Source organism: Delphinapterus leucas, chromosome 19, assembly GCF_059928025.1.
Source record: "Delphinapterus leucas isolate spDelLeu-1000000601 "Yukka" chromosome 19, BTC_Dleu_Yukka2, whole genome shotgun sequence".
Lineage (NCBI taxonomy): Eukaryota > Metazoa > Chordata > Mammalia > Artiodactyla > Monodontidae > Delphinapterus > Delphinapterus leucas.
Window position 1 is genome coordinate 46,489,347 of NC_143147.1, and position 121,896 is coordinate 46,611,242.

General features: G+C 46.9%; 3 protein-coding genes and 1 long non-coding RNA gene across 6 annotated transcripts; 3 read left to right on the top strand and 1 right to left on the bottom strand.

The window, feature by feature from the left end:
• Positions 1 to 10,466: 10,466 nt before the first annotated feature.
• On the bottom strand, positions 10,467 to 56,383 carry KAT7 (lysine acetyltransferase 7). Of its 2 annotated transcripts, XM_022557841.3 has the most exons (15): positions 56,094 to 56,383; positions 53,296 to 53,443; positions 50,870 to 51,046; positions 49,413 to 49,652; positions 44,712 to 44,794; positions 41,449 to 41,538; positions 39,932 to 40,030; positions 37,155 to 37,265; positions 35,360 to 35,551; positions 32,836 to 32,925; positions 32,400 to 32,540; positions 31,207 to 31,300; positions 29,274 to 29,420; positions 28,107 to 28,213; positions 10,467 to 27,479 (listed from the first exon to the last, which is right to left on the bottom strand). In XM_022557841.3, exons 1-15 carry the CDS (start codon positions 56,106 to 56,108, stop codon positions 27,378 to 27,380), a joined length of 1,836 nt encoding a protein of 611 aa, XP_022413549.1. In that variant the 5' UTR covers positions 56,109 to 56,383; the 3' UTR covers positions 10,467 to 27,377. The 2 variants fall into 2 exon arrangements, with proteins under 2 accessions (XP_022413549.1, XP_022413551.1); XM_022557843.3 differs by lacking the exon at positions 41,449 to 41,538.
• Positions 12,682 to 21,217, top strand: TAC4 (tachykinin precursor 4). Its single transcript, XM_089901825.1, is given in 8 exon segments — positions 12,682 to 12,783; positions 12,968 to 13,208; positions 16,636 to 16,718; positions 18,774 to 18,803; positions 19,686 to 19,745; positions 20,962 to 21,045; positions 21,048 to 21,140; positions 21,143 to 21,217. Coding segments are annotated over 8 exon segments (768 nt in total).
• On the top strand, positions 55,853 to 68,976 carry LOC111166298 (uncharacterized). Its single transcript, XR_002642583.3, has 3 exons — positions 55,853 to 57,474; positions 57,652 to 57,746; positions 57,861 to 68,976. It is a non-coding gene; the product is annotated as an uncharacterized LOC111166298 (long non-coding RNA).
• A 9,322-nt stretch (positions 68,977 to 78,298) lies between these two features.
• Positions 78,299 to 120,978, top strand: FAM117A (family with sequence similarity 117 member A). 2 transcript variants are annotated; one of them, XM_022557732.2, is made up of 8 exons: positions 78,307 to 78,517; positions 103,366 to 103,535; positions 111,971 to 112,066; positions 113,334 to 113,444; positions 113,865 to 113,999; positions 115,177 to 115,378; positions 116,767 to 116,917; positions 119,739 to 120,978. In XM_022557732.2, the coding sequence occupies exons 1-8, from the start codon at positions 78,322 to 78,324 to the stop codon at positions 120,037 to 120,039; spliced, it is 1,362 nt and encodes a 453-aa protein (XP_022413440.1). In that variant the 5' UTR covers positions 78,307 to 78,321; the 3' UTR covers positions 120,040 to 120,978. The 2 variants fall into 2 exon arrangements, with proteins under 2 accessions (XP_089757238.1, XP_022413440.1); XM_089901112.1 differs by lacking the exon at positions 111,971 to 112,066 and having other exon boundaries at positions 78,299 to 78,517.
• Positions 120,979 to 121,896: the final 918 nt, after the last annotated feature.

The following is a 121,896-nucleotide window of genomic DNA, read 5'->3' on the forward strand; positions in this document are numbered from 1 at the left end:
CCCAAGTCTCCTGCATCGAGCTCCTTTGACCCCACACCGAAACAGCTTTGCCTCGCTAGGGTGGGCCAAGCCCTCACCAGAGGGGCGCCCACTGCCTTCTCTCTCTTGCTTTCAGTGCTCACCGGCCGGATCGTGCCTTCCCCCAGGAATGCAAGGGGAAGGAATGGGAGGTCGGAGCTGCAGTCAACTGTGGGGGAGGGGTGCAAGGGCCAGGAATGAGAGGTTCAAAGACAGAGGGGTGCCGACACACATGTAGGCCTGCCGAGCACGTGCTGAGTGACAGAGAAGTAGAAACCCAGGGGAGACATGGCCCCGCCAGCAGTGTGTGTACCTCAGGACCCATTTCTCATGGGGGCACCAAGGTGTGGGGGCAGGGGACACACACACACACACACACACACACACACAGACACACACACCCTCCGGGGCTGGAGAGGCTGTGGTGAGGGCACCGCCCCTGGGCTCAGAGGCGTCGGTGCCAGCCGGGTGGGCTGGCATGAGGTGGGGAGAGGGCGGCGCGGGCAGCTAATCCCCCCAGCGTCTCCCAGACGCCCACAGAGACCAGGGTGAGCTCTTTGTCTGAATGAAGAGACGACAGAGGGGCGGCGGGCAGGCGGGCAGGCTCCTCTCTCTCTCCCCTGCCTCAAGCCCGGGGGCAGGTAGAAGCCTGCCGTCTGTGGGGATGGTCGGAGGGAGTGGGGGTGAGAGGATTAGGAGAGAGACAGGCGCTTACGACTTGTAGGGTTCCCTCCCTCAAGCCCAGAGGGCCTGTGGCTTTGGGGTAGGAGTCCCCAGAAGGGCAGAGGGGCATGACCCTCAGTGGGAGCAGGACCCATTTGCAGTGGGAAGCTGGTGGGTGACTGACTGGTAGCCCCGCTGCACATTCACACACCCACTCACACCCAGAATAACAATACACACACACACACACACAGAGCCTGAGTCCTAAACTCTGCATCCACACATGCGTTTACTGCCAGGCTCACACACGGAGACCAACATCCAGGGGGATAATTACACAGCCCCACAGGATCAGAGCTGGACAGTTTAAAACAGCCCTAGTCCCTCATCTACCACCATACTCCTAGGCTGCCCCACAGAAACGTCATGACGGGGGTCACATGCCGTCCTAGTCACCTACAGTGGAGCAATGCCATAGCCACCGGTGGGTCATCTCACACCCGTGTGCCACCAGAGCCCAGCCATGCAGTCACCCACACCACACGGGTCCCAGCCCACCGGCCCCAGCACACAGTGAGTGCCCACCACCCCGAAACCCGCGGCAATGAGGCAAACACCTGTGTGCCTTCTGCACGCCCAGCACCACTCGGCACCAGGAGGCTGCCTCTCTGTGCGCCTCTCTTTCCCTCCTGCACAGTATCCCTGCCCCCTCCTCACCTTCTCTAAACACTGACGCCCAAACATGGCAGTCTCCTTAGAGAGAATGGAAAGGCCACCACCTTCCTGTCCCTGGAACTCTGCCCCCTGCCCACCTCCCTGATTAAGAACAGGCCCCCAGACTCCCAAGCCCAGCTAAGCCCCGTGCCACAGACACTCTAGGCCTCGGCTGGGCCTGGGCTCACCGGGGCAGGCAGCAGGTCTTCTCCCAGGCCTGCCCTCCAATGCCTGTAGGAGCCTTCAAACCTACAGACACATCCCGAGCGTGGCATTCAGAACTGAGTGGTCCTGACTGGCGTTAACACTCCCCCGACCCCAGCCCTAAAGATGGACACGGCCACATTTGCCCCTTCTCCCCCCTGACCCCACTCCCTGCCCGAAGCCTGTCTGCCCTGCAGCCCAGGAGCCCAGCGTTGGCAAGCTGAGTCCGGCTGTGGCCAGTGCCTCCAACGATGAAAGACCTCTGGCTCCTCCAGAAACCAGGGCTAAATATACCCCTTGCCAGCTTTCTTGTGCCTAACTGGAACCAGCTGGGCAAGACCCACCCTTCCGCCTGCAGGACAGGCCATCGGCCATCAGACCAGGGACAGGCAGATTGAGGGGCTGCTGCCCGGAGCTGCGCCGGATAGAGTGTTGGGATCCAAGGAGTGGAGCCTGGAAGTAGATGAAGAAGAAAGCCCTGTCTCTCAGCACCCCGCCCCCAAACCACCATCGGAAAAGATCAGGATGCTCCCTGAGCCTGGCACACGAAAAATGGGTTCCTTCCAGGCCTCAGCTTTTCTATTTGTAAAATAGGGATAAAATAGCACGGACCTCGTAGTGTCGTTGTACACAGTAAATGAATTAATACAGGTAAGGTGCTGGGTCGGTACCTGGCACAGTAAGCACTTAATAAATGGTTATAAACGCTCTGGGCGCCCCTCTGGGACGACGCTGTCCTGGAGGTGCTCTGGCCGCACCTTCTTGGACACACACAGATGCAGGCCCAGGGCTAATTGCCTCAAATCAGCAGCGCTACAGGGAGGGGGCAGAGGGATGGGCCCAGGGGGGCAGATCAGTGAGGGGCCCAGGGAGGGGTCAGATGAGCCAAGGACACGCCCCCACCGGGCCCCGCCCCAGGCCTGGCCACGTCCCCGTTCCTCTCCCCCTGCCAGGACTCCGCCCCGGGCTGTGGTCTGCACTGTGGCTGCAGCTCCCACGCTGAGGCCCAGTTTAGCGGCTCCAGCCCTCGGGCCCAGGACAGCCCACTCTCCGGCCCAGTCCAGAGGCCCGAAATAGGAAGGAAGAGGGGGCTAAAAATAGCCCTAATTACAGAGGGGCCCAAGGGGGTGGGGGCGGCGGCTCCTCTCTGGCTCCCGGGCACTGCCACAGCCGGCCCAGGATCCTGCTCCGGCCCTGGGGAAGGGACCCCACCCTGGGCCTCCTGTCCCAGCCCACAGCAGGCCTCCCAGTGGGACAGGGGGTGAGGGGTGGGGCGGGGGGGATGGGCCGGTCGGGGAGTTTAGCCCAAGTTAGGGCCAACGTGGGCCCTTCCCCTGACTCCAGGGCTGTGACAGACCAGCCGCTCTGCTCCCCATACATGAGGATCACCCAGCAGCTGCCATGGAGGGCGTTGCCCTCACTCAGCCTCCCTTTCCCTCGTCCTGGCCCCTGCCTCTTCCAGGAAGCCTCCCTTGAATACCTTCACCTGCTCTGGCTCTATACCAGTAGGGGCTCCCAGAAAGCTACACCTCTGTGTCCCCCTTTCAATAGGCTTCTGGGGCAGGGTTGTGTTTCCCACTATCCTGGGGGCTCCCCAGAAGGCAAAGAGGGGCTGCCTCTTCTACATTTCAGCCTTATTAGAAAAGACAGAGCATGAATATACATAGAGAGACCAAAAGGAAAAGGAGAACCTGGTTAGTGTAAAGATGCCTCAACTCTGAGAAGACCCAGAGGCTAAGATAATAGCAGGCACTTCCCTGGGTAAGGATCATTCTGTGTCAGGTTTGAAAGAAACAAACCAAGAGACACCAAAGGGACAGTAACGGGCCTTAGCATTGGAGAAAGTGCTCAAGGGCCTCACCTGCTCTGGGGACCCTCGCACCATCCATTTCCACCCACTCCTGCCAGCCCAAGAACCCCAAGTTTTGGGAACCTGCAAAGCTGGGGTTCAAGTTCCCTCCCACTACACATCTGATATCCCACCCTGGGCGACTGACTTCATTCCTTTGGGTTTCAGTCTCCTCATGTGCCCGGCGCACGCTACGCAGGACCTCACGTGTTTGAGGTAGGAATGCTGTGATGTGTGCGAACAGCCTTCGCGAGGTAGATGTTACCCTGAGGGGCATTAGAGCCTGTCCAGCTCCAGGCCCCCACCCTGGCCCTGCCCATATTTTGCTGCATCTGTTTTCCTCCATGTTTAAAGTCCCAGGAAGGCGCTGGGCAGGGTGTGGATGTTGTGAAGGGTTAAGGGTGTTTAATCGCCCTGGGCTGGGGGGAGGGGGGAGCGGTACGCTCATCTAGGATGGGACACATGGTGCACTGGTGCCATCTGGTGGCTACAAGTAGCAATGCTAGTTACTGGGTTGAGAGAAGACAGGGAGGAGGGACGGACGGGAGGGCAGAAAAGTGGGTGTAAAAGGAAAGGAGGGACACAGAGACAGGCATCAGGGAGAGAGAGGGGAGGAGGGACTGAGATGGAAGGAGAGAAGATGGGGCCAGGGGCCCACAGCAAGAGGGGCGATGCCAAGGACTGTGCCTCTCAGATGTTGCCGCAGGCTCCGGCAGCCCAAGAAGATTTGCAGTCTCTCAGAGGCTCCCAGGGGCCACAGGGCCCCAGCTCCAACCCCAGCACCCGAGTCTGATCCATGAGACCTGAAAGTCAGGAGGCTGAGAAACAGCAGGTCAAACGAGTTGTTACTCCACAGGGACCCCCAGTTCTAAGGCCCAGCCTCATGAGCCTTCAGCTGTTGGCCCCCAGACACCAGGGATGGGGTGAAAGGTCCCTTGCTCCGTGGCCAACTTGGTCCCTGGAAAAGGTTGGCCACAGCTCTCCCAAGGACGCATGTGAAAGCAAACACGCTTCTGTACATGTGGCCCACATGCAAGAGCCCAGCACACATCCTCCAGGCCCCGTGGACACCCATGACACGCACCTGTGTTATGCAGATGGCTTGGCCCTGGTGGGGTGCTTGTGGGCCCCCACCTCACCCTCTTCCTTGCTTCCTCTCAGGGGTGGGAGGCAGAGGGCAAACTTGTTTACCACTTCTGCTCCGGGCAGTGGTGATGAGCTCAGACTGGCCCAATGCCCTCCAAGCGCAGGGCCAGGCCTGAGTCATGGGGGTCAGATGACTGCGGAGGCTAAACGGGTCTGATCCTGCAGCCCCCAGGAGCTGCTGGAAGCCCCACCCTACCCCCGACAGTGGGCTGCCCTTCCAAAGCAATCAGGCACTCCCAGGCAAACAGGATGGGTGGATACTGAGGTTCAGGCCCCAACCGGCCCCTCCCCTGACCAGAGGACAACAGGGCAGATGGCCCCTTCCATCTCTGCCCAGCCAGGCCCAATCCTCTGAGCACCCATCCAGGAACAGTGCCTGCCCTCTGGGGCATCCTGGTTCAGGCCAACGCCCTCCCAGAAGGCCAAGCACTCCCAAACACATCTCAGAAATAAATGGAATGTTGCAAAAATGGTCGTGCTGGAGAATATGTTACTTCTTCCTGGACCTCAGTCTGCTCCACTGTGAAATGAGAGGAGAGGGATCAATGTCGTCCAGGGGCATTTCCCAACTGACCTCAGCCTTGGCCTGCAGTACCTGTTCCTGGGCCTCCAGCTAATGACAGAGCCCTCAGCTCTGTCCCCCAACAGACCTGCAGGCAGGCCTTGGGATTATCTGCCAATAGGAGGGACCCACAGCCTGACCTCCCTGGACAGCAGAGTAACCAAGGTCAGCTCCAGGTACTTAGCACTCACCTTCATGATGTATTTTTGTCTTGTAAAATCCGTTCTAGTACTGTGGGATATTTGAGTTCCATTGAAAATAAATTCCTAATGGTTTTAAATACCTCCCTATTGTTTGGAGTTCCACCAAAACTACAATTTCCATGGAATCCCTCCCAAAGGTCCCAGCTCACAGGAGGTGCGCTCCACTATTGACCCAGAACATTTCCCCAGGGGCGCACATGGCCTTTCTCTGCTGCCTGGGTTTGGATGTGTTTGGCCTCATCTCCCCAAGGACCATTGGTCTCCTTGGTCAAGACTGGAGCCCTTCACTCTCGACACCCCTCACCTCCCAGCTCCCCACCCTACACCACACAGGTGTGGCACAGACTCGGACACACAGGCAGGTTCCATCCAGTTCATGTCTCTCGACTCACTGGGTAGCCCTAGAAAGGCCAGTGCCCCACTGTGGGCATCGCTACAGTGCCCATCTGTACAAAGAACGAATTGGAAAAGATGACCCCAGAGGCCTCTCTGAACCCTGAACTCTAGGGTTTATAACTCACCAATAAAGGCCTCTGTTTTTATTGCAAACTGAATGAGACCTGGGAAAAGAATAAGTTTGAGGGCTCCCTCCCCCTGCCCCCCAGCCCCAAGTTGGCACTGACTCTTTCCCATTGCTCCTTTGGCACTGCCCACTTCCTCCCGGTGACCCTCTGTCTTCACTGATCTCCACACTCCACCCACTGCCACCCTGCCCCTGGCGGCCTCCTGCTTCAAGCCCTGACAGTGCCCCGGCCCTCCCCCATCCGCTCCTCTGATCTCCAACCCTGACAGCCCTTAGCCCCAGCTTGGCATGGTATCTTTCAGTCTGCTGTCTGCCAAGCCTGGGCATCGCCCGCTCTCCGTGCCTGGGCACCAGGATTTGGCTTTTGCCTCCCCAAACCTTCAGGCCTCAACACTATCCTCGCCCCCCCACCCCCTGGGCACCAGAGACTTGCTGGCTCCTGCCAAAGTCAGCATGGTCATCCCTCTGCCTCAGGGCCAACCTACACCTCCAGCAGCACTGCCTGGCCTGGCCACTGTCACCCCTTTGGGTCCTCAAACAAATCTCTCCCAGGGTGATGACTCCACTTACTCTTGGGTAAGAGACGAGGACAGCTTCACTGTACCATCAGCAGCAACATCAAAGGCTCCTCGCGTGTCCCGGAGGCGGCAGGGCTGGGACCACAGTGGGAAGTCCCCAGGTGGCCCACTGGCTGTTGGGCTTCAGGGCCCTCTTGGCAGGACTCTTAACAGGAAAACCAAAAGCAGACCCTGAGCCTATGGGCCCAAAACGCTGGTGGGAGCTCGCCTACCTCAGGCCAGGCCAGGCTCTGCCCCCAACTCTTTCACTGCAGGACTTGCTCTGCATTTCATACTGTTGACCCTTCCCTCTTTCTTATAACCCCTCTCCCCATATTTTTCTATTTCTCTTCTAATCTTCCTTTTTCAAAATGTGTTAATTATATCAGGAACATAAAAACGTATACATAATACTACAGCAAACCTGAACGCTCATTACCTAGTTTTTTTGTTTGTTTGGCCGCGTGGCTTGTGGGATCTTAGTTCCCTGACCAGGGATTAAACCCGGCCCTCGGCAGTGAGAGCGCAGAGTCCTAACCACTGGACTGCCAGGGAATTCCCTCACTACCTAGTTTAAGAGAGGAATCATTACAGAGAAAATTGAAGCCACCTGTGTTCTCTCCCCAACCTCCTCCCCATGTATATTTTCACTACATGTGTATATATCCATTTATAATATGGATATATGTTTTTCATGTTTTTCAGTTCTACATAGATGGACTCATACTCTAGGAATCCTGCTGCAACTTGCTTTTATTAGCTCAACATTCTATGAGTTTTATCCACGTTGATAGACACACTCTAATTCATTCGTTTTCACTGCTGTGTAGTATTCCACTGCCACAATGGACTTATCCATTTTCCTGTTAACCGACATTTATATTATTTCTCATCTTGTTTTAGATTGTAAAGGTATATTCTTATCGTAAGATATTCAAATCATATAGGGTAATGAATAGATGATGGACACCTCCCTTTACTTACTTGTCCATCTCAAAAGTTAGCATCACAACCACCTATGTGTATTCTGCCAGCCCTTTTTCTAGGCGTTAACATACACGTGTTTGAGGTGAGGAGGATTTGGGAACCCATGAAGGGAAAAAAACAGAATCCCACATAACATCTTTGTTCTAAAACCTTCAGTGGCTCACCAGTGTCTGCCGGATAAAAGCCACACTCCCTAGCCTGGCATTCAAGGCCTCATCTCTTTGTTCTCCAGTCCCCAGGCAGCCTGTACAGAGTCTCACTGAACTCAGCAGTCCTCTGAGAGCCCAGGTGTTCCAGACCATGGTCAGGGAGAGCAGGACAGGAGTCAATGCTGAGTCTCGTGCCCCGCCCCCACCAGCCAAGTTACCCCACCCGTGGGTACCATCTCCATCCATCTCTGAGTGGCCAGCTCTGGCGTCCTCCCTGACTTGAGAAACAAACTATTCTCCAGACAGTGGGGTCTGGAGGCACCACTTGGTAGACAAAGGACAGTGCATTATAACTATATTTTCAATTAGTCGTGCACTTTTCTGCCACACTCGCTAACCAAGATCCAGGAAGAAAAGGCTGATTGGAATCATGAGCTTCACCTCTCCCACTAATGGGGTCAGACTCTGGCGGCCTTTATTGCACAGAAGCTCTGGGAGACACAGGCACACAGGCGAGACTTCACCGCCACACATGAGGCAAGGGCCGGGCAGAACCCACATCCCCTTAACAAGGGGGGGCTCCACAGGCCTCCCTCAGCACCCAGGCCTGAAGCTTCTGAACCCTAACTTTAAGGTTGGGTTCACTGAACCTTGTCTGAGAGACCTGGCTGCAGGGAGCTCCTACTCTGATGGGAGAGACCCAGTTCCTGTCCTTAGGAAACTCTTCACCTGATAACAAAATATCAGGGAATAACAAAAATGACTTTTCTTAATCTGGCTTTCCTGTAAAATAGGGATGAGTGTTATTAATTATATTATTAATAGCAATAATAATCGCTACCATTTACTAAGATCTACAATGTGCCTGATGCCGCATGAAGTTCTTTTATGCATTATCTCATTTAAACGTCTCAACAACCTTTTTAAGAAAGTATATTATTATCCCTATCTCATGGTGAAAATCAGAAAGGTTAGGTGCCTGAGGTCACACACTGGTAAGTGGTGGGGTCAGAATTCGAACCCAGAGTCTTATCCTTAGACACTACACTTTGCTTCTACTCTTGACTTAAATCCTTCTTATGGACAAACAAGCCCCCACCATGCACGTTTGTCTTTCCTTATAGAATCTAACTGCAAAAAGGAGGTAGGTAGGTGGGGGCCAGGGCCCTGGGAAGAAAGGTGATGGAGAAGGAAGGGAGATGGCGTGAGAACCTCCTAGGGCCATAGGCCTGGGCCAAGATGCACCTTTGGTGGGGGGAAAGGGGCCTGATGAAAAGGGCAAGGACAGGGACTGTTTGGAATCATCCTCAGGACTCTGAGAATTTCTGAAACTGGGCTACCTATATCTTCAGGCCCTCCCAGAGATACTTGGGATATTATTAAGAGGCTGGAAGTGCTGAAAGCAAGGCAGGCTTGGGCCAAATTGTCTGCCATACCTACACAACCTGTGGGCACAGAGGATTATGGCTCCATTTGCTCCATCTGCAATCCGTGTGTAGAGACCCACTTTTCCAACCCAAAGTGTTCTGTCTAGGACAAGTGTCTGAAGTGTACCCACACTGTAAATGTGGGTAAAGGGGGTCCAGGATTCTTCTTCTCTCCCCAGATACCCCCGTCATGGCACTTTCCACACTGCTAAAAGTGTTATAATGCTTGTCTGTTTCTTTCACCTGTGTTCTGGGGCAACTCCCGTGTTGTAAGGTCTCAGCAAATCCAGAATCAATGAATGAATGCATGAATGTAACCTCAAAGATTCGCAGTAGAATTAAGTCATTGCCACGGAAAGGGCCCTAGCACAGGGTGCAAAGACTATTGCCCCAGTTACACACTCCGAGCTACTTTTACCCACCACCCTGCCCCCTCCGTTGGAAGGACCGCACTGCCCACCCGAAGGAGGCTCACCTCCTCTGGGGGCCCAGCCTCCCATTTACCTCCCGTCCTCTATCCAAGGGGCAGGCCGTGAGACCGGACCCAGCTCTTGCCCCTCCCTCAGCCAACTCCGAGTTCTAGGAAGGGGCGCGCAGAGGCGGGGAGGGTGGGGTAGATGGGGCTTCAGAAGGAGCCTCCACAAGGGGGCGATGGACGGGCGCGGGGAAGACGGACGCAGGGTCCCTGCGGCGTCACCTGGGGCGGAGAAACCCAGAAGGCCAGCGCCCCCGGCTCCCCTTCCCGCCCCGGCCCGCCCCGCCCTTCCCCGGCTCGCGTTTGCGTTCTCAGTCGTGGGGAAAGACTGATCAGGCTCCCGACTCTGCTACTTCACAGCTGGACGCCTCATCCGAGGCACCCAGCCTCCCCGAGCCGGCCGGTAAAGTGGGGCCAGTCATCCCACCTCCTTTGGACTCAGTCGGCGCTCAGGAAACGTCAGCTTCCCGCCCTCATCCCGCCCTCGGCTTGTGTTTCCCTTTTCCCCGCTCTCCTCCCTCCTGCACCCTTTCTCCTCTCGGCTCCGCAATCTTAGCCAAACCGCAGCCTTTAGCAATCGTGCGCGCCCACCCGGCGCCCGGGCAGCCTCGCCGCGGCCGCGACTCACCCTGCGGCCCGCCCGCCGCCCGCGCCCCAGCCCCGCGCGCCGTCCGCTCCCGCGGCCTTGTCACCGCTCGGCTGCTGCGTCCCGACCCCCCGCCGGGCCTCGAGGACCGGGCGAGGCAGGATCCGCCGGCCAGGGCCGAGCCCGGGTGGCCGAGGGCACAGGGCGGGGCGGCGGGCTCGGCAGCCTGGCCCGCGAGCGCCGGCCCGACCTCAGCCCAAGGGCAAAGCTGCAAATAGCCGCGGTTTCCAGCCCGTGCCCGGCCTCCCTCCCGGCCTTCCGGGACTTTGGGATTTTCTCTCCCTTCTTCCCGCCGCCCTCTCCTCTGCCCCGTGGCCCCGCCCCCTCCCCGCTGTGCACCCCCCACACTTGTCCCGCGCAGCTGGGGCCAGGAGACCAGCGCTGAGGTCCAGGGTTCCAGAGGTCGAATAATCACAAAGCATAAGTTCGGGTTAATTGCGCACATACTATGTGCCAGGCACTCTGCTGAGCTCTTTAAGGGTGGGCATTTATGAAACCTTTACCACCACCAGATAAGGGGTGGCTCCAACTTCCAGATGGAGAAACTGAGGCTCAGAGAGGGTCCTTGGCTCCTAAGGTCACCTGGTTTGGATCTGCAGAATGGGAAGGCATCACCCCTATCCAGAGGGCCATGCTGTTACTCTGCCTCCACCCATATGCTGCTTGCCCTTGTGGGAAGGTGGGAAGCAGCTGACTGGGGACCCGGGATGCTAGTCCGCCACAAATTCTCAGTGTAACCTACAGCAAGCCCAACCTGCTGGCTTGTGAAACCCAGTGCCAGTTTCCACATCTGTAAAGTGAAGGGGCCGTTCATCCCTGTAAGGAAGAACTTGTTAACAACAGTGGAAAAACAAAGTGGATTGTGAGCTATTAAGTGCCCTGCCCTTGGGAAAGTTCAGCCAGGGGCTGTGTAGATTCAGACCCACAGACTAGAGTTGGCTGTGTCAAAAAGGGCTGAGCTGGGGAACCTGCATTTTAGCAAATGCAGGGATTCTGAAACCATCAGGTCGGGATTCACCAAAGAGATTCCTGGAAGGGGGTGGACGTGGTGTGTACGAAGCTGTCCTCCCCCAAACCTCCACACTTGTCCTTATTCATCTCTGCCTTCACTGGCCTGGACTCAAGGGTAATTGCACGTTTCCTAAGGACCCACTGTGTGCTAAGCACACATATATAACAGCCCCGCTCTCAGTGCATTCGTGACATAATACAGCAGCCTAGCAGGGCTGTCCTCAGCCCAGCTGGCCCCTCTGGGAGAAATGGAGCCAGGCACCTTCTTGCAGGGGGTGAAGTCTCTTGCCAGGCTGTGTGGCGCAGTGAGCAGAGTGAGGGCAGGTTTCCACCTTCACTCCCCCGTCGGCAGCCTCCTCTGTGCAGGACACAACCTGCACAGCCTCTGACCACAGCCCGTGCAGAGCTGCAAGAGATATGAGTAGGAGATATTGGGAAAGCTTAGGAAAGGAGCCAACTAATTCTTGCTGGAGTCCGAAAAGAGAGAAACTCTACTGGGGGTGATCATTAAGCAGACCTTTAAGGATGAGTGGGAGTTCACCAGGTAGAAAAGGAAGTCTAGGCAGAGGCAACAGCTGAGGCCAAAGCATAGAAGCAGGGAAACTTGTCCTGTCTGGGAGCAGGTGGTGAAGCTGTCTGGGGGCAGGAAATGGGCAGACTAGGAAGGGGGGTGGCGGCGCGGCCTTCTCCTGCCCCCACCTCTGTGCCAGCACAGAGCAAACTGAACACAGCTTATCTGCCAACCAGAGGTCTCCTTTCCTAGAGACTGTGAGATGCTGTAGGACAGGGACAGGGACAGTGTCTTATTCATCTTCTGTGGCCCAGTGCCTCACCCAAGTGTCAATAATAGTAATAGGAATAATAGTTAATGGGTATTAAATATTTACCATCATGTACTGTGCTAAGTGCTCCACATGCATTCTCCCATTTCATCCTCAACTTTGGAAATAAGTGCTATTAATAATCTCATTTTACTAATGAGGATTCCAAGGTTTAGAAAGGTTAAGTAACATGCCTAAGGTCACATAGCTATTTAGTGGGGGAGCTAGGAATGGAATTCAGGGCTCTCTGACCACAGGACCCTTGTTCTACACTAACAGATGGACAGATGGATGGATGGGAGACAGGGAGGAACTAAGTGGAGAAGCACCCTGAGTGCCATGCCAGGGAGCTTGAACTTTACGCCACGGGCAGTGGGGAGACACTGGAAGGTTGCAAGCAGGGAGAGATAGGTCAGGTTAGGGCTTTGAAAAGATCTCAGCAGTGGGAAGATGTTTTAGAGCTGACGACACTTGAGCAGGAGGTCATTTTTCTGGCAAATCCCAATTCCTGCCTGTGAGGAGCCTTATTTCTTTACGTATTGTCTTACCTCTTAGGGCAGGACATGTGCAGCCATGCTCACATGAGGACTACTGATGGCGGGGAGTGCCGAGGAAGGGGTGCAGTGACTGGAAGGGGAGACTCGTGGCAGAATACTAAGTTCTGGGGAGAGGCCTCTCTTACAGGGTAAGGGAGAAGCCAGGCAGTTCCCCCTTCCCATTCCCAAGATGACGCTGCCTGCTCGGGGCTTCCAGTCAGGAAGCCGGAAGCACCAGGCCCCACACACTGCTCCATTGTGCACCTGCCTCCCAAGGGGAATGCAGCCAACGGTGAGGCGGTGTTGCAACAGAGATCAACTGCTGGGGGGGCGGCAGTGGAGGAGACCTGGTCCCTTCTCTGGGCAGCTCGTGGTATCATTGGCTTTTCCAGCTGGTGGGGGCGGGGGGCAGTCACAGGAAATGGCCCCGGGGGTCAGATAAGCTGAAGGAAGAAGCCGAGTAGCTGGGAGGACAGAACAGGTGGAGTTTCCCCCACCTGCCGAGAGGAGCCAGAGAGAGAGGACGGAGCCTGCTAGTGGTGGTCTGTGGACTGAGAGGGGTTCCCCGAGGGTCCCAGGACAGAGCAGTGCTCACCTTGCTGCTCTGCCTCGCCCTGCCTCTCCTGACGGGGCTGTCTGCTTGCACTGTGGCAGGTGACAAGGAACTAGCACTTGACGCTGAAGCTGGGTCCTGGGGGACCGTGACCCTGGAGGTAGGTACCTTTGGGGAGAAGCAGGGGACGATACATGGTGGAGGGGGCAGAAGATCCCCTTTATGGCTGCCAGGAGAGCAGGTTGTACACTGCAAGGCAGGGTATCTGCCTCCCCTCCCTGGGCAGGTTCAAGGTCATGGCCCCTGGCCTGGCAGACCTCCAAAGAGTTGCATGCATATGGAAGCAGCAGTGTGTGTGTGTGTGTGTGTGTGTGTGTGTGCGCGCGCGCGTGCGTGCGTGCATGCACTCACACTTCATTTAACAAACACTTATTTAACATATACTATGTTCCTGGCACTGTCCTAAATGCTTCATAAATATTAACCCCTGTAATCCTCATATCAGCCGGTGGGGAAGGTACCATTACTATTCCCATTTCACAGATAAGGAAACTGAGGCACAGAAAGGTCAAGCAGTTTGTCCAAGGTTATGCAGCTTCAAAAGCACAACTGTACAGGGACTTCCCTGGTGGCGCAGTGGTTAAGAATCCGCCTGCCAATGCAGGGGACATGGGTTCGAACTCTGGTCCGGGAAGATCCCACATGCTTAGTGGAGCCACTAAGCCCATGCCCCGCAACTACTGAGTCTGCGTTCTAGAGCCCGTGAGCCACAACTCCTGAGCCTGTGTGCCACAACTACTGAAGCCCACGCGCCTAGATCCCGTGCTCCACAACAAGATAAGCCACCGCAATGAGAAGCCCACGCACCGCAACGAAGTATAGCCCCCGCTCACCGCAACTAGAGAAAGCCACACCCAGCAACAAAGACCCAACGCAGCCAAAAATAAATAAATTAATTATTATTTTTAAAAAGTCACAACCGTACACCTTGCCCAAGGTCTGATTCTGTGTATTTGTGCCTCAGAGGACATTGTCCAGCATTTCCTTTCAAGGGGGTCAACTTGGGGCGGGATCACTGTTTTGTCTCACATGCAGAAACTCTTATTTCCTGACAAGTACTGGTTTGACTGCCAGTCTCTCCTACTAAACTGACCTGAGTTCTGTCACTGGGAATAAATCTCAAAGTTAGAGACACAGCATCTGAGCCCCACCCTGTCTGGTCAGGGAGACAAAGATCCTGACCTTGGGGAGTTCCAGTCAGACAGGGGAGCAAGGCCAGTGGATCAGAGACAAACTGGCCCGGTGCTCAGGGAAGGCCTCCAGGAGGGCAGATGGGACTGGGTGGGGCCTGGCTCCTCCAAGTCCTGGGATGGTGAACACACTGGGGCCACAGGACGAGCCATCGAATAACAGCCATTCCTGGTGGGTTTCCTTCATGGCAGGTTTCCTTCCTGGTTTGTCTGAATGTGGAAGTGTGTGCCATTGAGAAGACAGCAGGCTGGAGAGACCCAGGTTCAAGTCTCACCTTCTCCACTGGCTCTGTGCGAACTGGGGAAGGTCACATCAGTTTCCTCACTTGTAAAATGGGAGCAGCGGGGAGAGGATGATCCGCAAGGCTTTTTATTTTTCCAGCTTTGACACGGAGTCTGTGCCCAGGCCCAGGGAAGCTGTGTGATGGTGGCCTCTCTACATGGCCACATGGGAAACATCAACCTCAGCTAGTACTGCTGGGCACCTGCAAACACCTCACCTGGTTCCGATGCTTCTTCTCTGCTCACTCTCATTTAACATCCCTCTGCTTCCCGAGACACAGGGCTTGGGAAACAGGAACCATTAATCCAAGTGAGGCGACGGGAGGGACGGTGCCTCTGTCAGGGATGATCCGACCGCCTCCCTAGCTCTCAGGTCTCCCCGCCTGCAGTTAGCCCTGGAGCTGGGGATTTGGGCTAAATGGATAAGGAGGGCTTCCAGTGAGGGCAAGAGTCCTTCCTGAGTGAAAGATGCCTCCTAAAGGCCCCCCAGAAACCCAGTGGGTGGGAGAAAGGTGAGTCTTATTTAATTCATAAAAAGCCATTCTCTCCAGCCTGCATTTGAAGACTGCCTTTTACCAAGGCAAAGTGCTTTCCATAAGATTTTCAGAAATGGGTCCAAAGACACTTTTCCGGTTCCTGGCCAGGCCAGGCGACTCCAGGCCGAGACAGGGGCCCCAGCCATTGATGTCCTGGGGAGGAGACAGATTGGAAGTGACTGAATTCGTCCAAAGCTTAGAAAACAATTCACTCCTGATCCCAAAAGTTGGGACGAACTGTGAGAGGCGAAGGGGTCTCCACTGCACCCCAGCCAGGTCCCTGCTGGTCCCCGAAGCTCCAGTTCTGCCCCTGGGGAAACTGGGAATGGAAGAGCAAGTCCCTGACCCAACCCCAGCTGCCAGCCTCCTGGCAGGTGGCTTGTGTTACTCTAGGGCTCTGTTCACCTGTCTCAGCCTTCCTGGAAAAGGAGACCCCATCCTCTTCCCTATTCCCAGACTATCAGAGAAAGTACCTTTCATTCAGCATCCTGTATCCCACACATGCTGAGCTCCTGTGTGTACCAGGCACAGTGCCAGGTACTGGGGATATAGAGATGTGAAGACGGTCTAAAGAACATCACCCACTGTCATTCTCTCCACTAGTGAGCCTCTCTCCCTCTCAGCAGAACTAAGCAGGGCCTTCACCAGAGGCTGCAGTTAAGGCCAGAGAAGGAGAGGACTTCGGCCAAGGTCACAAAGGTTAACGGAGGAATGAGAACTTAAATCTATAGTCCTTGGTCCAGAACTTTCACCCCATCAGCTCAAGGATGAAAATGTCTTTGCCCAGGGGAGTGGCCTCCACCCCAGGCCACATGCCATTATCCTCACAGGGAGGCCCAGGTTCTAGGGCAGGATAAATCCAGGACAGTGGTGGTAGTGCCGGGGGAAGAGAGGAAAACAGGAGTTAGAGAGGGGGTTGGAGGGGAAGCAGTCTCATCTCGCCAACTGGGTGCCCACCCCAAGTCCATCAGCTGCCCCCTCCTTGTCTACGCTGGAGACATTTCCCAAGATGGAGCAGAGCCTGTGCTCTGGAGTCAGACTTCCTGAGTGGCTCTACCACTTCCTGTGTGACCTTGAACAAGTCACCTAACCTCCCAAAGTCTCAGTTTCCCTACCTGTAAAACAGGGATAAATCAGCCCCTACTTCATATGGTTGTTGCGAAGAGTAAATGAGATTATGACCGGAGTGTTTGAGCTTTAAGCCAGATGACATGGGTTTGAGTTCTGGCTTCATCTCACATCCTTGCTGGTAATTGCTCTGTGCTTCAGTGTTGCCATCTGTAAAATGGTGACAGTAATAGTACTTACTTCATGTGGTTTTGGTGAGGATTAAGTGAATTAATATATGCAAGTGCTTAGGAACATGGTAAAATGTTAGCTATTAATTATTATTATTATTTACAGTATTGTGTAAAATGTGCAAAGGAGCTCAGTGGCAGCACAGAGCCCGTGTTATTGAGATTGTTATTGCTCAGGCTGTCTCCTTGCCCCAACTCTAAGGAACTCTCTGCTTCTTCGGGAAGATGTTGTGCCCAGCATTCAGCTCCAGCTCTGGGAAGTGAAGAGGGGCAAAGCGAACCAGTTCTTTGGACTGATGGGGAAGCAGGTGGGAGGTGAGTGACAGAAGTGGGCGGGTGCCCAGCGAGGAGGGCTTCTGGGTGGGTTCTGTTACACCAAGCAGAGACCCTAGCTTACAGCAGCTCTTACTCCGGTCCAGTAGGGGGCGCTCATGTGATGGGATGGGATAGAGTGTCCATGTCAATTATTATCCAAACCAGGATACTTCAGAGAGTGGTAATTATGCCAGGCAACAGGTGCAAACCAGGGCTGTCTCCAGCATCCGGGGAGTGCAGTCACCCTAAGGGTGGGGACAAATGCATTGCATCCTGCTGGCGCCTTCCTACAATACAATGGATGACTGGAGAGAGGTGGTGGTGCTCAAGATCAGCCTCTAGAAGTGAGTAAAGGCATGGGCTAAGCTTTCTAGTTGATTCTGTTTGGCTCAAATAGAATTATTAAAATGAACCTATGTTCCCTGAGGGCACGCTTGACCCGTGATTCATGTCCTGGGGGGACAAGGAGAAAACAGTCTGAACAGAGAGCGTTTTCTTTTTCTTATTGCCAATATTGTATATTTTTCAAAGTAGTGTTGGTGAGGATATGAAAGAACTGGCACTTTGGGCTTCCCTGGTGGCACAGTGGTTAAGAATCCACCTGCCAATGCAGGAGACACGGGTTCGAGCCCTGGCCCGGGAAGATCCCACATGCCACGGAGCAGCTAAGCCCACCACAACTACTGAGCCTGTGCTCTAGAGCCCGTGTGCCACAACTACTGAAGCCCGCGCGCCTAGAACCCGTGCTCCGCAACGAGAAGCCACCGCAATGAGAAGCCCGCACACTGCAACGAAGAGTAGCCCCCGCTCGCCGCAAGTACAGAAAGCCTGCGCACAGCGACAAAGACCCAGTGCAGCCAAAACTAAATAAATAAATTTATATTAAAAAAAAAATATATATAGGGCACATCCATACCCTTTATGGCCATTAAAATGGATGAGGCAGATCTGTGGAAAGATAAAGATCTCCAAGATACTGGTTAAGTGGAAAAAGCAAATTATATAACAATATGTAAGATAGGAGTTTACCTGTTTAAAAGAAACACTACATACTTACACAGATATATATATGAAAACATAGGGAGAGTTCCAGAAGGATAAATATCAAACTGTCTACAGTGTTTACGCCTAGGATAGGAAGTGGAGGTGAGGGAGAGAGTTAAGAGGGACTTTTACTACACTATCCTCTACATTACCATTTTATAGTGGGCATTTATTCAGAGACTGCTTTTTTATTCTTTTCTTTTTTTGTTGCGGGGGGCATGCCACATGGCATGGGATCGACCAGGGATCAAGCCCGTGCCCGCTGCAGTGGAAGCACAAGAGTCTTAACTACTGGACCACCAGGGAAGTCCCCAGAGACTGCTTTTGTAATTTAAAAAATGCATATAAAAATAGAGAAAACCTTCCCAGTACCTCCACAAAAAAAAAAAAAAATAGAGGAAATCAACTTGTGAGCAAACACTTTTGGCCTCAGTTTCCTCCTCTACAAAATGAGTTTTGGACGGGGCCGTTTCAGAGCTCTCTTCCAAATCCAGCAACCCATGAGGAAGCAGGGGAAGGAATTATATGAGAAATATTTACTGAGGAACTCCCTGGCGGTCCAGTGGTTAGGACTCCGCGCTTCCACTGCAGGGGGCACAGGTTCGATCCCTGGTCAGGGAACTAAGGTCCCGCGTGCTGCGTGGCACGGCCAAAAAAAAAAAATTTTATTGAACACTGTGCTCACATGTGATTAAATCTCACAATATCCCCTTTACCACCAGCAGGGAAGCTAAAGCTCAGATAGGCTAAATACCTTCCCAAGGATGCCCAGCTGGTGCCAGGAGCAATGACTCCAAAGTATGCGCACTTCCTACTACCCCACACTGCCTCCTACCCAGAGTGTACCTTGTGCGGCCCAGCCACACCAGGACAACAGGGGGTGACTGGAGTTCCATTGAAGACCCACCGAAGGTGTGGGATCCCAAAGAGCCATGAGCCCTTTCACCTCACTGGGCCCCCAGGGAAGCGGTGCAGCCCTCATTCCTTCTCTCTCTTTTCCCCAGGAATACCTCCCATCCAGCCAGAGAGAAGAGGTAAGTGTTGTCCAGACCTTCCCCCAGCATGCTCCCTAGGGAGAACCGAGTTGTCCAGGGAGGCGGGAGAGATGCTCTGGCCAGGGCGCACCAGGCTGGCATTGTGGAGGACCGGGGCAGCATGATTTGGCCGCATGCTAGGCTCCCTGGTTGTTTCCTTAGAGAGGCGGTCTGTGCATACCTGGGGAGTAGCTGCAGGGATATGGAAAATACGGGGATGAACCTAGTTCTGCCAAAGGTCCAAAATTACCTTGGGTCTTACTAAAGCCTGGAGTTGGAGAAACTAATCAATCCAGAAGGACCTTAAAAGTGAAAAGCTGTCCTTTTGGTGAAAAGGGAAAAACAATATCAAAAGAAAACAAACCAACCTTTACCCACCACCCTTCAGTGCTCTCAGGAGCAAACCTAACGCCCTAGACTCACCACATCCTCCCGGGCGCCCTCACTGACAGGACTCCTAGCTCCTCTCTTTCCCTGCCTGCCTGCCTGCCTTACCCAGAGCTTGTCTCCATAGCCTGGGCACGGTGCCCTCCTTGGCACACTGCCTTGTACTGTTCTGCTGGGTCACATGGCTGGTGTCCCCAGAGCAGGAACTACCCCACAGGCAGGTAGAGGTCTGCCATCTCCTCTGTCCCCACAGTTTCTCTTAGAGGTGCCCACGAGGTGTTTGTGGAAGGAAGGGGAGAAGGGAGGGAGAATGGAGGAGAAAGAGGAAGGAATCAGTGAATGCATCAGTGAATGAATGAACCTCAGCTCCTAGATTGACTGAGAAATGACTCCATTCATGAGGCCCCAGCTCTGGCCCTGTCTTTCTTGGTTCCCAAGACAGCCTTCCTCTACTGCACTCTCTTTTTCTTCTCTATCTCCTCTCTTCACCACCAGGGTATCAGCGAGGACCAGTAGTCCAGGGCCACCTGGGCAGGGGAGGACCATCTACAGAAGGTAGATGAGAGCTTCTACTGGATTGCAAGGGCATAATGAGAAAGTGACCAGACACATTTCCGCCAGTCTCCACAGTGGGGGCCAGGCAGCTGGCCAGACAGAAAGGCTCCCCACAAGCTATTAGGCAGAGGCCCCACGGAAGAGAGCAGTCGAGGTGCAGGGAGATCATGATCCCTTTGATGATCCAGGCCTGTAACAGCCGTAGCCCTGCAGCTGCACCCTCTCCACCCCCAACACACCCAGGCACCCCCCTCTCAGGGCCAGCTGAAGCTACAGAGTAATGTGTGGTTTTTCAGACCCTGGAACATCCCCCTTATTCCCTTACTAATCGTTGTTAGAAAGTCTTAAGGTATTTCCTATCTTCAACGATTATAAATAAAGGCAAATGGCCCCGGGAGGGGTAACACCCTAAGTAGTTATCAGCTAACGCCTTCTGGCAGGGGCAACCCCAAAGGGGTTCAAGGGGACGCTCAATAAATGAACAGGCATCAAAGTAGATAAGTGAATCGAGCTGGGGAAGGATCCATAGCTCAAGCCAGTCAGCTCAAGAGGAAGGGCAGGGGGTGTCTCAGCTGATCAAAGACGCCAAGCTCAAGTCTGCTTTCCTCATCCTGACCTCTCCCCCCAGAGCCGCAGACCTGTGGACTGCTCTCTAGCTTCCCTGATACCTGCTCCTTCCAACATAGGCTCTTGGGAATAAAGATGGGAAAGTCCTCTATATTCCCCCAAGAGTTTTTCCTAAGTGTCTGAGCCCTTCCACTCGAAGGGCCATGGAAGTCAACCCAAAGCCAATGTGGAAATGAATGTCCCTCCATGCAGAGTGTTGGCAGGAGCCTTAGAAATCACTTTTCAGGGATGGAACTAATTTGCCCAAAGTCACACACTGAACTGATAACAGAGCCAGGACTAAACACTGTGTGTCCTGCTCCCTAGGCCAGGGCACTTCCCGTGGCCCCAGGAGGGCCTTTGGAATTTTGAGTGGTGGATTACCACTCCCTTTCTTTAGAGGATTAGTGAGGGTTGGCTCCTCCATGCTCTGGAGGCGTTTATGGTTGAAAAATGGAAGCTGTGCCAGATGAACCTGTAATTTGCCTTAGATATCTGCAGCTGGAGAAACGCGAGTTAGGGACGTGGAGGGCCTTGGGTGGACGACTAGGGAAGGGCTCCGAGGGTGGAGGAGGCAGACCAGTCTCCCCTAACCGCCGGCCACGTGCAGCACTCTTCCCAGGCCGAGAGGATGAGGACCACTGGTCAGAGTGAGAGCCCCCGCCACGTGCTTCCCAGAGGACGAAAAACCCCTTTCTCCCTACCTGGACGTGACAGCCAACCAGCCAGCCTCCGTGTCTCCTGGGCTCATCGCCAGCATGTCCCTACCACCAGGCCCTCACTGGACTCACTGGGGCTCCTCCCAGGACTCTCGGTCTCAAGCAGCAGTCGTGCATAAGTGCACGGTTGTCACCACTGTGAGCTAGTGACCCTGCCCGCACCCCCCCTCACTTGGACCTCACTGCACAGCAGGATGAGTCTCCCCCGCCCCCCTATCTCCTGTGCCCAGAACACAGCAGGAGCTCAACAAACCAATGAACAGTGGATGGCTTCTTCTCCGGTGCAGGGCAGAGGGCAGGTATGGCCTGGGCTCTGCACTCTGCCCAGGGGCCTGGCATGTCAGCATTTGGGAGACCTTTTTGCAGGGTTGTAAAGGGAAATACTGAACAGTTGTGCTCCCCACCCGAGGTGGGAAAACAGACTTGGGACACAGGTAAACGTGACAAGCCCCTGCCTGAAAGCAGGCACCCCCTCCCTATCCACCATCATAACCTCAAGGGGCAGAAGTGGGTCCCAGGTCCTTCATCAGTTCTTGTGTATGAGGCGGCCCGTCAACTGACTGCTCTGCTTTGGGGACACAGGCATCTAGTCATGCTCCCAGCACTGGGAAGAGCTCTAGAGGAAGGAAACAGGTCCCACCTCAGGGAGCGGCCACCACCCCCCCTTCTGACGGGGAGACCATTGTCCTGCCCCAGTGGCTCATAGGCAGGCGGGACACAAAGGACCCTAGGATGCTTAGAAAGAGCTAGAATGAAATCCTAGGGGCCAAACCTAGGTGAACAAAGGACTGAGCTGGGAGTTGTGTGGGTTCGGCGGTAAAGGGCGATTCATTAATTCACTGGGCTACATAACATTCAGCTTCTGTGTCCCTCTTTCCAAAAAGAAAATGGGTTAGGGGCTTGGGGGGGTGCCTGATTCTTTGGGGGTGGGGTCGTTAGGCTGTTTAAAAGGAGGGGAAGAAGGCATTGGTGGAGAGGCCAGGCCCTTCATCTGGGTGCCAGGGAAGGTTTTAGTGACAGCAGAGGCCCTGAGAGGCCAGACGGTGTCTGCACAACCAGTTAAGATTCTTCTGTTTGACCTGTAGTGAAATAGTCTCCATCTCAAGACTGACTGTCCATCGTGAGGCATCTCTCTTCCTCATTCTCACACCTTACCCGTGTCCAGGGAGAAATGTGGGAGTAGGGGGCGGTGCAAGCCGCCTCCTGACTGCAGGCCTCCCAGGGTCCAGCACCCCCCCCCAAAAAAAGTCCAGCTCACACTCCAAAGGAAAATTAGCTCTTACTGGAAGGAGCGGCACACACATCCAGAGATGGGAGAAATTGTTGGTGGCCATCTCTGGAGGGGATCTACCGCACCTTTTTTGTGAGATAAGGGTATAGGTTCCTAAAAACTTTGGAACTGATTAAACATAAGGTGAGTGGTTTCCAGAAACAAATACCCAGTTGAGAAACACTGACTTCTTGGAATGGACATGACTTATCAAGGATAAAGGTGTTTACATCTCACATAGAACATCTGGGAGGAGCAATGGAGCCAAAGTTGTGCAACAGCACAGGTTATTTTCTCCACTCTTGGGCACAAATAAACAAACTCCCAAACCCCAGAATGGTAGCAGCATGACCTGCATCTACACGTATTGCACAAGACGGAAGAGACAAACTGATACTCCAGCAAGGGGCATTTTTCACCACTGGGCAGCCTTTTTTTTTCCTTCTTAGTGACACTCATTGGCATTTTGTTGAAGATACCACAAAGGATGTGGGCAATTAAACTGCCCCCATCAGCAGGAGACAGTCTGGAAGAGACAGTCATACAAATTTATAGCAGAAAGTGCTGGAGCAAACCCAGAGGAGGTCCAATTCTACAATTCCATGATATCAACGAATAGCAAAAAGTAGTTTCTAGAATTCCTAGCATACATCATATATATTTAGCAAGAGTTTTCACCTTATTCTCTGAACATGCAAAACCCTGTATAGCACTGTGTATATATGCGCACCTGTGAGGATCCTAACGTTGAGCCAGTGAGCCAGGCCTTCTCCCTGTCATCACTGTACCTCACTTAATGGGACCTGTCATCTTACACAAAGAACTAGTCATGGGCTGGGAGTGAAGGCAGGTAGGTGGGGTTCCTGCCTTTTCACTGGAGCTTTCTCAAACCAGGGTTTCTTATTTACTAACCCCAGTTCAGAAATGGACTTCAAAGGCTCAATTTCCTGAACTGTAGACAAATGTGTGCATATTTGCATTTATGTATATTTTTTTAAAAAGACTCGATGCTTTGATTAGATTCCCAAAAGGTCAGAAGGAAAGTAAAAAGGGTAAGGATCACTGAGAGCTACACTGCTTGATCCTAGCACCTTTCATACAAACTACACTTCTTCAATGTTTGGCATATCAATTGCTCTTCAAAGGAGGAAAAGGCAGCCATGTTTACGACTAGTTACTAATATACATTCAAAAAGCTGCTTTTCATTGGTTTCATATTCCAGAAGGAATGTGTGCTGTAAGCAAGCTGTGGTATTTTTCTATGCTGGCTTCCCATGAACTCCATTAGAGGCCATTCCTAACCCCAGCGAGGCAACCTGCCCAGAACTACAGGGACAAACCAAAGCTGAGGACATGTCAAAAGCATCATCTTCCCTATAGAGGGCACACCATATTCCTAAAAGTTACTTAATATGACTCACTGTTCCCCCTGTGAGAAAGGGGAAAGCAGGCACGGAGGCATCAGATGACTCACAATAGCGTTGTCAGAAGCACGGGATTTGGAATCAGAGGAGCAAGGCTCTCATTCTGTTTCTATAACCCAGCAGCAAGACCTCTGAGCCTCAAATTTTCTCATGCGGAAAAGGGCTACAATACTCACCTTACGGTGGTGGCGTTGTAAGGACTGAAGGAAACCATGTAAGTAAAGGGACAGACAGTGCTTGCTAAACAGTTTACTCCTAAATCGGAAGCAGAGCCAGAATGAAAAACATCTTTGTTTCCTGGTTTAGGTCTCTGGCCTCCAAATGCTGCCTATAGGAGCAACTAAAATCAATTCTTTCATCTTAAAGTTTTCACCAGTGTTGTCATCCTTCTGGCAGCGGAAGCCGCTAGGAGCACGGGGCTCTACAGCTGGAGCAAGGAAATCTAACTAGAAAAGCCAAGAAAGCAAATGATATAGGTTCTCAAGCTGGACAGACCAAAATATTTGTCTTTGACGCTTCCTGCATCACCCTGTGCTCTAGGTTTCCTTCTGCAAAACCGGTGTGAATTTCCATTGCACTGAGCTAACGTGAGGGTCAAACAAGGTAGTGTGAAGGTACCCAGCGCAGTGCTGAGCAGATAGGAAGCAACCAGCTCGTGCTAGGGCTCTCTTCCTCCCTCCAGAAATAGAGTAGGTGCTTCCACTTAGAGAGTTTCAGGAGCTAGATCCAGGAATGACTCCAGACTTTTGCTCTTCTAATGAAGGGGCCTAAGCAGCTGAGCTTCTTTTGTGCAGGTAAAAAGGAGTCAGCGGGGACAGGCTGACTCAAAGCAGCCAAGGAAGTGAACTGTCTGTTCCCATACCTGTAAGGATTTAAACCAGAGAAATCTTCCTTTGATTTCTAGGTGAGGAAAAGGGGGTGGCAATCAGTGGAGGCTTGGGACCGCACTGTGCACAAAACTTCAAGTGCCTTGACCTCTCAGCATCCACTCTCGTGGTCCATATTAACTACCTAAATTTTTTCAAAATGTGAGAGAGAGAAGAATTTCCCTTTGATGTGAATACCTAGAACAGGGAGATCTGGGCGCACATCTTTCTAACATGTGTAAGAAGGGTCTTTTTATAAGCTTGAGCTTCTCTCCATCCCATCTCCCACCCCCAGTCAAGTGACACACTGGACTCTAACCTTACCAAGGAGGACCCTTAGTTTGTCTGCCAGGAGAAGTTCTCACCATGCTGGCCACAGTGGGCAAAACCACCCCAGCAAATACAATTTCCACCCTCCTCCTCTCCACCATATAGCGAAGTGCCCGGCCACCCTTTTCCTGCTCTAGGTAAATGCTACAGGAAAATGCAGCTACTTTCAGAAATCATCTCAACCTGAGACAGACAATGATTAGAGGTGGCACCACTCACTACTGGCAAATAAGCCTGGAGACAAGAAGGGACCCACCTTTTCCCACCTCCCACAGCTATCGATTGTACCCCACATATCCTAACTTCCTGCTGGGTTTTCTGTCCTCGAACTTAATGAACTTAATGGAAGAATGGATAATACAGACTACTTATTGCTATGCATACCTATTATCTGGAACCAGAGTGTGGCAGGGAGAGTTTATCCCATCAACTAAACAAGCTCAGAGTAAGCACTCCCTCCACAGATACCCTGCATCACAGAGGAAGAAACAACCTTCCCCAGCCACAAACCACATCCCTCAACAGTCAGTTTACTGCTAGGAAAATAAATCCCAAGCGCATTACCTGTTAGCAGCAGGTCAGTGGCACCATTTTCTACTCAAATGAGATCTCCTAGGTGAAACAGACTTGAGCAGAGAACATGCTTTATTGAGGAGTAGATATAGAACAGCACATTCTACCACGTGTGGGGAAGGGTTAGCTTCTGTAAAAGGCCTTTACCCCTTAAGAAAAGCCCCAGTGAAGTTGCTTTTGGATGAATTTTAACAGTGACACTGACACTGGCAGGGAGCTGCCACTGAACATGCTTAAAATTAGCTCCCCCCAACCCACAGTGAGTATAAGCCGCGTACAAAGACGACAAGAGAAAGGCACAAACGACCAGAGTTGGGATTGTGGTGAGGGCTCCACATGAAGACAGCGGTGTTGTAGAGACCAAGTTGGAAAGGGTGACATGTCATACATCAAAAGCTGCCCCAAGATAGCAGGTTATAATGGGCTAGAGAGAAATTAGAGGGAGCATCTCTTCCTTCACTTAAACAACACCAAAAATAGGAGACCAGAGAATGGGGGGATGGTGGTAAATCCCAAAAAGGAAATGGAGGAGGAGTTCTTGGAAGGGCATAAGCACTTCAGTCTTAGAGGGAGGGTGAGGCACTGTTGAAAAGGGAAGCAAACCTTGGCAGGGGTGGCCATTCTGCCTTGCTGAGTCATGGGCTGAGACACGGAAGTCATTTTCAATCACTTCTCCAAGGATGTTCAGACAAAAGCAGTGTAACTTATGTGGAAGTACAGGTATGCTATATCAGACTGGTACTGGTGAAAAGGTTTCTGCAGTATAATTAACCAGTTAACATGCAGCATGAAAGGGAGAACTGGAAAGTATTTTGGCACCTGCAAACGTAAAGACGGGCAGGGAGTAAAGAGAAGAAAACATTTACCACTGGGCACTTTCTGGTGAGGCAAAAAGTAGTATTCCATTCCCTTCCACCAAGACGTTGCCCACTGCCCACAGGTGAACTCAAATCCAAATACAGAATCACCACTTCTCCATTCTTTTCTCCATCTCACTCAGATAATGTGCTGTAACCAAGACTAATCCCTGCGAGTCTTCAAAAGTATTTGGCTCGGGGCTTCCCTGGTGGCGCAGTGGTTGAGAGTCCGCCCGCCGATGCAGGGGACGCGGGTTCGTGCCCCGGTCCGGGAAGATCCCACATGTGGCGGAGCGGCTAGGCCCGTGAGCCATGGCTGCTAAGCCTGCGCGTCCGGAGCTTGTGCTCCGCAACGGGAGAGGCCACAACAGTGAGAGGCCTGCGTACCGCAAAAAAAAAGGATTTGGCTCTTGTCAGCCTGATACTGATCAAAAACAGGTCTTTCAGTAAAAATGGAGGAAAAAACTTAAAGTGAGATGAAATCCAAAGGGAAGGGACCCCTCCCAGCACACACACACACTCAGAAGTGTTACCTCTTCCCTGCCCCTCCAAGAACACAGGTAAGGAGTAACTGGGAATGTCCTGGTGGCAGTAACCGTAGTTGGTGGTCTGGTGACTGGGCGGCAAGAAGAAGCACTATTACAAAGTTTAGAAGACACGACACAACCTCATGGGGCCAGAGGAGAGAACCAGTGACTGGACAGGTACAGTACCAAAACAGAACACCTTGGGTCAGTGCTACGAGGGATCTGCACTCAAGTCTAATACAGATCCCATCCAGGCAACCTCACTGAGGCCGAAACAACAGTTCCTCAGAACCAGCGTCTGCAGTGTACACGAAGGTCGGAGCCAGGACAGTCCTGAGGGGGATGGCCTTCCCAAAGGATACTGTACTTGCCAATCACAAGAGCAACAGAAATGACAGACAGATCCCTAGGGTACGGATTCCTACTGCTGGGGTTCGCTGGCTCGGAGTAACCGGTCACTTTAAGTGCCCTTGGGAGGGGTCCATTTTAAACAGCTTGGATCCATGGTTTTATTGGAGTTGGATCTTTTGGCCTCTTTGGCTATCCACTCATCAATCAGGTCCTGAGAGAGAACAATGGGAACAATTATTATATACGTTCAACTAAAACATGTTTGTAAGTGGATTCCAAAATGATTATTAGCAAAGAAGAAATGGCCAAAGATTTAATAATATACTAAGGTGTGAGACAGGTATATAAAAAAAAATTATCTTTTGATTTACCTAGTGCTCTCCTACCTAATCCATTTCTTCTTACTATGCCTTCGGTAAGACCTGAAAATCATTATTCATATTCCATCAGTAAACGTTATAAGTCAACTTAAAAAATTTTTAAATTGGCATGAGTTGAGATGGCATTTGTTAAAGGAATTTAAAACCACTTCCACAGGCCCTGGAGTTTATGAAGATTCTCCTCCACAGATGGGCACTCTTCATCCGATCTAAGAAAATCATCAAAGGATAGAAGTACGACTGTGCGACATAAAGCTGCTTAACTGGAGCTGCTTACGCGTCTGCCATCAAATCTGAGACAGGAGCTTACGATAAGCCTAACGGTGAGACCAAGTAAAGGATGCGTAGAGTCAGACTCCTTTAAGGGAAGGTTACCTGTAAGGTGTGAGGGCCCCACTTTGCTCTGCTAGGCCTCAAGGGACATTAAGCAATGAGCAAGAGGCTGAGAGTAACTTTACCTGTCTCTTCAAAACTAGGTGTTTTCCTTTCCAATATTTGAGCATCTGAAGGGCTTGCAGAGTGCTGACAATGTCCACAGGATTCACAGCTGTCTCCTGGCTAATTTCTGAAACAGAAGAGCTATTGAGAACTTGGCCAAAATGTAGACACCACCCCCGCCCTGCCCCACCAAGGCCCCCTTTGCCTTGGAGTAAATCTAGACGCAGACTCCAAATGTTTGGAATCTTCACTACTTGACCCAAGCTGTTCAGAAGAAATTTACAAAGCATTCATTTGACCAGTTAAAATAACTACAGAAGATGGATATTACAGCAGGAAACCACTTGGCCCCTATAGAAATCAAGGTCAAAGACAGACCAAACTAAATTCTCCCATCCTCACAAATACTCAGGGATGTTAGAAGTTCCTGTGTGTGCCAAAAGACTTGAAGTTTTTCTTCTTTCTTGACTTTTGTGGAGAATTAAAGTGTCAGCAACCTGAGATTTGAGACGCAATAACGAATGTCTGAATAAAACCGATCTATAAAACACATCTTCAGACTTCCCTGGTGGCGCAGTGGTTAGGAATCAGCCTGCCAAGGCAGGGGACACGGGTTCGAGTCCTGGTCCGGGAAGATTCCACATGCGGCAGAGCAACTAAGCCCGTGTGCCACAACTACTGAGCCTGCACTCTGGGGCCCGCGAGCCACAACTACTGAAGCCCATGCTGTGCTCCGCAACGGGAGAAGCCACTGCAATTAGAGGCCGCGCACCACAATGAAGAGTAAGCCCCCGCTCACCTCAACTAGAGGGAGCCTGTGTGCAGCAACGAAGACCCAACACAGCCAAAAATAAGTAAATAAATAAAGTTCAAAACTCAAAAAAAAAAATTAAAAAAACAAAAAACCCCCACCACATTTTCTCTGTAAGAAACCCAATCATATAATCAGTCCCAAGAAACCAAATCATATAATCAGTCCCAAGGGCCAAACACTCTGGAATCCTTAGGTACCTTTAGTGAGTGGTCCACATTAGTGGGCCTTCTGCTCTCATATTCAGATGAAACACAGAATGGGGTTATTTTCTTTGCAGGTTACAAAGCATGAACAGGGCCAAATAGAAAAGTCAGAATATTCAGTGGAACTAACATCTTGAGTAACAACCATTTTCTAAGAGTCAAAAACCAACCTTTGATAGAAATCTCTTTGCCTTGGAAATTATGCAGGTAACGAAGAAGCACTTCTTTCCAGTAACTGCGGTAGCTTATGAGCCCCAGATCTGAGAGTGGACGCTCTGGGGAGCCAACTTTTTCTTCCACTTTGGAAAGCAAATAACCTGCCAGGGAACAATACAGACACTGTATCTCATCCTAGTAAGAACAATGTACCAACAAGGAAAAAGATTTAAGGAGCAGAGTCTGCTTTGCAATATCAATTATAAAATAGGTGTTACCTATTCAAAGATATACAATCCCCTCAACCCTTAGTGGATTATGCCATTTCCTGATTCATCTCTTACCAGGTGGCTTAAAAAAAAAAAAAGGGGGGGGGCTCCCCTGGTGGCGCAGTGGTTGAGAGTCCACCTGCCGATGCAGGGGACACGGGTTTGTGCCCCGGTCCGGGAAGATTCCACATGCCACGGAGCGGCTGGGCCCGTGAGCCATGGCCGCTGAGCCTGTGTGTCCAGAGCCTGTGCTCCGCAACGGGAGAGGCCACAACAGTGAGAGGACCACGTACCGCAAAAAAAAAAAAAAAATCACAAAGCTGTTTCTAAGAATTCTAATTTGACTAAAATATGTCATGTTACAGTGAATATCGAATAAAGCACGGTTGAATCTCATTATTTACAGTAGTTATATTCTACAAAGTCACAGTGAACACTGAATTAGCGAATATTGAACCACTGCTCTTAGGGGAGATACAGGGTTAGGTTCCTGTGGGCTGCTGGTCACATTTTTGTCAACCAATCAATACATAACCTCGTTTTATGTGCTTCTGTTTAAAAACACCTATTTAATACATATCATTGATTCATTAACAGTGAACTAACAGCCAACAGCACAATAATGTATGCCTGAATAAAACCTATCTATAAAACACACTTTCTCTGTAAGGCACATCACAGCCATCCCAGACAGTACTTCAGCACTACACTTAGGGACCATTTAAAATCAGCAACAGTGAATTCCCTGGCAGTCCAGTAGTTGGGACTCCACGCTTTCACTGCCAAGGGCCCAGGTTCAATCCCTTGTTGGGGAACTAACATCCCATAAGCTGTGTGGCGCAGCCAAAAAAAAAAAGAAAAGAAAATCAATAACAAAAAGCACAAAAATATGGGGACTTCCCTGGTGGTCCAGCGGTTAAGACTCCACGTTCCCAATGCAGGGGGCCCAGGTTTGATTCCTGGTCAGGGAACTAGATTCCGCATGCATGCCGCAACTAAAGGTCCGCACGCCACAACGAAGATCTCGCACGAGGCAATGAAGATCCTGCACAACTAAGGCCTGGCGCAGCCACATAAATAAATATTTTTAAAAAGGCACAAAACTATGAATGACATGGCACTAATAGACCATGAAAAGGACACTGGCTTAAACACAGAGAGCCGAAACAAGGCACCTTGTTTAACTTCATCTGGGAATGCATGGTGACTTTTTTTTTTTTTGCTGCCATGGGCATGTTGGTTGATTTTGGGCTTATGAATAAATTTTAATGAGTGGGCAAATTCCCAAATACAGAATCCATGATTAATAAGACGACTGCCTCTAGACAAAAGCTTACAAAACTAAAATTCCTAACACCCAAGAACAAATTTGAAGCCTTATGCATGTATGTGCTGTCGGTAAGTCTCAAACTGGGGTAATCCTAAAGAGCTTACTTTACTATCCTCTATATCTCCCACCGTTAGGTACCAACTCAGGGTCCTGTATTCATTTGAGTGTTCAATGTGTATCAGGCCAACTGACAATGTTCAGATTTCTTCCACTTACTCATTCACTTAATGCCAGTGTAATTCCACTACATGCCAGGAACTGTATAGATAGATCACAGGACAAAAAGACAAACAACAATATTCACATGGTCCCTGCTTGTAGAACTTATGACTTTCCTGTTTCACTTACTGAAATCAATGAGCATCTTGCCATAGCCCTGTCTCATGTACTGAGGCATGGTAAGGATACAGGATACATTGTAGTTGAGGAATGAATTCTTTTCCTAAAATCAAGAGCAAACAGATGAGTGGGTCATGAGAATTTGGAACCAAAGGTATCAGCAGTCCCACAGATACAAAACAAGGTTGCCTGCAAAATATATGCTAACTAGTCCTGAGGAGTGGCTGTCAGGCTCACAGCTGGTACATCCACACCCTTTATGATGATCCCAGGGTTTCCCTAGCTCTAAGATTTCCAGTCTCATCTTAAGGGGGCTGACTCTGGGTTCCTTACAGGCACAGAGCAAGGCAAGAAGGTTTAGAACACTGAGTCAGTCTAGAGCAGCCCTCTTTAAAAGCAGTATTTCAAAAGAGTGTTGCCTACTGGAGAAGGGAGGGAATCCAAACAGTAAGTCCCCATTCTGGAAGGGGGTCAAAACACAATTAAATCACATACCGCATGATTCCATTTATGTGAAATGTCCAGAACAGGCAAACTTATAGAGACGGTGGGGCTGGGAGGGAATGAGTGGAAATGGGGAGTGACTACTTATGGGTATGGGGTTTCTTACTGGGGTAACAAAAACTGACTGTGGTGACTGCCAGGTGGTTGCACAGCTCTGTGAACATGCTAGAAACCACTGCACCATACACTTTAAAGGAGTGAACTGTACGGTAGGGGAATTACATTTCAATAAAGTTGTTACATTAAAAAGTCATAAGCAAAATCTGGCCTTGAGTCTTTAAAGGCACGGTGGCGTTATCAACTGAAGGAACCCAGCTAGAAAACCAGGCAAAAGGAACATATTCCTGGTTTGAAGCTAATAACACAGAGAAGAGCAAAGCCAGGAGAGCTGGTTGGCTTGACTACAAGATGTGGGCTTGTGGGTTAGTAGGCAGGGCCCTGGCCATTAATTAATGGGCAGCTTCAATGCACAAGTCCAGAAATGAATAAATCAGAAGCTTTTAATAAAGAATTGCACATTTTCATTAAATAATCTTTGATACGTGGATTTCTACCCCACCCCCCGCCACCCTTTAAGAGAAGGGCTGTCATCATTGCCCAGGGAACTGCCTCTTTCTGGCAGTGATCTGAGTCACCACATGCCAACATCAGTCACCCTGCTCTGGTCATCAGCTTCTTAATCTCCAGACCCTGCTGACCTTGGAAAAATATCCAATCAGGTGACAACCAGTGTTGTCTGCTTCTGTCATAACATAGAACAGGAAGGGCTCCACATCGTAATATAATGTCTTGTGGTCCAGGAAAAGCTTGGCCAACAGGCACAGGTTTTGGCAGTAGATCTGGAAGTAGAGAAACAACGTTTATGTGTGGGCCAGTGATTCTTATACTTATCAGATAAAGGCCTAAAATTTAAAGATCATACCATTATTGTTAATGAAGCAGAAATTGTGTATTTTGGCCAATAGAAGAGTTCTATCTTCTTTACAAGGTGAGATGGAGATAAAACAAATTTCTGAAACCTGTGAATGTACAACACTTTCACCCCTTTTTCTGATGTCAGCACATAAAACAAATTTCTGAAACCTGTGAATGTACAACACTTTCACCCCTTTTTCTGATGTCAGCACTTTTTACCTTGTTTTTCTTGCCATCCACTTCAAACACAGAGATTGAACCTTTGCGATATATCTCATCTCCGGGTGGGTGTTTCCACACACACTTAGCCTGCAAGAGAATGGAATTCACATCAGAGAAACAAACCTTCCCAGTAAGAATACTGCTCAAAAGGGAAAAGGAATCACAGGTCAAATTTAGTTAGCTGAGACGGACAGGTGGACAAACCTGAGAACATACAGCAAAACAGATTTTCTTTTTAGTGAAACAAATAAAGGTTGCTAAAGTCACTGCAATATATTTATGGTATTTTTATAGCAGTTTGGAACACGTTTTCTGGATTATATTCTGGCACTGTTCCAACCCAGGAGATTGAAACCATCTATCACGTAAAAGCAAGATAGATTTAAAAAAATACCCCTAGCTTATTATAAAATGCCTTGTGCCAACAGGAGATTCTTAAGCAGCTTATTTCCGCAGCTGAGAGTTGCTAGGTAAAGGTACTCTCACCTTTACCAGAAACTTCTCATTACCACCTAAACCATTATGGTCTTCTTTTTTTCAGATTAGAAAACAGACCCAGTGATAAAAACCATGCCCCCCTCTCCAAGTGTTCCGTTTGTTATACTGTAATGAAATAGGAGCATGTCCTTCTGTGGCTTAAAAAAAAAAAAAAAAAAAAAGGCAAGGAAGCCTGGTTGAGCAGCAGAAAGCAGGGGGAGCGGAGGAGGGAGGAAGACAGGACAACGGACACTGACTTGGCCACAAGGGGGCACAAGGTACTACTTTCCTCACCCTCAATTGCTAATAGATTTAATGCAGCCGGGAAGCCACTGCCGTAAATGGGTGAATTTTTAAAAGGTTTTATGTAAAATACTTTAAAAAATATCATTTAAAAGGCATATGTATATGGAATATTTTCTTATTAAATTTTATTGTGACTCTTTCGGTCAACTCAAGAATCATGCCCCAATTTGTCACATGTAAGGCCACATATGCAGTAACTGGTCTTGTTTCAAGAAAGCTCCACCTGTAGTTTGTTCCTATCTCCACCTCTCTATTCATGTTGGCTTTTCCCAACAATAAGCAAATGAACAACAATTATCTGTTCAGAAACAGAAGCCAAACTGTTGGCCAAATGGCCAAAGAAAGCCCATTTCTGTGATTATGCCTAAAGCAATAGGAATCTTCAGACGTGTGAACTAAAATAAGTTTTTATTTCATGAAATTCAATTTTTGTAACTCATATAATACAGTAGAGAACCTCAAACATTCAGAATGTTTACTTGATCCTCAGATTTATCTAGGCCCTTTGTTTTCTCCCCCTACTACTATTTCTTGCCTTTTAGCTACTTCATTGGTTAGTGCCACTAAATAAACAGAAACAAAAAGAAAAAGGGCATAAATAGTAAGCAGTTCATATCAGTAAAAATACCAGTCTTTCACATAGCAAACCCTAAATGAGGTTATCTCCATGGTCTTCAATCACGGAGTCCAGTCCTCACTCATCACCCACCTGCCCTCCCTCCCGCCCCCCTCCCCACATCCTTTGCCACCCAGTCTAGTGGGAGCCTAGTGGGCTGGAGTCTAGAGGGCTTAATTAGCAGTGGCAGTTCTGGGCCACTACGTACTCCAGAGTTGGGAACACCAAAAAGCAGTTATCACCAAACTGGGGAGAAGAGTCTTATGACAGAAATCATAGGAAGTCTGGGTTATAGATTCTCAGCATGTGGAAATCCTGGGAAATAAAGACGTAAGGGGAAGGGAAAAGAGACACCCTAAAAGGCCTTAGAGCCACAATTATGTTGTGACTATGGAAATAAGAAAAAAGATAGGTTTCCCCACCTGACAGACTAATCTCCACCCCTGACCCTTCCCCATCCCTGCTCCATGGCAGAAATTCCCTTTAAGACAAGCCTTTTCATTCCATAACTAAGGAAAGAAAAATGGCTTAAAACTGCAAAATACCTAGTGAGCACATCTGTCAACAATAAAATCAGATGAAAGTGTTTATTCCTATTTTCACAGGAATAAGACCTTTCAGAAACCAGAAAACACTAAGCAACTCAAGGGAGGGGCTGACCTAAGGACCCATTCTGTTAATTTCATAATTTGTCTTTCTTAAGCAAGTGTTAATTTAACACACATTTATGGGGCATTAACTGCCCATGCTAGCTGCTAGGGATACAAAAGGTGAGTCACGTCCCATTTCTGTCTAATGAAGGTCTATCTAATGAAGTCCATTTATTTTCATCTAGTTGAGACATAGAAAAACTGTGGGCAGAGGTAATTCACATCCCAAGGGAGAAACAGACAAGAGCAGGCAGCAAGAAAAAAGACAGGGAGATGAGTATGACAGGATGTGGTTAAGGGCCACCCAGGCTTGCCACAGCAGGCTGTATATCCCGACTCTGAAATGTGGCTTTCAATTTCCTGTGCCTTCCTCCCATTTCTGTGGACCACTTAGAGGTGCTTAGATAGATGTCTAAATCTAGAGATCCCACAGCTTATCACCACCACGGTCATGGACCCCCAAACAACTTACCATGTGTCGGCGGAGTATTGTTTGGCTCTTCATGTATTTTAAACAGAATTCACACATGTAAAGACGTCCCAGTCGCGCATATTCCTCAGGATAGGGAGAATGGTACCACGTATCAAGCTCATAGCGACCAAAAGCAATTGTTTTAATCATGTTGCTCCCCTCTGTGATTTGGCCTTGCAGCCTTAACTTCTCCTATTGTAGACAAGAAATTAAGTCAAAGGAGGATTAGAATTGATCATTTCTGTTGTTGTTAAGCTGTGTGCACGCCACCATGCTAGGCTATGAGAAAAAAAAAATCAGATTTGGCTTCTATCTCACGAGAAACTTGCACTGAAGAGAACTACAGGAGCATAGATAACCAGAGCTAGGAAGCTTACAGAAAATGTAACTGTCTGCACTGCCCAGAGCACAGACCTCAGTAGTGGCTTTTCTCTGCTCCCTGCCACACTCTGGGCCTCATCTCCTGAACAAGTCCTTTGTAAAATTTTATTTTTACCAGCCAGAACCAAACTGAATGATAAAAGGCAAATCTATCACAAATACTCCCTACACCTTTACGAAACATTCTAAAACTAAAGATTCTCTAGAATGTGCTTTACATATCTGCAGCTTTTATAAAGCTGCGAGGATCTTCATGACATACAGCCATGGCAGCCATCCTCTCAACTTAGGTCCTTTAAAAAATATTTTTGAAAGAGGGATGATGCTTTAATTCTGGAACCTAAAGCTAGAAAGTAGAAGATATTTTTGGATGCCTGTGCCCACTCAGCGGCTATGAGTTGGCTACAGAAATAATTTTGAATAACCAGGTAAAGAGTTGTGAAAAGCTGACCTAGGAAATGCTCTGTTCCAGGGTAGGACAGAGAAAACCAACAGCAGCAACCCAGCCTAGCCAAGGGCAGCTACCAAACCCTGCCTCCCACAAAACTTTCAACAAGTCTATTCGAGAATTTTTAAATAAAGTATTCAATATAATTTTTTTAAAGAGGAAGATGAAATTCACTTTACAAGCTAAATTTCCTTGAAGACATTCAATTCATTAAATCCGAGGTAAACTCAATCACAATTCTTTTTTTTGGCAGCACCGTGCATCATGCGGGATCTTAGTTCCCAGACCAGGGATCAAACCCATGCCCCCTCCAGTGGAAGCACAGAGTCTTAACCACTGGACCACCAGGCAAGACCCCTCAATCACAATTTTCTTAAAGCAAAACTGTTGAAAATTCTGCCTAGGGAATCAAAACTAAATGGTAACTATAAATAAAAATCAGAAGAGGAAACCAACTTAATACATGAAACTAAGCTGTGTCAAAGAATAAATTTCAAATATCTGACAACAACTGTGTCCATTATTCCTCTTCACCGTTCTCTTTATTCTTTTATAACTGTAATGAAGGGCTGAGGCAACCCTGCAAAGAGGAGTTCCTGTTTAGGTTAAGAGGACAACAGAGAGGGGTTATCTCCCAGTCTAGAGGTTCTCGGAATTGCAAATGACCCACCTGACACAAAGGGATACCTGTTGTTTTACCCAGCTAACCACCGCCACAAAACAGGTCCTTCCAGGAGTTGAGGTGGGGAGGAAAAACTTTAAGGGACGAGGGAAGGGAGGAGGGGTAATTAATTTTAAATATGAATGGGAAGGAAGAAAGTCTCAAATAAGGATGGCTGGGGGAAGGGGAAAGAGTCAACCAGCAAGGTATATTTAATCCCCATCAAATTGACTGCTAATCATTTTTCTTGGCAGTTCCAAGTGCCCCTCACAAGTGGTCCTCAGCTTGGAGGTTTTACTACTCACCAGATCCTCTGAAGCCCGGGCTTGTGCTCTTCGGAAAAGATCCAAGTCATACTCGCTAGTCAGGTTTTCCAAAAGAGGTTCCCGAGTGTTCCCATAGGTCTGCCTGTGTTCCTAGGAAAATAACCAGAGCGTGATACTCTCTGCTTCTAAGAACTTAATCTATTGCATTTCAATGGATGCCAACCAGGGGGCCAAGAACAACCATAAGCTATTTATTTAGTGCCTACTATTTGCTAGGCATTATACTAGGCACTAGGGATTGAGTACAAAATAAACTATTTATCAGACAGGTTAATTCCAGAAGACACCCACTATCCACCCTAGTGAACCTGGAAAGGAAATGCTCTTATAATCTCTCCAAAAGTGAGTTTCATTCTTTGGAACTCTATGCTTCCATTTCTTTCTCTGAAAATGTGCGTGACAATACAAAGAAATAAAATATAACAAACCCAAAGGCGCTACCAATTCCTAGAATCCTAAAATCTGGACGGAACCTTGGTGGATACTCCCCATTTAAAAACAAAACCAAATAAAAACTAGAATCTCTACGCTTTCGAGTCTAAGATTTTAGACTGAATAAAACCTGCAGGTAGGAAGGGGCAGCTGAACTAAGCAGTCTTTTGTAAACTCTTTCACTTGAACTGCGGCAGCACCTACCACTGCACGATCCACCGAAGGTACCATAATGCTCCTACTTTAGAACTCCAGCCCAAGTGCACTGGAAAAAAGGCTGGCCTCTGAGAAATGTTTTACTCAATATTAAGCAAGAACAAGGGACAGAACAGACATAGAAAATTAGAATCATAGAAATAATCCAGTTTTAAATAAGTAACAAATCTTACCATGGCAGTCACTACACAAATATCCTTTCACAAGAAAGAAATTCCACAGGGGAAACTTCGCTTTTAACCTTTGATTCTAGCCCTTCCCACTCCGTCCTAGACTCCTCCTCCTACCCAGAGAACGGAAGATAATGGTTGTTAAGAGGAGCAGATGGCTCATCCCAGGAAGAACTCAGTAGACTTCGCTCATATATTATCATATGAAGAAACCACTCACCAGCATCTATTAAAATTTCTTCCGCTTAATCTGAAATTAAAATTTCTTCCGCTTAATCTGGGCCCATCTGATGGATATCTTTTTAAATTTGGGCTGTTATCTAATACTTGGGTTTTAAGTATAAGTTATTTCTTCTAGTTTCATGAATTTTTTTTAAAAAAGCTTTAAAAAATCCTATCCAGCATTTTTACCAGGAAGGTTCAGTCCAAATAACCTAGCCCAAACTAGTGGAAAGCAAATGTAAGGTAAATTTCAGGAGGTTTTATTTCAGACACTCTCTCTACCTGTATGATTCTGGGAAAATTACCTCTCTAAATCTCAGTTTCCCATCTATAAAACAGGTGAAATACCATCCATCTTTGTAACAAAGGTTATGGGAGCAACATAATCACAGTGCCTACCTAGCACATAAGCACTCAATACATGGTGTTATCGTATTATTACACCTCTACCCAACTTGTAGATAAAAACACTGAACAAGACAGAGGGGAAGCATACAACTTCCCCCCCCACAGCCCATTTCTAGAGCCTTCCCTCTCTCTACAAACCCAGCACAGTCTGGAGCAGGTGTTTAGCTACAAACTCACCCCACAGCGTCCACACATCTCAAATTGGACCATCTCCATTTACTCGTAAGGGTATCATTTCTAAGACAGTGATGACTACCACACTGTCTTAAAAATGATACCCTTATGAGTAAATGGAGATGGTAGTAAATTTGCTACAAAAGCAAATACATAGTTGGGCATATTTCTGTCTTAATGAAGCCATGCTAAGTATTCACAAACCATACTTTTAATAATCTATTCTAATGACTAAGTAAACAAAGAGTCCAACTCCATGAAAAAATAAAAATACACATCAGAAGAAGATGCCAAAACATTAACAGTGGTTTATATCTGGGAGGGTGATTTTTTTTTAATTTTTCTTTTCTATAGTTGGTATTTTCAAAGTAAACGCTATGAAGATATTTATAATAAATCTTTACTTAAAAATTAATATTTTGTGCAAAAAAATTTTGGAAGAATTTTTAATAAAACGGGGAAATCAGCTTAAGATAGGTAAATGAAAACACAGAATTAAAAGCTGTACTTATAATAATATCCAAACTATGTAAATAAGGCATTGTAAAAAGCTAGAAAGTTTTATCTCAAAATGCTAGCTTATTTTTAGGTTATTTTTAGGTAGTAGGATTAGTGTTTATTTCTGAATACTTTCCTTAATTTTTCTATATTTTTTCTATATTTATTTTTTATTACAAACGTGCACTACTTTTAAAACTAGAAAAATAAATTAAAACACTACAAAAAGACCTATTATACAATGTATCACCCAATTAATACCTTTTATCATGGAGGTATTTTATTCTTCCATTAAAGGAAATGCACTACTGCTTAGCTTGAATACTCTTCCTTACACAGACATCTCCAACATCATGGTATTTGTTCGAGCGGGTAAATTTAACCTTTTAAACCTAAAGTGAGGTTTACAAACTAAATGATTCAATTTTTTTTCATCTAAATTCTAACAGTATTTTGTTTGTCGAGGACTCCCAGTTCCATTCTTATTGGGGAATTATATATAGTGAACTCTGCCAGAGTCCTGTTACTTACAGAGCATACCAAATGGCAAATGTGAAAAGCAGAATCTCAGTAACCAAAAGGAATCAAATGTGATAGCAAGAGTTCATGGTAATTAAATATTTAACTTTTTCTCACCATATATTTCTCTTTCTGTTCTTTGCTCAGCCCAGAATTTCTTTTCTTCCTGAGTTCAGCAACCTTTTCCTTATATCGCAACTGCCTCTCTGTTGGTGCCTAAAAAGGAGAAAATTGAGAAGTTAGCTAGAAAACTCATTATGTAATTAAGTTTCTAAATGAAAGTAACGTACACCAAAGAAGGGGTGGGGGTGCGGGGGTGGGACGCCAGATGCATTACGGGCACCCTGTGAATAATGCGGTAATTTTAAAACTCTAAATGGGGTTCCCTCATCACCTAGAACACTACCCTGTCAGTTAATACGAGCTCAGGAAATGTATAATACCTTAATATTGATCCAAACAGAATATAAACTAAGGATGGAAGCAACGGGAATAAAAGATCATTTCAATTCAATAGGCATTTACTGAATGCTTACAGTTTTCCAAGTACTGATACGAAAATGAATAAAAATTTAAAAACTGATTTAGAACCCAAGATAGACAATGAAGACAAGTGTAGAGTGCTTTTACCTGCCAAGCACTGGGAACAGGTACTTTACATGCATAATTTAGCTGACTACACTGCCAGGTAGGTATTATTCAAGGAAATAAAAGTTTAGGGAGGTTAGCTGACCTGCCCAAGACCACACAGCTAGAGTAACAGAATCGCCGTATTCAAATCCAGATCTGTTTGGCTCCAAAGTCAAACTTCTCCCTCATCACCGTGCCTCCTCTGCTATCCACTTATAATCTAACCACAGAAACAGACATCCATATGATGAGCTATGTGTATATAATATGTGCCAAAGGCTAAACTTACAATCTGAGAACATTGCAAATAGGAATACATGAGGAAGAAATTCATTAATGGTAGAAGATTTGGGAAGAATTCCTACAACAGCTAAGAGTTGCACAAGGCCTTGAAGGAGAAACACAATCTATTCTTGGTATAAGTATAGAGTTCTAGGGAGAAAAACAGCAAGAGAAAGACCAAAGGCATTCAGGGGGAACAAGGAATTAAATGTAATCAATGGGCATGAATGTTCAGAGAGGCAGAAAGATTAGAGCGAAGCACCATCTTGGAATCCAACAGAAAAGAGAAGTAGAAGAAAACTGACATAAACAACAAGCGTCAAATGCTAAGGAAGTTACTGGTGACATTGGAAACATACCACCAGAGCAGAGGGGCCTGGAAGTAAATTATAATGGGTTAGAAAATGGATGCAAATAAGGAAATAGAGCAGCAAGTATAATCTTTCAAATAATCAAGATCACCTATTATTACTAATATTATTACTACCATTATTATTATTATTCTAGGTAGCACGATTCCTTCTTTTATAAGGTAGAAGTTTTTTTCTTGAAAATTCACTATTTGGAAAAAGTACGATTCTAAGTTTATGACCGAAGACCAGTTATCCAGACACAGCATAGAAAACGAGGCATGGATATACCTAAAGACCATGACAGAGCGGAGGAGATCCAAGACTTGGCTCTCCAACTGTAAATGGCCAGAGCTTTAACAAGGCCCGTACCTGGTGCCTGGTTGCATGCCTGTTGTTGTCATCTTGCCTGTGGGACAGCATCCTTTCTTCTATCTGCTTATCCCGGCTCTGTGCTCTCACCTGCAACCATCAACAACGTCAATCAATCCACCTGCCTCTAAGACTATGTTTACTTAAAGTGCAAGAATACAATAGTAATCCCTTGAATTTACACTGTACTTTTACTTTCAAAGGATCTTCACATTTAGTATCACAATCTCTATAAGAAATAGATACGGCAAGCTTCACATTCTGTTTTCTCAGCCATTATCCGAGAATCAGAGAAGTGAAATTACAGCTAGGTGGTGGTAAAGCTAAGATTTTAAGTAAGTCTGATGACTCTGAGCCTCTGTGCTCATTCCACTGCGCAACAGTATGTGTGAGGAAGTGCGAGAACAGAGTAAAGAAGTACAAAGAAAAGGTTAGATACTTGGGATCAAGTCTACAGAGAAACTTAACTCTGTAGTTATGACCTTAGACAAATCACATTAGCTCTCCAAGTCTCAAATTCATCTTCTGGGCAGTGAGGACTCATATCCAACTCCCTATTCTACGTCAACACTAAAACTCAGCACGGTCAAAACACAGTGACTGACACTCTCCCACAAATCCGCTCCACCCCAAATCTTCCCTGTAGCAATAAATAGCAACACTTTCTAAACAACTGATCAGGTCAAAAACTTGAACGTCACACTTGACTGTTCTCTTTCTCTCCCACCTCACAATGAATTCATCAGCAACTCTATCAGGCTGCCCCCCTCCAAAACATATCCTGAGTCCAACCAATTCTGACCATCTCCACTGACAATGACACTAAACCAGGCCGCCATCTACTGCCTAAGCCTCAGACACAGCCTACCTACCCTTTGTCAACTCTTGCCCCCTCCAGTCCACTCTCCACATACCAGCAAGCTGTGATTTTTAAACAGTGTTTGTGATACTACACCACGCCTCTGTTAAAGCCCTTCGAATGCCTCCCGCGGCCATCAGAACACAAACATACCCCTTTTGCCAAGGCCTACAGGTCCTTCGTGATATGGATCCTGCTTCTTCATTTCCCATCACATTCCAGCCACACTGGCCTACTTTCCACCCTTCAAATGCAACCGTTTATCCCTGTCTCACGGCCTTTGTGTTTGCCCATACTTCTCCTCAGGACCTAGACACAACTAACTGCCTCTTTGCCATCACCCATGGCTCAGATAAAATGTCTTTCTCCACAGCCCAAGGAAAAGCACGGCCATACCCTGTCACCCCCAAAACAGTCACTCTGTTTAACCTTTTCATTTCTCACAACATTACCACTACACGAAATTCTTAATTGCTTACTAATTTTATATGTTGATTTTGCCTTCCCCCATGAAAATGTAAACTCATTGAATTCAGTCTTTTGACTGAACATAAAATGGTAATATCACTGATTGCAATCATTTACTGGAAAACTCAGAGCAATTCTGTACATGCAAGTACTTTAAAAACTCTGGGTTTTTAGTAAATGTGAGGAATTAGCCTAATCTTTCCATTTGGGATTCTAAATGTAATAAAAGTATGTATCTTTCAGAAATTCTCCTGATCCTCACAAGCACATGGTCCAGTAGTAAAGACGGATTATGCTGAGCCTGATTCCCCTTGTGAAAAAGAGCACAAAACAGGAAAGTACAGGAAATGCGTTCCTTTTTTCAGAATTTTCTTCCCCACACTGAAAATTTTCTTTTTCTTTTTTTTTTTTTTTGCGGTACGCGGGCCTCTCGCTGTTGTGGCCTCTCCCGTTGCGGAGCACAGGCTCCGGATGCGCAGGCTTAGCGGCTACGGCTCAAGGGCCCAGCCGCTCCGCGGCATGTGGGATCCTCCCGGACCGGGGCACGAACCCGTGTCCCCTGCATCGGCAGGTGGACTCTCAACCACTGCGCCACCAGGGAAGCCCTCTTTTTCTTTTTTAAAAATAAATTGCTTAAGGCAACATGTTCATACTGCTATCAGCCAACAATTTAAAAAGTTATACCTTAAGAAGACTTTTATGTAAAACCATCCATAGTATCAGATCGTTATATTTAAAGACAAGTGGTAACGGACAACTCTCAAAAACCAGAGTTCACAGTTATTTTCAGAGAAAGAAGCACCTAATGACTTGTCAGCTTCTGATGCAGATGTTGGAAGAGCTGTTCCTGTTTTGATCTGGTCTCACACTAATGGGAAGATAATGGGAAGACCTACCACTTCTACAGAGAGCAGAAGAAACTGCCTTGCTTATATTAGAGATCTGGGATGAGGGAAGGGAAGAGTGAGTATCCACAACCTCAAAATCCACGTGAGCACTGGAAGTATACTACTCTGCTGAAAGACTAAACACAACACAGAACGGAACTTTCCCTCCTGTGGTCTACTTGTAAATAAGAGAACATATTTCTGAATCGGGGAGAATTAATGTTAGCTGGGGAATCTCATTTTTCTCAGGAGGAAACTGGCCCAAACAGGAATAAACCTGTTATCCTGGCCTTCTTAGCAAAATAACAACTACAAAAATGACAATTAATACTTTGGTCTAACCAACTTGGGTAACCTGTCCAAATACTACCTGAGCAGTGCATTTAATTAGTAACATTTTCAACTCCTGCTTGCCCATAATTAGTTTCTTGGTTCCTCCTTGGTAGCAACAACCCATAGAGAAACATACAAAATAGGATCTTAGGCTCTACTCCTAAATCCATTATTCCAAACCCCAAAGGTTATTCAGAACTATATTTTTCAAGAATGTAAGACAAGAATTAGCCAAGAGTAGGTGTGATTGAGAGTAACAAAAAGAAAAGTATTTCACAGAAACAGACAAAGAAAGAGGAAAAGAATTTTGAAAAATTTTTAAAAAGCAAAATGTCCTCATAGATTTATAAGAAGAGAAACTAATGCATAAATATTGAGATCACATGCTTATGCAAATTATTCCTTAGTGGAAAAGGTCCCTAGCAATCTTTGAAGATAATTTTCAACAGAAAATATCAAAGCACTTGGAGGATGATGTTCCAAATATTCCATAGATAATCTCATTGTTAATTTCTCTCAAAACACTCACTACGTAGAATAATTCATTTGTCTGTTTTTTTTTTTAAACACAGTTGTTTTTTATGTTTCCTCCTCTAGAATGTAAGAACATGGACCTTGCCCATTTTGTTCACACTGTATCCCCATTGTTTAGCAAAGTACCTGGCAAATGGTAAGCACTCAGTAAGTATATGTTGAATAAATGACAATACAATTACCTTGCATTCATCAGCTGAGAGATTATGATAGAGAGGGCATCCTGATATAGAGAAATGTCTCTCGTGTTTTCCTGTAAGGTGTCCTGTTAAAGGAGGAAAAAACTTAATCTCAAGATGAAAGATTTAAGCTTGTAAAGTCATATTTTTCTCTACCTTTTTTTACGGTATCATTTTATCACATACATGTCTGATTACAGATTAAATCCATCAAAGGTAAGTGCTGTTAGGGTCATAACTTGCACCCACAATAATTTTTTTTCTTCCACAGGTTGGATCTAGCAATCTTTGAACACACTTGCATATATTCAGTATAAATTATAGTTCCTTCTTTTCTGATAATTCTTTCTCAAATTCCAAAATGTCACTAAGCCCATAAACTTATTTAAAAGGCACAAAGTTGGGCTTCCCTGGTGGCGCAGTGGTTAAGAATCCGCCTGCCAATGCAGAGGACGCGGGTTCGAGCCCTGGTCCGGGAAGATCCCACATGCCGCAGAGCAACTGAGCCCGTGTGCCACAACTACTGAGTGTGTGCTCTACAACCCACGAGCCACAACTACTGAAGCCCGTGCGCCTAGAGCCTGTGCTCCGCAACAAGAGAAGCCACTGCAATGAGAAGCTCGCATACCACAAGGAAGAGTAGCCCCTGCTCACCGCAACTAGAGAAAGCCTGCGCACAGCAACGAAGACCCAATGCAGCCAAAAATAAATAAAATAAACCAATTTAAATAAGTAAATAAGAATAAAAAGCACAAAGTTACAAGCAAGAATATTTTCTTTTGGTGGAATTTAACTTTCCTATGCTAAACTGATCAAGTCATACGTATAGTAAGTACTTTCCTTTCTGTTATGCAATGTTATCCAATCTGAATGGAACTTTTTTTTTTTTGGCTGTGTTGGGTCTCCGTTGCTGCGCGTGGGCTTTCTCTACTTGCGGTGAGCAGGAGCTACTCTTCATTGCGGTGCACGGGCTTCTCACTGCGGTGGCTTCTCTTGCTGTGGAAAATGGGCTCTAGGCACGTGGGCTTCAGTAGTTGTGGCATGTGGGCTCAGTAGCTGTGGCTCTCAGGCTCTAGAGCGCAGGCTCAGTAGTTGTGGCACACAGGCTTAGATGCTCTGCAGCATGTGGGATACTCCTGGACCAGGGCTCGAACCTGTGTCCCCTGCATTGGCAGGTGGATTCTTAACCACTGTGCCATCAGGGAAGTCCTTTTTTTAAAACAAATTTATTTATTTATTTTTGGCTGCGTTGGGTCTTCATTGCTGCGCACAGGCTTTCTATAGTTGTGGCAAGTGAGGGCTACTCTTCGTTGCGGTGCACAGGCTTCTCATTGCGGGTGGCTTCTCTTGTTGTGGAGCACAGGCTCTAGGTGCGCGGGCTTCAACAGTTGCGGCACACAGGCTCAGGTGTTGTGACTCGCGGGCTCTAGAGCGCAGGCTCAGTAGATGTGGCACATGGGCTTAGCTGCTCCGCAGCATGTGGGATCTTCCTGGACCAGGGCTTGAACCTGTATCCCCTGCATTGGCAGGCGGATTCTTAAGCTCTTCGCCACCAGGGAAGCCCCTGAACTTCTTTCAAAAATCAAAAGAAACTTATGAAAAATGGAGAAGGAAGTGGCCTTTTCTATCATATAAGGAAACATACCTTGATAACTTTGGACCAGATTAAATATATTCATTCTTTTGGAGGGGTGGCTGGTTTTGTTTAAAGATTTAGCCTTCTTCTATAATCAAACTTTTATATTATTCATTCATTCATTTATAAAATACATAATCAAACTTTTAATCAGGAAGTTTGCACAAGGCCCTCTTAAGAAGGGAAGATGAAGATATTAGGAAAAACAATACAGAAAGCTCATTTTATCTAAAGGGGTATCTCTTCATTTTTCTATTTCTCCTGTGGTTTGTGAAAATACACAGAGAATTGATTATTTCATTTTTATATGTCCCTTCAATCAAAAGGTTTATCAAACACCTAAGATTGAGAGGGATGATGAGCCAAGGCTAATGAGATGAAAAGATAAGTTAGCTAAGCTAAACTGCAAATCTACAAAAACCTTTATCTTTCTTGGGGTAAAGGAGACATTTAAAAGGGATTTAAAAATTATACAAGATTTACAGAGTAAGCTTTAAAGGGTAAAAACAGGGAATTCCCTGGTTGCCCAGTGGTCGGGGCTCTGTGCTCTCACTGCCAAGGGCCTGGGTTTGATCCCTGGTCGGGGAACTAAGATCCCACAAGCCTTGCAGCGCAGCCAAAAAATAAATAAATAAAGGGTAAAAACAGTCCAAGTACTGGGGGAGAGGGGAATTAATATATGATATGCAGGCTGCCATTTCTCCAGGACTATATTATTTAAAATGTAATCTTAGAGATCCACACATTTATCTTAGACACACTGATCAAACACTACGTACAAAATGTAAAGTATCACTGCTATGGCAAGCTTTTTAGATACTATGCATCTGTAACTTCTGAATAAATTATTCAAGTTTGCTTTATTTTGTAATATGTAAGCTACAACCAATATGTCTATATTAAAAGTTTAAAAATGATAGCTGTTCTATTGACCTAGCAATTCCACTGCTATGAATTTATCCAACAGATTTTCTAGAGACACCAAAATACATACATACAAGGCTATCAATTACAGTACTGTTCAAAATAGCTTTAAGAAAAAAAAAGTTAAAAAATGAGAAACAATATAAATGTCAATCAATACAGAGCAATTTAAATAATTTCTGAAATTTCAATATAATGGAATTCTCTATATCCTTTAAACAGATGGACCTCTGAGTGCCAATAAATATCTAAGATGTCAAACCACTGTATACTTTCCTTTTTCTAAATAACAAAAAAAGAAATACATGTACATATACACGTGTGCTATGTATGTATAGAAACTCAGCAGCATTCATAAAAAACTACCAATAGTAGTTTTATATCTAGGGCATGGTTCTGGGGATATGAGTGAAGGAGAACTTTTACTTAGCACTCAAGACCTCCTGTAGGGTTTTAATTTTTCAAAAGCACACCCTACTTTCATACCAAAATTACCAAAAAAAAAAAAATTAACGACACTGTTTTGCCTAAGATGAAGAGTGGAACAGGATCCAGAATAATATTGGAAGCTCCGGTTCATACTTTTCAATCTTCGCCAATACATTAAAACCAAAAGTCAAGTAAACTTTCCTGTGATGCAACAGATTTATATTTACCCTCTGGTCTACCACATTAAGGGTGCTGAGTCCAGGACATAAATAACACAGAATTAGTCCCCCACTCTAACCTCATTCTGGTCTGTCTCCTCCTCCCCATTCTGGTCTATCTGCTCCAGGCATATTGGCCCCTAAAGTATTCCTCAAAGGGACTTCCCTGGATGTCCAGTGGTTAAGACTCCGTGCTCCCAGTGCAGAGGGCACGGGTTGATCCCTAGGTCAGGGAACTAAGACCCTGCATGCTGCACGGCGCAGCACCCCCAACCCTCCCAAAAAAATACTCCTCAAAGTGGTTAAGCATTCTCCTGACCCAGACCCTGTGCACTTGCTGTTCCCTCTACCATAATGCTTATCCCCCAGATACTCAAATGGTTCACTCTCTCACTTATCTCAGGTTTCTGCTCAAATACCAGCATATCAGAGTGGCTTTCCCAACTCACACACGCTTGTGTGTACGTGCGGTATCCTACTCTTCACAGCATACGTCTCCAGCTGATGTATTACACATCTGTTTTGCCTTCCCCGGTTAGACTACAAGCTACATGAGGGTAGGGAATTTGACATGTTCACAACTCCACCCCCAGAATTTAAAACAGTCAATAAGTATTGAACGACTGCTTACACACAGTACCTAAAATAAAAGTAACAATCTAAGGATGCGTGGAGAGCAACAAGCAGAGCTGAGGAAAACTCCTTCTCCTGCTGTGTGGCAACGAGATCCTCTTACCGTCTGAAAGCATATTAGCTATCTCTTGTACTAGTGTTTATGTACTGTCTATTCTTAGTTTTTCATTATTTATCTCAAGGAAATTAATTTAGGCCTGAAACAACTACCTTGAGTAACAACTGGTATAGTGTTCAGGGGAACTTTTGCTTTACTTATGCATTTTAATGGCTTGAAATTACCTAAGAAACTGCTGGTAAGATCAGGAAAAGATCCAAATAAATAAAATACTAGGGAAAATGTACTGGTGGTCTGCAAAGCAGCAACTTACTCTGTTCTACTTTTCTTCTGAACCTGGTGGCCACATTCAATGGCTAAATTTTTAAAATTTATTTATTTATTTTTGGCTGTGTTGGGTCTTTGTTGTGGTGTGCGGGCTTCTCATTGCGATGGCTTCTCTTGTTGCGGAGCATGGGCTCTATGCATGCAGGCTTTGGCAGTTGCGGCTTGTGGGCTCTAGAGCGCAGGCTCAGTAGTTGTGGCGCACGGGCTTAGGTGCTCCGCGGCACGTGGGATCTTACCGGACCAGGGCTGCAACCCATGTCCCCTGCAATGGCGGGAGGATTCTTAACCACTGCGCCACCAGGGAAGTCCCAGAGATGCTTTTATTCAAGCAGGCAATTCAGAGTTATTCTGAGGAGTGATCACTGAAGACCCTAAGAAGCTAAGTCGCAATGGAACACTAAACATTTCTGGGTGATCCTAATTCCAGAGGGAGAGAGAACCACGTATCACAGGGTGTCATGAGGCTTGGGCACACTTACCTAGGGAGTTACAGCCTGGTGTAGGACACTTCATATTGAAATTGTAGCTTTCATGGAAGCGGCGGCGCTTGGGGCGATGAGAGAGATCACTGCCTGAGTCCTTCAAGGACATGTCCTTGGCAATGCTCTCATCGTGAGAAACGTTGGGGCTGGAGATGTCTATATCAGACTCAGAAGAAGGGGCATTTCCAGTTGGCGTTCGAGGTGGAGACTCATCGTGATCAGCTGTATTTTTAGTTTCTAAAGTAAAAGCAATTGGTAGAACTCATGAATGGGGTTTATTTTATTTAGAGGGTTATTATATTCAGAAGAGCTTATGGGCTTTCCAAGACCCTCTTTCTACGATTTAACCAGTAACTTTTAGCCACTTATCTGCCATAAAACTAAATAGAAAATGAAGTGAAACTAATAACATCATTCCTCTTTTGCAACTTTAAATCCTGACTAAAATTCCATCTGGAGTTTACCTAATGCATTTTACTTATCTGTGTTTCTCCCAAGCCCCAAATCATGGGTAATCAAAACTGGATGGGAATAAATCTTTAAAAAACATTACCACCCCACTCTCCTTCCAGGAGATACACAGGATGGAAGATAAATGAAAATGGTTCTTTCTGGATGACACTGAACAGACTTGGTGTGAGACTGTGAATGGACCTAACTCTAAATTAGGGGTTGCAAACCAAATGCCTACCGGGGCTGAGCAAGGCCAAATCGAGAGCTGACTGTCCCTCTCAAGGGGACAACTACTACTCAGTTCCAGCCAATTATTACTGTGGTGAATGGCCACCTAATGTTCCTAGGGCTTTCCATTTTTTAAAAGAAACTAGTAACTCAGGTTTTTACATGAAATCTTTGTTTTTACAAATACTGGCAACAAAACTTTTTTTAAAAAGTAAATACGGTTCCATCAAACCAGCTGACCAGACTTCCCTGGTGGTCTAGTGGTTAAGACTCTGCGCTTCCACTGCAGGGGCCGCCGGTTCCATCCCTGGTTGGGGAAGTTACACATGCCGTGGGGTGTTGGCAGGCTAAAAGCCTAAAGCCTTTCATCTAAGGCCTCTGATTTGGGCTGCTGAATCACAACCTCAATACCTTACCATTCCCCATTACTGATGGGTCACTCCTCTTCAGAAATTCAGAGATAAATGGACTGACAAGCATGGCTGTAAGAAAATGTGCTTTAAGCCTTCTTCATCTGTGGGTAAGAGGTACCCAGTCCCCTTTGCCTACTGCAGGTCCAATCAAATATATTCCAGCTACTCTGGACCTCAAGAGTACTAGAGTACCAAACTTGACCTCAGCAAGACACAAAAAAGGAATCAGACACACCAGCATTCACCTAGCTGAATTTTGTATTGGGCATCTATCTATCTGCAGTGGCTCCAAGCCTCCCTTAAGAGGAAACTGACTAGACCCTCTCTGTAATGGGTCCAAATCATACCATACCCACTCACCTCTATCTGAAAAGTCAACCACTTGCTCAGTTTCTGAGCCAGATGAACGAGTCTGCCGAAGAGGGTATTTTTTCGGAGTCACTGGGGTAGGCTGCTGCTGACTACGGGTCACTCTCCTGGTAGAATAAGCAGGCTCCTCGGTGCCAAAAGACTGCAAATTTCGAACAGGACTGGAATCTGATCCCGATTTTTAAAAACAATAAAACAATTAAAGAAAAAAGAAGGAAATCTGTTTTATTTCCCAGTGGTATGACTTATTAGCACGTAGGCCCTCCTCTTCATATTTCACAAAATCCAACAAATCCTCAAAATATCCATTTTATTGAACTAAATATAAGCAAAATAGATCAGGTATAGAGATGCAATACAACAAGGAACTAATAGTTTAGGCTCTGGAATCAAGACTGAACGTGATTCAGTTCCACTTCATCATACTAACTGGCTGTGGCATCTTGGGCAAGTTAATCTCGCCAAGCCTGTTTCCTGATCTATAAAAAATGGGGCAAAACTAGTAACATATTCCTCATACATTTTGTGTGAGAATAAGTGGAATAATTCATGTAAGGCACCTAACATGATCCCTAGGTAGCTAAATCTAGTGCTTTATAAATATTAGCTACGTCCTCTCTTTCTTCCTTTACTCTAACCCACCAGAAAACAGATGCTCTACTACTAAAGGTATATCAATATACGAATATTTCCTTTCCTTAAGGATCTCTTTTTTTTCTTCCTGATTACCCTATCTGATACCCTAAAGCAAAATAATATTAGATTCGTAAAGGGCAAGGCAAGACTACAACTTTTAAAATTCTTTTGGATAGAGAAGTCTATTCTGAAGCACCCAGTAGCCTTTTCTCATCTCTACTCTGATGACACTCAAAGAAGGAATAAAAGAAATTCAGAGCTAAAGTTAAAGCATATTTTAATCAACAAAAAATCCTAACATGTATATCTTACAGATTCTTCAAAGAAGAAAACTGAAATTCTCCAACTCTTGTGTAAAACTTAGCACACAGCTAGGTCTTCAGTTTGCATACGTCCAGGGGGCTCCATTCACAATGTACTGATAGTCTACATTTTGCTTTAGAGAGGGTCATCTTACATGGACCACACTGTGAACGGTGCCCCGTGGAGTTGTGCGACTCAGTGGTCATAAAGTAGAACGAGAAAGAGACCCAGAGCTCATGTAATTCCTAGCTATTTTGAATATTTACAACTTTCAGGTGTCCAGGGCATGACCAATTATACTTTCTAAGAACACTTATGCCCATTCCTTTGCATATACTGTACTCTCTACCTATAATAACACTTTCCCATCTTTCAACTTGTAAATTCCTACTAGATCCCGTAAGATTTCCATATCTGGGATTCCACGGTACTCTATGCAAACCTCTCTCAGAGCCCGTTCCACAATGCATTACCATACCAGTTTACATCCCGAACTAAACTGTGAGCTCCTTGAGGGCAGGAAGTATGATTTTTCTATCATGGTATTCCAGTACATAGCATAGTACCTGAATTATAGTAGCCATTTATCAATATTCCCATTATGCCAAAAGATAAAACTTAAAAGTTGAGAAGTCAAGAGACAACATCTATACTTCAGCTCAAGTATTAGATTCAAAAATAAAGTAAGGAACAGTTGCTGAGAATGTTCCCACTTTCTTGCTTGAAAGAAGAGATGTTTTTCTCTCATTTTGCAACATGCTTATACAAAGCACTAACCAAATCAACACTGTTTAAGCGCTCTAAGTACATTATATTTTCCCTCTTGACTTATTACCGCCTGTTGATCATCAGCTTTCTGTATTCATTACAACTTTCTTTCTTCCCCAGGGAATCCCAGAGCAGAGCCAAGAGGGTTTAGGGGTACCCTCCAAATCTAAGCCCAGATAGCTCATTGCACTAGAGAACCTTCCGACACCAAGATTCTCTGTTCTTTACTACCACAGCAAAATTCTGGGTATTTACAGTTGATAGTTAGGTCAACTATTTATATTTATTACCTGTACCTGACCATATTACAGAATTAAACGTGGCTTTAAAAGTATTGGGCCTCCTATAATAACAAGTTCAAGAGACTATTTTAAGTCCCTAGGCCTAAACCATTCTAACGAAAGTGAAAAGATAGCATTCTCATTTTACTGATAGGGAAACTGTAACCTATAAAAAATTAAATGACTCAGGACATACATGTGTCACACACCTATTAAACCAGACATAGTTCCTTTGGGTCTACAAATTGGACAGTACCCCCAACAGAACCATTTTTAAAACCCTGATACTTCGCAGTCATTTACTCTGCATTTTACCAGATTCTGTCATCAACATCAAGACATGGGACCAGTTTCCACAGTGACTAGCACCATAATGTGATGTCCAGCCAGCTGTGAGGTGTGGCCAGGAAGAAGGAAGCCGCCTTTTACCTTGGGAACTCTGGCTTAGTCGGGCTGAGGAGCGGGTGACTCGGGCGGATCGCCGGGATGTGCCATCACTCTCTGAACTGTCTGTGTGCTCGAGATCTGTAGAAAAATCGGAATCTTCGGTTCCATCTGAACTACTGCCTGCATTCCTCTGTAACACCATAGATCCAAACATTAGCACAGAAACATTTACTCTGTGGGTTTGAATTAACACTGGGAAAAAAACGAGCTGAGATACTGAAAACACCAAGTTCAAACCTAAGAAAGGATTCCACAGACAACTTTCCTTTATTGAGAGCATTTAAATGAAACAACCTACAAATAATGCACCCTTATTAAATAAACACAGAAAGAGAATTCTTACTGTATTATCGTTAATTCTGAAACAAGTCCATCTGGAGGTCAGTACCACAAACTGGAAAGTATTCTACTCAAAACAGATTGGTTGACATAACCATGTACTTACAGAAAGTCCAGGGTAATGAGAAAAATGTTAGTACTAGACCCCACTGAAATTCAGAGTAGCTTTTGTACAAAGTCTCCATGAACAGCTATTACATTTTTAAAAACTACACACTAATTCAAAATGTCATGGTCCACAACTCTGATCCCAAAAGAACTTAAGGAGAAAAAGAGTAACATTCTTCTTTCTTATCTACTTTTGAAGTTTCTCCACATGAATGGCAAAAGTGCTTTAAGAAAGGGGGGAAGGGAGCGGCTTGCACATGAAGACTCATAGGTATGCAAAAACAAAAGGTTTTTAAAAATCATCTTTTAGGGCTTCCCTGGTGTCGCAGTGGTTGAGTCTGCCTGCCGATGCAGGGGACACGGGTTCGTGCCCCGGCCTGGGAAGATCCCACATGCCGCGAAGCGGCTGGGCCCGTGAGCCATGGCCGCTGAGGCTGCGCGTCTGGAGCCTGTGCTCCGCAACGGGAGAGGCCACAACAGTGAGAGGCCCGCGTACCGGAAAAAAAAAAAAAAATCTTTTAAATTAATAATTATTTGTCAATTGTTAGCCTCCTGAGGCATGATTAACCATAAAGATAACTTTTATCAACTGAGCATTAACACCATACCTTTTACTAAACCAGAAAGAGAAATGTATTTGCTAAAAAACAAAAGAACACCAAAGTTTCAAATTACAAGTCCCCAATTCTTTATTCAAAACCCTCAGGACCAGCTGTATTTAGAATTCATAACTTTTTAGAATTTTGGAAAGGGAATAATTTGCATATATGCTGCAAATAACACCCTTTCTGCAGCAAAATATGTAAACAATCACACTAAATGAGACACACGAAAACTCAGGACAGTTTAGGACAGGTTTTGTCACCGAATAAGTTACTAGAAAATTTACATTTTCAAGAGCTCTTTGTATTTGGGAATTGAAGAAAGGGGACTGTGGGCCTATTCCAAGGCACCAGTACTATTCCTGCATTTGGTAAGCCTTAACATAAATACCACCTGTCAATGTATGTCATTTTAGGAGACATTAAAAAGTGTAAATATTTGAAAGCCTCTGTGAAGAGAAACATTTCTTCAGAAGTGAACATTACCACCCAATTTTCCAAATATTTCAAGTCTAATCTGCCCAGATAATGAGTGGAGGCCCCAGAGAGGGTCACAGAAAATTGATAGGATAAAAGGGGGAATCTTAAAGGTCATCTAGTCCAATTACCCAGATATTTGAATCCCTGATCATCTCTGACCATCCCTTCCTGGCTTGACTGTAGAACTCTGTTCTTCTCTCTGGCTTTCACCAATCTACTTCTCATCTTATTCCAGAACAGACTTAATTGCTCTCCCACTTCCCTGACATTAAGCTTTGTACATTACTGCCAAGTAGAGAATTTACTAGATCCTTCTACAGTTATTTATATGTCTGTATTCCCCATCAGACTCTGATTTCCTTAAGCCAGGGTTCACGTCTAATTAATTTCTGAATCCCCAGCAACCAGCACGTAGCAAGTAGTCAATAAGCATTTGTTGAACTGAATTAGATTTGTTCTGTAGTCCTGGCTCTGCCATTGCCTAATTGAGTAGCTTGGGGCACTCCAATAAGCCTCTGTTTAGCTGAGAAAAGAAGGGATGGGAGTGTCCTTAGGTGATCTCATAAGTCCCATCTAATTCTACAAAGTTTCTGATTTTACGAACTGCATTTTCTAGGCGCTGTCCAACTAAGGAAACAATAATAATTACAGCTTAGGAGCAACAGGCCAGAGTGGGCGCTGGTTCTCCACCACCCAGTCCTCTGCTTTGTTGTGTCCCCCGCGGGGAAAGGAAGGATGCTCCAAAACCCCGCCTCTCCTCCTACGAGCATCTCCAGACGGAAGAGAGGGGGATTCGTGCCACCCAATCGCGGCCCCGCTAAACCGCGCCCCCACAGGACAGACTGCCAAGCCCAGCCAATCAAGAGAAAAGGGATCGTTCTCTACCGCCAGTAGGAGAGCGGTGGGGCCGGGCCCAGACACCGCCCCCACATGCGGGGAGGTGACCGTTGAGCCCAAATGGGCGGTGTCACCAGCCAATCAATATGCTACTAGACGTTTCAGCGACCAATTAACGAGAAGAACGCCTCCGAGCCAGGCAAGCAGAGGGCGGGAATAGTTGCAAGCATAGGCCGAGGCCAGGGTCGGGCCCACATTTTTCTGTTGGGTATGGGCAGAAGAGAGGATTGCTGAGCTAGATTCGGGGGAGCGGGAAGTTGGAATCCAACCACTGTGAGGCGTGGCCAACTGCGTCACGTTGCTCAAAAGACTGTCCTTAGAAACCCGCCATCCCTCCTGTCCCGTTCCTCTCACCTTCCTTCGCGGCATTGCCGGCGGCTGCGGCCCGACGGTTCCGATTCGGGCAGCGGCGGCAGCAGCAGTAGGAACGGTGGCTCCGGCGGGCTCCGTGGCGGCCTCTGTAGCAGTCCCAATCCTGCGTACGATCCCAAGTGCCTCCTGCTTCACAGCGTCTACAGCCTTCTGCGCAGGCGCCGCGGGCTGAGGCGCTTTTTCCTCTATTTCCGGCTGGGGTTCGCGTCACCTGACGTTACGGGTCAGAGAGGATGCTGGGAGGTTCGTTCCTCCGGTGAGGCTACTGAGCGCCATTTTGGACTTGGTCAGGAAGTGACACCGATGGTGGAAACCGGCGTGAGCCGTGCTTAGTTAGGGGAATGGCACCCTTTGTAGGCGTGGGTAGCCATTCCTGTTTGGGGCAGAAGCCCGACAGTTGAAGTTAACGGTTCTCATCTTTACCTTGGGCAACATTTCCCTTCCCGGTCGTTTTAATTTCCGAAGTCGGAGAAGGAAAGCCCCAGAATCCATCAGGTTGCTGGGGTTTAACCCCTTCGTCGCCGAATTGGCTAAAGGACGTTTCCGTTTATGACATAAACTCAAAGTTGGGAAGGGATATTTTGCAGAAGAAACTATATTTTAACAACCATCTTGTGTCTCAAAGTGGTGAGAATGGGGGCTTGTGAAAGGAACGAAAGGGTAGTGTCTATCATCGGGAAGTTTCTTGTCTGGTAGAGGAGACATTGTCCTTGCCCTTAGCGAACAGCAAGTAGGTAATCCCGTTCACTCGCGAAAGGAGACAGAACCATTCTCCAGAAGCTGTAGCTCCAAAGAATTACCAATTTAGTTCTGTGGTGAGCACATTCTGTATGGATTTGAGAGCCTTGGGTGGCCTGCAGGGTGAGAGTGTGTGTGTTTTGTGTGCGCCATGTCAGAGCCGGAGAAGCATCGAACCCGTTAGCCCAAGTGACCTCTCGAAATGCGGATGCTTGAGCCAGGAGTTGGGGGAAGGGGGAGGAGGAAGGAATATTTTTAGTAAAGCTGGAGCTCAGAAAGGCGTTGATTTTTAAATAATAGTGAGAGCGCCTTGAAAGGAGAAGTTTTGGAAGATGTAAGGCTAGAAGAGTCATAAGAAAAGGCTGGGAAGTGGACAGCAGGCATTGAGGAATTAGACTCGCTGGAAGAAAAGCCTTGAGAAGACCAAGCCTTGGCCCAGAGCTCATGGGTGGAATCCAGCCCCGCTCAGTCATTAAGTTAGCATCCTGGACCCCCGTTTTACCTGAGGCTAGCTAAGATGGAGATTTCCCCCTGGAGCTGAGCGAAGGAACAAAGCCGCAGAAGGTAAACAACTGATTAATGCGCTGAACAGAGGACTCTGAAGAATTGAAGGTCCAGACCCTCGGTTAGTACTCTCCTTGGAGATATCCTGGGCTGGTGTTAACACAGGAAGCTTTTAGTATTTAGTGTTTAGCTTTTAGTGTTTACTATAAATACCTTTGAATAATTTACTTAGGTTGAATTGTACATAAGAGCTTGTTTGGAAAAGGCTCATGTTTCTTCTTCTTTTGTATCCCCTCAGGACTTAAGCATTTAATTTCACACTATTACTGTTATTTTGCACTAACTGGAGTGTTCCTGAGGCTACTCTTGGATGTTGTGGCTCCCCGACTATTGGTAAGGAGCTCTAATGTTAAGAGCATATCTCATTTCTTTTATACCATCCTTAATATTACCCAGAGCTGGGCTTCCCTGGTGGCACAGTGGTTAAGAACCCACCTGCCAATTCAGGGGACACAGGTTCGGGCCCTGTTCCGGGAAGATCCCACATGCCGCGGAGCAGCTAAGCCCGTGCGCCACAACTACTGAGCCTGTGCTCTAGAGCCCGCAAGCCACAAGTACTGAGCCCACACGCCATAACTACTGAAACCCATGCGCCTAGAGCCTGTGCTCCACAGCAAGGGAAGACACCGCAATGAGAAGCCTGCACACCGCAGTGAAGAGTAGCCACGGCTTCCTGCAACCAGAGAAAAGCCTGCGCGCAGCAACGAAGACCCAACGCATCCAAAAATAATAAATAAATAAATAGTACCCAGACCATGCTCTATGTACAGTAAATTCTTGCTAGTCAATCAGAATATGTTTACTGTTTCACAGTCTCTGAATGTATAGCACTCGAAGATGGTGAAGTATCCCTCCCTAGAAATTAGTGTTTTAGAATAAAATCCTGACTTAGCCATTCAAAATACAAACACCAGCATTACAGATGTTCAACATTAGTTAATCCCTTACACCGAATTTTCAAACACTGCAGGTAGCATTAAAAGAGTTTACAGTTTCCTTTAGACATGGTTCTTGTCCTGGGAAGGTGTACCCTCTGGCAGAAAGATGAAAAAACTAACACCAAGAAGGTAGAAATGTGATCGTAAGAAAGGTGTGTACTAAAGATGAAAGTCAAACAGCTAGGTGTGTGTGTGTATATATATATATATATATATATATATATTTTTTTTTTTTTGGCTGCATTGGGTCTTCGTTGCAGTGCGTGGGCTTCTCATTGCGGTGGCTTCTCGTTGCAGAGCACAGCCTCTAGGTGCATGGGCTTCAGTAGTTGCAGCACGTGGGCTCAGTAGTTCAGTAGTTGTGGCGCACGGGCTCAGCTGCTCCCTGGCATGTGGGATCTTCCTGGACCAGGGATCAAACCTGTGTCCCCTGCATTGGCAGGCGGATTCTTAACCACTGCGCCACCAGGGAGGTCCCTTTTTTTTTTTAGCTAGGTATATTTAGAATGGGGAAGGGGAAATCCTAAAAGCTTTTTGCTCTCTTCCTTTCTTTTTTTGAACCAAACATAATCTTTACTTTGAGTTTTATTTTCATCATGATACAGTTATTGCACAAAGCAGGAACTGATGTTCATTTCAAAGCCTTTTACCAGTTGCCCCCTGCCCGTACTCGTACGCCAGACTTCACATGGGTAGCTCCACTGCTCTTCCTGCTTTTATGCTTTCACACAGGCTTTTCTTCCTGCCTTGATGCATCTCGCAACCTTCTTTACTATTTCTTCAGAAGGTCTTTCCTGATTTATTCTTCCTAAGGTATTAGGGCATAGTGATTTATGTTATTTTGCACTTACTGCTTTATGTGTACTTTTCCTTATACAGTTTGGTAGATGTTCTGTTTCCCTCTCTCCTTCCCTAAAAAGTAAGAGGAACACAACTCCTCTTTGTTTTACTCATCAGGTCTTCTAGCGTCCAGTACAGGGTTTGATGTCAGATCTGGATTTGAATTTTAGCTCTGTCGCTTTCTGTCTGCATTGCTCTTGGACAAGTTATAAAATTTACCTGTGCTTGAGTTTTCTCATCTGTGAAGTGGAGATGCGAATAGCCACTTCACAGGGTTGTTATAAGGATTAAAGGAAATGATTGTTATAGAGAGCTTAGCACAGTTCCTGACAGAGTAAGTGCTCTTACTCTGGCAATAAATGGCTGTTGTTACTGCTATTTATTATTCCAGTTACCCTAGTTATGGCAGTAACATCTTAATGTTTGTGAATATAGCTTTATATGGTCTCGATGATTACCCAGGCATTATATGTCAGGCATTGAGTCAAAGCAAGATGGATAAAACATCGTGTTTCCACAGGCCGGTAAGCTTGTTGTTCCAAAACACTATAAGAGTATTAATGGAAAAATAGAAAGATGAGCAAGGTTCAGAAGTGCTACAGAGGAGGAAGTGGACGGTTTTATCAGGAGAGTTTAGGAAAGGATGCATAGAGGAGGTGAAACGAGTAGAACTTCATAGGACGAATAAGTTTGCCAGCGGACAAGGAGAGTAAGGGCTTTCTATGCAGAGGGAACAGCATGTGCAAAAAGCACAGAGGTGTGGAGCAGTACGGCGTGTGGGTGACTAAGGGCATGACTGGATTTGGAGTGGTTGACATAAGAAGAGGCATGAATGGTTTTGGGAACCAGTTCATGCAGAGCCTTGAATGCCCTGCTGAGGAGCCTGGGCTGGAGGTGAGGGGGAATCTCTGAAGGACTTTAATCAGAGGAGTCCCACGATTAGACTTGAACTTTAGAGATCTCTTTCTGAAAGCTGTGAGGGGGACTGATCAGAGTGGCAGGGAGACCAGTCAGAATGCTTCCATAATAATACCCTTACCCAGAGCTGAGGAGGAACCAAACAGGGCAGGAGTAGCGAGGGTAATCTTTTGTGTATGTTCTTATGAAGTTTCTTTCTCATACCTGTATCTTGTCTCCTCAGTTACATTTGAAGCTCCCTAAAAGATCCTTCAATTTCCTTTCAAATGCTCCCCTTGCCAGTAAAATGGTGGGTACCATATTTCAAACATAAAGTGTAGTTGTCCATTGTTTGCTTCAAAGGCCTGGGATTTCCTGGAGGTTGGGAGCCTTGCCTGGCTGGCCACATCGTCTCCAGCTTCTCCCTTGCTGGCATCTAAAAGGGCTCAGTAAATGGTGTGGCCACTGCCAGGTGTTGGCTCAGTTAGGAAAGACTTGCACAGAACCAGCCACCCTCTCACCTCTAAGCCTCTTTTTGACCAGGAGGGGTTAGGGATAGCAGTTTCCTCTGTGTGCAGATAACTGTCCTGTAAGGTGGGAGAGCATGCCTTGACCTTTTAAAGACAATGCTAGTGTAGCCAGGCCAATCTCGCAACTTCTGAGTAAAAGTATTGGCCTAGTCTCTGTCCCTCTGCAAGAATCTCAGAATTTGCTGATGTGACCATAATTCATATTAAAATCTTTTCACTCACAGCTGCCTTAAAAATAGAGTCAGCAGAAATAAATAAATAAATAAACAAGTAAGTAAATACTTCTTTTTAATTGAAAAAAATAGAGTCAGTGAGGTCATTAGTGGTCCCTCCTTTCTTACTCTTGCTGGAGATGGCCTGAAACTTCTCTTACCTTCTTGGTCACTTGTTAATTTGGTTCTTGGATCACCTTATCCACCACCCACCCCAGCCCCGCCCTGGGGGAAGGTATTGGACAGATCCCAGCAGGCTCAGTCACTGTTGCCCACCTCTGTAGCTGGGGTTATAAATAACGGCCAAAACTAAATAGTCAAATAACTGCATTTTGAAAATTGCTAAAAGTAAAAAAAAAAAATCACTCTGATCCTGATTCAGTAGCAGTTCTTCTCCCACTCCTGCCCTTCATCTCCCCCTTTCTTCCACTTATCTACCTCCCTTTCCCCATCCAAGCTCCCTGGGGAAGCCAATCTGAGCACAAAGCCCTCATACAATGAAGACATCCTTTTCCTTATTTGACAGGGCCAGAGCCTCCAGGGCTGTAGTTATAGTTACGCAATGTTGTTATGGCAGCAGAGGCCTCAGGGCAACATATGTTCCTGGGTGGTAATTGGGTTTGCTTTAACAGACTGTCTATCCCTGGGTTCTCCATGCCCAAATTCACTTATCAAGAAAACCAGGGAATTGCTGTTATGGATGGGCCTTCTTTTTTTATTTTTAATTCTAGCAAAACCAAATTCTTTATTCCCCAGGATAGAATGTACCCAGTGATCATGGGTTGGGACTTTTTAGACTGCAGACATTTTCATTTATTCATCCAACTTATTGAACATCTGATAAGTGCTAGGCATTGGGTAGGAGCTGAGTGCACACTGTGAATAAACACACATGGTCTTTTCCTCCTCCAGCTGACGATTTAGGACAAGTGTGTATAGGAAGGGGCTGGGGGAGTATGATGTTCACAGGCACCAACCCCCTCCACCTTTTCAAAAGTTACTAACACAGTATAATAACACTAAATAAATGTCTGAAAAAATAAAAGACATCCTTAATCTCACTGGTGCCATAGAGCTATTTTTATTTTTTGCATATTGCCTTCCAATTTTTCTCCACATGTGTACATTTTATTACATGTACACGTTTTGTATAAATGCACTCATTGTTTACATGAAATTTCATATTTTTTACACATTCTCAATATTTCCCGTGTTTCTCTGTAGTCCTCATAATTGTAATTGTAATTGCCGTGTGCCATTGCAATGTGGCTTTGTGACATAATGTGCCCTCACTCCCCTATTTGGGATTATTGAGCGTCTTTTAAGTCAAATAATGCTGCAGTGAGAGTCTGCATGCATCTGTAGCTCTCCTGTTTTTATTTCTGCCTCTTATACGTTGCTTTATTTCTTTCCCCAAAGACTTGCCCAAATTTAAAGTGTCACCATCATTGTGGGAGGATACCAATTTTAAGATGTTCCCAGAACTGAGTGTTACCACTTAATAAAATCTTGCAAGTTTAGTAAAAAAATGAAAACTGCACCTCAAATGTGCTTTTCATTTTATTTCTAGTTAGGATAGACTTCAGTCTTCCATGTGTTTCTTTACTAGTCCTGTTTCCTCTTCCATGAAATCCTATGTATTACTCATTTCTCTACTGAGGTCTTGATGATTTTCTTTTAAGTTTGTGTGAAAGATGCTTTGTCTGAGCCATATTCAGCTATGGAATCAGTGTTACTAAGAAAGCAGAAGATTTGCTTCATAATGATTTCTCTAGTTGTTTCTCCTCACTCTTTCTCTCTGGCTTTCCTATTACCTCTAGTGGTAAACTCTTTGTCAAGTATGCATGCTATTAAGAAGGAGAATGATATTATGAACAGAATGTGTAGATGACGTGGATGAAAGCAGTGGGGAGGCAGGTTATGTCTTACCTCAGCAAGAACTGAGGGGCCGCTTTAAAAGCTGTAGTCACTCTTGCCCACTATAGAAACTTTGAAGATGGTCGTGTTGACACTATTTTCCTGATGACCTAGGAGAAACTGAGTACTAGGAAAAATATTCGCAAACCAGTCAACTTCAGGAGGATGAAAAATGACCCTGCCTTCTGCCGTTTGTAAACTGAGGGTCATTTCATTTGTTGGAAGATGCTTTCCCAGGAACTGGGGCCAGGAATGGTTCTCTCTGAGTCACTTACACATGCTCAGTCAATCTCCCTTGTGACTAATTGTACCCAAATGTGAATCAACTGCCAGGGTGAGGGATGTGAGCTACAACTAGGAAAATAATTTCTCTATTTAAGGTAAATCAGCACATAACATGGTCCAAACTCACAACCCTGCTCTTCTTAGTCTTGCTGTAACCAACTGCGATTACTGACCCAACCCAGTCTCAGGAGTTAAGGATGATTTTCTTACTAGTCTGGAAATTACTTGAGGATGAGTGGGCATCTGGTCATTTTTTTTACCTGCCTAGCCTTGCCAGTAGATGTCACTACACCAGACCACATTCTCCAAAGATAGGCCTGGAAGGAAAGAGAGGGCTTCAGAAAGGCCAAGTCCAACCATCATGACCCTATTCTCCCATGGCTTCCATTAATAACTCCAAACTATCAGGGATATGTATATACATGGTTCCAGACAGTACTAAGGCCTGAACTCAGAAGGCCAAGACCTCAGGTTCTGGGCAGAGTCAGAGTTCTTATCCAGAGGCCTTCCCCAGATTGGGTGGGGCACACAGCTGCTGTAGGAAGGGTGGCAGGGTGAGAAGACCATTTAAATGGGGGGGGGTACACATGATAGACTTATCAAGGAACAAGAGCCATAGGCTTGGGGCTGTTCCAAATGTCACTGTGGGGCTGATACCTCAGGCAAAGCACTCCACCCACCCTCCACCCCTGCCCCTCTGTCCATACTGACAGTGTCCATCCCTTGCCTGAGGGCTGCCAGGCTGGGGCCGGTTCATCAGCTTTGGGCCTCCCCAGGGCCAGCCAGACATAGCCACACCATGCCAGGAAACTGGGAAAGTTCCTAACAGTTCAGACTATCATTACTGTTCCCCTTCAAGACAAGTATAAGCAGCATTAATAATCTGGGAAATAAAGCTCTTCTGTAAAGACTTTGGTTCCATGATCTTCTGTAGGATAAAGAGTGAAATTCTTACCTGGCTGCAATGACCGCATGATCTGCCCTTTGGTTAATTCTCCAGCCCATCCCACACAACCTCATTCTCTGGGCTTTAACCTCATTGGCCTTCCTGCAGTTCTCAGGAGTCCCCTGGTTCCTTCCACCTCAGGATCTTTGCACATACTCTTTACTCTGTCTGGAAAGTTCTTTCCTCATTCTCTTCTTCACCTCTTTCCACTAATCCTTCAGCTCTAAGGTCAAATGTCATTTCCTCAGGAAACTATTTCCCGAAGCTTCCAGACTAGACCAAAGCCCTTATTTCTATACGGTTACAGCACCCAGCGTTTTTCTTCATAACATTTGTCTCAGTTTATAATTATATATCTATTTATGTGACTGTTTGGATTCTTTGCTTCTGTCCTCCCAACACATACGCAGACTAGGTTTCATGAGAGCAGTGTCCATTTTACTTACCATTGCATTCTCAGCACCCAGCAGAGTACATAGTGCTTAAGAGGTACTCAGTAACTATTGGATGTATGAAAGAATGGCAATAATAATGAAAAATGAAGGAAGTTAGACAACATAGCATTACTCTCATACACACATTCATATAGCATTTGTATATGAAATATCCTGTCTAATTCTGGTCACTCAACTCCTAAGAAGACATATCAGAGTCCAAAGAAAGTTATCTAAATTGGTCAAGGGGAAAATGGAGGTTATCATATGAGGCAAAATTTTAAAGATTGTGGAAAGATGGAAGCTGAGACTATGATCCATGCATATGAAAATATAAAGGGGATAGATGCAGATTTATTTACCAAATCCGAAAAGTCAGTGCGAAGGAAAATCTTTCAAAAACTAGACTGTGGACTCCCCAGAGAAGAGACTGTGTGTTATTTATCTCTATATTCCCAGCACCTAGCACGATGCCTGGCACATAGTAGGAGCTCAAGAAATGTATGTTGAACCATTTTGTTGTTGAAGCTTAAAAGAGGTAGACTTGGGTCTGGGGATGAAGTAGAATACAATTTTCACTTGGGAAATCCCAGAGGCAGAAAAGTATGAATAGGGTCAAGAAGGGTTCCTTTACATGTATGGACAATAGCTACACAATAGACTATTTCAGGGACATTAGGGCTATTCAAGGCCCATCCCTTGACCTTTTGAGATCATCCTTATGAAGGGCAATTACCATACACTCTCACAAAATGCATCTTCTCTCCACCAACAGGGACAAAACTCTAAACTATAAAAAGCATTGATCTCACCCTGCCTCTCACATTGTTATCTCCAGTGCCCTCCAGACTCTTGGGCACATGCCCTATTGGTTCCCTGGGCATATTCTACTCAGGTTTTCACCAAAGAAGGGAAAATCCCAGAAGGTGGTGCCCTTCAATCAGAAGTAAAAATGGCTGCATCTCTCAGGGCAACCAGAGCCTGGGGCTGGTATTCCTGAGCCCACAGCAGGGAGGCCAATAGCCCTGGTTCCAAGAATCCCTGCAACCAGCCTCCCTGGCATTTAGCCTTCAATCCCTGGCATTTACCCCACCCCCCACCCCGGCCCCTTAAGCAGGGACATTTCAAATAATTTTTCTTAGAGCCATGGAGGGTTCAAAAGAATTCTCGTACATTAAAAAAATAAATCCTCCAAAAACAACTATTGAGCTGCCCATCCTCACTTATTTCTTCCCTCTCCCGGCAGTGTGTGGCTTAAAGTAAAGGTTGAGGATTTGGTTGTATGTTCATTTCCCAGCCAGCTCTGCTGGTCTCATCCTACCTGGTACCAGAGCGGTAAGGGCTGTATCATCTCTCAGAGATGGGCCTGAAGGCACAGGCATCAGGAAAATACTTAGACTCTTGTCAATGGTGTGCTGATGCACCATGGAAACTAGTCCCAGGGGCTTCCCCTGTCTGACATTCCCCCCCACCCCCTTCCAGCAGCCTATAAATCACTAAGGATTAAATACTGTCTGGAGGACCCTTCTCTCCCACCCTTATTTCTGGGGCTCCCTGCCAGGCAGAAGGCTGCAAACTAAGCAGGGAGAAAGAAAGAGAATGGGCAGCAGGCAGGGGTGCCCATCATTTATCAACCAAATGCAGCGGTCAGTGGCTCTTTCCAGCAGCTCTCTGGCAGGCTGGGCAGGCAGTACAGCCAGTGTTTTGTGTCAAAATGGAGAGCACAGTCCGGCAAGAGTTCCCCTTATTTGGCTGTCCCACCCCGGACGTAGGGAGTCAAGGGGTGAGCCCCTTTCTTTTTTTTGGTTTTGGTGGGTTCAGAATTAAACCACACTTTTGGTCCTGGATAGAGTCTGACTTCCTTCCCACCCTTTTCTGCCAAGTCTTCCCTAGGGCCTCCTCTTGTAGCTCCTCTTTTGACCCCAAGAAGAGCTTTCTCACTTTACTTGGCACCTTACAGAAGTTTCTTAAGAGTCCAAGTTCCAGAGCTCTGGCAGTCTTTCTTAAAGGGCAGCACCACTGTTCTACCTCCTTTGATCGTCTCTGGTTTCTCCTAAATGGAAATCCCCCAGCTTCCCCATCTCTCTCCTTCCCCAAGGTAGGAAGCTTGGAGAAAGGAAGTGCATTTAGTCCATGCTTTTTTCAAGGAGGAGTTCCAAAAAATGTTCAACTCCCTCACCAAGAACATTTGGAACCTGCCAGACTCACCTCCATAATTTCTGAGCACTGCTTCTCTGCACTATAAACAAAGTCAGAGTTCTAGAGAGTTTAGGGCTAGGGGAGGGGACAGGGAGGCAGGGAACTGGGTTATAGGATCTGGTCTGTATTCCTAACTCTGACCTTCAACTTCTGGATAAGGGTGGACCTCTAGGTCTGCATCCCTCTGACCTAGTCCACTGAACCCCCCAGTAGTGGTTATACACAGTCTTTGAAAGCAGATGAACCTGTCTTCTCTAGCTAGATAACCTCCAATACATTTCCTAACCTTTCTGAGCCTCAGTTTTCTCACCTGTGAATTGGGGATAGTTACACCAACTGGATAGGATATAATAACTAAGACTGAGGGTTAAATGATATTATGTGTGCAAATTACTTAGCCTATAGGAAGCTCCCAGAAAGCAGAAGTATTCTTTTTTTTTTTTTTTTCAGAAGTATTCTTTTATGCTGTGTAGTTGGGGCATATGGTCTATAGTATCCTAATTATATGACCTTCTTTCCGGGGCCCTGATGTTAGTGTCTCCACAGGTGGCACAAGCTTCTTGGGCATTCTGAGGAATGCAGACCCACCACAGATTCAGAGATCCCAGGAAGAATTTTTGGGGGAGAATTCAAAATTGGGTGTATATGGCCAAAAAATTAACAGGGTTGAGATCTAGACCCTGACTTGACATTCTGGGCAGACACCCAGTAGGTCAGAGAATTGGATGGAGCTTCTGGGTGGGACTTCCAAGGAAGGTGCCAACTTGTATGATACTATCAGAGTGGCATGGAAGAAGTAAGACCAAGCTGCTTCCTACCCCAGCAGAATACACGCTACTTTGTAGATTACCAGGCTTTGCCCAAGTTGAATAGAAGCAGGGGGTCACAGAGGCCACTGGTGGAATGTACTGGAACATTCCAGGCCCTTCTGCTGCATAACAACGCAACTCCTCGAGGCTTTGAGCCATCAGGGTCTTCCAGGAAGAATTGGATACAAGGTCCTCACCCTCCACCATGCATAGCAAGAAATCACCTGCTCTGAAAGGAGCATTATTCTAAGTGCCTCCAACTTACTAAGTGGGAGGAGTGTTAATCCAGCCCTTTGGGACTTTTTCACTAGAGAGACTTGGCTGTCAAGGCCATTTTGTTGAGCCAGCACCTTCCTGTGGAATAGATGTGCTGGGTACAGGATATCCACAGGAAAAGCCAGGAATAGGCGCCTGATCGATCAGGGCCGAAGAGTTGGATGGGATGTAACCAGGCTTCATTTTTTTCAGTCAGAAACAGATTTACAATCAAGCTAATGAAACTTAAGAGTCAGATCCCCTCACTTACACAGAACCCTTCCAAGTCCTTCTCCCTAATTCTATAATTATTTTACTATTTAACTTAAAGAGGAACCCCCAAATTATATAAGTATTAGACCTCACAGAACCTGGAGCCTTCCCTACTTTTAGTCTGCAGGGCTTTTTTTTTTTTTTTATAGTGTTGCTTTATTTATTATTTATTTATATATTTGGCTGCTCTGGGTCTTAGTTGTGGCACGTGGGATCTTTTAGTTGTGGCATGTGGGATCTAGTTCCCTGACCAGGGATCAAACCTGGGCCCCGAGCATTGGGCGCGTGGAGCCTTAACCACTGGACCACCAGGGAAGTTCCTGCAGGGCTTTTAGCCTCAGCCTTCAGGAGTGATCAGAAACATTAGTTGGAAAAACAACCAACATTGCCTCAACATCGCCGGACGCAGTGGCTTGCACTAGTAGCTGACAAGAAATAACAGAGCAAATGGGTCCCTTTGCTCAGAACTGGGGAGAAAGGACAAACATATATAAAATGACTGAAGAGGAATTATGAAGCTACCCATAAGGTAGCACAAAATAATGGGCTAAAAACCGAATACTTAAGTCCTGGGGGCATCATTAGTGCCTCACAGAGTCAGCTGAGTAATGCTAGAAGGCCCTGAGGTCTGATTGGAAGTTGAAGCTGGTGATGAAGATGGTGGAATTGCAGGGAGGGAGGGGGAATATCATATCCAAGGTTCAGAAGATAAAACTGAGGATGCATCTGTGGTGATATTTTACAGTTGTCTATTACAAAAGCCCTTTAGATAATATTCTTGGCTCTGAAAACAAATTCTGAGCCTATGCCCTAGGACTGAAGGAAATTAAACTAGAGACCAACTTTCACATCACTTGTCCCTTCTGTTATATTTATAATATATTTGAACTGGATTTCATGGTACTTGATTCCTGATTTGGCGCATGGTGTGAGGGGAAGGGAAAAGGATTAGGTGTGGAATTAGATGAAGAATGTTTAGGGTATTGTAGCTTATTTGCTCCAGGGGTCATTGTATTTTTTTTTTTTTTTTCCAGTACATGGGCCTCTCACTGTTGTGGCCTCTCCCGTTGAGGAACACAGGCTCCGGATGCGCAGGCTCAGCCGCCATGGCTCACGGGCCCAGCCGCTCCGCGGCATGTGGAATCTTCCCGGACCGGGGCACGAACCCGTGTCCCCTGCATCGGCAGGCGGACCCTCAACCACTGCACCACCAGGGAAGCCCGGGTCATTGTATTTTTGAGGCTGACCTGGAGAAGGTAAATGGGGACAATAGCAGAGGAGAGAGGTCTAAAGGGGGTGAAACGAATAGGCCTTTTGGTTTATATACAGTCTCCTGGGAATGTATGCAACCAGCATCTCCTCTCCAGAGACTTTACTCTCTGAGGGGCCTGGGGGTGTGTAGGGGATGCAAACTCTTCCCACCGAGGTACTGCTCTAGAAACCAGATGGTCCCTCAAGGTACCCATAATCACATGACACAGCAGAACTAGTTTATTTTAATTCATTTTTTGTGACGCACCATCTGCATGCTGGTCACAGTGCTAGGTGTAGTAATTAGCCTGAGGACAAAGACACGCCTGTTCTCCTCAGGAAACTTACATATTTTAGTGAGGAGGACACTTTTTAAAAATGAAGAATGCTAACCTGTGTATTTCATAGGTCAAAGAACCAAATCTTATGTCTTTCACAGTGAACTTTTATGGATATCATGGGGGTAGGTATATCTTTTTCATTAGATGTTCCCTTAAAAGATTAGCAGGGTCTGACATACATCATAAATCTCTCAACCATAAACATATCTAAATCCTTTTTTTTTAAACAGCTTGATTGAGGCATAAATTATATACCATAAAATTCACTTGTTATACATGTATAATTCTATGATTTTATTAAATTTATAGAGTTGTGCAACCATCACCACATTCCAGTTTTAGATCATTTCCATCACCCCAAAAAGTTCCATTGTGCCTGTTTGCAGGTCATCCCTGCTTCTGCTCCTAGCCCTAGGCAGCCACTGATCCTGCTTTCTGTCTATAAATCTGCCTTTTCCGGATAGTTCATATAAATGGGATCGTACGATATGTAGCCTTTTGCATCTGGCTTCTTTTACTTAGCATGATGTTTTTTAAGGTCCATCCACATTGTAGCATGTATCAGTAGTTTATTCCTTTTTATTGCTGAATAGTATGTCATATAAATTCTTTTGGAAGTTATTTATTTATGTTTTGAGGCAACACTGACCAGGATGCAGGAGCCCTGGTCTCCTGTCCTGCCTCTGATTTGCCAAGTGGCCTCTGGCAATTCATTCCCTTGTCTCGGCACCCACTTCTCCATTTGTAAGATGAAGGGACTGGATCATATACAGTCTCTAATGTCTCTTCCAGTTCTTCCAAAAAGATCTACTTTGTATTTTTCACGGAGCGCCACTAGGTCCTGTATTCCAAAATTTTGATGTCTCTGATCCCACATTTACCCTTTACCTATTTTAAAACATCCAACAAATCCTTTATTGTTAAAGATGAGGAAGTTTCAGTTTTAAAAGGCTGCAGCTTAACAGGAAAATTTGATTCCCACCAAGAGGAAAAGAAGAGTTAAGGAGTGAACATCACCCAGTCTGAAAGAAGGAGAATGAACAAGTGAGATAACTAAGCAGAGGATAGAAAGTAGGGGGCTGCAACAAGGGACAAAGTGTGTCAGAGTACCGAAGGTCAAAATCCAGGCCACGGTTACCTCGGGAGTAATGGGGCAGGGATGCAGGGAGAGGGAGGCCACCAGAGTGGGAGAGAGGTTGAGGGCTAGGCCCCCCTCCCTACTCTGTTCCCATAACCTCATTCGTTCCCTCAATACTCCTTCCCATTCCCTCTCAGGCTGCTCTGCTCCTTTAGCTCTGACCCCATTTCCTCAGGATCTCATTCCCTGAGGAACTGGGCCTGACATTTCAGACAGAGGCTGAGGGAAGGAGGTAGGTCAGAAAGAGACACTGTGTGTCTGTGTCATTTTATTTTTCATTTTTATCATTTTGGAACCCAGGGGCCAAAGACGTAAGTACTCAGACATTTACCAGGAAGTTCAGAGATAGTCCCCCAGGTACCAAGGAATGTCAAGACTTCTCTAGTCCCTGCTGAACAAGTGCTACTGAGTATCAGATTCTGAAGGGTAAAAATGGTGATTTAGAATTTCCATTCTTGTTGGTTATTATGGCATAAATGCACAGGGTGAGGGTCAAGGTGCCCTGGAAGTAGGGCCGGACAGCGCCTTCGGAACTGCAAAGCTTCTCTTGGCTATGACAACCCCAGCCTTCTCTTAATTCAGTAGCCAGCAGGATAAGGCCTCCCTGTGGATCCTCTGATCTTCCAGAATTCTCCACAGCCTTTCATCCTTGGTAGTCCCTCAGACTTCTGCAGCTTTGAAGACCCCAGGCCTTATAGGGACTGTTTGGGGAGGGACTGTATCTCTGACTCACACTTGTAGGAAAAATAACTCCAATTCCTTGAGTCTTCATTTATTTGTGACACCTATGGACATCCCAGGATCAGGCTGGAATCAAGGGACTAAGCATTTGCTGTTGGAACCCTCTAAGGCAAGTAATTCTCCCATAGATGAAAAACAATTTATTGATATACTTGGTGTAGGTAATCCTCCACTTTTGATGTTTTTGAGTGCCTGCCTCTGACCTCCCTGAAAGCAGGACCCAGCTCATGTCTCAATCAGAACAGCATCTAGACCACTTCTGCTTACAGGCTTCAAGGCCTGCTGGGCTGTGAACTCCAGAATAGGAAGTATGTCTCCGAACATTATTGTCATTCCTTAGTGCCTAGCTCTATGTCTGGCACGTTGTGGTCATTGCAATAAATTTGCGACAAGTGAATTAATTAGTGACAATTATGTTGATAAAGATGATAGGGGGACAGTGACAAAGGTTTTCTTGCAAGCTAGAAGATGCTTTGTAAGGCAAGACATCTCCCCTTAGCAGCATGCAGCCTTCTCAAAGCCATGGCCTTTTTAATTGGAGGAAACAGACAGGGGTTAATCTTCAGATGAGGACTTTATCCTCCCATCATGCCCATGCCAGGAGAAGCTATCAGTGATAGAGAAGGGAATAAGAGACAGCTGGTTGGGCATGATACCTGGGTAAGGAGAGGACAGGGATCTCCTCTACATGCCTGCCTTTGCATTCCTCCAGCTAGGTCAACTTAGTGTCTTTTGCCAGCTTATCAAGAAGGACCACGACTCTCTGGATTCAGAAGATCCAATTCTTCAGCTGTGCCACCTCCACCAACTCTTCTTCCACTGTCCAGGCTCTCTACTCCTGGTACTTCGGCTTTAGAATAAAATTTAAACTCCATATCCTTGAGACTACCCACATTACCCTTCTCTCCAAGGAAAGAATGCCTCTATCCAATAATACGCCATTTTATCTTTTTTAAAAAATTAATTAATTAATTTATATTTGGCTGCATTGGGTCTTCATTGCTGTGCGTGGGCTTTTTCTATTTGCGGAGAGCAGGGGCTACTCTTTATTGCAGTGTGCGGGCTTTTCATTGCGGTGGCTTCTCTTGTGGAGCACGGGTTCTAGGCGCGTTGGCTTCAATAGTTGCGGCACACAGGCTCAATAGTCGTGGCTCGTGGGCGCTAGAGCACAGGCTCAGTAGTTGTGGTGCACGGGCTTAGTTGCTCCGTGGCATGTGCGATCTTCCTGGACCGGGGCTTGAACCCATGTCCCCTGAGTTGGCAGGCGGACTCTGTTTTTTTTTTACTTACTTACTTACTTACTTACTTATTTATTTATTTATTTTTGGCTGAGTTGGGTCTTTGTTGCTGCGTGTGGGCTTTCTCTAGTTGTGGCGAGTGGGGGCTACTCTTTGTTGCAGTGTGTGGGCTTCTCACTGTAGTGGCTTCTCTTGTTGCGGAGCACGGGCTCTAGGCGTGCGGGCTTCAGTAGTTGTGGCTCAGGGGCTCAGTAGTTGTGGCACACAGGCTTAGTTGCTCCGCGGCATGTGGGATCTTCCTGGACCAGGGCTCGAACCCATGTCCCCTGCATTGGCAGGCGGATTCTTAACCACTGCACCACCAGGGAAGCCCTGAAGGCGGATTCTTAATCACTGTGCCACCAGGGAAGTCCCACCATTTTATCTTTAGAACAGCTCTGTGCAGTTGATGAAGCACAGTTGATTCTGGCATAGAGAAAGGAAGCCATTTGTCCAAAGTATTTCAAGATTCCTCACTCCAGGGCTTTTACCTCTAACACACACTGTATGGCCCAACCAATAAAAATCACACATCATCTTCTAAGACTGCCTGAGAATTTACATGTTGGGTCCTAAAATGCAGAAAGTTGTCAGGTAAGAACAGATTTCAAGAGACTAGCTGGCTCACACTTTGGCTCTCAGGCAGGTTGGTGGTCTAGAAGTTGAGTGTTTGTTGGGAAAACACTTGAATCTGAAGTCAAAAGACCTAGGATGTTAGTCCTGGGTCTGCCTTTTACTAAGTGGAAAATCTTGGGTAAGTCATCTAGCCTCTGTGACTTAGCCTTCTGTAAAATAAGGACAATAATATCTGCATTTTCTACCTATTGTACATGTAATATTCTACCTATTTTTTTGAATTTTATTTAATTTATTTTTTTATACAGCAGGTTCTTATTAGTCATCAATTTTATACACATCAGTGTATACATGTCAATCCCAATTGCCCAATTCATCACAGCACCACCCCCACACCCCCGCGGCTTTCCCCCCTTGGTGTCCATACGTTTGTTCTCTACATCTGTGTCTCAATTTCTGCCCTGCAAACCAGTTCATCTGTACCATTTTTCTAGGTTCCACATATATGCGTCAATATATGATATTTGTTTTTCTCTTTCTGACTTACTTCACTTTGTATGACAGTCTCTAGATCCATCCATGTCTCAACAAATGACCCAGTTTCATTCCTTTTTATGGCTGAGTAATATTCCATTGTATATATGTACCACATCTTCTTTATCCATTCGTCTGTCGATGGGCATTTAGGTTGCTTCCATGACCTGGCTATTGTAAATAGTGCTGCAATGAACATTGGGGTGCATGTGTCTTTTTGAATTGTGGTTTTCTTTGGGTATATGCCCAGTAGTGGGATTGGTGGATCATATGGTAATTCTATTTTTAGTTTTTTAAGGAACCTCCATACTGTTCTCCATAGTGGCTGTATCAGTTTACATTCCCACCAACAGCGCAAGAGGGTTCCCTTTCTCCACACGCTCTCCAGCATTTGTTGTTTGTAGATTTTCTGATGAAGCCCATTCTAACTGGTGTGAGGTGATACCTCATTGTAGTTTTGATTTGCATTTCTCTAATAATTAGTGATGTTGAGCAGCTTTTCATGTGCTTCTTGGCCATCTGTATTCTTCTTTGGAGAAATGTCTATTTAGGTCTGCTGCCCATTTTTGGATTGGATTGTTTATTTTTTTAATATTGAGCTGCATGAGCTGTTTATATATTTTGGAGATTAATCCTGTGTCCGTTGATTCGTTTGCAAATATTTTCTCCCATTCTGAGGGTTGTCTTTTCGTCTTGTTTATGGTTTCCTTTGCTGTGCAAAAGCTTTGAAGTTTCATTAGGTCCCATTTGTTTATTTTTGTTTTTATATCCACTACTCTAGGAGGTGGATCAAAAAAGATCTTGCTGTGACTTATGTCATAGAGTGTTCTTCCTATGTTTTCCTCTAAGAGTTTTATAGTGTCTGGTCTTACTTTTAGGTCTCTAATCCATTTTGAGTTTATTTTTGTGTATGGTGTTAGGGAGTGTTCTAATTTCATTCTTTAACATGTAGCTGTCCAGTTTTCCCAGCACCACTTATTGAAGAGACTGTCTTTTCTCCATTGTATATCCTTGCCTCCTTTGTCATAGATTAGTTGACCATGGGTGCGTGGGTTTACCTCTGGTCTTTCTATCCTGTTCCATTGATCTATGTTTCTGTTTTTGTGCCAGTACCATATTGTCTTGATTACTGTAGCTTTGTAGTATAGTCTGAAGTCAGGGAGTCTGATTCCTCCAGCTCCGTTTTTTTCCCTCAAGACTGCTTTGGCTATTCAGGGTCTTTTGTGTCTCCATACAAATTTTAAGATTTTTTGTTCTAGTTCCGTAAAAAATGCCATTGTTAATTTGATAGGGATTGCATTGAATCTGTAGATTGCTTTGGGTAGTATAGTCATTTTCACAATATTGATTCTTCCACTCCAAGAACATGGTATATCTCTCCATCTGTTGGTATCATCTTTAATTTCTTTCATCAGTGTCTTATAGTTTTCTGCATACAGGTCTTTTGTCTCCCTAGGTAGGTTTATTCCTAGGTATTTTATTCTTTTTGTTGCAGTGGTAAATGGGAGTGTTTCCTTAATTTCTCTTTCAGATTTTTCATCATTAGTGTATAGGAATGCAAGAGATTTCTGTGCATTATTTTGTATCCTGCAACTTTACCAAATTCATTGATTAGCTCTAGTAGTTTTCTAGTGGCATCTTTAGGATTCTCTATGTATAGTATCATGTCATCTGCCAACAGTGACAGTTTTACTTCTTCTTTTCCAATTTGTATTCCTTTTATTTCTTTTTCTTCTCTGACTGCCGTGGCTAGGACTTCCAAAAGTATGTTGAATAATAGCGGTGAGAGTGGACATCCTTGTCTTGTTCCTGATCTTAGAGGAAATGCTTTCAGTTTTTCACCATTGAGAATGATGTCTGCTGTGGGTTTGTCTTATATGGCCTTTATGATATTGAGGTAGTTTCCCTCTATGCCCACTTTCTGGAGAGTTTTTATCATAAATGGGTGTTGAATTTTGTCAAAAGCTTTTTCTGCATCTGTTGAGATGATCATATGGTTTTTCTTCTTCAATTTGTTAATATGGGTTATCACATTGATTGATTTGCGTATATTGAAGAATCCTTGAATCCCTGGGATAAATCCCACTTGATCAAGGTGTATGATCCTTTTAATGTGTTGTTGGATTCTGTTTGCTAGTATTTTGTTGAGGATTTTTGCATTTATATTCATCAGTGATATTGGTCTGTAATTTTCTTTTTTTGTAGTATCTTTGTCTGGTAATATTCTACCTATTACATGCCTATTGTGAAAATTAAATGAGATGATGTACGTGAAAGCTGTGAAGTACTAGACAAGAGTTAATTTTAACATCTCAGCCAAATTGCATCTTTGGAGACTCTTTATGTAAAATATACATAGTAATCCTTCTATGTTCATAAGAAAGTTTTAAAAGAATAGAGATTAGTATTTCATCTCTGGAGTCAGGCTGCCTGAGTAACCTTGGGCAGTAAGTAATCTTGCTTCAGTCTGAAGACTCAGTGAAGAGGAGATAATACCCATCTCATAGGTGTCATGATGAGAATCAAATAAGATAATGTATGCAGGATGCTTAATATATACCTGGCATGGAGAAAGGAACTCACTGAATGTTATCAGCTACTATTACTGATTTTATTAATGAAGATGTGAGGCAGGGTGATGCAATAAGATCTGATAGAGATCTGAGCTAGGAATCAAAAAGATTTACCTTTTGGGGCCTCAGTTTCTCTACTTGCAGCATAATAAGAATCCATGGTTTTCTTTTTCCAGATTGTCATGGGGATTTAAAAAAAAAAAAAGTATATGAAGACTTTGAACTAATTGGAATTGAGGAATGTTATAAATTGCAAGATATTTTTTTAAAAACTGAGTTAAGTTTATACAGACTGAATTTTCATCAGTTCATCAACTTTTGTTCATTCCTACCTGCCTTTGGTAAAGTTGTCCTCTTCATGGAAAAGGAGTACAGCATCCCCCTGTCAGTAAAAAAGATTTCAAATGTCAGACCTCGAAGTAAATTTTTCAAATCTGCAAGGATATACTCTTTGCAAAGAAAACCTTTCTTTAGGACGTTCCATTGCCTCAATTTGTTCTCTGTACATAGGCTGATTTTAATATTCATCCAGTTCATGAATTTCCACTTTGGGTATTTTCTGCTTTCAATATTTAATCCCAAGAATGACCTCTCCTTGCCTTGCAGCACGCTCCCAGATTACCTCCCTTTCTCTGATTAGTTAGTATGGCTTCAGGGAATACCTTCATTTTAACGTTAAGCCGGGCAAAAACAAAAATAGAAAGATAAATCTGTAGCAAGATCAAAAATAGATATCATGGCTAAATATAAACCTGGAGGGAATTATCTAATTATTTGGATGGTCCCTTATCACAGACAATCCAGGGTTGATTGCCTTTCACTTCTTCCATATAAGAGAACAAAATGGTTAATGAATACCACGAGTAACAATTTTTTCTTTTGAAGAGTAATAATTTTAAATAGTAACTTAAACCCTCTTTTCTTCCCCAAATCTCGTCATGTATATTATAGTATATGATTTTCACAACTGCGTGCATTCTTTTGGGGGACCGTCCAGTCTCATTTTGACTTGTAGGTCAGAGAGCATTGAACTGGGAAGACCAGGACTTGCTTATGGAGTCACTGTGCAAATTTGGTCAACTTTCTCAGTCACTTTGTTCCTTCCACTCTGCTGAGCTAGAGTTGGAATGGACGACTCTGCTCCTTTTCACTCTCAATTTAATTTACAGGCTAGCAGCTGCTTTTTTTTAGGTTGGACCAACACCAAGTAAGGACTTGGAAATGTGAAGAAAGACAAATGTGGTGTCACTTGAGGCACAGTAGCCGTTAAGTTCACGGATATAATGCAAATCGCATGCAAATGTTATGAAAACTTGGCATTAATTTGTAGAAACTTACTTTGGAGCTTGCCAGCAGCGTTGAGATCCTATGAGGATTCAAAACTAATGTTTTTAGGTTAAACCAAAAGTAAGGCTTTTTGAAGTTATTGGTTTCTCCATACTTGCCCGGACTCTACTGCTGAAAGTTTGACACTCCTCCCTGCCCCCCATAATGATTTCACTACGGCTTGATTCCATTTTACACCCGGTCCCGCCCCCGCTTAGCCTGACGTCACGTGATATCGTATTTGCATACTACCTGGGACTGGGTGTAACGCTCCCCTTTTCTGCGTCTTCTCATTGGCGGCGCCGGAAAACCAGCCCTCTTCCGGACGGACCAATCAGCGGACCCTCGGACGTGGGCCAGCAGGCAGGGGTGGGGTGGAGGTGGGGTCTTAGTTTGGATCGCTAGGCATATCGACCAATCGTCCTCTGGTGTGGGAAGATCAAGCCGAGGATTGGTTGGGAGGAGGGGTCTGGGGATCCGTAGGCCAATGAGGGCTCTGGGCTGAGGGGGGCCGGTCTCCACCTCCTAGGGCAGATAAGCAGCAGCAGCGGGGGTTGGGGGGCTGTGTGGGGCTCGCTGTGGGGCCGAGGCAGGCCGGCAGTCAGGCGGGCGGGCGATGGCGGGGGCCGCAGTGGGCGGCAGAGGCGGAGGTGCCTGGGGGCCGGGGCGCGGAGGGGCAGGGGGGCTCCGGCTGGGCTGCTCTCCCCCAGCCCCCGCCGGCTCCCCCCGGGCTGGGCTGCAGCCGCTCAGGGCCACCGTCCCCTTCCAGCTGCAGCAGCCGCACCAGCGCCGGGACGGGGGTGGCCGCGCAGGTGAGTCGGGCCTGGAGTGGGTGCGGGGGGGTGAGGGGAGCCGTTGGGGGAGGGGGGGCGCGTGACTGGGGGGAGGGGTATGGGGAGAAGTGTGAGGGGGAAGTGGATGGGGCGAAGGAAGAGCAAGGGGGTCGCGCAAAGTCTGTGAGGACGGAAGGAGCAAAAGCAAGGAGTCGTGAACGCGGAGTGCACCGCCGGGACAGAGTGTGCAAGGAGTCGGGGCCGAGAGGTGAGGGAAGGAACCTGGCAGATGGAGGCTGGCTTTGAGGGCGTAACCGAAAAGTGGGCAGAGGTGTCGTGTGGGGGTGAGTGGAAGGTGCAGGGGTGGCAGCGAGGTGTGAGGAAGGAATGAGTTGCGCGTGATGGGGGCGCCCTGTTCAGGGTTTGAGCTGGAGCGAGGAGCCGGTGGGCGCTGGATGTCTGCACGGGAAGGGGGAGGGGCATGGAGGAGAGCCCCGTGGAGCTATGTGTTAGTTCTCCAACTTGAGTTTGGCACCAGCATCCCGTTCTGCAGCTCTAGAGTTCCTTTTCCCACCACTTCACGTGGGCTTCCCTTTCTGCCACCTCCTGGAGCTGATTTCTCCTGAGCCGTTGGAATAACTTAGTTTAACGGCTTTTACTACCGTACAAACGCTCCGCTCCTATTCCCTACATTCCTCTTGGTTGGCCCAGAAGTTGTATGTTCCCAGATCACTGACCTGCTTAATATGGCTTCCAACCATTGCGTGTGTGTGTGTCTGTGTGTGTGTGTGTGTGTGTGTGTGTAGAACCTGAGTAGTTTGCCCCCTGCCTTTCCCTCCTCCCCCGATCAAGGCTGTTTTGTCCTGGGCATGTCAGTCAACGTGGCAGTGGGGTGAGGGCTACATTCAAGTACATTGTGGCAAATACCCACACTTTCTGAACAGCACCAAAAAGATGTCTTAATAGCAGCTTAATAATGTGGTCGATATGGGGAAACTAGGGGAGAGCAAGCTTAATCTTGCTTTCACACTCAAAGTTGTAATGGATCCCCTGCAAATGCAGGCAGTTAGGAATGGGAAAAGGAACCTACTTGCATGAGGAGGTTGGCAAGAAGTTGAAAGTGAGACTTGCATTTGATTCACACCAAATGTGAAAAGATCACTGCACACTTCCAAAGCCTCAGGGTCTACCAAACGTACAAAAGTCGTGGTCCCTGCCATCTGATGGTTAATGACATTCTCTAAAGCAGAGTTTCTTGAGCTTTTTGTGATTACTAAACTTAGTTTCAGCACACCCCCTCCTGAAAGTATAGCTGCTACGGTGCCTTCCTAGGTAGGAATGGGATTAAGAGGGTCTCTGAAGTAGAAAATCCAAGTCTGTCTGGACTTCATTGTAAATGTTAGCATTGCATCTTGGAACGCAGAAACTTGGTCAAATCTGGTAGCAAGATGGTAACCAACTAGTAAAAGTATACCTAGAATCTGTAGAGCAGGGTAATGCCCAGATAAACTCATGCTTTTCATGAACTGCTGTAAAGCAAACCAGAAGACTACAAACCTGTTGGTTTTGTTTGTGCTTCCTTGGAGTCCAGGGAAGTTAGTAGAACAGCAAGCACCTGAACCTTAGTTGCTTTTAGTAGAAATCAACAGAAAGCCTGCCTGTGTATTAGTTGGAAATCTATTAGCAGTCATATTTTAACAGCAGTTATTTTGTGTCTACTATAGAACTAATATTTAAAGGACAAACACTGGTGGACGCTGTGGAAAGAAGAGCGTAGCTTTGGTTGACTGGGTTCTTCACATGGCCTGTTCCTTTTTTAGGGCCAGGGAACCCAAGATACTGGTAAAAACATAGGAAGCTAGAGCTCTGCACAATTTGTTGGGTGATTTAAGGCAGATTGGGTGATCTCTTGCTTATGGATTGGGCTGATGGATTGTTTCTCCACTTATTAGTATCCCAGAGGCCCTAATAAGGCACTTACCTGGTCTGTAGTGGGATTATCTATAGTTCTCAGTGAGGCAGGAGAGAGGAAAGACAGGAGGAGGAAAGAGTGGCCTGAGCCTGTGGAGTTCTTTGTGGCCAGACATTAAGGAAATGTTCCTGGCCTTTGGTTTGGGAGCACATCAGGTCTTCTGAATGTTAACTTCTACCTTTATGTGTACTCAGATTGTTTCCATTCCTCGGCCTTGAGAAGTAGCAGAAGTGGTTTCCTTTGGGCCCGCAGGATATATGTGATAGAAGTAAAAGCCTTGCAGTCATAAACCCTTAAGGGAATGGCTTTGCGTGCCAGAGTTACCTGGGTGTCGAATCCAGGTTCTACCTTTTACTAGCTGGGTGGCTTGGAGGAAGTTAAGTAACTTCTGTGCCTCAATACCCTCATCTGTAAAGTGTGAATAATAATACCTACATCATAAGAATCAAATGAGTCGGTAACTATAAAGTGCTTAGATCAGTGCCTGGCAAGTAGAAGGTACTCTGAAGTGTTTGCTGCTGCTTATATTGTTGTTATTCTCTCCACCCAGCCAAGGTGAGAGCACTGTTGGCCAGAGCCCATTGCCTTTTCAGGCTTCAAAGAGCAAACCCATATTGGTCTGAAACCAGTACTGCAGGTTTCAGAATTTCAGAGCCTCCCCTTGCACTTTTATTCGCTCATCTTTTAAAATGAGCTTTCTAAACAGGGCTCTGAAACCCAACTGTTTAAAAAAGCATGTGAGCTGAGACGGAGTTTTAGGAACAATTAAGTGTCGTCACTTTCTGTTTCCCATCTCAGAGTGACGTAGTGCTCAGGGCTGTGCAGTTATCTCTCCACCACACACCCTGTTGTGTTCTTGACTAGGTATATTAGATGTTGTTTTAAAAAAAAAAAGAGTTATGGTGTAAAGAGCAGGATTTACCTTCTGTGGCCATTTATCTGTAAGGGATGTCTTCATAAAGTGAGGAATGGCTTCATTTTAACAAGCCTGGGCGAGGGGTGTGGAAGGTAGAAGAGAGTGGAGAGAAAAATGAAGGTCAACTCTAAGATGCTAAGAGCTACTAGTGGGTAACAGAAACCCAGGATAAATTTCTTACTGCAGTTTCCCCTTTAATTAAATTCTCGTTTATGTCTTTAGTCACTTGGAGGCTGCTGACTTTTATATTCTTCCAGGACCACTGATCATGGACAAAACGGGGCTAGGAGGTGAATTGTTCTGGGTTCCAGTCTTACCTATTCTGTTTAGTGTCTCCATATCCATGTCCAGAAGCTAATGTTCAATACAGCTTTGCAAATTCTTCTCTAGTGGACCAGCCCCACTGGCCAGCTGGGTGCTGGGGGAGTCCAGTGCCTCCTCTGCCCACCAGACTCTTCTTAAACCGAGGTTTGGCATTATGGCCTGCAGACCAAATCCAAGCCTCTGCCTGTTTTCGTAAATAAAGGTTTATTGGAACACATGGAGCCCTGCTCCTTCATTTAGGTATTGACTGTGGCTGCTTTTGCACACTGACAGAATTTGAGTAGTTGTGCGCAATGACACAGTTGAGTAGTTGTGATAGAGACGGAATAGCCCACAAAACCTAAAATATTTACTACATGACACTTTTCAGAAAAAAATTGGCCTACTCGTTGTCTTCAATGATGTTCCTGACCAATATTCCTATTAAAAAGATGAGTTTCAAATGTGTGTTGTATACACCTCTGCAGAAAATCCTAAGGGGGTAAAGAAAACTAAGAAGCCTGTGTCCCCACTCATATTTTAGGGAAAAAGAAAGGGGGATCATCAGCTTCCAGTCAGTTCTCAATCTTTATAGAAGATCAGCACATGTGAATCCATGCTGCCCACCCCCACCCTTGTCAGGTGACATGTGTTCGGTAGATATAAACTAGTTTGGATTTCCATAAAAGCTTAACTGTTAGGCAAATTTGCATCTCCTCCCCTCTTACCCTCCTTCCAAATCTAACAACCCACAACTGCAGTGAACATATTTCAAAATCAGTTGGAAATTACTTTAGGCTTATCTCCTGTTTTGGATTTTTCTCCTTGCCTTTTATTTTTCTGAACAGATCATTGGGAGCTGGTGGTAGTCATGGCTGCCCTCAGATACTGACTTCCTCACAGGGACATAGGAAGGGTTTATTTCAAATGTCCATTAGGTTCTCCAGGATGGTTGTCTCAATGAATGTAAGGCAGCATTGTTATTAAATGCTATTGGTAATTATTAAACTCCTTTCCTTGCAGTGCTCTTGTAAACTTAGTCCTTAGGGCATGGGTGTTTAGAGAGGTATGGCACCACATAAAGGAGGTTGCTTATTAGAAGTTCTGAGACGAAGCCCTCATCAAACCATGGTCCTTGGTTTGAAACAGCCTGGAGCTTAGAATAGAGTGTAACTTTTCTATGCCACGGAGCCATCTTGCTATAATGAAGCTTGGGCTGCAGTTAAAATCCTTTAAGAGCTACAATTGTGCTTTGAAAACCTGTGATTGAGGCAGCTTCTGTTTGGGAGGCATCAAACATCAGGCACTTCCCAGCCTGACACTGCTAGCTTGCTTTTGACAGCTTTGCTAGCACTAGGCACATGGTCAGCAAAATGCACTGCTGAAATATCTGACTCTTAAATGTTATCACCAATGATGGCATCTTGAAACTGGGGGCTAAGGTGCCTAACTACTTTATCTTTTTGGTACCCAAAGGAGAGTGCGTCCATGTGTTCTTCAGTATTTTGGACAGTAAGGGATTATACATACGGAAGCTCTCCACTTAGGTCACATAGAGCGAGGATTTTTTAAACCATTTGAGGTCAAATGGAGAAGGGCTGAGAACAGCAGTGGGGTGTGGCGGTAAGAGGGCATTGTTCTCTCTGGTTCCAGATATAGATTGTCCTCTAGAAAATTTGAGGCAGGATTGATTGCAAAATTTTCATAGTTGTGGTGGCAATATGAGCGTTGCCAAAGTGGTTGGTGGGCTTTAATAGCCAGAGAACACTTTACCTTCATTTTCTGCTAGTTTATAATGAATGGTGTGATGGGCACCAAGGCCACACTATTCCTTGGCTCTTTTTTTTTTTTTAATCTATTTATTTTATTTGTTTTAGTTTTGGCTGTGTTGGGTCTTCGTTGCTGCGCGCAGGCTTTTCTCTAGTTGTGGCGAGCTACTCTTTGTTGCAGTGTGTGGGCTTTTCATTGCGGTGGCTTCTCGTTGTGGAGCATGGGCTCAGTAGTTGTGGCACATGGGCTCAGTAGTTGTGGCTCACAAGGTCTAGAGCACAGGCTCAGTTGTTGTGGCACACGGGCTTAGTTGCTCCATGGCATGTGGATCTTCCCGGGCCAGGGCTCGAACCCATGTCCCCTGCATTGGCAGGTGGATTCTTAACCACTGCGCCACCAGGGAATCTTAATGGAGCATCATCCTCTGGATTCTTACAGCTCTCACATAGAGCCTTGGTGCCAAAGGATTCAGACTTTAGGGTGTGACATATTCTGGGGGCAGGTCTGGTTTTTGAGTTCTTATTGACACTATCATATATATCAAATGCTATATGACAGTAGCTCAAATGCTCTACTAGACTTACCTGGGCTTACTCTTATACCACAGGCAGCTTGGAGCCCTTTGAAAGGGCTGGAAGGGAAAACCTTGTGTTTCCTTCCCGTTTCAGAGTGAAGGTGGGTGACCACCAGCAAGTTAGTTTAGTGAGACTGGACTGTCTCTTCGTGAGTTAGTAAGTTTTATCCCCCTCTGAGATGGATAGAAGAGGGAGCAGGGAAGAGAGGAAGCAAAGCAAAGTTGAGTGGGGAATCTGGTCAACTTTCCACCTCTGCCTGAGTTGAGTCTTCACAGAGGGCTCCATTATTTGTTTTGCTGGTTTATGAATTAACCAAACATTAGCCAAATCTAGTCACATTGTTGGGTCCAAAACAAATCCTGATCTCAGAGAGAAAAGTGTTTTTGGATTATATTTGAAGCTGTAAATTATCTGTTTCCAGTTGTGTGGAGCTTGTGAAGGGGCTCTTGTTCTTGGGAACAGCTGTCTGGTGGGAAGCTCTGCACAGCTGGCTGCTCTCACCCAGGATTCAAGCTCATGGTCCTCAGTGAACCTCCTGGTTTCGAAAACTCTTCCTGGCACTTTGTTTTCTCCTCCACGCTTTTCCTCAGGGCCGCTACAAAGCTGAATGCCCAGCTTGGAGTCATTTAAATGTTTATTCTTAGGCCCTGAGTACGCCTCAATCGAATTTTACTGTGTGGGAGCACCACAGCCAATCAAGGGTGGCTTCAACGAACTTAAAAGAATGCTATCAAAGTATTTCATAATAGAAAAACTTACAACTCCAGCCCCTGGGGAACCTGGAACTGAAGTCTGGACTGTGTGCAGACACTTAACCTGCCCTGCTCTTGAGCCCCAGACAGCTGACACCAGGGGTGGCGAGTGCCTTGGGCTCAGCTCTGCCTGCACATTCTAAAAGGGGGGAGGTTGGGGGAGGCCTGGGAAGACTCCTCCGGGGGCTTTGGTCGACCTGAAGCGGCAGGCTTCAGGGGTGGGGGAGTTTTCTCTCAGAGCCTGCCTGAATGTGGCTTCTTAGAGTTGGGCAGTATTTGGCAGGCAGAGTGATAAGTTTGGGGTGCCTCTTCTCTGACCCTGTACTCCCTATCTTGCAAATGGTGGGTGGCTTTTCCGGGGGGAGCTTTGTTAATGAGTGTAGGTCTAGATTACCACCTGCTCTGCCGCTTGCATCCCTCATCATCCGATCCTAAATGAAAGCATGCAGGAGAGCATGGAGGTCTAACCTCCTCAAGAGGCAAGGGTAGGGTTAAACATACAACTCCAAAAGCAAATTACTAACATGTGCACCAATGAATGAAAGGTAAATTCAAGCTGGAGGAGGCATAGAGTGAAGGAATATTCAGTGTTAGGGTTAATTAGAGAATTACTGAGATGTCTCTAGTAGGCTTTTTTTTTTTAATTGGCCAGTATATTATTCTCCCTACCATTAAATTAAATTTTTACTCTCTCCCTTCCCTTTTGAAAGTGGCACTGGTGTGTCCTTGTTTGGTCAACTGTGTACTTTAACTTTCTCAGATCTCTTTAGTCCCTTCTGCCCCATGCTGGAAATTGTGTGCCTGCCTTTTTAAAAGGTAGGCACCTCATGTTTCAAGTTCAAGTGCAATGGAACTCACCCTGCAGCTTGAACAGATTTGAGTGTTTTTGCAGAGGGAGGGCCAGGGCAGATGGGGATTGTTGTGCTCAATAAATGCTTGTTGGATGGAGTTGCTGGAAAGGCAGCAGGGGTGGGGAGAGTGAACCACACTTCCCCGGGCTCATTTGAAATGGTTTTTTCCACTACTGGCCCCCACACTCTGTGCCCCCTTTATAATACCCCTCTTTAGCTACTTACAAGGCCCCCCCACCCTGCCCGAAGTGTTAGTGTTCTCTCTTCAAATCACTGGTCTCCCATTCATCCTGGTCATTGGGCTCGAAGCCCAGCTGGTGGCGAAGACGTGGCATTTCCATGGATGTCTTCGCTAGGCCTGTAGGTTCTGTTCGCCGCACACTTAAAGCCAGAGGGTGAGCTTGGGCCGTTAGTTACCAGGTTGATCCATGGAAACAGCCAATGTTTAGGATTTTGTTGTGATTTTGTAAAAGAGCCAGAAGACCTGGCTTTAGGCTTATATGTGGATATGGGTGAGAGGCCAAGGAGACAGATGAATGCGGGATGTTCTTTCACTCCAGGTAGATTTGCACCAAATTCCTAGTAGTGCTATAATGTATAGCAAAGGAAAGCAGGAAAACAAAATCTGAATTAGCAGCTTTTCTAGGCCAGGGTGCAGAATTGCCTATTGGCTTTAGGGTGGTTTTAGAGGTATGATCAGGCAGGAAGCCCCCCTTCCCAAGCCAGACACCATCCTTTATATGAAGCACTGCTGATTCCTCTTCTCTTTTCCCCACCAAATGGGGAAAATGCTGGAAAGAGATGCTCACTGTCATTCCCCAAGCCCTGATACCTACACTGTCATCCATGGAGCCTGTGTTCCCCTGCCAACCACGGGCCTGGTGGCTTAGTCAAAATGGTTTTATAAACCTGCTCAGCTGTGGGTAACTTTGAACAGAATGAAAATGTGATTGCAAGGAAAGAAAGGCAGCTTCGCTTCCCTCCTCCCCCCTTCTCTTCCCAACCTGCCGCACTGCCTTCCCTTTAAGAGTTTTCTGTGCTCTATGTGTGTTTGATCGCCCACACGGCTTTGAGAGGACTGCGGCTGATAGCACATGCGCTCCCTGCCCTACACCTGCAAGCTGGCTGAGAGCCTGACGCCCAGCCCCCATTTGGGATTGTCTTTGTAACTCATGCCCATCAGATATGACACACAAATTGGAGTTGAGGGTGGAGTGCATAGCATTTGGCATGACAGAGGGGATGCAACCAGAGAGCTTTCACAATATCATGTCGTCTGGATTTCGAAGTTGGGGAGAGGAGGCCCACGGGAGGCCATCCATGTGGTATGTGCACATCTTAATGCTGAAGGCAGCCCCTGGGCTCTTTCTCATTAGAACCGTAATCCTGGGGAGTTTTGTGTTCACAGGAGAAGTCTAAAGCAGCTGCTTCTGTGGAAAGGAAGAGTCTGTGGATCCCAACCCTGGAAGGCCCCAAAATTCACCTGCATTTTTCAGGGAAGCTGAGAGTATGGATAGTGTTAGTTTTGACAACGCGCTCCGCATGTTTAGCTCTTTGTTGCTCGCAGTCGGTACCCTGGAACGTTTCTCATTCAGCCTTGCCACAGTCCTGCAGGTGCAGGTGGCATTTGCTTGTTTTTGCAGATAAGGAAACTGAGGCCCCGAGAGGAAGTGACTTGCCCAAGACCGTGTGACTAATAACGCCCTTTTGCTCCTGATCCAGGGCTCTTCCCACATACGTATGCAGAGTCTGTGGGGAATTTCCCCTCAGGCTGGCATCCTCTGCGGCCTGCCCAGCACACACCGGCCTGCTTCCCTTCTGCTTTTGCACCTGTATCCCAGGAGCAAAGCTTCATTTGTTCAACTGACCAGAAGAGAATTGGAGAGGAAAATGGGCTGCAGAGAAGTCTGTTTGTTCCTTCAGCACCCCATAAGTAACTATCCACCTGGTTCAGCTGATTGGAGGGTGATGGTTATTACATTATATGTGTGATGTGGTGACAGCTTTTGAGTGTTTCCAACTGGTTGTAGATATGCAATTTCCACGTGGAATGAGAAGCTAACCAGGGACAGCTAGGGCCCAGGAGGCAGGGTTTTCCTGCCTCGGTGGGGTCATGGTCATGGTTACTGAGCTTGGGGCCATGTCAGGGAGATACTCTTAAGATGGAGCTTACAGGAAAGGGTGTTTTTCTTCTGTGTGGAACTATGTGGAACCCCCCAAAAGCACTCAGGAGTAAATGTGGGTGGTGCATTTCTGTGGTGGGGGGGGCTAGGTGCAGGTGGCATTGTGTCATAGGTGACACTTTAGTCCTCCATGTAGGGGACGGCTGGTCCAGACCTCCCCCACCCCTGCCATACTCTGCCTGGGCGTGTCTCCCTCTCCTAGCTTTAGGTTAACTGGGAGTGGAGTCGTTGTGATACGTGATAGTGCCTTTATGAGACAAGTGTGTGCCCACTAAGGGGACCAGAAGGGACTTGAACTCAGGAGAAAGTTCCAACTAGGGACGTGGTGTCATGGAGAAGTGCCTGACCTGCTTCATAGAGAGGGTTATGGGCAGCTTTTACCTCCTTGTTTCTCTTACAAAACCAGATTTCGTGTAGAATTCTTGAATATTCTAATAACCATATGCTTATGTGGAACCTTCCTTTCCCAGTTATTTCCCAACTGCATAAGGTAAAGCCCCATTATAACAAATATTATAAAAATGATTCTACATAATAAAGCTATTTCCATGCTTCATCTAAATGCTTTTATTGTTGTTTTTTGTGGTTTTTCTCGTTCAGAGGAAAAGAGTGACCAACTACCTTATGTAACAAGTACTTTTCCTGGTCCCTGTCCGTGTACTCGTTCATCTCTAAATCAGAACACTCGAGGGCTTGCTGTTTGCATTGGAGGCAGGGAGCGGGGAGCAGGGCTGTGGACCCATCACCAAGTAGCACGGCCCCCTTACTTTCTTTTCGCCTCGAACCTCCCACCCTCCTGTCCCTCCTGATTGTTTACAGACAGACCACCACACAAACCCCAACAAAGGACAGTATGTGTATGTATCTGGATGTGAGCGTCTGTGTGTGTGTCTTGAGTGTGAATGTGTGGGTGCTGGGTGTGAATGTAGGGGAGAGCATGTGTATGAGTGTGTATGTGAGGAAAAGTGCATGTGAAAGAAAGCAAATGATAAAGCAAACGGGTCAAATGTTTAAGAATAGGCAAATCTGGGTAGAGGGCATGTGGGTGTTCTGGGTACTGGTCTTATTCTTACATCTATATGTTTGAACTTATTTCCAAATAAAAAGTTTTAAAAAATGAATATATGCTAGACTAATTTGACTGTACCAGGAGTTCTTTAAAGCTTCTTCTATCATCCTTATAACATATCTTATTCTCCCCATTTAACAGAAAGAACAACCAAAGCCCAGAGAAGTTAAGTGACTCGTCTTGAGTTCATGTAGCACACTGAGGCGGAGGCAGGATTTGGGCCCAGGTATTGACTGTTATAGTAGGAGACTGCAGCTTGTCCCTGCTGCTCGAGCTGGACAAGGTTGGCATCAGATTCTGAGAACCGTTGGGCACCTGCGGCCGTGTGTCTGAGCCCAGTCCGTGCCCCACATTGACCCGGCAGTGGGGTTAGCAGGGTTGCAGCAGGCTGCTGATCCACACTGAGCATGTTCAGGATGTCCAGGTACCTTCTAGGGAAACCTGCTTCCTCATTCTGAGAAAAACTCTCACTCTGCTCTTCACTCAACTCTCTTCATTTTCTTAAAATACATGAAATTGGAAGGCTCTCATGTGCCAGAGCCATAGAGTAATACTACTCCGCATTTTTATGGTAGAGATCCAAGGGCAAAAGGAGTTGAGTTTTGTCTAGAAAGCAATGTCAGATTATGGGCCAGGCCAGACAGCTTTTTTGCCTGTGTACCAGTCGGTCTGTTGTGCCCACCGCCTTGTGAATGTACAGGAGCCTGCGGAGTTACAACTTCATACACAAAGGGAGGGCTTCACTCTTTGTCAATGAAAACTTTCCACTAACCGCAGGGCCCCAGAAGGGGTGGATCTGGTAATCACCGCTAAGCAGAGTTAGAGGTTCAGACACTACTGTTTATTCCCAGCCCCTATTCTCTCCCTCCAAACTGCATGCTCTGCATCCATCTGTGCTCCTTGAAGGCACTAGAATTATTCCTGACATTTTTGCTTACTGACATTTCCCACCAGCTTCCAGAATTGGGGTAAGTGAATGAGTCTGACTCTACTTCTTAACATAGAAAGAACAGTTTTTGGAGAATCTTTACTATGTGTCCTTTATCTAAAATGCCTCCCTGCAGCCGCCCTAGAATGTGAGACTGTGGTTAAGTTAGCATCAAAGGATTTTTTTCATGGATTCCAGCCAGTTCTGTGAAATAGACCCATGAGCATTTACTATATTATTACACCAGTTTATAAAGTTAGATTGTTTGTCCTTAGGCAGTTATCAAGCTATATAGGCTGTCTCCAGTATTCTCTTGGCTCTGTCCCACTCCAAAATCAGCGCCCGGTGGATGGCATCTGGAATCCGGACAGGTTGCAGGAGGATGAGAACTTACTGGGTTGTCTGCAGTGTAGAGGTCTGTGTTAGAGCTGCCGTGCAAATGGCCAGAGCTGTCTGTTTGGAGGGGACTGGGACCACTGCGCTTTCCCTTCCAGTTCTTAGAGGCATGGATGGGGTGTCTTGGTAATTAACACCCCAGACTGTTTCCCTGGATCATATTCTCCTCTTGCTTCAGGAGGATAAGCCTTTTCTTTACCTGACTTATGAAAGAAGGTGTCATTACTATTAAGCAGCTTTTGATTTAGGAGCAGATACAAAGCCCATTGTAAGAGGGGAAGATGGTGTAACTCACCATCCAGTGGTATGTGTTGCCATGTCCTCCTTTGTGCCTGGAAGCACATGGGGAGAGGTGACCTGACAAGCATCCTTCTGTTATGAAGTTATCATTGGTCTCAGGCAGACATTGAGGGTAGGAAAAATCTTCCCAAGGTCATACCTTTCAAGGCTCTTTCTAGAGGGACCATCTAATTTGTGTTTCAGACAAGGTTTACCCTGGAGACACTATATAACCTTTGAGCCTCCCTTAGGAGATCTGAGCAACCAGCAAGACCAGGGCTTTAGAGCAGGGGCTGCCCTGGAATGTTGCCCAGCACACACTGGGGTTTTTCCACCAGGCCCAGCCTGGGAATTTGCCTGGGATTTGGGGTCAGGGTGGATCAGTTCCAGAATGCCAGGGGCCAGGTAGGGAATCACTAGGTGGGATGTAGTGGTCTCTCAGGTATTTCCTTTTTGAAACTGGGGATGCAGTAGAACTTAAGAGATGGACCTAACCAGAGAAGATTTTGCAAGTGGGACAAAATGATCCACGCAGGTTTTCAAAGCTTTGAGGGTTGTGCAGAGTTAACCCTAATAAGATTTTCGACCCTGAAGGCAAGGCAAGTTCTGTGACTGTACCTTCATGGCCCTGAGGGACATAACTGTGTAACTGCTCCTTTAAGCCCCCCTCCCCACCCCCCAGCCCAGAGCAAAATGAACCAGAGCAGAGGTCCTGACAGACCTACTGAGGTGTAGCAAGTGAGCAAACCTGCCCTCTGAGCTCTGATGTCTACTCGGCAGTTACCACGTGACCAGCCCTTCTGCCTGTGGCGAGCCACAGGTAAATTGAGCACTATTTATACTCTCTTGCTTGGGTGAGGAAGTTTGAGAGATGGTCTGGGAGCGCACAACACAGCTGTCTGATCAGCCTAGGTAAGGCATATCTCCTTTTGACTTGGTGCCTTTTTTTCCCCCTTAACTAATTTTGCCCCGGATAACAGCATGGGCTCTGGGGCTTTCAATTTAGCTGAATCGGTCAGTAGCCATCTCTTATTTACCCTTTAATAGCTGGAGAATTCTAGAACTAGAGGAGGCTCAAACTCTCTAGGTACGACCTTCTGCCTTCTGGTGGGTGAATATTGAGACCTCTGGGGGCATGTAATGATCTCTCCCTGGAGCTATTCAGGGGCAGACTCTACAATCTCCCTCATTCATTCTGATGAGCAGGAAGTTCTTCCTTTTATCTAACTGGAATCTCTCCTACTCTAATTAAGTCTCTTCTGCCCTTCCTTTTTACACTCATGCAGAAGAAGACATAAATTCTAATTCACTTCATCTTCCTCTTGGGATCTAGCTACCTTCGCTTTAGCTATTTTTACCCATCTTCCCTGGGATCTCACTGGTTTCTACGTTCCTGTAATGAATGAGCAAATGGACGCCCAGGGTAACTTGGTGGGGCATATCTGAGGTTATATCCAACTCCAACTGTGTTTCTGGATCATAGGAACTCTTTAATTCTGTGCCCAATCTGGGTCTTTCTCCTGGGAGGACATACCACTTTTTTTTTTTTCTTTTAATATTTTTGGCTGCATTGGGCCTTAGTTGCCGCGTGCAGCCTTTCTCTAGTTGTGCCGAGTGGGGGCTACTCTTCATTGCAGTGCGCGGGCATCTCATTGCAATGACTTATGTTGCTGCAGAGCCTGGGCTCTAGGCACGCAGGCTTCAGTAGTTGTGGCACATGGGCTCAGTAGTTGTGGCTCACGGGCTCTAGAGCACAGGCTCAGTAGTTGTGGCGCACGGGCTTAGTTGCTCCGCGGTTTGTGGGATCTTCCTGGATCAGGGCTCGAACCCGTGACCCCTGCATTGGCAGGCAGATTCTTAACCACTGTGCCACCATGGAAGCCCGACATGCCACTTCTTTTTTTCTTTTTTTTTTGCCACTCCTTAATTTAAAGTCTCCTTCCCTTAGTATCTTTATTCTACCTTGTACTGATTTACATCCTTCAATTCCTTGCCTCCTAGTAAGCCTCATTGACTGTTTCATTTCTTCTTGCCCACCTTCTCTTTCCCCAAATTAGAAGACCAGAACAGTGAACCAATTGAATTTGACTAAAACCTGCCAAGATTGAACTGCTAAACAGTTTAGATCCTTGCTAAGGAGTGAAGTTAATTCTGTCTTCCCAAATTCCAAATTAAGCCGGTTCTTTTTTTTTTTCCCTCACAGCTTTATCTTGGAAAGTTTTAAACCTGCAGAAAAGTTGTAAGCCCAGTACACATCCATTTATCTTTCACCTTAGACTCATTGATAACTTTTGGCCACAATTGTCTAATCTCTCTTCCCTCCTTGTGTGTATTATGTATATGTGTGTCTAGACATACACATATGTGCATCCATAGGCACTTTTTCTGGTGAACTGTTTGAAAACAAGTTGTGAATATCTTGACACTTCGCCCGTTACTTCAAGGGCATCTTCTGAGAATAAGACCATTCTTCTACATAATGATAATATCATTATTACACATAAGGAAACTATAATTCCATTTTATCTAATATCCAGTTCATTTTCAGATTTCCTCTTTGTGGCTTTTTTGTTTTTATTTTTGATCCAGGGTCCAGTCAAGGTTCTCGTTTGGTTATGTCTTTAAAAAAATCTGTTTAAAATTCCCCTCCCATCCCTGTCTTTTTGTTTTCAGGTTTTTTGATTACTGACTTATTGAAAGTGTGGACAGCCTCCTAGCTGTCCCACATTCTGGAGTTTTGTGACTGTTCCCTTTCAATGGCACTTGACTTGTTCCTCCATCTCCTGTATTTCCTGCAAGTGGGAAGTTAAGTCTGGGGCCCAATCCGATTCAGGTAAAACATCTTGGGCATGAACATTTCGTGGGTGAAGCTGTGTACTTCATAATACATCGCTTCAGGAGGTACACAGTGTCAGAATGTCCATCACTAGTAATGCTAAGTTTGATCATTTGAGGTGGTGACAACCAGATTTCCCTTTGTAAAAGTACATTATTCTCTTATATGTGGTACATTATGTAAGTGTTCTGCTCCCCACAGTGTTTCTCCCAGTTGTTTTGGCATCCATTGCTGACTCCTCCTGACTGAGCTGTTACTTTGGGAGCTGCATAAAGCCAGTTCTAAACTAACACTGAAGGACATGAGTATTGATGTGAGTTCTAAAGAGGAGTAAAAAAATTTTCTTTGGGCTTTTAGAATCATTGGCGGGAAGGCAACAAAATGAGGCCATCAAATTCTGTCAAACTCTAGGTATTCACACATATGTTGCTGTCTGGCAGTTTGCGTGAGGTCAGGGAGAAGGCAGGCTGGATGAAGCTAAAAATAAGTCATGGTTTGTTCACAAAGCAGAAATTATTTTGACTATTTGAACATGATCTATAATTCTATTCTTACTTCCTTTTTTTCTTTCACTCGATTTCCACTGTCCTCACTAGAAAAGGGATCCCTCCTTTTTAATTGTCTTCCTCCACTTGCCCTACATGCCCAGTGGGTAAAACAGTGTCCCTGAGACCCAGGTCTGATTGTGCTGATTCCCAGTAGGGAAAATAATAGAACTCTTCCAGTCCGTGGGGAAGTTCCTGAACCAAGGCAGCCAGACAGTCATGACAGTTTAGTCTGACAATGAAACACAAGGGGGGAAATGCTCTTTGAAAGTCTTCTGTGGGGGAAGAAAGGCCTGTGTCTCAAGTTGCTCTGTGGCGTTGGAGAAATCAGTTCACCTGTCTACACGAGGGTGTTCCTGGGCTCCCACCCAGAGAGTCCCTGAGAGTGTGTGGGGCGCACACATTCAGAACAAAAATCAGAGTAGGGTTTCAATCACAGTTGTCCTGTCACAGGATTTACTGTAGATGAACCTCCCCAATCTCTGGTTCTTCCTTCACCTCTTTTATCTTTAAAGAACTAAGTGGACATCATGATTTCTCCTCTACTTGATAAGAATCAGATTGTCGTCTGAAGTGAAGATACTGAAGGGTTTATGCCTGTCCTCTGAGTTTATAGCCACCCAGAAATTCATCCCTCCCAAATAGCCAGGCGGTGAGGATTGCTGTTAGATGGAGAAGGCTAGGCCATGGCTATTTATGCTATTCTTAACAAAGGCCGAATAGATCCCAAAGGAAAGCATGCTCCAATCAGTAACTGCTAGTATTTTGTCCTGTTTTAAGAATGTTGAAATCCTTCAGAACTCCTCTTCATAGAATTCAGATAAAAAGTGAAAAGTTCACACCACTTCCTTTCTTTCTAACTGCAGCTTCTTGAGAATTGAACAAATGTCTAAGTAACTGCTGTCTACTCTTCATACGCGAGCACGCACACACACACGTACGCTTTGGGATCAACCTTTCCCTCCTTGCTGATAAGAAGAGTTAGGGTATTCCTCATTTTTTCCCCATAGTGACACCTCCAAATGGGTTTCTCCTGACCCTTCTCTCCAGCTGCCCATGGATGTGGTCTGCATCCTGGGGAGTCAGACACACAGCAAGAAAAGGTTTCACCTGAGCTACACACTTAAATATGGAGACAGTATTAAATACAGAGTTAATATTAAATATGGAGTTAGTATTAAATATGGAGTTAGTATTAAGGTCCTGGCTGAGAAGTTTTTCATGTGTATACAAATATCACGCTTTTTTTTTTCTCTTTAGGTAAGCCTTCTTGGTAAGGGAAATGTGCTGTTATTCCTTTTTTCTTCCTTCTTTTTAATCTCACTTCTTTAGTTTCTTCTCCCTGTTATGATTGAAATGAGCTATTGCTTGGGTTTGAAAGAAGTGTTTAAAGCCCCAGGTTTAATTTTCCCAGCTGGGATGGATGGGGTCTCCTTGGGCTTTCCAAGGAGGGCTTCTAACTCTTGTACAGTCATATTGAGGATTTCGGTTTGACCACAGCTTCCCTCCAAAACCCACATGTCCCTGAGTTAAGCAGTTAAGCGGCACAGGACCGCAAGCAGCTCAGAAGACTGCCTGCACTGTTTAATCCCAGCACACATACTGAAATGGAAAAGTAATCCTTGTGAAGCTGTGAGGAGGAACTTCCCCTACTTACTGCAAATCTGGTATTGGGGAATATTTAGAAATTCTGCATCCCCGTTTTACTTTGCTCCCCTCTAGGTTATCATTCCCCCCGCCTCCCCCACCCCCAACAAAAGTGCTGCATCACAGCTAGGAGACGGGACAGGACAGGGCCTGCTCCCTCAGTGTCTAACCGTCTGTCCTGCCTCAGCCTCCTGGGTGGCCCTTTCCCTGCCTGCTTCTCCTGAAGTGAAGATCAGTGGCTGAAAAAAGCGTATTGTTAGAAAAACGTGTAATAAGATCTCATTTTATTAAAAATACATATGCACACATAGGTGCACAGGGAGAGATCAGGAAGGATGTGCAGAATGGTGATTTCTGAGTGGCGGCATGCATCGTTTTTATTTTTCAGTTTTTGCTAATCTGCCTTTTTTTAATTTCCTTTAATTTCCTCCTGTCTATGTACAGCTTCTGTTATAATGAGAGTTATTTTAAAGAGGGAAGGCAAGAAGACTAGTGCTAATAATGCCTCAAAGCCCAGTGACATGAGAAAGTGACTGACAACTTGTTTGCTGAGCCCGCCAGTTGCTGAGTTTTTGCCACCTGTGAAATCTCATTGGCTGTCTCTCTTCTTCCTTCTGTAGTCCTTCTTGGGTATTTTGGGGTCACTCAGCCTCAAGCTAATGGAGGATGGGTGGAGAGTAGCCTTGTCTGGTTTCCCAGGTTTCTCTCTCCTGCATTGCCCCAAAGATAGTAAAGTAAGTGAAGTAGCCCCCCTAGATTCCCAGCCAGGACCCTCTGGTCAGCGGCTGGTCTCTCCTTGTAAGCCGCTAAGCCTCCACCCCACAGTCTATCTCTGGCCAAGTTGAGAAGGGCAGCCACAGATGCCTCACTTCCTGTGTCGTCTGCTGCCTTCCTCCTTTCCCTGACCCCTCCTAAGAGCTGTCGCCCTCCTCCTTCGGGTTCCCGCAGTGGGGGTTTGCTGGTGTGGTCAGGCCTGAGCTGATTTCCAGCCAGGAATATGAGGGAACAGCAGAGACCAAATGGTGGTCCTTCGGAAGAGTCAGTGGCTGGAGGAACCCCCGGAGGTTGAGCTGGCAGCCTGGCCCTTGGGGCTCGTATCGGCCTGCCCCACTTCAGCTTGGTCAGCAGCTTCTTGTCCTGCTCCTCCCGTGTCTGCAGTGCCTATCACAGGGCTGGTTTGTGGTGGGCACCCAGAACCTGCTACTGAAGGAATCAGTCAGTCTGCTGTGGTGTGCCAGGCCCCTCGTCAGCTGTTTGTGTGTTTCTGCCCTATTCACTGTCCCCCAAGGTGCAGCAGACACTTGACCACTGGTCCACTCCACTCAGAGCCCGCTCTCCCCAAAGCCATACAAATGTAGCAGTTGGGAGACAGGGCCAAGTGGCTCCGGAAGATAGCACCTAAGGCTTCTTATCTCTGGTGTGTGCTGTTTTGTTTTGTGTTTTCCATTTGCCGTTGCCCAAGAACCAAAGCATCCTCCACTGCTCAGCTGTATGGTGAAATGGCCTGGCCCTGTGCCAGGGAGCTTCGCCAGGTGGTTGGGCTGTGGAGGCTGCTGCATGCGATGGGCCGATAATACCCCACAGCGCTGTAAACAGGACACCCCACCCTCCCGCAGCCACCCAGCCAGGGCCCCGCAACTTGCTGCTTTGTCTTGGCCTGTCATGATAGGAGCGTCTCTTCTCAGACAGGGCAGCCAATTGTCCTGTTTCCCAAATCTGAGAGGGGTACTTTCCAGAAATGAAACCAGTTCATCTTCCGACCACAAGCAACCGTTGTGACTTCTCAACACTTCTCCTTTAACCATAATCACACAATTGCAGGGCAGAACCCCATCCCCAGATCTTTCCGGTGGGTGCACCCATAAGGGAGGGATAAGCCCAGGAGCCCCTATTTCAACTGCACTCACTTGTGAGATTTCTTAGAGGATGTTCCCGACTGAGGGAGGTCTCGGTGCTGACAGCGCTGCTGATGCCCACGCCTCCCAGCGGCTCTCTTTCGCCTGCATCATTCACTCTGGGTGCTGTCTTGGCTGGGTTAGACCAACACTAGGAAAGGAAAGGGCTCTGACACTGAAGCTGTGGGCCTTCCCAGGGGACAGTGGTGGCTGGAACTCACCCTGCATGTCTCCTCTTCCTTCCCCACCCACACCTTCAGTCCTAAAAGATTGTGGTGTGGGGAGGGGCTGACTGACAGTAATTGGTTTGACATGATCTATCTAATGAAGACTTTAAAGCCTTTTTGCATCTCATCTTTCGTTGTTTACAGCGCCCCTGAGAGGTAACTGAGGCTGGGACTGTGCTCCTGCCTGCCCGATGGGAGAGCAGGCCTGGTGAGGGGGGAGGGCATGAGGTGTGGGCTGCAGCCACGCCACAGTGAGGGCAGAGCTGCAGTCAGAACCAGATCCCTCACACCTGAGCCCTTCCCAGATATTCGGGGGCCACACTGCTCCAGCCTGTGGCCCCTTCGAGGATGGCACAGAACATGTCAATGTCTGGCTTTGGCTTCAGTTTGTGTTGCGTTTGGAGGGAACCTGACACCTTGGTTTCGCCCTTAATCAGTTCTGGTGCCCAAATTAGCAGGTCATCACCAAACCATTTGGGGTGGGGTTTTTAAAATAAGTGGTAGATTAGTTTTCCTGTCAAAATCTCATCTTTTTAAAGTGCCCCCCTCCCTTAGTTTCTGGGCGTGAAGGAAACATGGCACTTTCATCACCTCAAAGGGTCTAAGAACGTGGGGGTTTTGGAGGGGAGCTGGGGCTTTGCTGAGTGCTTTGAGACAGAAGGGAATTCTGTCACCTTGCGGCTGGTCAGGAGCTGGGCCAGCACCCTGTGCTAGGATGTAGTCACTGTAGAAATAAGTCTGAGGCCCAGCGGTCTCATTTAAGGAAAAGAAACTGAGGCGAGTCCTCCAGTTTGTCTTAGATGCAGCGACATCCTTGCAGGCCTAGCAGAGAGGAGGGGGCTGGGTCAGAGGCAGCTGGTTCTGGATTGGGGTACTTGATTTCTCCCCATTCGCCCTTCCTTCCCCTTTTTCTTTTTTTTGTATTCGTGTTTTTGTTTTGTTTTGTTTTTGTATACGGAGGAGCAAGTCAGAACCGACAAAGCGCTCAGAGTCTTTTTGAATAACTTAGGTCAGATTTGGATGTAGAGTTGATCAAAATGGGTGGTTGGATTCTTATACCAAATTCCAGGATCCTGGGTCCTCCCCAACCCCGGGGGTGCTGGGGAGTAAAATGTCATCTCTGATTACTGCCCTTGAAATTGGACTCCTCCTGTAACTCGCCAATGAGGTGGGCTGTGAAGGGTATCAAGGGGAAGATGAAAAATGGGCATATGGTTTACTAGAATCCTTCCCACTAGGCTTCAAAGGCTTCTCCAAAACACCAACCAACCAACACCCCAAACAAAAAATTCCTATGTGGTCTCCTTCCTTACTCCCTTCCCTGAAGGAGCTGCCAGGCATTTCTTCCTTCAGGTATGTAGGCAGGTGTCCTGCACCCTTGGAGGTGCTCCTGATGCAAAAGGGCCAAGAGCCCTGTGGACTGATGTAGGAAGAAGGAGGCTTGGATTTGGATGTAGGACTGCCTCCTGACTTTCTGGGTGACCAAGTCCAATCTGAGACTGGACTTCTCTGTGCCTTGGTCTCCTTATGAGTCTTTCTGGAGCCCCTTTAGGAGAACAAAAGACTGTACACACACAAGTACTTTGTGAGGAGGGGGCAAAACTTGAAAGTATTATACAAACTTGAAAATATTATACATACTTAGGGTGCAAGGCACACAAACTCAGAAGAGCATACTTAGGGCCTCAGGATGGAAAAATTTCTAAAGGAGGTTTTTGCAGCAATTTCTGCTGAGGGGCTGAGAGAGGTGGCCCCAAGAAATCTTTCTCCCCAGTGCTTTTTTCTCAGCCCTGGAGTCCCAGCCCTCTTTCTTCTGACAGCAGTGAAGGAGCTGTTAGAATCATGGTGTTCTGGCCTCTCTGCCAGTCTCTGGCTCATCTGCTTCCCACCTGCCTCATTGCTTCTCTGTCATGTAATCTTGTAAACTTGCCTCCAAGGGCCCCCGCCTCAACAGTGGGCTCTTAGAGACAGTTTGGGAGAACCACAGGACAGCATTTTGGTGTCTGGCCAGGCTGCCGGCATGGGTCAGGATCTCCCAGAAGTATCCAGATTGCCACCTTTTGATCTTAAGCCCAGGATAGAAAAACAAGTGGCTGAAATGCCGGTGTAGGGGATGCAGTTGGGGCTTGAACCCAGCGTGCCTGTCACTAACTTTCTGGGTGACAGGTGCAGGGAGGGGAAGAAAGAGGTTGGGCCTCCCTGAGCCTCAGAGAGAGGAAAGGGGGCAAGCAGCTCAGGGGGATTTACTCACAGGGAGCAGGGTGAGCATGGATGTGCAAGGCACAGAAACTTAGAACCCAGGTGTAGTTAGAGCAGTCTCTCCCTGATAGTAACAGGTTTTTGATTTTATGAGAATACTTAGGCATCTGCCAATCTCCAACCCTATGCTGTAGATGCTGTGTGGGGTTCAAAGATAAATTAGACAGCCCTTGGCCACAGGTTGTTTATTAGCTGGGATTTACAAATACTTGTAATCCAATAGAGGCTGGGAAGTACTAGAAGAGTACAAAGTACTGGGGAAAATCAGAAAAATCCTGAGACATTCCTTCCAGGGGACTCAGGAAGCTCCGTGGAGGTGGAGATGTTTAGGCTGGCCCTGATGGACGGATCACATCTCAGCCCTGAGCACATGTGCAAAACCTCAGAGGAGGGCAGGCCCAAGACATGGGTGGGGATGGTGCATAGTGTAGTTTGTCCAGGACTTAGAGATCTTGAAGAGGAGTGACGTGTAAAGGAAAGGCAAGTGGGACCAGAACACGAGGCCTATGAGTACTGTCTTTGAAAGAGAGCCTTTGAAGAGTTTAAAGAGTGTTAAGGTCATTTAAAAGGGTGTGTTGTAGGTCAGTATATACTGATTTGGAAAGGTGTTTATGATATAAGGTAAAAACTCATTGCAAAATACAGTACAGTATATAAAAGTACAGTATAATCCCATTTTTCATTTTAAAGCATACACACGCACACACACACATACATGCACGTACATAGAAGGCAAGGCCCCCAAGGATATATATCTCATAGTATTATCCGTGATTATCTCTGGGTGTTGAGATTTGCAGTTTTTTCTGTTTGTTTGCATATTTCTTGAATTTTCCACAATTCACAGTACTTTTTTTTTGGCCGCAACACATGGCTTGCAGGATCTTAGTTCCCTGACCAGGGATCAAAACTGGGCCCACGATAGTGAAAGTGAGGAGTCCTAACCACTGGACTGCCAGGGAATTCCCCACACTACTTTTTTTTTTTTTTTTTTGCGGTACACGGGCATCTCACTGTTGTGTCCTCTCCCGTTGCGGAGCACAGCCTCCGGACGCGCAGGCTCAGCGGCCATGGCTCACGGACCCAGCCGCTCCGTGGCATGTGGGATCCTCCTGGACCGGGGCACGAACCTGCATACCCTGCATCGGCAGGCGGACTCTCAACCACTGCGCCACCAGGGAAACCCCCCCCCCACTACTTTTATAAGTCATTTTTAATTTGTTTTTTTTAATTTATTTATTTTTTAAAATTTATTTTTTTTTAAAATAAATTTATTTTTATTTATTTATTGGCCGTGTTGGGTCTTCATTGTGCATGGGCTTTGTTGTGGCGAGCAGGGGCCACTCTTCGTTGCAGTGCACAGGCTTCTCATTGCCGTGGCTTCTCGTTGCAGAGCACAGGCTCTAGGCGCGTGGGCTTCAGTAGTTGTGGTGCACGGGCTTAGTTCCTCCGCGGCATGTGGGATCTTCCCGGACCAGGGATCGAACCCGTGTCCCCTGCGTTGGCAGGAGGATTCTTAACCACTGCACCACCAGGGAAGTCCCTTTAATTTGTTTTAAATGAGCACATTACTATAGGATGGCTGAGGAAAATGACCTAGAAATATGTAAGGAATTAGATAAAACCTGAGACTAAAAGTTATCTATGCAATAACATTTATGATATTCAAATTGGGGTGGGGGAAACCTCTCAAACGTCCAATAATATGGGAGGGGCTAAGCAAACTACTGTATATCAACTTGGTGGAATATTATGTAGTCTTTAAAAATGACAGATATGTAGATTGTTGATACTTGGAAATGGGTAGAACAAAGCAGAATATCATGTAATACATTTCGTATTGATTATACTATGTCAAAATGTGTGTAAATATTTAAATGGATTTGGAGAAGGTAGATAGTATTATTAGTGTTTCTCTCCTTTTTTTTATTGTGGTAAAACACACATAACATAAAATTTACCATTTAACCATTATAAGTTTATGATTCTGTGACATTAAGTACACTTACAGTGTTGTATAACCATCACCACTGTCCATTTCCAGAATATTTTCATCACCCCAAGCAGAAACTCTGTGCCCATTAAATAATAATGCCCCATTCCCTTCTCCCCCTAAGCCCCTGGTAACCTCTGTTCTACTTTCTGTCCCTATGAATTTGCCTATTCTAGGTACCTCATATAAGTGGAATCATACAATATTTGTCCTTTTGTGTCGGTTTTATTTCATGTAGCATAATGTTTTGAAGTTTCTTCCATGGTATAACATGTTTCAGAACTTCATCCCTTTTTGAGACTCCATTGTATGTATAGAACACATTTTGTTGATCCATTCATCTGTCAGTGAACACTTGGGTTGTTTCTACCTCTTGGCTATTGTGAATAGTGCTGCTATGAACATGGGTATACAGATATCTCTTTGAGACCCTCTTTTCAATTCTTTTGTATATATACCTAGAAGCGGAATTGCTGGATGGTATGGTAATTCTATATTTAACTTTTTGAGGAACCTGCCAACCTGTTAGTGTCTTTTTAATGTAAAGCTCTTCAAGTTTATTTATATCTACAGTCCCCAGTTCTTTTGCTGTGCTTAATGCACACATGAATTATCAAGAGATTAGTACAGATGTGAAAGCATTTTGCTCTGCTTAAAGGAAAGAGCCTTACAGACCTTAAGATAGTAGTGTGTTTTGAATGTGGCTGCGGAAAACACGGTCAACCCAGATGACTGAAACTTACAGATGATTCCAGAATGCTTAGATTTTAGCAACAGTTTCAACTTTTACCTTCCCCCAGAAAGCTTTAATCAAGGTAAAAAGAAAAATAAGTGGATTTGTAACTGGTTTATTTTTGTTCTATTTAGCCAGAAGTCAGAGACAGAGGAGAGAACCAAAAGACTTGGATATTCTCCTGGATCCTGGATAGTTGAAAGTAGTTATGTCGTTCTCTTTGTCTCAGTCACCTAGGTTCCCTGGAGCTAATGGTCTTGAAGGAAATAGGAAGAGTCCTTCAGTTAACTGGGTTGAATTTGTACATAGGAGCCTTGCAATCAGTGCTGGAAGAAGGCAGGAGATAAAAGGAAATAAAAGGCAGGATAAAAGATGGAGGAAAACTTGGTTTTTGTCCACTTCCAGTTACTTCTTTAATGATGGGAAACAGTCCTCTCAGGAAACTCAGTGCGGAGACCTGGGAGTTCACAGTCTGTAGTCCATTAGGAACAGGAGAAAGAAGGCATGTGTAAAGTAACCCCTCGTCCAGCGTGAAATGGTGTAAATTGTTTCCAGTGACAAAGACCAGCTGGATAAGTCAGGAGAGCTTTCATCACGCTGTATGTGCTTTTATGGGCTGCTTCAAATTCTGTAGGAGGGAGGTAAATATAAGTGAAGATGCAGCAGTCCGGTGAGGCTTCCTAAAAGAGGGAAGGTTGGTTACTGTGTCTGCTGCCTCCATGCTGACGTCCAGGTGTGCGGGCTGTGCTCTCTTCCAGCCAGTGTCCCGTGTTCCGTGGCCCCAGAAAAGCCAGTGTGTAGGCCTCAGCCACCCCAGGTCCGGCGTACGTTCTCCCTGGACACCATCCTCAGCTCCTACCTTCTGGGCCAGTGGCCACGAGATGCTGATGGGGCCTTCACCTGCTGTACCAATGACAAGGCCACCCAGGTAATGAAGCTCTCTGCTAATGGGATAAGGGATAAAGGTGGGGTGGTGGGCTGGCCGAGGAGGCCTTGGGTCGACTTACCAATACTCAGTCATTGATGTGACTTGTCCTGGGTTTTGGCTGTACATACGCACCATGTAGCTTTTCATCATCTCATGTTAACCAACTTGGTTCTCTTCGTAAATTTACCTGAAAATGAGTTTGCATTCCACCTGACTGGTGGGAGAGAGAAGGCAATCTGGGTTTATCAGTTTGGCTTTGAGTATTCATGTGTGGGTATACAAGAGTTGATTTTGGAATTTATCCTAGGTTTTAATAAATGAGATTTACGTTGCTAAAACAGACCAACATTCAACTGAGTAGGCATTCCCCAGACAACTGGAAGAGGTGGCCCGAAAGTGTGTTGAGCCAGGATAGATCCCACTAGAGCAAGAGGAGTGGAAAGTTCTCAGATGATGGAGAGTTGATCCCTAATCAACAGCCCTGCCTGGGACTTCGGTGGACCCATTTGAGTCTGATGGAGCCCAGGTCCCCTCTTCAGGGTTTTTCTCTTCATTAAGAATCCTAAACTTAGAGGAGATCTCTGTAATCATCCAGTCCATTGGTCAGCTTTTGAGTAAGGTAGTGTTAGCCTGAGCAAGAAGTCATCTCATACGTGAAATTTTACAAAGATATCTCTTCATCTGACTTAGGACTTCAACATTTTCAGCAGTTAAGTTTTTAAGAGTCAGATCTTCTCCCTTTTGATGCAGTTTAAGCCCATTCCTGTTCAACTTCAGAACAAATGAGTTGTTCTCAGGGAAGAGGAAACAGGGTGGGGAGAACACAGGCTCAGAGGAGAGGCAGCCCATGTCCTGGGGGATGCTGGGCCAGTCACTCTTCCTTTGCATGTCGCTGGAGTGTGCCTGCCCCGCCTGATTGGAGGTGGGGTGCCGGCCAAATGGGAAAGGGTTTTGTGCGCTCGCTTCCCTTGTCCTCCTCTGCGGAGCACATCTCCCAGTCCCTTTTATTTATTTTTTAAATGAGATCCATTTTCAAATGTTATTAGTGAATGTTTGAATGCCCAGTACTGTTCTTGGCATGTCAGAGTGGAGAACAAGGAAATGAGAACAAGATTTGACCTTGGTGCGTCTGGATGCCAGTTCCATGAAGGCCAGTGAACAGGGAGCCAAAGGATGAGATGGGGCCAAATGTCTGGCACAGTTTACAGGAGGGGAATTCTCATAGGAATATGCCACCTTGGACCAACAAGAGTTGCTGCAGTTAAAATTAATGGCACTCTTTTTTTTTTTAATTAATTAATTTACTTATTTATTTATTTATTTTTGGCTGCGTTGGGTCTTCTTTGCTCCGTGTGTGCTTTCTCTAGTTGCGGCGAGCGGGGGCTACTCTTCATTGCAGTGCATGGGCTTCTCATTGCGGTGGCTTCTCTTGTTGTGGAGCACAGGCTGTAGGTGTGCGGGTTTCAGTAGTTGTGGCACGTGGGCTCAGTAGTTGTGGCTCACAGGCTCTAGAGCACAGGCTCAGTAGTTGTGGCACACAGGTTTAGCTGCTCCGCGGCATGTGGGATCTTCCCTGACCAGGGCTCGAACCCGTGTCCCCTGCATTGGCAGGTGGATTCTTAACCACTGCGCCACCAGGGAAGTCCAATGGCATTCTTTAGATCTAGGAACAGACTGTGAAGGGAGAGTACGCTCCAGGTAGCACACCGACTTCCCGGAAGCCCCAGACACTGTTGTTCCCTGTGTCCCCTGAAAAGGGCAAGTAGGATAGGTTATACTTCCCCTTCACGTGCCTGGAGCACACACCCCTTTCTCTTTTGAGAGGGTGTTTAGTCCAAATAATGCGTCTAGTCATGGAGGGCTTCCTGGAGGAGCAGGACTTGAGGTTGCTTTGGTTGTGTAAGTTCATGATTACATCCCCCTTCGTCAGATGGCAGGCTTCCATGCAGCCCACCTACCTATCCCCGTATCCCCGTCACTGTCATTTCCTGCTACCAGCCTTCTAGGAAGCCTCCATCCCACTCCTCAGATGGCGTTCTCTTTGTCAACTCAAGGCAGGGTTGGCCTCAGATGTTCCCTGGCCGGATTTAGAGGCATGGGCTCTAGGCTGTGTGTTTTGCTCAGGCTCCAGCTGCAGGCCAGATCTTTTATATAACAAGTCCGGGCTTCTTGCCACAGCAAGACAGAGGCCAGCGATGCGCCTCCGCGGGTCTGGCAAGGCCGAGCTGTGCAGCTTTCCTCTTTCCCTGGGCTGGGCTCCAGCCCTCGAGGAACCCTTAGCAACCTGTCAATATTGTGGCTGCAGTCAGGAGGTGGGAGAATTCTGATCAACGTGGGCATCCAAACCCCAGTATGTGCTCTGCCCATCTTTCATTCCTGGCCTTCTGGGAATTTTCTGCTTCTAGGTTTTGGGCTCCATTCAAATTCTTGCTTGAGCACCCTGGCCTGGCACAAGCTGCCTTCTTCAACATCTCCCAAAGAAATTGGTGCTCCTTCCCTACTGAGCACGGCTACATCACCCAGAAGGGACTGGAGATGAGGGAGAGGTTTTATGGGGGAGACACAAGGGGGTGCAGAGAAGAGTGCAGGGAAGGTAGGAGGCAGGATCTACCAAAGTCCTTGAAAGCTGTTAAGTCACTAAAAATAGATGATGCCAGCACATTTCCTTAATTCCTTTGAGCTCGAGGGGAGCTGTTCCCACCCCTACCCCCACCTTCTGCGCTTTCTCTTCTAGCCACACCAGTGAAGTACCTCCACTGCACCTGGCAGGCCCTCACTTCTGCTGTCTTATCTGTGCCCCCGACCCAGCCCCACACACACCGCAGCCAGCCGCCAGAGTGTGTTTGGAGACCTCATCAGCCTGGCACTCCCAGGGGCAGGACTTGCAGTAAGGACAGTAGCCATAGTCATGGTGTAGGCCGAGCAGCTCGGCTCCCCTCTCTGAACCCCCTAGAGCAGGCAAGAGCCCTGCACGTTTCGTATCAGAACACCTGCCATTTAGATAGCCCAGCACACTGCATCCTCAAGGCTTCTCCCAAGGCAGAAGATGGGTTAAAAGCTCTCGGTTCTCGAGTTGCAGCAGGCTGCCAACAGTCCCAGTATTCCCTCCCTGGGCTTAGCTGTGTTTTAAGCCCTTAGGCAGGCGCAGAGGATAGCATGGGTGGTTCCCAAGCAACTTGCAGTCTGACATGGAGAGCGGGCTTACCCAAATATTTGGGGCAAGTGAGGAAGAGAGGTGGATGGATCTTATTTGGGAAATTGGTTCTCCTAAGGAGGTGTGAATGTGGTCATCGGGGAAGGAGGGCTTTGGAGCTGCTACATGTTCTGAGCCAGGGTGGGTGATGGGAGCGGGATGACCAGGTCTCCCAGAGGTCAGCTTGGTGGGTGTAAGGAACAGCTTGGGTGCAGTGGGTGCTGGGTGCAGAGGGGCCAGTCAGCGAGGACTAGGAAGGCTCTTGTGTGGTGTCACCATCATCTGGAGGTTTCTTTGTGTCTCGGAGGACTTTGTCAGGATCGTCCAGGTAAATCTGAACCTGTTTTCCCCTCTCCTGACTGCCCTCCCCCAGGTCAGCTGGTCACTCAGAGCTGTGGGCCGGCCACTCCTGGCCCTGGGCCCGGGGCCGGGATGGGGGATGGCAGCACATGCTGGTGGCTGCAGTTACCCCTCCCTTCTTGCGGGGGGTCTTCTCGCACTCTTCTGGAGGGAGGAAGTGGTCTCACCACAGCTGGAATGACTGTTGGAGCCAAGCTCCCCCGCTGGTGCTCTCATCCTGGAGGCAGATGGGACCCTGGGCGCCTGCTCTGCCTGGCCCCCGTTCTGCTCATCCCCAGCCCCACTTCCTCTGCAGGCTCTAGGTGAGGTAGGGATGCCCTTATGAGAGACCTTTTTTCTTTAGGCCTGAGTTACCCTTTGGGAAAAAAAATTAGCTTAAGTCCTTGACAAACTTCATGGAGTGTCCTGAAGGGCAGAGGCAGAGGTGGCATGCTTTGTTTGGGAAGACTTCCCTTTCTGTGACTTTCCCTACCTGTGTGCTGTCCTCCTCTTTTTCCCAATCCAGTGCCTCAGCATTTGGTGGTGACACACGATTCAGTCTGCTTATGATGGGCCTTTCTTTGCGGGTATGAGGGCCTGGGCACAGTGCCTATTTCCCAAACCGGTGAGCAGGACCAGTTGTTCAGTATATGGTTTGACACCAGCATAGAATATTTGAAAATGGGTCCATGATGGAAAATCTGAGGGTTGCACAGTCACCGTAGGGCCACAGATGGTGGCCTTGGCCACCTGCTGCTAGAGTTCTCGGCGCTGGCCGGCAGACCACCCTCAGAGCCTTTCCTGCCTCTTTTTCTGGCCAGAGTCCCAAGAGGCTGATTCCCTGCTGAATTTCAGTTCAGCAAGTAGTTACTGAGCATATATGTTAGGCCAGGCACCACGCTGCTCTACACATCCACATAGGTACACCGGGTTATGTTCCCAGGGCCCAGCCAAGGTCACTGGAAACAGCAAGGACCAGGACTCTTCCTGTCTCAGAATCTGGGTAGAGGCTTAGTTGAGTGGGGGGCAGAGAAAGGGGTTCCACTTTGGAGGGTTTGGGCTCCATCTCACCCCTGCCTTCTTGTTATAAAGCTGTCCTCGCCCTCACCCAGTTACCGCACATGTTGCCCTGGGACTTCAGAATCCCAGGCAAGGCCTCCATGGCCTAAGCCACACCCAGTTTTGCATAATCCGAGCATCATCTGCATAGTCGGCTGACGTCACTCTGGCCAGTAAGCAGCCTGCTCCTCCCTTAGCTGCTCCCCCGGGCCAGGGTGTTCAAAGAAACCTGTTCCAGGGCGCGAGTCCCTTTGACAAACATGACTGGCCTGCCGAGCTCAAGCTTTATCCTGCTTCCAGAGGACTGCCTGGAACAACTACTTACGGTGCTGTCACACAGCCTGGATTGACCCCCATTGTGCCATGAAGGGTCACTCTTTGAAGGGTAACCTTCCTTAGCTGTGACTCTTCTGTGCTCCAGGGAGACCTTGGCCCAGATGTCTGTGGTGAGACCCAGGAGGGAAGGGCCTGTCCACCCAGGGGCACTGGAAATAAGGGGTGGGCATGGTCCCTTTCTTGACGCTCCTAGATCACCTTGGAGGGGCCAAAGCCCATACCTGTGCATGTGCCTGCCTGAAGAATACTCAAGGCCAGCATGTAAACAGCTTCAAACACAGGATAACCTACTGTATTAGGTTCCTGAGGCTGATGTAACAAATTACCTCAAACTTAGTGGCTTAAAACAATGGAAAGTTATTCTCTCATAATTCTGGAGGCCAGAAATCTGAATTCATTCCGCTAGGCCAAGATCAAGGTGTTGGCAGGGCTATACTCTCTCTGGAGGCTCTCTGAGAGACCCATTCCTTGCATCTTCCAGCTTCTGGTGGTTGCCAGCATTCCTTGGCTTGTGGCCACGTCACTCCAGTCTCTGCCTCCATGGTCACATTGCCTTACCTTCTTCTGTGAGTGTCTAATCTCCCTCTGTCTCTCTCTCATAAGGACACTTTTAACGGCATTAGGGCCCACCAGGATAATCTTTGCATCTCAAGATCCTTCACTTAATCACATCTGCAAAAACTTTACCATGTAAGGTAACATTTACAGGTTCCAGAGACTAGGACCTGATTTCTTTGGGGGGCCATTTTCAACCTGTCACACCTACAGACCTCGTCTCCTACTACTCTGCCCCTCACCCACTCTGCCCCAGCCACACTGGCCTCCTTATCATTCCCAAACCCACCAGACTGGCTCCTGCTTGGGGGCCTTGGCACTTGCTATTTCCTGCATCTGGGTCACTCTCACCTCTGGTATCTGCATGTCTCACTCCTCATCTCCTTTATGTTTTCAGCAGATGTTCCCTTTTCACTGAGGACTTCCCTGACATTTAAAATCATGTTCCCCAGCCCAGCATTCCTATTCCCTTTCTTTGCTGTATTTCTCTCTTAGTACTTATCACTGTTTAAACTGTGCCTCCAACTAGAATGTAAACTCAAAGGGGATGAGGATTTTTGTCATTTTGTGCCTTGTTATGTCCCCGGCAGCTGAAACAGCGCCTGACACACAGTTTGCATTCAGTAACTCTTTGTTGAGTACATGAGTGATGTGTACCCTGAACCCATCTGATCAGAGAAGATGCAGAGTGAGGCAGCAGGCCTCATGAGGTGGACAGCTAGGAAGGGCTCCCTGATGGGAACGCTGGGAAGAGCTGGTACGGCGGGCCGTCTTAGGTGGTTAGACCAGGCTTAGAGGTCAAGGGATAAGGAAAGAAAAAGGAGATGGAGCTACATTTGCCTGTGGGACAGAGAGCCCACGGATGGAGGGTAAGATGGTGATGTCTATGGCCAGGGGTGGGTGTTGAGGCAAAGCGATGGCCTTAGCAGCCCAGTTTACAGAGTAGGCAATAGTTGCTGGGAGATGCTGCCGAGCAGATTGAGGTGAGATGGACTGAGAGAGGAGATGATCCCAGCTGCCATGAGTTTTCACATGCATTCCAGCCTCCAGCGATAGCCTACACTTCTCCTTCCACCCCCTCACGTATCTCAGAAGAAAGAGGCAGTTGAAGAGTTTGCAAGAGATATTAGTAGAACCAGTGGCAACCTGAATGTGGCTGCTTTTACCTCCTTCTCACCACCCACCTGTGAGTTCAGTATCTTCCCGGAGGAAGAGAAACAGGCATCAACACCTTAGCCTTTGTCACCCTTCCTCTGTAGTCTCTGCCACCTTTCCAGGGACAACAAGCTTGTGTGGAACTCAGCTTTGATGAGCAGACCTAGTTATCTATAGGTTTGGCTTGGAGCCCTGGGAGGGGAGGAGTGTTCGTGCATCTGCTCCGTTCAGGGGGCTGTGGGCTTCTCCTCTCTTTTCAGTATCTGCAGCAGCCTTTTCTGAGGCTCTGTCTGCCAACACCCTGATAGGCATTTGGAAGTAGACCAGCTGCTTGGTTTCTACTGTCAGAGCCAGCTCCACCTTGAGGCTTTGGGGTATAGGCCTGAGGATATGCTCTCTGCCCTTTTTCTAAAGAAGGAATAGTGGGGCCGCATCTCTGGAGGGTCTCCCTTGCGGTGCTGGCCTCAGGGAAGGGAGTCCAGCAGATGTCTCACCCTGACTGTGTCGCACGGCCGGGTAAAGGCCCTGATTGGTGGGCAGCTGGGAGAAGGAAGAGGCAGGAAGGCTCGGCACCCCCGTGGACCCTCTCCTCTGCAGCTGTTGTGCAGGGCAGCCTACTCCCACAGCCCTGCTCAGACTGCCATCACCGAGCTCTTCTTAACAGCTGTTGGGTGGTGAGTTGTTGGGCTTTTTCCCTCTTATCCTCCCCCTTTTCTGTTTGTAACAACCTCTCGGGGGAGGTCAGCGGATCTGTTGGAGGAGACAGTTCCCAGGCCCTCATGGTTTTGGCAGCTTGTGCAAAGAAGTTAGAGAGGAACTGGTTCCACCAGAGCCTTCCCCCTTGGGCCCCTCCCTTAGAATGGAAGTAGGGATGCTGGTGGGGGGGGGGAAGGACTGTGTCCTCCTCTGCCTCGTGCTTAGAGCCAACCACTTCCTCCCTCTGTTAGGGGCTCAGGAAGTGGGTCTACAACTCCCCCTGCCTCCATCATGGGTCCTCTGTCTTCCGTGCAGTGGGGGAGGGAGGATGGCGGACTGAGAGTCAAGTTCTCACAGGGGCAGAGCAGGGCCCAGGAGAAGGAGCTGTGATAAAGCCAAGAGGAGTCAGGAGTCAGGGCTGAGTTCAGAATTCTGGCTCCCTCCTTTGCGAAAATCTCCCCTCCCTATGTATTCAGGAGGACTTTGGGGACCCTAACCCTCTGTGGACTGGGAAAAATCACAGAACAAGCTTGAGGTACTGCACTGCACAGAAGTCTTCTGCTTCGGTTCAGGATAGAGCATGGGGCATCTCTGTTGAGCTTTTTCCTGTCTTACCAATTAATGATTCCTTAATGGAGTCCCATCTGGTAACTTGTCTTCATTAGACTCCCAGGAATCTGGGCCCGTGCTGGGCACATAGATGGGGAGGGAATCGAGGATGCCAGTGTTGCCCTGAGCCTCCAAAATGTGCTCTTTTGGAACTGGTTGGGAGAGGGAGGGACAATTCTGGTCCTCACTGCTGGGGAGAAGCACTTGGAGTAGTTGGGGCTATAATCCAAGTGTAAAAGTCGTAAGAGAGTAAAGAGCAGGTTGGCCTTATTGGCTCATCAGGGAAGGTTTCCTGGACGATGTGGACTGGGAAAGAGGCAGTGCAGGTGGAGAAGCCTGAAAGAATAAAAGGGGCTGGCAGGGTCCAGGAGGTTGATGAGCAGATGAGAGAAGACTTCAAAGAGCCAGCACCTCTGTCTGGGAAATGGTGTGTCTGTCTCCCCAGAGCCAGCCTGAGAAGCTGCTCTGTCTCGCTGGGTTTCTCCCCCTGCAGACCCCCCTGTCCTGGCAAGAGCTTGAAGGTGAGCGGGCCAGCTCGTGTGCACACAAGCGCTCAGCGTCCTGGGGCCGCGCAGATCACCGAAAAGAGGTAACTGCCCGCTCTGACTCCCTGGCCCGGGAAGCTGCCTCTCGCCTACCCCCGGCGCCGTGGACACATCCGCTCCAAAGTGGACCCAATTTCCAGTCTCACCTGCCTCCACGTAGCCTTTTCCTAATGAGATGGCGCCTTCATAGCTGCCTCCCAGCCTCCTGGTGGCCTGGCTTCATGAGCCCAGACCCTCCTGCAGGCAGGGGCTTGGCCCTCCAGCAGCCTAGCTCAGGGTGGGGGTGGCCATTGTTCTCACTTCGCTTTGAGGTTGGATCCAGATAAGCGTTTCAGAGACTGGAGAAAGAGAGTGAGTTTCTGGGAGTTGGAAGCCCCCAACCTCATTTACTACTTAACTACTCATCCAGCCTTATTTTTAAAAGAAGAGATAAATAATGATGTGTCCTCAAACACTTCTTCCTGGCCCTCCCTCCCTCTCATGAGGGCCACAGGGGTTGAGGGTGAGAAGAGAAAGCCATAGACTGGATTCCAGGGCTCCCAACCCAGCTCCGCCTGGCATGCTGTGGGGAGCCCCCAGGAGGGCCAACTCACCAGGGGTCACCCTTTACGGGGCAGTAGCTTCTGCCCTCTTGGTTGTAAGAACAGAGAGAGGATATGAAGTATTTAAGGCTAGTGGGAAATACAAAGTATTTACAGTTTGTAATTATCAGAGTATTTACACTAAGGACTAGTAGGTCCAGAATTACAAATGTGACAGGGACAATATTTAAAATTGTTGATGATACTCCATAATTGTTACAGGATGTGAAGTTGGGACAGAAGCTGATATTCCTTCTGGAGAGGCTGCTCCTTGCTCAGTGCAGTCTACTTTAAAGTGGGGGGAAATCCTTCCATCCTTCTTGGTCCCAGGGCCTTTGAGATAGCTGTGAATGTATTTTGAGGAGTGAATTCAAAAACATCATTTTCCATTTCTATTAATAGCGTAGTATTCCATGCCTTTGGAATCTGCGAAAGACAAAAATGGTTTCAGTGTTGTATATTTTTAATTTTTCGGAACGTGAGCCATCTGTGGAATACATGGTAATTCAAAAAATCCAATAATCTGGTTACTATGGTGTCCAGCTTGCCTGATGAGCCTATCATCACAGTTTTGAACACCACTGAGGTATTTTGAGATGGAAGATTAACTTCCATCTTCCTTTTACGTATTTTCATGGGCTTCCGGCAAGAGCCACGCCTGGGAGGGAGGACCCAGTGCACTTTTGCTTTGCTTCACCTGCCTGTCCTCTCCCCCTCTCCCTGCCTCCAGATTACCAAGTTGAAGCAACAGCTGCAGAGGACAAAGCTTAGCCGCAGTGGGAAAGAGAAGGAGCGGGGCTCCCCCCTCCAAGGGGACCATGCTGTGCGGGGAGCACTGAGGGTACGTCTCTTCCCCAGCCTTCACCCCTCTGTCATCCTCTGTGGTGGGCCCCGTGGGGTGGGCGGGCCCTGTGAGCCCTCCTGCACTGCAGGGCCTGTGGCCACGTGGGTGCCGGGTGAAGTTTTGGTGCAACTTTGGAAAGGGTTTCTTGCTGTGCTGCATGTCTCTGTCCTCCATCCCCACCCCCCGCACAATTGAGGCCATGATGCAGACTCTAAAAGCACACTCTGGACCCCTCAAAGCTCTGCCTTCTGGAGAAAACCCCACTGAATGGACCTATTGCAATTGGTAACTGTCCCTGAATTCTCCTCTACTCACTTGGTTCTGCTGTGTAGGCATGACTGTTACCCCCTGGTTAGAACTGATAACTGCACGGGGCTTGGTGGGGTTCAGTGATGGCTTCATTTACCTCCTCCTCAGGCGTCCCCTCCCAGCTTCCCCTCAGGGTCCGCTGTCCTGCGACTGAGCCCCTGCCTGCACCGGAGCCTGGAAGGGCTCAACCAAGAGCTGGAGGAGGTGTTTGTGAAAGAGCAGGGTGAGGAGGAGCTGCTGCGGGTGAGTGGGGGCCGCACCCGGATGCACAGATAGGCAGCGTTTTGCTGAGTCTGGACACAGGGGGTTGGGACTCGTGCTGTCTGGGGGCTCACAGGCTGTGCACATGTCAACAGAGAAACATGCCCAAACCACCCCATGGGAGGAACACAAACTGAGTTTATTAGACTCAGGTGGACTTGACCACAAGAACAGCAGAGCCGGGTGGGTGAAGTTGGGGAAGACGTTGGGGCATTGAATGGAAAGAGAAGGAGCCAGGGGTCAGCAGGGAGGAAGGCACCTGGCTGGGAGGAAGGGACTAGGCATCACTCTTCAGCCAAAGCACCAGCTCAGTGTTCCTGGCATACTCATCACTGTCACTGTCAGCGTCACCCAGCTGTGCCTCAGTTCAAGTGGCCCCAGTACTAGAGTTATGCTTCCCTTCCCTCCGTCTCTACCTGGTGACATGCGTTCATCCTTCATGCCCAGTTGCCTTTGTGCAGGCTTCTCCCCCGCTCCACTCCCAGGCAGAATTATTTGCTCCCTTTTCTGCAGTCTCAGGCACATTTTTATACTGACACAGGACAATTGCGGAATGCCAGTTGGGCAATATTAATATAATTCTAATGGACACACTCCTCAGTTTATGATTTACTTGCTGGTTGATTTTTAATGTGCGTATATGTAGGATTTTACACGTGCACACAGACTGGTGATCTGTGGACACAAGTACCATTGAATGTTAAAAAAAATGAGGGGGGTGTATTTAATACATGGAAGTAATCTGCACATTTGTCCTGCAACGGCCTATAGCTGTTACAGTGTCCTGGTGGTTTGCCCCCTCTTGTGCCCCCATGTGTTATTCACCTTTGTGTTCCCAGAGCCTGACACACAGGAGGCCCCTGCCCTCGTGAGGCTTACAGCCTTATGGGGGCAACACCTTGATGAAACCATAAAATAAATATGTAGTCATAAAGTTCTATCTATGAGGGGAAAGAATGAAGCACTCTGGGAGAAGCAGGAGGAGGTGTCTCTTAGATTGGGGGCTGTTGGGAAAGTCAGTGACATGAGGAAATGGTGTCCTGCTGTCACTGTGTGTTGTGAGTCGAGGACAAGGACAATGGCAAGGGGATGACCCTAAGGGTTACCGCAGCCCTGCCAGCCTGCAGAGACAGGCCTGACCTCCACTCTTCCTCGGCAGATCCTTGAAATCCCTGACGGGCACCGTGCCCCAGCTCCCCCCCAGAGCGGCAGCTGTGATCATCCCCTCCTCCTCCTGGAGCCTGGAAACCTTGCCAGCTCTCCCTCCATGCCCCTGGCATCCCCCCAGCCTTCTGGCCAGACTAGCCGTGAGGAACACCAGGGTGCAGCCGAGGAGCTGACGTCCATCCCCAGTGACAAAGGTGAGCTGGGGAGGCCCAGGCTGCGGGGCCCACATGGGGTATGGGGTCATCTCCATGCCCTTTTCCAACTCTCATCAATTTCTGGCCACGCAGTTTTTACTTACTAACCAACTAGAATATCTTTGGGAGTCATCTATATTCCATACGTTATAGTGGTCCCTGATATAGATTCTAATTTATAATTTATATGAAGTTTCTGCACTTACAGTTTTATTTAATCCTCACTGTAATCCAAAGAAGCAATCCCTCCTACCCCCGTCTTTTGGCTGAGGTTCAGATGCCGTTGTGGAGAGCCCATGAGCCCGTTCAGGTGTCCACTGGACCCGTTACCAGCAATACATCTCAAGGCGGGTGTGAACGCTGTAAATAAAAGAATGTGGTCTTTTGCCCAGGGTCACACAGTTTGACCCAAATCGAAACCCAGGCTTTCTGACTCCAAATCTCCACTTTCTATTCTGCCGTGGCTGCGTCACTGAGAGGACAAGATAAGAGTCCCTCCTCCCCGTCATAATGATCCTGACATTCTAAAGCACTGTTGCCTGCATCACCTAACTTGATCCTCACAGCAACCCCATGAGGTAGGCTGGTCAAAGGCATGATCTAACAATACCGAGGTAAACAGAGCATAGAAAATAAAGAATAAATGTGAGATAAATACAGATAAAGTCAATATTTGTAACCTCGGCAAAGTACATTTGCTGTGTGGAAAGTGAGAGGAATCTTATCCCACAAGTTGGGTTGAGTAAAGATTGCTTGTCTGAGTCAGTACAAGAGCTCTTCCTGGAAGAAGGGATAGATATTCAAGACCATGGAAGGGAAGAAGCTGTGGTATGTTGGCAGGCAGGGCGGTGCAGTCTTGGAAGAAGGCAGAGATAGAGATGTTAGGATTCTTTCAAGTCTGAGACTTGGAGTTCCAGTCGCAGTCTACCTCCGGGGAATATGGAATTGGTATTAGACCCAACTTTTCCCTCAGTTCAACTGTGATTTTTTATCCTGTATAACAAGGTCTGTATTTTTTTTTCCCCCTTACAATTCTGGTTTTCTTTTCTTTATTTTTTTAATTTTATTTTATTTATCATCATTATTTTATTGGGCCTCTTTTTATGATATTTAATTTTTTAAATTGGAGTATAATTGCTTTACAATGTTGTGTTAGTTTCTGCGGTACAGCAAAGTGAATCAGCCACACATATACAAGGTTTGTATTCTTGTAAGGCTGCCTCAAAGATGTTTTAAGGTAGAGTGTAGACAAACAACCTGGATTAACATAACCACTGCCACCCACCGTACCATATCTCCCAGTCCCACCCCTTTACACCAAGGTCTGAGTCTGGGAAAGCGGAGACCTTCCTTTAGCACCATGGGACTCAGCCTTACTGTGTTTGCAGCTTCCCCTCCAGGCCACCCAGCCTTCCTTGAAGAGGGCAGCCCATCTCCAGTCCTTGCCTTTGCCTCCTCCCCTCGGCCCAATCACAGCTACGTCTTCAAACGGGAACCCCCGGAAGGCTGTGAGAGAGTGCGGGTGTTTGAAGAGGCCACGTGAGTACCTCAGCCGGTCGTGAGTTCCTCAGCCAGTCGGTGGGGGTCAGGATGTGCGAGGGAGGGACAGGGATGCAGGCTGAGCCCTGTGGCATCCCACCTGATAGGCCTCTCTTTAGTCTGACTCCCTATTGTCCTGGAGACATTGTCAGCTGTAGACGATCAGTATTGCAGTCTTTCCATGACCAAACTTGTTGACATTACCTCCTCTGAGCACCTAAGTCTTTGCTTATCATGATCTCCATAGAAACCTGCTCTCTGCCCACATGCCAGCCACAAGCGCAGCAGGAGCTGGAAAGGAAAGAGATCTGAAACCTAAATCCTTTGCTTCTTCTATTTTTTTCCATCCCCGGGGAAGGTGTGAGAATTTGCTAGACCATAATCAGAGAGAGAACATACTAGTAATTCTCTTCAGGCAGAGCTTAGAAGCGCCTCATGCCCACCGGTGTGGCAGGGGGAGCCTAAAAAGCTTTCTGATTGCTTCTGAGTCAAATCTTCACCCTGCAGCTGCAGTGGTTCAAGTGTCACGAGCCCCCAGACAGAAATTTCCAGTCCTTGCAAGTAAGGACTATGGAATATTCCCAAACCAGACTGGACAATTCAGAAGTCATTCTTAAGTTGATTTCTTTAGTACAGTTCCCTCCCGTTAGCAGAGAGAATCAAGAGCCAGAACTTTCCAAATGTCCCGCGGTCCCCCTTAGCAGGAGCTAAGCAGAGAGTTCACCACATTCCCACTGCCACTGTAATATTCATCGGGGCCGATTCACATTGGAAGCTGTGGATTCGATGGCAGTGGGGAAGTTTAGTTATGGTGTGCGAGTGGAGATTTAGCTAGGACAGGGTGTGGGGCCTTGATGGCTCCATCTGTATCTCAGATAAGGGAGAGGACAACCCATGGTAGTAGCAGGAGGTACTTATATAACCCAGAGTGGGAATTATGGAGAAAACCAGGGGCACTGAGGGTTTGCTCCCATCATCACTGTTGCCTGGCATCTCCCCAAGAACCCTCGATCCTCTGGGGTCGTGTGTGGGGAAGAGGCCAGATCTCGTAGCTTAAGCAGACTCTGGGCTCTTGTGCCCTTCCCCAGTCCACAGTATAGTTCAGTAATTACAACCTGGAATTGCTTGTGGCAATTAGGCTGTTGCTTGTCTTTATTCTTTTGTAGGCTCATAAGGACAGAAGAGGTTTAAAGTCATCTCATCCAGCTTCCTGCCCCTATGTTAACCCTTTGAGAGAGGTGGTGATCCATCAGTTACTTTCTTAGATATCCGGGGATAGAAATTCTCAGCTCATTGGTGTCTCTTTGTTGTATGAACTTTCCTACTGGGAAGTTCTTATGTTTAGTGGTTCCTCTGCCACATTTTTCTCTTCCTGGCTGCCCATTGTGTAAGATTCCCAGGGAGGGAATCAAGCCATTCAGGGTCACGCTGGTTGCCCTCACGTCCTTCGAGTGTTACTTGGTCTCCCCTGGGTCACCCTCCTCGTGCATGCATGCACACGCTGAGAGCATTCCCTCTCCTGCCCATCCCCCACCTCTTCCTAAAGTGGGATTCTTTTAAGCCCTTCTCAGTCAGGGGGCACCTCGCTGCTGCGGAGTCCTCTGGGACCCCAGGCTTCCAAACACACCCTGCACACAGGCCTTCGCTTCCCTCTACCTCTCCTCCCATCGCTCACGCTGGGCCAACATCCGTCCTCATCTGCGTGCCTCGCTCTTCTTCCTGGGTTTGGAATGATTAGAATTCTACAATTAAAATAGTAGTCAATTTGTCAAGCTGTACACTAAGTGCATTCTTCTGTATGTATACATTACACTTCAAGGAAAAGTTAGGCGATGGGAAGCATTGGTGCAGAGCTTGACTGTCTTCCCACACTTTTGTCTCCTTGCCCGGAATCCTCATAACCAGCAGCTTCTCAGGGCTCTTCACCCTTGAAGCGTGGCCGGACATTCTTCTTCCTTTTTTATCATAAGGATTCCTTACTCTAGAACTGTCTGACCTGACCTCTTTTAATCCTTTCATTTCCCCTACATGATCAGAAGGGTAGGGATTACTTTCCATGTTAGAGGTGAGGCAGGTTAGGCCAGGAGCACATGGTGAATTAGAACCTAGATCTCCTGAGAAGGTCTAGCTGCTGTCCTTTCCTCCCAGCAAGGGTTTTGAAAATCACACCTTTCAAATCTGCTCAAGAATTAGATTCTTGAGGTCAGTAGATTTCAATGGGGGATACTTTTCCCCCCAGGGGACATCTGGCAATGGTTGTCACAATTTGGAGTGGGGTGCTGCTGGCGTATGGTGGGTAGGGGCCAGGGATGCTGTTAAACATCCTGTGATGCACACGATAGCCCCACAGCCAAGCATCACCCAGGCCCAAATGCCAGTAGTGCTGAGGACGAGAAACCCTGCTCTAGGCTATAAAAAGTCCAAGTCACTCTGCTTGGATCTCTGCTTTCAGGCAAGTGGTCTGCCCCTAAAACACTGTTCAGTGATGAAATCTCTCAACTTAAAAGATCTCTCGGTCTCCTTTTCTAGAATCACACTGTCAGGAAGTTCTCCTTTCCGTCTAGCTTTAATCCCTCCTGTTTTTAGCTAAAGTAGATTTCCTGTTGTTTAGCCATATTTCTAAAACATGGAGAGCTGAGGGGCCTACTGAGCGCTGGTTGTTGCTCAGCAGCCTGTCGTGTTTTTGGTCAAGTCACCAACATGTTTGAACAGAGCCCTAGCTCCCTCGCTCCCCTGACGCTGGGACACCTCTCGCCCCTTCTCACCGGCTGTTCGTGTGCATGCACACATGTATGTCTGTGTTTCTCTCTCCATCCTCCAGGTCCCCAGGTCCTGACCTGGCCTTCCTGACTTCCTGTCCTGACAAGAACAAAGTCCATTTCAACCCAACCGGCTCGGCTTTCTGCCCCGTCAGCTTGATGAAGCCCCTCTTCCCCAGCATGGGCTTCATCTTCCGTAACTGCCCCTCAAGCCCGGGGTCCCCTCTTCCCCCGGCCAGCCCCAGGCCACCGCCTCGGAAGGATCCAGAGGCCCCCAAGGCCTCCTCGCTGCCATTCGAGCCTTGGCAGCGCCCCCCACCGTCAGAAGAGCCTGTGCTTTTCCAGAGCTCCCTGGTGGTCTGAGGGCCCCACCCCCACTTCACCATGGAGACCAGTGCCTTGGTGGCAGGCCCCTCCCGAGCTCCCCTGAGACGGGGGATGAAGGAGCCCTTCCCTCCTGGCCTTTGAGCACTTTCATTCATTGTGTCAAAGCCCTGGGTCCTCTTCCCGATGGACCCCTGCCCCTTCGAATGTGAGGGGACCTGCCTCCTCCACTAGCAGCTGGGCAGCTCACGAGTCACACCCGTGTTCTTGTCACCTCTCTCACTTGGTGGAAAACTCACCCAGAAGGTCTTGGGTCCCCCACCCCTGGGTGTGAGTCCGAAGGACTGTGTATGGGGCCCTTGTCTTTATCATGGAGCAAGCTGGCCATGATTAAAGGAGAGCGGACACCACAGATTTCCTTACCTCTCCTCCCCAGACACAGACGAGGAGACCCGAATAGATTCCCGATCCTCTCAGTCCCATCCCCCTACCTCCCTCTCATTGGAGGAGCTGACCAAAGCAGCCCGAAAGGGCCATAACACTTGACCAATCCAGCTGCTGGCAGAGGGGGAAGCAAGCGTTTTCCTAAGTGGCATTTTCATCTCGCTTTCACCCTAAGATTGTCTTAAGCAGCAGCCCAGCCTGCCCAGCCCCAGGTGGGTAGTAGGGGAGAGGGAGAGCTGGCATTCCTCCGGGTGGCAAGTGGTGACTCTCCACCCTCCACCTGCCCCAGGACTGGGTTGGATTAGAAAAATGCCTATTTTTCTTGTATCGATGTAGAAACTCTATTTTCTCCCAAAGACACTATTTTTGCAGCTGTTTGAAGTTTGTATATTTTCCATACTGCAGAGCTTACACAAAATCGAAGAAGAATGTTAATGTTCAAGTTTTATTATCCTGTGTTTAGAAGTTGTGTTTTTTTGTTTGTTTTTTGCAGATCTTGGTGTTAATAGACCAAATAAATAAGTATTCCCAGCAGCTTGAGGTTCTGTTAAATATTTTTTGGGGGAGGGAGCGGGATGGAGATTGAGGGTATCATATTAATCACTTCATCCTTGTCTTTAAGAGGAGCCTTTACTTAATACATAATGTTGGGGGGATGGATCCAGAGTCTGTGTCCTCAGGACAGCAGGCTTGCATTCTCTACTTGGACATAGAAACAGTAGGGCCAGGGAGAGTCTGTCCAGAATGAAGAGTGTGGTGGAGGTGGGGTGAAGGAGTCAGTGGGGAAGTCATCCTTTCTTGGGTGAGTCTGGAAAAACACCCTAAGGGAGAGTGGATTTTAGCAGGGACATAAGGGTGACCAAGGGGAGACAGTTTGACATTGTGGGTGCTCCTTGCATCGGCAAGGAAAACAAGATGAGGGAATGGCATTCAGATCGAATCTCTGGGCACAGTTTTAGGGAAGCTTTAGCTCCTTGTGAGTATTCTTTGCACATCAGTGAGTACCCACAACACAGAGGGCGGAAGAAACTGTTCCTCAGCTTTATAGTTGCCCCCCCGTAAGCGCTCTTAGGCTTTCGGGGAAAATGAGAATAACCATCCGAACATTCGGATAGTGCTTTGCAATTTACAAAGCATTTTCACAAAAGACACATTATCCCCACTGTGTGGGTTACAAGTCGACTACCCCAAGGGCAGTCATGATAACTACAATTATATCTATCTATCTCATAAAACCTCAAAACAAACTCTTAAGCCAGGCTATCCCAACTACCATGTATTGGCTAGGTAAGCATCGGATACACTGTAAAATGCTTTACATAAAATGTCATTGAAATATCACAAACCATCTGATGTGATAAATCCCACTGTACTAATGAGGGAAAGACAAAAAAAAAATTGATAAACCTTGCCCCCAAAACACAGGTACAAAGCGGGGAAGCTAGGACTGGG

Excerpts from the sequence above, each read along its gene's own strand:
- KAT7 (XM_022557841.3), bottom strand. Across the intron at positions 40,031-41,448 it reads GGCATGCAACCAGGCACCAG|GCACCAACAGAGAGGCAGTT; the intron begins GTACGGGCCTTG and ends TCTCCTTTTTAG. Across the intron at positions 32,926-35,359 it reads CAATACTCCGCCGACACATG|GCTAAGTGTGTGTGGAAACA; the intron begins GTAAGTTGTTTG and ends ATTCTCTTGCAG.
- FAM117A (XM_022557732.2), top strand. The coding sequence starts at position 78,322 with ATGGCGGGGGCCGCAGTGGGCGGCAGAGGCGGAGGTGCCTGGGGGCCG. Across the intron at positions 103,536-111,970 it reads CCAATGACAAGGCCACCCAG|ACCCCCCTGTCCTGGCAAGA; the intron begins GTAATGAAGCTC and ends CTCCCCCTGCAG. Across the intron at positions 112,067-113,333 it reads GCGCAGATCACCGAAAAGAG|ATTACCAAGTTGAAGCAACA; the intron begins GTAACTGCCCGC and ends CCCTGCCTCCAG.